We start from the raw sequence: 144,179 nt of genomic DNA, 5'->3' as shown, positions 1-144,179 counted from the left end.
ATATTTTAATTGTAACGGAGCTGCCCAATTTCCCCAAGTAAAGAAAAAAACCTCCTAGCTGTGCATTTTGTTCACTAGTGAAAATGTGAGGCATGGTAGGTGTTAGGGGGACTCCAAGAGCATAGGCCGGTATTCACCACTGTGAACTGGGAATCAGGACTTCCAGATGCTAATATTCATCTCCCAAGCTCACTGCCTACTGTCAGTAAAAAAGATCTTAAAAAGAAGTAATCTTGGGCAAGTAATTGTTCAAAATGCAAATGAAGAGATCTTTTTCCTTTAAATTCTTTAGTGATGTATCCACAAATGAGAGTGTCCCCAGGCTGGTATAAAAGTAAGAGTCCCAGAAAACATGTTCCTTAGCAAGTTTACAGGGTGCAATGCATCCAAAACATAGTTTTAAAGAAAGCAAACAAAAAACCCAAAGCTTTTATTCAAATACTGACCTGACCCAAGCTGGCATAGCATGCTAAGTATGGCATGACTTGACAGTCCCCTGACTTCCTTTCCAGCTCTGTCATTTCAGTGCAACAAACACTATGATTATACATGTAGAATTTAGTTTTGCCTTACTTTTTTCTTGAAATAAAAATCAGGGCTGAGTTTTATTTTTTAAGGAAAGGTCGTAAGTACCTTTCTCTAAAGTCTGGATTTTTGTGGGACTTGTTGGAATAACTCAGGAAAAAATGCCCATGTTGCATTTTGTTTTCTTGAAAATTCACGTTTGGGTCAGTCAAAACTTCTGATAACCTCTTAAAAACATTTTAGGGTGAAGACATTTAAAAATTCACCAAAAAAAATAGAAATAAGTAGGATTTTGAGCAAATATTTATAGACTTCTGAAATTCTTTGTTCTACTTATTTGCTGTAATATTTACCTGAGAAATTTCAGCATGTGAACTTCTTATAAAAACACTTATATGTGGAAAACTGCCAAGGTCTAGTATCCTCTCCTGGCGATACTTGGCCATCCCTAGCCATGCAGGCAGCGAGGGGTTACCTGTGTGCTGTGCTCTGCACAGGGTGACTGTGCCATCTGTTCATACCTGTGCTAGTCATAAACCCCTGTTAGCTGGCAGCAGTACAGAGCCCACAGCACTGGTTACACATATTTCTGTATTTCGAAACCTTTGACTATGTTTGTTTATTTATCCAAGGAGTAAAGGGATCGTATTGGGACTAAAACTTGCCGACATGGAAAGATGCTTGGCGGTTCTAACCTGCATGAGTAACCAACGCGCTGACTGTTTTAATCTAACATCAAATAGTTTTAATAGTATATTTTTTAAACTAATATAAAATAGCTTAAATAACCCCCTTGACAATTAACGTTCATTACAGTGTTTTTCCTTTTAGTTTAATCCAGTAAAAAGTGAGTTGTCTCAGGGAAATTCACCTGCCTGTGAGGCAGCAGAAAATGAAAATGTGGACCTAGTCTTTATGTGTGGACTAGTCTGTATTATAAAGGACTAGTCTGTATGTGTGGGATAAAGACATTCAGACAGGACGACAGGCTACTGCATCTGCTGAAGGCAGGGAAGGAAGTTTGCTTTAAGGAGGAAACAATCCTTTTCTCTTCCCCTTGCCAGCAGTTTAACATTTTGGGGTATCAGTAGTGAGCTCTTACTAGACCCGTTGAGTTGATGCCCTGAGGACAGTGTGGAGCCTCACAGCCTCCTCTCCTGGTCTCTAGGGAACTCAGCCCTACTGAGTTCCTCACCCCAAACCCAGAGGCTTTCAAAGAGATTGTCCCAGTATCCAGCCAGCCACCACCACCGCCTCTCCATGGCCTTCTCAGTGGGTCATGAAGCTCATGAACCAGCTTCCAGTTCAGCTGCCTTCTCTTGCTCTCCCACCCCATGTTGTTGTTTATAATTAACAAAATCAATTACAAAACTACAAAAAGCTATGAAAAAAATATGAAATTAATTACAAAAAAGATGAAGTGCATTAGGATGGCTCAGTAAATCTGTAACACACCTTGACTTGTATACTTCCAATTTCATATTCAAGAGAGAAAAAAAACATTAAAAGTTCATCTTAAATATTTGTTCCAAAGAAACCTTTTTGTGACCCAGGTACTAGAGAAGCCTGAACAACAAAAGAACCCACACAGACTAGGATATTTGTATTATAGAAACTGAGGATATCAGTTTCCTAAATTCCCATCTCCTAGTAGGAACAGTGCAGTCGGTGTTTTCATGTGAGTAATTCCGCAAGTACTTTAATCAAAACTAATGACAAATTTGAAAATGCATTATCACTATTAACTGCATACACTTATCGCACCGAGTCTTTCACAATTTGAGTAATAGTCACAGTAAATATCAACACTTTTCCCTCTCAACCCAGCCTCTCCTGAAAATGTTTCTGCAGCCAGGCCATAAATCTGAAATTATAACAGCACGGTTATGCAGAGTATTATCCTGGCCTATTACCCATAGCATAGTTTAAAATATAACACAGAAGCTTACCTGGTTACTTGGCTTTATGGCACCTTCCTGAGTACAAGTTTGACCTGCTCCTCCTGGCTTTGTTAACTGTCTGGGTTGTTTCCGTGGTGTGTTGCTGAGCTGTTGTTAACCTCTCCCGTGAGAAGAGGGAGTTTTTATTGCAGTTTTTTCTGTTGTTCTGTGGAAGGCTGCTGAGAAATTGTTTGTTATTTGATTATTTTTTTTGGTGGATCCCTTTTTACTGTGTTTCTGTCCTGAGTGTGTTGTCAATGGTCAGAAAGCTATATAGACTGAGCTACAAAACCACGGTTACACATAACTCATATCTTCCATATAAATCTGAGTTCTCTCTCAGATTTCCCAGTGGTAAACCCTGAATAGCCATGAACAGATAGCTGCTCCAACTGATGGAGAGATGCTGGTACACAATGACGACTTTCTGGGAAATTTAGCACACCTGGAGTAAGCTGTAGCTTTCCCACCCAAGTTTACATTCTCATCTCCCCAAAACTAAAGCACCTTTTTTTTTCTTGCCGTTGACCAAAACACGTTCTGTGCATTTCTGCAGGAGTTACCAGTCCTCGACATCCATTTGCAATGGGGCTCTGGACATGCACTATGTGGAGCTACACCACATTGTGTTGTGTCTGTGCTTTGCAAATGCATAGATTTTTATTTTCTGCTGGGGAGTACTTGAGGTTTTTGGTACTGTGTGGGCCCAGGTCCCCACTCCCTCATTACCTCTCCCTCCCTTTTTATATCTAGCTGTTCAATTCGGTCAAGAAATGTTTGTGGCAGTCCCTGTCACAAAGTACTGTGGCAGCAGGGAAACTTTTCAAAGGGTGACTTTGAACATTACAATTGATGATTACCAAAGCCAAGGTTTTTCAGCGTAAGGGGAATGCCATAACGCCCTCTGTAAGCTGAGGCCTTTTCCTGAATTCGGCTTCTTGTGAGGGCTGACGTTTTTAGGGTAATTGATTTGGAAAATTCCTTTTATATCCAAGCTCCAGCTGTGCCACAACAGCAGCTGTACTTTCAAGAATTCTTTTTTGAAGGAGCCACTGATAGGAATGCGATACTGAACTGGTGCATTTTCATAGAAGTGCACTCAGAAGCAGTGGAAATGTTTGGGACTTTTAAGGAATCTCCCTCATACATATACAGACACATATATAAAATTAGCTTCAGGATATCAAACCCTAACTCAGGATTTCACTGCTACCTTGGAAGGAGAAACCGGGCTCAGAGGGACAAAGTTCTAACTCTAGAGATCAGTAGTAAGGCAAATAAAATTATTTTGTTATGTTTGTCATCCCTTTGCTCCTATGTGAATGCACCCTCCTGTCTCTCTTTTTCCAGTTGGTATTTCAGATTGCATCCCTGCACACTAGTTATATGAGTTAATTGCATAGGCTATAGCTTCTACTAGTAGAAATCAGATTTCCCCACTAACTGATATCTTAACATGGTATCTTTGAAGTCTGTTTCAGCATAGCGTAGTTTGGGCACCTGTTGTTCCACATGTCCTTGCTGCATTGGTTGACCTTAGACACTTCCCTAATTTTAGTCATCTGGAAATCATTTAGTCAACTAGTCATCTTGGCTTTTTCTACCAACACATGAGAGCGCTCTTTTAGCTGTTACTGATTTTTGGATGATTAAAGTTAGATGGCATAACTACAAATCTTTTCTTTTTTTTTTTTTTTTAACAAATCCAATTTTTTTGCCTGAGTCAGTTAGTCCCTAAACAAGATATTTTGTTCTGATTTACTTGAAAGGAAAGATTTTGAGGTAACAAAAATTTGAACCTTCTTGTGGAAGATTTAGACCTGATGTAGAAAACTATAGAAAATTTTATTTTCTCTCAATAAACTACATTTCCTTTGAAAGTTCCCACCTTCTCCAATTGTAGGAAAATATATGTATATGAAAAGAGATTTGAGGACAGCCCTCAAATTTACTGATACTAAATATGTGCATTGTGAAAAGAAGTAATAATTTGTTTAGATTTGATCCATGGAATTATCACAAAGATAGCTGGTACAGCTATTGCAATTCATAAACAATTTTCAGCAGTTAAATTTTATCTTGACATTCCTAGTTGAAGGTCTAAGCCTACAGACACCTGTGCATGACTTTATTCACAGATGCTAATGCTTTCAGGATCACAAAAGGTCTTGATTCTCATTTCACTGTATATAAATGCAGTTTGAAGCAGTTTAGATGAAGGTATTGCCTCTTCTGTTAATTTCTTGATCAAATTTGGATTTTATATTTAAATCAATAATGATTTACTGTAATGAAATTTACCTTCAGAATTGCTAGTAATTTTCCCCTAGTAGACTTAAATGCTATGTATTATATTTATTATTATTACTATTATTATATTTAATAATTAATTGTATTTAATAATTAATTATATTTAACATGAAAAAATGCAGATGTCTAAAATTAATATTTTGGTGTTTGCTGTGTCCTGGTTTGTTGAAGGACAGAAACATTGTAACACTTTCCTCTTTTCTCCTTTTTTCAAACCTAGCTTACCTTTTCTGAAGCCATAAGAAACAAAGCCAGATTATCCATCACAGGGAGTGTGGGAGAAAACGGACGCGTATTGACTCCCGACTGCCCGAAGGCCGTGCATACTGGAACTGCAATTAGACAAAGTTCAGGATTGGCTGTAATTGCATCGGACCTACCATAAAAACCAAAAAAATAATCGAGTGCCTTAATCAAACTGTGTTTGTGACTGATGGGAACACAGCACAGACTGTAACGACATAGGAGTTTCATTGATGAACTAATAATTTGGCTGAGAAAGGGAAGTACGTCCAAATGCGCCAGACATCATCAGCAACAATGTGTGCATGAGCTCAGCTCGGAAACCCAAACTCAGATTTTATATCAGGAAAATTCATAATTTAGTTTTGTTGGGGGGAGGGGGCTGGGAAGGGTGTATTAACAGCAGCAAATTTCACTTGAGTGGACTTAAAACTAATAAGACTTGCCAATTTAGCGCATTAAACTGTGAAGAACATGCTCAGAAAGGACAACATTTTGGTCTTTGTCTTGACAAAGAGAGAAAAATAGCTATAGAAGTCAATGAACATGCTAACCTGTGTCTCCAGAACATCAATATATACAATGGAAGAATACTCAGCTGTTCAGCTGTAGAAATGAATCACTAAACTGTGATAAGAAAATAATAAATATGTAAATCCTGTGAAAAAATAAAGAAATTATTTACATTTTCTTTGAAAAAAAGAGGAATATTGAAACATGCTTGCTTTTTAACTGATGTAAATTCGGTAGAGGACAACACAATTCTTTTTTCTAACCATCTTAGGGAACAATTCATTGCAATAATTGATATAAAATGCCATCACTGTAATAAAATTCAGAGACTTTTTTTTTATAAAAATTGTTGGTCATCCTCTTGTTTGCTGTTACCTTCATTCTGTTCCATCATTCCGTGTTCCACAGATTTGCATCTGTCTAATACAAGAAACAAAATGATAAAATGTTTAGAGTATGTCATCAGTCTGCAGTGTAGAATCAAAAGAGACTACGGGTCACTCATGTTACAGATATTATTTATAATCTTGTTCTGTGTAAGAAACTGTGGTTTTTGTACCCACCAAAAAGAATAAAACAACAGACGTTCTTATAATATCGACAGAGCTTGAGTTGTTTTCTGATCATTAGGGATGTCACCTGCAAAATAAAGTAAGGTGTTTTTTTTCTTACCGCAGGATGCAGGACCTTATCGGAGACAGTCTGAGTCACCGTTCATTCGTGAAGTGCTTTTAAGCCTTTAGAGAGGAGGGACTTAAAGCTGTCAAAGTGTTGTCATGATTATTCACCGGGTATTTTAGTACTAGTCAGTGAAACCCTTTCTGAGAGGTTAGGGAACCATGTAGTGATAGGGTTTGTTCATTTAGTGTAGGGTTTAGTTCAAGGGATGAGATACGAGGGAGCAGGAAAGTAAGAAAGACGATCTTTCAGACTCATGTGATAGATACAGTGTGTTGGTAGCCAGCAGCCCAGGTTTTCATCAGCCCAGCTTTCAGTGGCACACCAGGGAAAGGCTAGCAGGCACCATTTGAATAAAAGCCAGATGTTGACAGGGGGAGGCATGTCTGTGGATGCAAGTTGTAGAAAGTCTTTTCTTCTGCAGTGGTCATTCTCCTTGGCTACACTGGATACTGCAGTGTTCTCCAAATCCAAAGTATTGCCACCAGTGTAAGACCTCCATGCCAGAGCCTAGACAGCAAATCAGATCAAACTTGGATTAATCATAGCTCCTGATGCCCTCATGATTTTGCCAGGCTCATGAAAGGTTATGTTCAGATGGCTTAAATTTCACCATAGCCTCCATGGCTGGTGCTTCTCTCAGCCCCCAGAGCTCCAGGGCCTCATGAAGAGGACTGTGGGCACAGGGTGGAGCCTAATAGTGCCAAACAGTGACCAACCCTCAGCAACTGCAGCAAAGGACAAAAAAAAGGCACTATTGAGGTGATACTCATCCTGTGTGATACAGACACCTACAAAGTAGTAAGGTCAGTGTTAGCTTTGGTTGACATATTGACAATATAGATACTAATTTCATAGAATCATAGAATCATAGAATGGCTAGAGTTGGAAGGGACCTTAAAGATCATCGAGTTCCAACCCCCCTGCCATGGGCAGGGACACCTCCCACTAGAGCAGGTTGCTCAAAGCCCCATCCAGCCTGGCCTTGAACACTTCCAGGGATGGGGCATCCACAACCTCCCTGGGCAACCTGTTCCAGTGCCTCACCACCCTCCCAGTAAAGAATTTCTTCCTAATAATTCCTAATTCCTAATTTCTTCCTAATAATTTCTTACCTCAAATACACTAGACACCCTTTACTGGAGGGAAATAATGAGACTGAGTGATTTCATCTTAAAGTAGACATTAAAACATCAAATCACTGAATCATAGCAGCAAGAGCCTAACTCTTTCCATTGACTATAATGTAGGTTGAGGGCGACTGGTTCTTACACAGAGCTTGACAGTGCAGGCAAAGGTGAAAATCAGATGATGCTCACCCCTAAGGCACAACAACTACAAAGTGTGCCCTAGAGAAAAAGACACATAACACTACAATGAATCACTGTGACTAAACTTGCTTTATATCCTTGTTTTACTGGTATGTTCAGCTCATTCATGAGTTACTGTGAACTGTTTGTGTTTCTGTGGCTGGAATGGTGAGTTTTCTGTTTTTTCTCCTGTTTGAGTAAAGCTGTGAGCTCCCTCTCAGACTTCTTTTTGCAGCTAAATTTAAAAAGCAATTTCCGTTTTGTTGCTGTTGCTTTTTTTAAAGAGGAAAACAAACAAACAAAAAAGGTCTGTTGATTTTTCAGATTGGGAGATTGAGTGTGAAGGATGCTGTCTGTTTTGTTCTACTGTGTATGTCTGTTTTTCCAGGAGCTTGTCTTCATCCTTTTCTCTTTCAGGACTGTGAGCAGTGCCAGTGCTGTCCTGGGATATTTTATCATCTTCCAGTGCTGCTCCTCCTATATGCTCCCCTGTTTCTTTAATGCATTACATTTATCTTTCACCTTCAGTAAACAGCCCATCGCTGCAGTTAGGAATGTCACTCCATGGAGCCCTTTCTTAGGTGCTTAAGTTGGGTTTCCACTTGGCAACAAGACCCCCATTCCTTTGAGATGTCTTGGCCAGTGTCAGGAACTACTGAGGATCCCCACCGAGAGGACTCACAATCGAGCAGCATGAGCAATGCGGTGGCCAAGCAGCACAGCCATGGAGTGGTCTGACCCATCAAGGGCATGTGGCCAGCAGTCACGGGGGGAAATTGTCGCATCCTCTCACCACTTCCAAGCGTTGTCCTTTGCAAGGGAACATTTTGCTTAAAGAAATGTTGGTCAGATGAGGTGAAGAGGAAACTGTGACTTTGTCCAATGCCTGTCACAAAGTACTCTAGTTATAAAATTTTTTTTTTTAAAAAAAAAAAGAAAACTAAATATGAAAATGCTGCAGCAGAGAGAGTTGACTAGAATCCAGGTGGGTGGGAAAGCAATCTCAGTGTATCAGTCTGCTCCCTCCACAGTAGCTTACTCTGTTGTCTTATTCCAAGGGAGTAACTGCTGCATGACTCCTGTGACCATCTTCGCATATCTGTCTTATCTGCCCCTCAGACACTTTTTCTTTTGCTTTTCCTCCTGAAACATCCATTTCTTACTCCTCTCTGTAGCTTCCCCCATCTTTTGAATCAAGATCAGTGCCAGAAGCCACCCTCCTCCCTTGTACAAGAAATATGACCCAAAGGAGGAGGACCCTTCCTCATGTCAGGTTCAGGAATGCCATGGTCTCCAGTCCTCCAGAGGGTCTGAGGCTCATCATTAGATCAGGGCTGCTCCAAGGAGCTGAGAAGCAGCCATGCAACTCCTGGCAGCTGCTAGGTTGCATCTGACCCTCCCAGCTCTCTGAGACAGTGGTCTCAGCTCTTCTCCTTCACCTTGCTCTTTCTTTGGCCACTTCCATCTGACAGCTTCATGGCAATCACTGGCTCAAAGGGAGAAAAAATAAACAAAGGAGGCTGCTGATTAAAGGGAACTTTAATATTGAGGCATTAACTCACATATTACCCACATTTTTCCAAGATTTTACTCTCAAAAAGAATACAGACAACGGAACCTGAGCCTTTTTCCTTCATATAGGATTTGGTGCTACTTTGGATGCCTCAGGCCATGCTGCCTGGGCTCCAGATACAGGTGCAGAAAGTGAACCAGGTATGAACCTTGAGTCCTGTCTGCCAGTTTCAAAGGTATCTCAATCACCATTGAGTAGCAGAAAAAGGACAGGATAGTCATATGTGGGCAAATGAATTGAGTCTAGTCAGAAGAATTATTCTGATCAACTGAAGGCTCATTTCTGCCGCATAAATCTAGGCATTTAGGATCACTTGAGATGCCTTTAAGTATCCAACCTGGCTTCCTAGTGCAAGTCCAGAAAAGCATGACTCTCCTGTAGATCCTGGGTCAGATCTAAGAGCCCCGTGCAGATGTCTTAGATGGTCTAAGGCATCTCAAATGATACCAGATACCTGTGGGAAAGTAACTGAATTTTGTCCTATAGTCTGTTCAGCTGAGTTGTTTTCAAGCCTCCATTGTCTAGATCACCATGAAGTATGGAAAGACCTTAGACACATACTTTTCCTGTAGATATCTACATTTAGCTATCTTAAGCTTGAAATGAATGCACTTTGTATTTACCTGCCTCTAAAGTAATTTCAGTTTTGATGTAATCAAGTGCAACTATTAACAGTAATACTTGAACAGTATTAAACTTGTCTGCAAAATAAGTGTCCTCTGAGCTAGTGTGAAACATACTGTAGGACAAAACTGCTTTGATGTTCACTGTTACATTATTTGGTTTTCATTCTGCACATTCAAACCTCCCGTATTGGTGGTGTATTCTATTAAACACCTATTAAATTCAAAATCAGTACAGACTTGCTGGGTTGTCTGAGGACCTCACATGCAAAATTAGTCTTACACATTCACTTGTTTCTGTTGAATTTCACCTACAGACTACCCTGGGATCTGAATGCACATGTTCTGAATTGAATTTGCCTCAGTGCAATTGAGAGCAGAGCCTGGGGAAAGGAGTACGGCTTTATACAGCTGGTGGTAATCATTGTCTGTGGTGAAGGAGGAGAGTGGTTCCTATTCACCTATGTCCCTTAGTAATTCTGTACTGGCTTCTGCACTGATAGGATGTCAGAATGAAGAGCAAATATTCTTTAATCTGGTGTAGAAACTCCAGTGTTTTTCTGCCATATCGAAGTGTAAGCAGACCTTCATCTATGACTAGGCAATTACAGCAGAAGGGAGCTCCTAAAGCTCTCAGCTGGTAGAATGTATCTACTTCGCTAATGTCAAAAGCAAGAAAAGAAGGGCAGCTGGCAAGGAGCTGCAGAGATTTGTTGTAGACATAGACTAATTAGCACTGTTACAACAAAACGTGTAAGCGGTATGAGACAGCCAGTTAAACTTCAACTGGAATGTTTAAGGGCAAGAAGTCATCAGTGGAATCATAAATAGAAATTTAGAGTCACTTCTTTTTCTAAATGAGATGAATGTCACAGATTTCAAATAACTTACTTATTTCATAACAATTGCATTGAATGTAAGGTCAGGCAAACTGAAACTAGTAAATAAGAATCACAGAATAACTTACATTGGAAGGGACCTCTGGAAGTCATCTGCTTCAGACCTCCATTAAAAAAGGTTCAGCTTTGAAGTTAGATCCAACTTCAAAGTTTAAGAGGCTTTTCAGGGCTAGTCCTATCAAAATGTTGGTATCTCCAGTGTTGAGATTGTATAACATCTCTGGGCAACCTCTTTCCAAGTTCTGACCACACTCAGTATTTTCCCAAGTTCAAAATTTTCCAAAATTTTTTTTTCTCTGCATTGGAGTGGATTTAAATGTAGCAACACATATTCCAAGCCGCTTACTTAAATATAAATATGTATTATTATTTGTGTAACCACAAATCTGGACATATATGTTAGTCTAAGGCACGCTGTCATCGCACTTCAGAGGAGCGTGCACTGCTGTCAGCCTTTCCTTATGGCTAAAAAGAGGATTCACTCTCCCAGATCACCAACCCATCATCTTCCATTAGCACAAAACATTTAAAAGTTGTAATAGTCATACCCTGAATGTCTTTTTAAAGTGATATATCTCTAATAGGTCTAAAGACCTTCAATAAGGCTAAATTGTTGAAGTGGACTTTAAAGTGCTATTTTCCTAAGATTTGGAAAAAAAATTATATGACTTTTCAAGTTACTGTATATTTTTGCTGTTCCTGTAAGGATTCAAGTACTAAGGCTTTAATTCTACCCAGCCTTCTCCCTGATACTTATTGTTTAAATGGATGCAAAATTTATGTAAAAAGGCAATCACTAGTGTAGATGGGAAGATCTGATCTGGTGAGATTTTTAAACCTATTTTGGTCTAATTGTGTAGCAGTTTCAGAGAATTTGGAAGGCACAAGATTGTAGCAGTTTAAATCCAGTAACTCCATTAAAAGTCTTTTTACACATTACAGTAGTCATCAAGTCCATAACAATGTAACAGAGGTAATGTCTTCCCTTCTTCCACCATGCCAAGGTATGTGAGAGACTTTCCATGCTTTGGTGACCAGACTGCAAGACTGCAAAAATTAACCTTTTGCCTGTATTGTAAAAGGAACACTGTTATATTCTGGTTAACTGCAACATTTTCAGTTGCTAGAATTTCCCTGATGCTTGATTCTAAAACAACTCTAAAGAAAAAAACGCTTTTTTGGCTAAAGGACAGAATCAATATTCTTTAAAAAATTTATCTGTTAAAACCTCCATTACAAAGATTAAGAAATAACTGCTTGAAAGCCTATAGAAAATTCAGTGGTATTCTGAGAACATCTGCTGGTATTTGGGTGACACTCACTGACTTTAAACATCTCCAACGTAACCATCTAGGAATTTATAGGATGCAGTATATCTGACTGATTTTAGATGACTATTTGTGGGTGAGATAGTCATGCCCTACCAATCTTTTCTGAATTTTGTTGATGAACATAACCAAGGGCAAGCAATTAAAATTTTGACATTTACAGTAGAGATGCCTACGCTTGGCCAGATGACTCCTACTCATGGTGACCTAAGTCCAGCAACCACACTGTGAAATGCAGTGAGACTAGCTCTGATCACAACGTCAATGAGACAGAGAGACAAGGACAGAGTTGCTACCATCACCTCCAAACTGTATGTTTATGACCTTCATCTTCACAGGATGTAATGCCTGGAGGTCACTTGTTTACCACTGTACGTGTAAACACGCTACTTTGGACTCCCTGCTGTTCTTAAAGTTGCTATTTAGATACCCCAGTGTCTAGAGACGACTGCTTTCCCTCAACTTGAAAAGATTATGTTGGTTGGTACACATTTAATTAAAATAAGACACTGGTGAGCTGGTGGGAGCTCTTGTTACAGCAGCAGCTGAATGCCCTGAAATCTGACATTTCAAAATAGAGGTGAGAGAAGGTGGGAACACATCTGCCTGCTGGGGCCTGATGATAAATGTGTGTATCCCCAGCACACCTCAGACGTTATGCTTTGGATCAAGAGGGGTGAAAGCAGGTCAGTACAGCCATCTTGAGGACCTCTGGAGGTACAAGGCAATTGTGTCTGTACATTTAACCAGGTACATTTTCATTACAGCAGGAACTTGAACCTGTATCTCCTATGGCTCAAGTGAGTTAACTAACTACTTGCAATACAGAAATTTCCATGTTCATGTTATTCTATTAATACTTAATTCTTCACACCAACTGGAATGTCTACAGAAGAAACCACAGCCGGGTCAGGCCAGTTTCGATCCTCATCACTGGAACTATTCCATGGATCAGAGTCAAGATGGTAACAAATAAATTGAAAATACATGAAAATTAGATCATTTATATGGAGACTTGGTATACAAGTTCATTTCTTAAAATAGGGAATATTTAAAACTAACTCTAATATAAAGCAACAAAAAAGTCACTGTATGAAACATTGAATTGCATCATTCCCAAAGAAAATGTCCAAAAAAAACCCTTCATTTTTAAACAAGCGATTATCACTATGACTAATGTTAAGAAGGAATACTTGCTGTTTCTCTAGAGACATTTCTGAGTCCAAGGGAGCTGTAGCAGCCCTCAGGAAGGAGGCTGTCAGGCAGGTTGAGTTACACTGATAACCGTGTCAGATTAAGTTAAGTTTGATATTTTCCAAGTGTGCGATCAGTCGCTGAAGGCTTTGAAGTGGCAAGCGTGATGCAATTGAGTCTGAAATTCTCGTGGAGTTCCTGAGCAGAAGGGGAGATTTCTTTCTTAAAGATGTGGGCACAACTTCTATCCTGTCTCCTCTTACTCTGCATCAAACAACATCAGGCTCAGGAGGGAGGGTGCAGTTAAGGTCACTGCTTTCAGACACATTTCTCAGTGCTCAGAAGACAGGAGCTGGTGTGGAAATGCTGCTACTTCCTTTCCTCCAATTTTATTTGGTCACAGGGACGTGCAAAACCTGAAAGAATGCTGTAAGACATCTGAGCCATTAGCACATAGAGCCGATAGGATTTGGTCGATCACGTTTACCTCCTGCACCCTCTGTTCAGACCTGACCACCTGATTATCACATCCCCTGCTAGGACTTGAAAACCAGGAGTCATTGTGACATTAAATTAACTTAGGGATAAAAACTGATGAGCATTAACCTTTTACTTCTACTTTTGGCAAATTCTATGGCATGTTTCTACAGATAAATCATAGGAGTCCTGGCCTTAAGAGGAAATGGGCTGACACTTTCGCTCAACATTGTTGTCTCTATTCTTTTCTGAAGACCACTGAAGCTCATTGGGATTCTGTGGAAGTACAGAAGTAGCAATTTGTGGTAAACCTGAAAAAAGGTCTCTGGAGATTTCACATTCCCACAAGGCAACAGAGGCCAGTCAGCATAGTGAAGGTGAAGTCCACCTGAAGCGGAGTCATATTATCTCATCTCCTTACGAGTCTCAGTAATGATCGCACAATCGACACTCAAGTCACCTGCTGTGGTGTTCACCTGACCATTTGTGGATCAGCAAACCAGAGCAGCAGAAAACCCTTTTCTCTGGTGCTTTTCTCAGGCTCCTGCTTCCGTCCCCATCCTTTCTCCTCCCCACTCCCTGCTGGGCTAGCCTGGCCCTTTTCCTTGTCTGCGAGACTTCAGAGTAGTGTCAATGGTCTATAGCTACTGAGGAGGAAAGGGACTGATGAAAATGGAAATTTGAATGGGCATGTTGTGGATCTACTCTCTGGCTGCCTTTCCTACTCACAACTCTTCTGCTGTCCCACACGCTCTCTCACCTCTCTTTCCTTATTTCAATCCCAGCTTCCCCCTCTGTCACGAATTTCCTCTCCTGCCCTGAGTTTTTCCACGTTTGCTTTCCTACACCAAACCCCAAGGTTTTCTCCCATCCATTGTTGTTTCTTCCACTGCTGCAGCAGCTTGAATAGCTTCTCTGTGCCAAGGTGCCTTGATTCATCTCCACTGAAGGCTGTGATCCTGTGGCCACCCAGCCCATTCTTTTGAGGCAGTATAGTATCTCCAGTCCTCCATGACAGCTGACCTCAGACTATCTTGTAAACCTCAAACTGGTTACAGTGTTGTCCCCAGGACTCTTCCCAACTGAACCACACCCATCGTGAAGTCCTTTACTGAAAGTTGCGTCCAGCTCAGGCCCAATGAGTGGGCACAATTAAAGCACAAGGATTCCTTCATGTGTACTGCAGACAGTATTCCTAAATTTGGTATTTATTTTATCTAGGCGAGTATGAGGATGTTGGTGCATTTCCTTCCTGGTTTTTTTTGTAGAAAAGCTGCTGAGCCATTCATCCTTCATTCATCGGATCTGTAGCAGGTGACTCTATACTTAATTAAGTATAGAGTTTTACATTTGTCCACCTTAATTTTCATTCAATTTTTTTCTATACTATTCATCCAATGCATTAACTCCATATAAAAATTTTCAACAATTCATACTATATGGAAAAGAATAAGAGGAAAAGGAAGGACAGAACATCTTTTAATACTGAGAAATATTATTTCCTTATGAAAAATTATGAGCTGCAGTGTGATTAATATTTAATACAGCTGATTCATTTTCAAAGGTTTTCTTGTTAAAATGGTGATTTCCTGCAAAATGTATTGCAGAAAGACTGCATTTAAAGTCATCACTTCAGAGTTATTTTCAAAATGATGGTAATTCAATGTTTTTGTGACATTAGCAACAGACAATGTTAGGTTGTTATAGTGACAGAAGTGATGAGATGACTTCATGGAAGCGAGTGACTTTACAGTGACAGTTTGGGAACAGTTGCTTCATTTATGAGCTTGGCTTTGAAGAAAAAAGACAAATGAAGATTTGTAAATCTAAAACTTCTCCGTGTATAAATTGCCAAATATCCTAACTTCCCTCTGACTAAATCTACAGCTGAAAGAAGATAAATATTTCAACAGTACTTCCTCAGGCCCATTTACTGTAATATCCATTAGGAAAATAAGATTTATACCCATACATTAAGTTTATAATATGGGATAAACACCACAGTTCAGTAAAGGTGATATATCTGAAGGGTTTCCCAGTAGGTGGAAAGCAGAAGAAATAATTTCTAGGCAGGAGAACATATTTTTGTTTTCTGGTTAGGTATGAAATCATCAATCAGAAAGCTTTCTCTTCTGTTTTTGAATCAGCCCTCTTGGATAAATCCTAAAATTAACTTTTAAAAGATTATTATTCAGTAAAATGATGCTAAGACAAAAGATGTGCCTTTCTAGAATATCCTTTCTTATGCTTTTTGTCAGAAGAAAGAAGAGGAAAGAAAAAGATTAGTACATTTCCAGCTGTGGCATTGAAAATTTATACAGGGCATCAGCACATGAATAAATCCCGCCAAGCAACATTTCAGTCAATGTGAAGACTCGTGTCAGCCCACAATAAAAATAATGAAAAAATGCCAAACTCCGCCGTTCCAGCTACCATTAATATCAAACAGAAAGATGCGCAAATGAAACAGGAACAAAGAAAGAACTACAGCAGTATTCACAGTAGTGGACAGCACTTGGAGAAAGTCCTTGGAATGAGATATAGAAAGGTCAAATCTTTTGTACTGAGCTGTCACTTGTGGTCAAGCAGAAATCCAAACATCTTGTTAGAACTAACCCAGTGGAAGACCGTTCCAAGGAAATAGAGAGCACCTCTGGAAACACCAAGTCAAGAGTTGTGTACAAAGGCTAGAAGGGGACATAGAGGCAGTGAAAGGGCAAGGCACAGTGGAAAGAAGTTGCAACAGCAGAAATTGAAGTTAGACATTTGTAAACAAAATTTTCACAGTGAGGTTGGTCAAGTGTGGAGGCAGATGCTCAGAGGGGCTGTGGAGACTCCATTCTTGGAGATATTTAAAGTTGCTGGACATGGTCCTGAGCAACCTGATCTAACACTGAAGCGGGATGTCCCAGATTAGAGTGGGCGTTGGTACAGAAACTTGCAATGGCCTTGACCTTATTGCATGTTCAATAATACTCTGAAAATGTTATTCAGTAGAGGACTGGTTCCTTCCTGACAGACAGAATCCCAGAATCCCAGAATCTTCTTGGTTGGAACGGACCTTTGAGATCATCGAGTCCAACCACAAAAAAAAAAAAAAAAAAAAAACAAACAAAAAAAAAAACCACCAAAAAAAACCCCACACACCACACCAACCCCCCCCCCAAAAAAAAAAACCCAAAACAAAAAAAAACCCAGAAAAACAACCAAACACCAAAAACAAAACAAAAACAAAAACCATAAAACCATACAAAACAAACACCCACAACCACACACCACAACACCACACCCACCCACAAACAGACACAGAGATGCAAAGCAACAATCTCAGGCACTAGAGCATGCCCTGAAGTGCCGTGCCTACACGTTTCTTAAATACCTCCATGAATGTAACACACTGGCTCTGCAACATGAAACAGTACTGTTGCTAGATTGGGCAACCTAAAGAGACATAGAAACAGTTGTCTGGTGGCCAAGTAGCTGCTGCTTAGAGAACTAAAGAGAAAAGGAAGCATGACTGTCCGATATGAGACTTTGGGGCCACTCTAAAAGTACATGCGATAAGTGCAATTTTCTGACTTTCAAACCCTTTGTGGCCAATGTGGCAGCAATGAATCAGAAAGATGAGGGAATAAACAAGTTTACTGGAACAGAAGGAACAGGTTGCTGAGCCTGGGGTTCATGCTAAGCAAGTGGTACAGCAGCGTGTGCTGGCAGATGATGTGAAAAGTGTGATCTGAAGTGCTAATCATGCACAAAATTTAACAGTTACCTGCACACTCATAGATCCCGGGCTCACCCAACCCAATGGGTGACTGGCATCCTCACCAAGGATTATTCATGTCTGGTAAATTAATAGTATTGAAAAGATGATTCGGCCAGGTTCTCACATATATATTAAACCCTCACTATTCATAATGCCCTGTTTCCCAATGGCCTCCTTGCTCCCATCTGCTCCTTTCATGACCAGGTACCACATATTTCCCAAATCCCCTCTATTAGGAGACTCACCATTTTGCAAGATCCACATGTAGTTGCCTGAACTTCCACTGTCTGTAGGCACAGAGTTCCCTATATACAGGAAAGAGGGATATTTTAAACTCTTAAAGATTTTAGGAAAAAGATAGAGCCAAAAGAATGGGGAGAGCCCCTACAGCAAAGTCCCAGCAGAGAACAAGAGATGCGGATAGAAGCAGTGCTGGGCTGGTTATCCTTGCCGGTGGGAGTGAACATTTGTAGCAGAATAAATGCAAACTGTTGCAAATGAATCATGGAAACATAGAATCATTTAAGTTGGAAAAGACCTTTGAGACCATCAACTCGCACCTTAAACCTAACACTGCCAAGTCGAACACTAAACTATGAAGCCCAAGGAGTTGCTGTTTTCTTGTGATTATTTTGGACAAAGAAAAAAAAAAATGGTAGGATTACAAGGAGACAAAGAGCATCTATCAGCATATGGTATCATTTATATCATATAAAGTTGACAGAGAAAACACTGATGGTAATAGGTACACCCACACTGGGGTGTGGGCTGATCATTTGGTTTCACAAGCTAATCTTTGTGTGGTGCGTGCTGATTCCTGTCCCACAATACCCACCTGCCACCTGGGGTGTTTGTATTCCTGGGGAACTCAGACTGTGATCATTTATTAACACGGACAGTTTGGGCAATCCCTTGCTCTTTTCAGAGACTCACAGGTTTACAGTCCAGAAGGGAAAATTACAAGCATCTCATCGGAGGGCACATATGCCACGGCCTGCAGCACTTCCCATGCTGGTGCTGGGCTTTCAAACACCACTTGGAACTAACTTAAAGATGTTGAGTGAAAAAAAATCTAGATCCCTACATGTTTTTTTGCCTCCCTCAGGGGTCAAAAGCATCTTTTTTCGAGGTCAAGTGCAGCTATTTTCTGCACCCAGGAATTTGATTGTGTTATTTTGCCTTTGTCTGCTATAACGCTCTACCCTTGGAAATCTCCCATGTAGATATTTCTAGACCTTAATCAACCTATGTTGTCATGACCAGTCCTCTCAGATAAATTAAATTGATTTATTATTTAAATATCTCATTCTACAGCATTTTTTTCCAACCTGGAGTCACTTTTGATCCATGTATCCTTGGGCTATGTCAGCACAATGTTTTAGTCAGTCATATTTCATACTCCTGAAAGCTTCATCAGGCTAAGACCACTTTGGCATAAAGGAGGGAAACCTCAGCACAGGCTGGCGAGATCCATTTGCCTGTGTGCAGGCAAAGACAGAAAACTCCTCTGCCTTGTCTTTATTCAGCTGTAGATCTCCCTGTTTGTCTCTTACAGGACATGGTAGATTTTGTGTCCCAGCCGTAGCCCAAGTGAAGAGATACTCCCATCTGCCGTTACCTTTCACTCAGCAAGCAGGCAGTGAAGGCACCTCCCAGATCCTATCATGGCCACCAGCCCTGATGGACAGTGCCCAGTGATGGACACTCAGGGAAGAGAAGGATGAAGCCAAGTTCCCACCCAGGACTCATGGGACAGGTTTTCTCCCCAGAGCCGATCCTGGAGAAACACGGCCACCCAAATCCAGGGCAGCCACAGACAGTTGGAGGGAGGACAAGGTAGGACGAGAGCCCGACCACGCACAGCAGTGAGTTATTATCACATGCTGCAGCGAACATGTGGTGGCTTTTTCCCTGCCTACTCCTCACGGGCCTACGACCTTATTCTGTTAATTTCAGTGGGAAATGTGATGAGTAGGTGAATATGTCCTCTGAATTGGTATTTCAGGCAGAAAACATAAATGTATTTATATTTGATAATTGGTGATGCATTTCTTAATTTGATTTATTTTGGATAATTTCCTATATACCCACACGTAGACACACACACACACAAAAAAAAATAAAGGTACAAAAAGTTTTTTGGCTGCTGTACTTTGTATATAACATAGCATGGTAAATAGGGGTTGGTGGGGATTTTTTCTGCACAACATATGAAAGCTGCTAAAAGTTATTAGAAAGACTCCTTTTGAAACTGAAATTTCTTGTGTAGCTCTGGGAAAAACATTGCACAGGCAATCACAGTGCTGGCTACTCCAGTAAGTCTTGGCATCAGCCTTTATTTACAGAGAAAACCACATCTCAGTTATCATTCTCTTTCAGTCTTTACATCCTTTCTTGTGCTTCCAGAGATGAACTGCCTGGTATTTTTGTGATGAGGTTGTCTGTCCATTCCTAACCCTGTTGATTCAGCTTGGCAATGTTGTCAGACTTGGATGCAGATGTCTAGGAAGCCATGGAAGGGGAGTGTGCTGAGAATTGATTTGAGCCTTTCCTTCTGTTGCTGACATAAATATGCTCAGCTCTCACAAACTTGTTTGTCCCTGAAGATTCCCACCACCTACAAAACAGTATCTCACAGGCTTGCAGAGGTTCGCAGTAGTGCCATCAGATTTCAATAAGGAGCAAGCCAAAAATGCTAAATTTAAATATCCAGGCTTTGGAAGCATTTGGGTTTAGTTGTCACAAATCCTTTGTTATTCTTTCCTTTAATACTTGTTTAAAAGAAGTTTCTACCATTTCTCCTTCTTTTTCTCAGTCCCTATTATTTCCCTTCCCTCTCCAGTATAAAAAATTCTGTATATTGGGCAGAAATTATCCAGGCAGCCATTGTACCTGAGGTTTGGGAAATCTGAACAGGACACTTCAGTTTTACTCCCTGTCTCACTACACTGATTTTAAAAAAAAAATTTAACACTTCGGTTTGAATTCTAGATTGATTGAATTTTTTTATAGCAATGACAAAGGAGCAGAGATAAGGCTAGAACAAATATTTCCAATGAAAATGCAGGATTAGAAAGACCAGCAGAGAATTTAGATTATGAGAAAACAAAGACACCGTCAGAAAACAAACTAAATGGGAAGACATTGGTTCACGTGAAAATATGGTCTTAAAGCTCCTCGTTGGTATCTGTTGTACTGACATATGCTTTCTGGTAGCCATTTTTAGCTATCAAATTAAAATTAACTCTAAACAATAATGTTAAAAGTTGTGCCACATGAACTGTATCATTTGCTACAATTCTGGACCTGCTCACCTATCTCAGATGCTCATCCCAGAACATTCTGATATCCCAGGCCTTTGAAAAGAAATATTCCAGCAGAGAAATGTGCTATACAACTAATCTGAGCAGCTCCATCACATCCTTCCAGTTGTATGATTTCCTTTTCCTTGGGTGCACCCCTAACTTTCTGCAAGTCTCACCAGGTAAGTTCATCGTTACTTTTGGAGGAACAATCTCAGCCTAAAATCTATTTAGTTTAGTCTCATTCAATCAGTTGGAATAACCAGTACAAACATTCTTAGCAAAGGACCTAATTTCTTCGTTTCTTTTTTTCAGTCTCAAAGAGGCTTCTTTTTTTTTTTTTTTTGCTTAGGATACTTTGAATCACTGCCCATTATGTCCTCTTGGTTACTAGGTAGAGGTAAGTGCTTTAAATTTCCTTAGGAGTCACTCGTATAGTTGATTTCATCACTTCTTGAGAGTATCTCTGAATTCTCCAGCTGTCCTTGCTCTCCACTCCTTTCTTCTTCTCTAGCTCCAGTCCACGATGTTGCTGAAGCACAGCAATGGTGTGGAGGCTGTGCAGCAGATGGGAGAACCCAAATCATTTGTGCCACACAGGGCAAGGCTAATTAAGCAAAACAACCACATCCTTCCTTCCCACTGATAAACCAAAACTGTCATGTGTGTCAGAATTGTATTATGCACCTGGATAAGAGCACGTGAGCACACTGGAGAAGTGTTCATCTGCATCACCAGCAGGCTTGAGGTAGTTCTTATCCTAAGGACCACAGGGTCCATCTCCTTTAGAACCCATATTCTGCTAAATCTCCTTTGGGTTATAAGCACATGTAGACACACATACACACACATACACTTTCCTGTTCAGATCTCCACCAACTGAAGAGCAGTAGAGATACGAGTACTCTGAGCTTCCCTTGGTGCAGGCAGCAGCGAGGACATTAACACAGTGCTGGTCAGGAGAAGGACCGGTGCCCCTGCCATATATGAATCATAGAATCATATAATTGTCTAGGTTGGAAGGGAGCTTTAAGATCATCTAGTCCAACCATCAACCTAACTCTGACAAAAAAACATCACTAAACCATGTCACTAAGCATTATGTCAACCCATCTTTTGAATACTTCCAGTGGCCTCAACCACTTCCCAGCCCATTCCAATGCTTAATAACCCTTTCAGTGTAAAAACTTTTCCTAATATCCAATCTGAACCTCCCCTGGTGCAACTTGAGGGTATTTCCTCTTGTCCTATCACCTGTGACCTGGGAGAAGTAGACCAGCCCCCGCCTCTCTACAACCTCCTTTCAGGTAGTTGTAGAGAGCGATAAGGTCTCTCCTCAGCCTCCTTTTCTCTAGGCTGGAGGGTCCTGCTGACCCCAAGGGATGATGGCAAATCAAATCTGTCTGGAGGTTTCTCCCTTCCCTTTGGCAGTGGCAGAGGGGGTTTTTCGAAGACTGGTCCACTTTCATTGTTTTTGCATTTCCCCAACCTCTTACTGAACTCTGCGATGAAAGTCATGAACTGAAGCTCACAGAGCTCCATTTCTGTCTTTCCCACAAAGACTTTGTTCTACAGGAAATAACTCTTTTCTACAAAAAGAATAACCATATGAGCTACTCAGGCTTAACAATGCTCATATATCAAAAGGGACAGTGTGAAGAGGGCACGAGCGACTTATTTTCTGAATGGGTTTGCTCATCCTGAATAAAAGCTGGCATCCCCTAATAGACTGAATTTTCTTTTCTACAGAACAGTCCAGCTAAACTGACAGGCTTCTGAGTACAGCTTCCTAAATAAATAGCCTTGTCTCCTTCTTGCGGCAACATTGCAATTATTATAAATACTGCAGATGGGAAAACAATTTGAAGGAAAGGAAACTGGCAGGCACCAGGAAGGAGGAGGAGCCAGCATGTGCACTTTGATTCACAGAAAGGGTCCTTTTGTAATAAAAATTAAGCAGGGCAAGTATTTGTGTTCACTTCTGTCTCTGAAAGAACTGCTACCAGAAAATATTTTGTTATGAAGATGATCTATGGCCAAAAATTTAGTTTATCTAGATCTTATATATAATGTCAAATACAAATCAGTTCTTAGCGGAATATTCAACAATACATATTTGACTCAAGAGAAATCCTGTTTTTTCAGTCTGAGACAGCTCAGAGGTGGATGATAACCTTTAGTTAGTCCATTAAGATTAAGAGCTTTCCTGGATACCATTCTGGATTAGCCCACAATTTCTCCTCTGTATTTCCAGGCCAAAAGATCTCTCCAGCCCAACTTGTAAAATAAACAGTGCTAGTTCTTTTATATGTAGTCTGGTCTGAGTGATTCAGAAAGCCACTAGTGCACCAGCCACCAGCCCTAGAGCAGACAGTGTGCCGGTGCTCCAGGAGACATCTGGAGGGAGGTCTGCATGTGTCTACAAGCAGCTGTATTCCTGCCCACTCACTGAGCAGGTCTTTAAAAGCAGCAGAAACACACATACAATCAAACAATAAAACCAGATTTTTGTGTAATTCTCTCATTATATTGGTCTATTTTTGTCTCCTGCCCTTATCTCTGAGATTTTTTTGCTCTGCTAAAACCAGTAAGAAAAAATAATACCTTTTACCTCTGGGTTGTTTTTTTTCCCCTTCTGTCTTTTGTGCAATTCTTTAAAGATTTGGGCACTTGGAAACTGAGAGCCGCAGCTTAGGGGGAGGCTGATTCGGCTGCTTGGACTGGGACATGGACTGGCCCCTGGGATCCCAGGGCAAAAGGATGCTTATCCGCCCCAAGTCTCTGTGCCACCACTGGCCACCAGCATGTTCTGAGCTCTCAAATCATCTCCAGAAATCCTATGGCATATTCCCCAGGGAAGCATGACCAAACGCTCCTCAGCTCTGTGAGTGCTCAAGGTGCCAGTGGGCTAAAATGTTGATCTTGTTAAGCATATCTGAACCCAGGCCCAGCAAAATTAACAGTTCTTCTCTTCACCTTTGTATATTCAGTTTTCCCACTTTTTCTGCTATGTTTTCACTTTCTTGATTGCTATTTTGCTACAATAGTGCAAAAAGACATACCAGAAATGGAGTGACTGATCAAAGGGGGCCTACAGGAAAGATGGGGATGATTTTTTTAGCAGGGCCTGTTGCAATAAGACAAGGGGTAATGGCTTCAAACTAAAAGATGGTAGATTCAGACTAGATAGAAAGAAGAAATTTTTTACAATGAGGGTGATAAAACACTGGAACATGTAGCCCAGAGAGGCAGTAGATGCCCCATCCCTGGAAACGTTCAAGGACAGGTTGGATGGGACTCAGCAATCTGATTTAGTTGAAGATGCCCCTGCTCACTGCAGGGGGTTGGGCTAGATGATAACCTTTAAAGGTTTCTTCCAATGCAAACTGTTCTATGATTCTATGATCAATTGGTCTGTCTTTACAGCATTTCTCCTGAATCCTCTTTGGTGAAGCAGTTTGCTGTGCTTGTAAACAACTTGGAGTCTTTCAAATAGAAGACCTCTGTGTTAATAAAATGTGGACAAAATAGTAGTGACTCATGCATTTAAAAGTCAACTGAATAGCTGAATAGACAGAAAAACATATTAGTCCTGGAGATCCAAGAAGACAGGTAAGACGTTATAAATGCTGTAAATTCTGTAGTCACTGTCCTTCTCACCCTTTGCCTGCATCCCTGGTATTCACTTACTGACTCCACTTCTATTCTCCGATTCCTGATCTGTTGCTTCTCTCTTGTTGGTCTCTTATCATTACAACTGCCCTTGCAGTTGTACTCATCCACCATGTGGGGGATGCTGGGAGGAGTTGCTTTAGTGGAAAACCCAAAGTGATGCTGTATTGTTTCTTCTTGAGGGGGAGGAGGTGGTGGAACCAGGCAGCAACCCTCTGTCCACCTGGGATCCTCTCACCTGCTGACCAGTTTCCCCATTTCCCTCTCTCTCTTCTTGTTTAAGTATCGTAGTTAAGTGCTTTCAATTTTTTTTTTATACCAATTGTCACAGCAGAGTGTGTAGCAGCTGCCTTACTAGTCTAGTCCTCCTGTTGCCCTCTCTCCCATGAACTTCTACCCAGCTGAATGATGGAATGCTGAACCTCAGACCATTTTCAATGTTTTTGATACAAAATGACTTTGACGCTACTAATTCATTCTACGGACATGGCCATCTCATCTTTCTTTGCCATTACATATGGTGAGATGAACAAACCCTCTTCCAGGTACTCAAAGTTTCTGAAGCATTTTTAGCTTTGTTATTTACGACTGGTGGGAACTCACTGCTAGTCCTTTGAGGAAGGGTGAGATACTAAAAGTATGGCAGGTAGGAAGTAAAATGGAAAAGTCTGAAGCTTAGCCCTTGACCAAAGAGCAATGAAAGCAACAGAATTTTGTTAAAAATATTTCACCTATAGGTTTTGCCCTCATATCATGCAATTCTATAAAGTTATGCAAGAACATAAATCTCTCCTTATTGAACCAAAGCAATAATCTGTCTGGCCAGAAATTCTGTCCCTGAAATTAGCTCCCAGTAGGTGCTTCTGAGAAAAGTGTAAACATGCCCCACTAGGATAAAACTTTCCTCTGCTGTAACCTCAGGTTAGTAGGATGTCTTTTGTCCTTAAAGGCTATAGGCCTCTTCACTCTTGCTCACTTGGCATGGCTGTTCTGGCTGTCCTTGCGACCTGTGTTGCACCCCTGGACCCCATACTTGCAATTCTTCCCCTGTTAGGGGGCACTTTCCATATCCTACGACTATTTGCAAGTTGTCTGCCACTTCAGAAAATGGCTTGACTCATGAACACTCCTATGAAAGGAAAACGCCTTTGGAAAGAATTTTTTTCACAGGTCTAGTACTGAGCAGTATTAAGTACTGAGCAGTAGTAAGTACGGAGCAGTAGTAAGATCATCAGCTCATTTCACATAATCCTTGGAATACTTATGAGAGGCAGGTAATGGTTTTCTCCAGTACGTTAAACAGGTGACTAAATGATTTGCACACCATTAACAGAGTAATACACAATAACTTTCAGTGGAAGAACGTCTAATTTATATCTTTCCTGTTTTGCAAACCAAAACTTTAGAAAATGCTTTTCAAACTTCAATTCTCTCTTTTCAGTTCTCATTTCTGTAATCTCTTCCTATCTCAGTGAGATAAATATTGGTCTGAAAAGCAGTGTTCAAGTAGCTAAATTGACAGAGAAGCAAAATTAAAAATTTGCTTCTTTCTTTAACTCCTATACACTCTGTGATGGGGCTATCCATCAAGAGTGAGCTATCTCAGGATTGATCACAAGTCTGGCACAATGTAATTACTGAACCAGAAGCATTGTATTATATAGCATGAAATGAAATAGCAACTTTGCCTTCCACATTATGAACCAGTTGACTAATGATGGAGTGTTGCAATTAGAAAATATGGAAGTAACAAGGCAAGGTATTCCACGGTCTGCTAATGTGTAGAATAAAACTACTGATAGTGTGAAGTAGGGAAATTAAAAACAGTAAAACTGTAACAGAAAATAACAATGGTGTTCTTAATAAACTGTAAAAGGAGAGGATGGAAGTGTCCTCTAAAGCAGGTCGAGTTTAAAAGGATTATGTGCAGTGCATGCAAAGGGCTTCTTCTGGTCTTGTGTCACTGCTTTTTTCTAATACTGAATTTCACTGAATTTTTAGAGTTGGAAGGGACCATAAAGATCATCTAGTCCAACTCCCCTGCCGAAGCAGGATTGCCCAGAGCATGTTACAGCATGTTACTCAGGACTGCATCCAGGTGGGTCTTGAAAATCTCCAAAGAAGGGGACTCCACAACCTCCCTGGGCAGCCTGTTCCAGGGCTCTGTCACCCTCACTGTGAAGAAGTTTTTTCTCATATTTGAGTGGAACCTCCTATGTTCCAACTTGTGCCCGTTGCCCCTCGTCCTCTCACTGGCAACCACTGAAAAGAGTCTGGCTCCCTCCTCCTTCAACCCACCCTTTAGATACTTATAAGCATTGATAAGGTCTCCCCTCAGCCTTCTCTTCTCCAGGCTAAAGAGTCCCAGCTCTCTCAGCCTTTCTTCATAAGGGAGATGCTCCAATCCTTGAATCATCCTCGTTGCCCTTCGCTGGACTCTTTCCAGTAGTTCCCTATCCCTCTTGAATTGGGGAGCCCAGAACTGGATGCAGTATTCCAGTTGTGGCCTCACCAGTGCAGAGTAGAGGGGGAGAATGACTTCCCTCGACCTACTAGCCACACTCTTCCCTATGCAGCCCAGGATTCCATTGGCCTTCCTGGCCACAAGAGCACATTGCTTGCTCATTGTCATTTTGCTGTCTACCAGGACCCCTCTTCAGAACTTGACTCCAGCAGGTCCACACCTAACCTGTATTGGTGCCTAACATTCTTCTTCCCCAGGTGCAGGACCCTACACTTTTCCCTGTTGAACCTCATGAGGTTCTTCCTTGCCCAGCTCTCCAGCCTGTCCAGGTCTCTCTGGATGGCAGCACGGCCCTCCGGGGTGTCAGCCACCCCTCCCAGTTTGGTATCATCAGCAAACTTGCTGAGCATACACTCTGTCCCCTTGTCCAGGTCGCTGATGAATATGTTGAACAGGACTGGACCAAGTATTGACCCCTGGGGGACACCACTGGTTACAGGCCTCCAGCTTGAACCTGCTCCATTAAGCATTACCCTTTGGGTCCTGTCACACAGCCAGTTCTCAATCCACCTCACTGTCCCCTCATCCAGCCCACCCTTCCTTAGTTTCCCAATGAGGATGTTATGGGAGACTGTGTCAAAAGCCTTGCTGAAGTCAAAGTAGATGACATCTGCTGCCCTCCCCTCATCCAGCCAACCAGTTATAGCATCGTAGAAAGCTATCAGATTGGTCAAACATGATTTACCCTTGGTAAACCCATGTTGCCCACTTCCAATAACCCCCCGCTCTTCAACTTGTTTGGAGATGACATCTAGAATGAGTCTCTCCATTACCTTCCCAGGGATGGAGGTGAGACTAACTGGTCTGTAGTTCCCAGGGTCCTCCTTCTTGCCCTTTTTGAAGACTGGAGTGATGTTGGCCTTCTTCCAGTCTTTAGGCACCTCTCCTGTTCTCCATGACCTTTCAAAGATGATAGAGAGTGGCCCAGCGATAACATCTGCCAGCTCTCTCAGCATTTGTGGGTGTATCCCATCAGGGCCCATGGACTTATGAATGTCCAGTTTGGCCAAGTGGTCCTGAATCTGGTCCTCCTCTGCTGGAGGAAAAACTTCCTCTCTCCATACCCTCCCCCTTGCCTCCAAGGCCAGAGATTCATGAGGGACAGCCTTAGCAGTGAAGACTGAAGAAAAGAAGGCATTCAGCAACTCTGCTTTCTCCGTGTCTTCCACCACTAGGGTGTCCATCTCATTCATCAGTGGGCCCACATTATCCCTAATCTTCCTTTTACTGTTTACATACCGAAAAAAACCCTTTTTGTTATTCTTAACTGTAGTGGCCAAGATGAGCTCAGCTTGAACCTTGGCCCTTCTAACTTTTCCCCTGCATATCTTCACCGCTTCCTGGTATTTCTCCTTGCCTGCCAGGCCCCTTCTCCAAAGATCATAAACCTTCTTTTTGTTCCTGAGCTCCAGCCAAAGCTCTCTATTTAGCCAGCTCTTTTAGCTCTTTATTTATTTTATTATTTATTTATTTTATTTATATTTATTTTAGCTCTGTATTTTAGCTCTTTTACATTTTCTGATGGCTGAGAACTGTTGCATTCATTGGCATGGTAACTGTGACCTAGCATCAGGAGATTTTGCTTTAAGAGACCAGGAAGGAAAAATGATGAGCTGGGGGCGAGAGCTGCCACAGTCACATTGCCCAGCGCTCCCTCCCCAGCTCCCATTTCAAGCTGCGTGAGTGACAAATGGCTAAATCACAGCATGGCTGCAAGATTGCCTGGTGACACTGAGCCAAAAGCACTGGTGGAATAACTAGTGGCTCAAAAAAATAATTGTTTTGGTATAAATTAGTCAAAAAAAAATGAGAGGAAAGGACGAAATACTATAAGTTGCCCCAGGTCAGTACTGAAGGTGTTCTTCCTTGCCCTCCTCCTCTTATTTGCCTGGAGCACAGGTCTTCAAATAAATTGATTACCTGGAAACAAAAAAAAAGTTGTGCATTGATTTTAAAATGTAATCTTTTTTCCTCTTTTTTTTTTTTTTAAGCCTGTATTAAAATCTTTCTGTAGTCCTGATACCAGCTACAAACATTCTGAGTCACTGATGCAAAACAAACCCGCTAGTATATGGAGGAATATGGCCCACTGATATTTTATCTTACTAGCTGCAAACTTCAACAGTGCCTGAGTGATGCTGGGATTTAGACTTCCAGTGAAACCCAGCTTTATCAGAGACTGTAGCTGCTGCTGCTCTTACTCTGATAGCTTTTAAAATTTTGTTTATTTGCCTCATACATTGCTACTTGCCTCCTTAGCACTTTGGAATACTCAAAGACCACGGGTTCCTGCTCTGGTTTCTGGATAACATGGTTACTAGAAAATGTAGCTCTTCACAAACCAAGACCCAAATGCCAAATAAGAGATTCATGAAGACAAATACACATCTAAAGCAAGCAGCTCCAGCCTTTCCAGTGTCAGAGTACGATGCCCACCAAGCCCCTTCTACCAGCTGCCGCCAGCAAGAGCTCTGCAAGTGACTGGTCACAGCTGAGGCAGCAGCTTGTGCAGCTCCCCATTCGACGGATGAGGAGGACATGGCACTAGAAAACCCCCCTCATATAGCATGCCACTGGAGGGTCTGCTTGTCCATCATTTTTAGCCTCCAGGAAGGATTATTGCCATAAGAAGCCCAATATTCAGACTGTGTAGTAACATAAGTGATGGAAAAGATAAGTGAAAAGTAGAGTGCCAGACCACAGCTTGTAGCATGCGATGCTAGAACCGATGACTTTTTTGCCTCAGCCTTCACTGGCAAATGCTCTAGCCATGTCACCTGAGTCACAGAAGGCAAAGGCAGGGAATGGGAGAATGAGGAACTGCCCACTGTAGGAGAAACATAGAATCATAGAATGGTTAGAGTTGGAAGGGACCTTAAAGATCACCAAGTTCCAACGCCCCTGCCATGGGCAGGGACACCTCCCATGTTGCTCAGGTTGCTCAAAGCCCCATCCAGCCTCGCCTTAAACACTTCCAGGGATGGGGCATCCACAACTTCTCTGGGAAACCTGTTCCAATGTCTCACCACCCTAATCACAGAATCACAGAATATTTTTGGTTGGATGGGACCTTTGAGATCATCGAGTCCAACCGACAAAAAAAAAAAAACAACCAAAAAAAAGAAACAAAAAAAACCAAACCAAAAATCCCAGAACACCAAACACCAAAACCAAACCAAAACAAACGCCCACAACCACACACCACCCACCACAAACAGACACAAGATCAGGTCTGAGAACATCTGAGGAACCTGAAGGTGCACAGGTACATGGGACCTGATAAGATTCATCTATGAGTCTTGAGGGAAGTGGTGAATGAAGTTGCCAAGCCACTAACCATCATATTTGAGAAGTCATGGCAGTCTGGTGAAGTTCAGACTGACTGGAAAAGGGGAAGCATAACCCCCATTTTTAAAAAGAGAAAACGGGAAGACCCAGGAAACTGCAGGACGGACTGTCTCACCTCTGTCCCTGGCAAGATCATGGAGCAGATCCTCCTGGAAACTATGCTAAGGCATGTGGAAAATAAAGAGGTGATTGGTGACAGCCAAAATGGCTTCACCAAGGACAAGTCATGCCTGACAAATTTGGTGGCCTTCTACAACAGGCTTACAGCATTGGTGCATAAGGGAAAAGCAACTGACATCATCTACCGGGACTTGTGCAAAACATTTGACACTGTCTCACACAATATCCTTGTCTCTAAATTGGAGAGACATGGTTCTGATGGATGGACCACTCAGTAGTTAAGGAATTGGCTGGATGGCCGCACTTAAAGAGTTGCCGTCGAGGGCTCAATGTCCAAGTGGAGACCAGTGACAAGTGGTGTTCCTCAGGGGTCAGTACCGGGACCGGCGCTGTTTAATATCTTTGTTGGTAACAGGGACAGTGGGATTGAGTGTACTTTCAGCAAGTTTGCTGACGACACCAAGCTGTGTGGACCAGTCCACATGTTGGAGGGAGGGGATACCATCCAGAGTGACCTAGACAGGCTCAAGAGGTGGGCCCATGCAAACCTCGTCAAGTTCAACAAAGCCAAGTGAAGGTCCTGCACCTGGGTCAGGGTAATCTCAAGCACAAATACAGGCTGGGCAGAGAATGGCTTGAGAGCAGCCCTGAGGAGGACTTGGGGGTGTTGGTCGATGAGAAGCTCGACTGTGTCCTGGGCTGCATCAAAAGAAGCGTGGCCAGCAGGTTGAGGGAAGTGATTCTGCCCCTCTACTCCGCTCTCCTGAGACCCCACCCGGAGTACTGCGTCCAGCTCTGGAGCCCCAGCATAAGAATGACATGGACCTGTTGGAGCCACTCCAGCAGAGGGCCACAAAGTTGATCAGAGGGCTGAAGTACCTCTTCTATGAGGACAGGCTGAGAGAGTTGGGGTTGTTCAGCCTCGAGAAGACAAGGCTCCAAGGAGACCTTACAGCAGCCTTCCAGTACCTGAAGGGGGCCTACAGGAAAGATGGGGAGGGACTCTATCAGGGAGTGATAGAATGAGGGGTAACAGTTTTAAACTGAAAGAGGGGAGATTTAGATTAGATATCAGGAAGAAATTCTTTACTGTGAGGGTGGTGAGACACTGGAATAGGTTGTCCAGATAAGTTGTGTATATCCCATTCCTGGAAGTGCTCAAGGCCAGGTTGGATGAGGCTTTGAGCAATGTGGTGTAGTGGAAGGTGTCCCTGCCCATGGCGGGCGGGGGGGTGGAACTAGATGATCTTTAAGGTCCCTTCCAACTCTAACCCTTCTATGATTCTATGACTCTGGGACTGATTGTCTTTTTGCCTGTTCTGGGCTGTGTGACTGCTTATGACCTCAGAGATGCAGGTTTTCCAATCTGGACATTCACGGAGTGAACAAACACAGGAGATGGTACAAATCTGGTAGAGAAACACTGAGCTGTGAAAGAGCTACTGGGTGTTTTCAGAGGTGAGAAGCTGCCTGGGACGCAGCTGAACTGCCACTCTGGTAGGACTCACCATGCCACACACACCATGCAGAGCAGGAGCAGGACTCCCGATGTAACATGCTCGAACCCTGAGCTGAATGGCCGTGCTGCCTCCTCCATGGCCTCCCAGGAGAAGTCCTCCCCATCCCCAGGGATGCTCCGACTAACACACTGGAGCTCGCTGAGCCTAGAAGTAAATGTAGGTCAGAAAAGCAACGGCAGCATCTCATGTCCGCACTGCATAGCTGACGTGTTTTCACAAGGCAAAACTTGAAGGAAAGCCAGCCTGAAACCTGACGGCACAGAGAAATAGGAAAGATAAGTAGGAAAAGAAGTGAATACGCTTATTGCTCCTGTTGATGGCATTGTGGAAAATACTGGTGGAGGACAGTATCTGTACCACACTTCATGTTTGCCAAACGTGAAATATTTTTAAAATTGCTGAATGATGGAGGCCATACAGCTTCCCCGGACACCTAGACCAGTCCTCATGTCCTGACCAGCCTTTTTCCTCATGGCTGGTCCAGGCAGTCATGGCTGCAATTGAGGATTATTCTTTCATGTGTCATTGGCAGCAGGCACAAAGAGCACATTATTTCCTGCAGGTTTTCCGATATTTGAAGGCTGTTATGTCTCCCCTCAGTCCCTCTGTTCTTGACTAGGTAACCCCATCTTTTTCACCCATTCCTTGTGGGTGATACTTTAATACCTGTCAGTCTTCTTGCTCAAATTGGGTGGGAAAAGAGGGAGCTTTATCTTTAATTCTCCACAGATGGAAAAAGAGAGAATATATCACCACCAGCTCTCTCTGAAAAGTCAGTGGGAGTCAGATAGTGACCAAGGACAGTTACCTTCTCATGCTCCATTTTAATAGAGAGCCAAGCCAGTGTCATGTGAACAGAGAGATATCAAAATTGAATAGAGAACAAATCAGCATCATACGGGTATGTGGACATCAAAGTGACAACCACCCCAGAAATTTCCGAGCTAGATGAAGGCAAGGAAGTGCAAGACACAAGGTGAAACACAGATTAGGAACATACAAAGAGGCAGGCTGACAGCCTGGAGGCCGGGCAAGGAGACAGGGTGACAGCCTGGAGGAGATTGGAACAGGGAAAACCAGTCTTTCCCTGACCTCTGAGCAATGAGATAAGGGGCCAAATTGTCCGGCCCAGCACTTCCACTCCTGAATGGGACACTTGGAGCTTGAGCTGAGCTGGGTTACCTCTTGAAGTGCTTTGAGCATGGGAGGAACAGGGTGCATGCTTGGGGTTACTAATTCTTGTAAGACATGGGGCCAGTACCCTAAGTCAGCAAGGGAGGAATGACAGGCTCTGAGAGATGAGAAGCTGCACAGGGCCTTAAGCAATCTTCTGTATTAAGTCTCGATTTTGCCATTCATCAGATTGCAAGGTTATTACATTCAACTCTAAAAAAAAAGAAAAGGAAAAGGAAAAGGAAAAGGAAAAGGAAAAGGAAAAGGAAAAGGAAAAGGAAAAGGAAAAGGAAAAGGAAAAGGAAAAGGAAAAGGAAAAGGAAAAGGAAAAGGAAAAAAAAGGAAAGAAGGGGAAGAAAAAGGAGAAGGAAAAGGGAAAGGGAGAGGAAAAAGAAAAAGAAAAAAGAAAGAAAAAAGAAAAAGAAAAAGAAAAAGAAAAAGAAAAAGAAAAAGAAAAAGAAAAAGAAAAAGAAAAAGAAAAAGAAAAAGAAAAAGAAAAAGAAAAAGAAAAAGAAAAAGAAAAAGAAAAAGAAAAAGAGAAAAAGGAGTGAACACCAAGGCATTTGGTGGCATTTTCTGACACTCTCTGCATTAAATTCACTAATTGATTTCAGCAACAATAGTGAAAAATCAGCCTTTCCTCCTCCCTCTTCTCCCACCTATCACTTATGTCAAGGGTTCTGATTGACATGAAGTAGGATTTTTGAGGGTATTTTTGTGTTTGTAAAATATCAGCCCTGGATCTGACTCGGTCTCCTTGGAGGACTCCGTGCCTTTCTGAGGGGGGCTTCTGGGGGCGTGTGAGCTGGAGAGGCAGGTGGTGTCACTGATGCTTTTTTGTGGCAACTGCCTCATAAATTCTATGAAAAGGCAAAGAAATGTGAGTTATCAGCCTCTCATTCCCACTTGCAAGGGGGAGTTTATCTGATAGACTTAGAAACCTCTTTTTTGTGGGGGAGAAAAACAGAATATGAATGTTATTCAGCTACATTTTGAAAGGGCACCTGACAGATTATTGTTGATTTCGAGATGATGCAGACACACAACATCCAGTCCTGGATTATCCAAATACCTGGCATCGCAGCAGTGTTTCAGGCAACTTTTACCACCAGGCAGCTGGCAAATAGCCTGATGTAACCAAGAGCCCTGTGTTCTACTCGGGAAAGTTCACAGGAACACAAGACTTACTTTGGTCTCCCATTTTGGGCTTGTCATGCTATGTCACAGAGCTACCAGTGACAGAGAAGGATTTTCGAACAGCTGAAACAGCTCAAGGAGAGTGATACTAGCTTTCCTCTTTTTTTTTTGCCCAGTCTTGCTGTTATCCTGGAGATACAGGATAGCAACAGAAGCAACATCCAGGACACCATCACCCAGTCATGCAGCTCTGAACCCCACAGATGGGTGCTGGAGAACTGCTTCACTCCCTCGCGGGTTTGTCTGACTAGTACCACTGCTGTATGAGACCTCCTGGACTGTTATCAGTGAGGTCAGGTGGGTTCAACCAACTCTGCAGGGAAATACACAACCTCCCCGCCATGTCTCTAATCCAGGGCCCAGCACAGCTGGCAAACCTTGGCTCGTGCTGGTGGGAGAATCATAAAATTGTGAGGAAAAAGCTCTGAAAGCTTGTAGAGAAGAGTCAGGCAAGATAAGGTAAAACTACAGATGGAGGTTGGATTGTTCAGATAGGTATCAGCAGCACTTCAAGAATTTAAGGGGAAAAAAACCCCAAACATATTAACGTGGAAAGATTAAGAAATGCCAAAGCAAAAAAAAGAAAAAAACTCTCAGAGATGGCAACTCAGCACCAGCAAAGAGCTATGCTGGGGAGCCCTAGAGAATGATAAACCCTTCCTCTCCTGGCTGATGCCTGTGTGGCTAGTAAAGACACCTTGAGGTGATGAGGATAGTAATGAGAGCTCATTAAATCCTAACCATCTCTTGTTTGTCTTAATAAACAAAGATTTTATACTTTATGTATACATTGCTTGCAGCGTCTCTTTACACACAGTGAAAGTTGCTCAAGATGGCCCAGAAATAACACAGGATCCCTTACTCAAGGAAAAGGGGTTGCTTTTGAAGCCCGCCATGCTTTCTCAGATGTGTCCTGTTGGGAGCATGCCTGCTGTTCATCCTGGCCTGTTGCTAGGGATCACATTTACAACCTTGCCCTGTGAGCTTCGCTGGCTGTTGTTAGGACACTGTTAAGCATTAGCCAGTCTGTCTCCAAACTGCATTGTGAAAATCCCTGCATGCACTCTGCTTCTCTTCCATTAATGTCTTAGCCAGGCACAAATTGGTGGAACCCATCAATACTAACAGACAGCGAGAAACTCTCTGAAGTAGCCTTTATTTTACCTTCATTATGTGGCCTTCTGACCCTAAAATTACTGGCTAGAAACCCCTTAATGGAGTAGTGGACTTGATGGCGTTTATGAAGGCCCCAGTGCATGTTCCTGCTGCAGCACAGAAAGCTACATGGCACACAAGGAGAGCGTGACCTTGCTGCCTTTCACAGCCGCTGAGAAGTTGCAGGCTGCACCTCAGGCTGCGCTTTAACCCCCGCCTTCCTCATTCCTATGTCCCCACGGGGGCCCACAGAGAGGTGAGGTCTGAAATGAGTGCATCAGACATAACCTCCATAAAGCAGTTTGCAGTGACCACTGGGGATATTTCCAGTAGTCTGTTTTATCTATCACCAGCTTCACCCACCTTCCCTCTTACTAAATGTTCTATCTTCATCCCTCTCCCTTTTTTATTCCAAATACTTGCTTCTTCCTCTGTATGTGTATGGTTTCCCCCTTGTCTTAAAACTCTTCCCAGTCTGGAAAGGTCACTCATTACTTACAATCACAGGCCCTTCTTTTGAGCAGGAGTCCAAAAGCTCTCCCTCTCCAGTTAAGGAGGAACTGAGTTCATGCATATGTCCTGACTTCGGTGACATTTACATGGTCAAAATCTTGCCCTTAGGCTTTGCTGTCAGGATCCCAGGTTGGTAAATCAAGCAATTAAAATTTAAGAGATTGCAGATTAGTATTTAAAGATATGACATTTAAATACAAATTACCATGAAATGACTGCAATTTTGGTATGGAAAAAGCAAGCAAGCTATAAAATTCATGTATTAAACTCTGTAATTTTCTCTAAATTTTATGTTGAAACTGTATTTTCAATGATTTATGATGATACTTAATTTCACCATTCAGTATTTTCCAAAAGGTTTTGTATAACCAAAGGATGCATCATTTCCCTAGGAGGCTGAATAGTCGTTAGAAGAAATAATTGCTTACATACTGCTCTATTCACATTTGGAGAAGTGTTCAAATTTCTGAAACAATTCAGAATTCAGAAATGGTTCAGCTTTATCTATTTATTTTTCCCCAGAACCTTTAATGCTCTTGGGGGCATCATTCCCAAGATACCCAATGTAAAACACATCTCATTACCCTGGTGGTTAAGTCATTCATCTGGAGTAAAAGATGAAGACAGAGGTGCTGGTACCAAGCAGCAGCGTTAACTACCTGTCAAAACAGGAGCCAGAGTCCACACCTGCTCCTTCCTGGCCAAGCATTTCTTACAGACAAGACAATAGGAAGGTTCTCTGTCCTGGCTTGGTCCTTCTGGTCACTACCTCTTGCACGACTGGCTGTGTTGCCCCTTGCTCCTACTCACCCTTTCTGGCAGTCAGAATAGTTATCTAGAAAGCTGGTCACCTCAGGATACAGGCATCAAGAAACCAAAGTTATCCCACCATCTGGGTAAATGCTGCATGCACGAGGCAAACCTGACAAGCTTCCTAAATTCTGCCTCTCTCATAGTTTAAAAGGAAAAAAATAATTTCTCCAAATCACAGAAAGGTATTTTTAATATAAATTTGTTTGATACGTATCAGGGAGCTTAAAGTTTGCCACTTTATTTCAGAGTATTGGGTTTGCATGGCAAGATTTTGGTAGCGGGGGGGCTGCAGAGGTGGCTTCTGTGAGAAGCTGCTAGAAGCTTTCCCTATGCCCGATAGAGCCCATAGAGACACACAGGAGGGGGAGGTGGTGTTCCAGGTGCTGGTGCAGAGATTTCCCTGCAGCCCATGGTGAAGACCATAGTGAGGCAGGCCGTCCCCCTGTAGCCCATGGACGTCCATGGTAGACCAGATACCCACCTGCAGTCTGTGGAAGACCCCACGCCAGAGTAGGTGGATGTGCAGGAGGCTGTGACCCCATGGGAAGGCTATGCTGGAGCAGGCTACTGGCAAGACCTGTGGACCCATGAAGCAAGGAGCCCACACTGGAGCAGGTTTGCTGGCAGGACTTGTGACCCTGTGGGGGACCCATACTGGAGCAGTCGGTTCCTGAAGGACTGCACCCTGTGGAAAGGACCCATGCTGGAGCAGTTCGCGAAGAACTGCAGCCTGTGAGAAGGACTCAGGTTGGAGAAGTTTGTGGAGAACGGTATCCCGTGGGAGGGACCTCCATGCTGGAGCAGAGGAAGAGTGTGAGGAGTCCTCCCCCTGAGGAGGGAGGAGCAGCAGAGACGTGATGAACTGACCACAACCCCCATTCCCTGTCGCCCTCCAGGAGGAGGTAGAGAAAATCGGGAGTGAAGTTGAGCCTGGGAAGAAGGAAGGTGCATGGGGAAGATGTTGTAAGATTTAGTTTTATTTCTCGTTATCCTACTCTGAATCCTATTGGCAATAAATTTAATTAGTTTCCCCAACTTGAGTCTGTTTTGCCCATGACATTGATTGGTGAGTGATCTCTTCCTGTCCATTTCTCGACCCACCAGACTTTCATTATATTTCCCCCACCCATCCAGCTGAGGCACAAAGCAACAGAGCAGCGGTGGGCACCTGGCATCCAGCCAGGGTCAACCCACTTCATTCAGGAAGACCAGATACACTTCTCAGATACACTTCCCCCTGGGGCATTTCTGTCCAGCTGGTTTGTCTCCTTCCTTTTTCCATTCTCAAGTAAGTGCTGCTTGGTTTAAGTCCTACTCTGAGATGCCTCACCTCTGATTTACCACACAGGCAATGGAGGCACCAACAACTTTAACTATCCAGGTTTGTCTTCACATATAGGTCTGTTTCTCTGTGAAGAAACAGTCTCGAGAGCAATTTTGGATTGTAGTAGTCAAATCTATTTCCACTGTAGAAGCACACTTATTTCAGTAATAAAAAAAATAACATTTTCCTTGCAGAATAAAAGTAATCCTGTAGTGGTATAAATATATCCACTTGCACAAGAATACACTTAAGTCACTCAACATATATTCAGGTCTAGTATTTTCATAGTCCTAAGTTTTAAATGCAGTCAACAAAAGATAGTTACTTGCAGAAAGATGAGAAATGTAAAGTCTGGCTCAGCTGGGGTGTAAACATATATGAAATAATAGAAAGCTTCCTTGACTTTTTTTTTATTAATTTAAATGAATACATTGCTTATGAAAAATACTGACAGCCTTCAGCACTGACCATTTCTGTTTGTCTAATTAAAACATACTGTAAGGTGTCAGCCACAGAAGCCTCTTCTGGCTGCCTCACGGTCGCAACCTCAGTGCTGGCCAGGCAGAACTAACATCAAGAGCGATGGTGTTCAGGTTCAGCGCTTCTCAGCCTGTGCTGAGCCTCTGCGGCTCCACTCCCCAGACACCCACCACCAACACCACGGAACATGGGTTCTTTCTAGGAACAAACCAGGTCAAGGAATTTACTTCAGGGGGTCATCACAGACTCATCAGACAGCATGCCCGATCAACCAGCGCATGCATCCCTATGCTATACTAAGACAGGTGCTATATTCCACATAGCATTATTAATGATGTGGTGCAACCAACAGTCCAGCTTACAGCAGGTATGGTTGATGTGTAACTTTATCTAGTATGAATATTTCATACAAAAGGAACAATACTATTTTCTGCTCTCCCATTCAATCCATGGAACAACAGTAAACACAACTGCAGTACTTTCACTTTTAAATAATTCTTGAACTCTTTCCAATTGTAGGGGTGGAAAAAACACAAAAAGGGGAAATTAAGTTTAACGAATCAATCACATCATGATTCCGTGTTACTGTGTTCTGTCTAACTTATACTTACTTACTGTGTGGGCTATCATCAGCACCAGGCCCTCACAACATATGGTGATTTATTCTGATCCTTCATTACTGTTAGTACAGTGAAAAAAAGTACAAGGTTCAGCCTTGATTCTTCTCAATGTATCTATGAGATGAGGACAACAAACTAATACAACATGATACTGAAGACAAGAGAACATAACACTTAGTTCTAATACATTGAAAAGCAATTTCACACATAAGCTCATTTATGTAGGCACACTGACATACTGAGCACCATTCTATTTTTTTTTTTCTTTTTCAGTTTAACATCAGCATTCAACTCTGAACAGAAGAATGTTAAACCTCCAGGACAGTTTCAGTGTTAAGAAAAGAACTACATCTAGTTTACAAACATCAAAACACTGACATTGATACTTCAGTCGAGAAGTTCACTGCAAGTGACCCTCTCTCTGAATTCGAAGGCGCTCCTTCTCCACTTGCAAGCGTTCTTTCTCAATCTGCAGCTTCTCTGACTCAAACTTTAGGAACTGCAGCCTCTCTAACTGCAAGCGTTCTTTTTCAAGTTTTAACTTTTCAGTTTCTAGATCCAGAGGCTGCACGATGGGTTTTTCTGTCTGGGTGAGGTCATTTTCCAGGGCAGGCTTTTCAGTGTGCAGGGTCTCTAGCCTGAGCTTCTCCCATTCAATCTGAAGTCGCTCCTTCTCAATCTGAAGTCTCTCACGCTCCAAGTCAACATGCCGCAACCGTTCTTTTTCGATTTGCAGGCGTTCCTTCTCCACTTGCAACCTTTCAGCTTCAATGTCTAGTCGCTGCTTCTCCAGCTCCACCTTCTGCTTCTCCAGATTTATAAGCAGGTGGGAATCTTCATAGGCTAGCCTAGCTTGAACAGAGCTCAGATTTCCAAACTCTTCAATGTGGGGGAAGTCCGGTAGGTCATTTTCCTTTCTCGAATCTGGCAGAACTGATGATAAAATTTCTTCTTCTTCCTCAATAGGAAACTGCAGAGAGGAATGTGACAGACAAGAATTACATTCTAGTCTTTATGCCGGGATAAATTTGTTACACACAACTTCACTGAAAAGAACATACTGGGCTTTTTCATCTTAAAATCTTCTCAGAACTGTTTAACTCACTGTGAAATAACCATGTTAGATCAAAAGACTGTTTTCTACCATTACACAGGTAGAGAAACACACTTTATCTGCAAGTTAGTATCTGGTAATGAAAAATGGAAAAATCATCTTGTCAGTGGACATGCAAGAACACACAAAATATTGCACAATAGGTATTACAGAGCATTCAGAACAACTGATAGAAAACAGGATCTAAAAAAAGCATATGCTGTTCTTAGTTTTCATATAGCTGGGTGACATTTATGTAAGCCACTAGGAATTTGTTGTGACTATTTATCAGAGCAGCTGGACCCATGGGCTACATACTATGTGAGGTAACCCAGCCTTCAATAACTTGAGGATTCCTTGTCTTAAAAACACTTAACACTGACATTTTTCACATGGTCCTAACCCTTCACACTATATTAAATGGGTTAATAAAAAGGACTTGATTAACCAATTTTGTATTATCACATTTGCTGTGATGCAGATGACTAGGTTGTTAGGACCATTGTCTCTCACTAAATATGCTGTAAAAGAAAGGCAAACAGAGGAAGACATGGATTCAGAAAATCTTAAGGCAATGAGAGCCACTGCCAGCCCTCTAGCACTAGAGCAGACAGACGCTGTTCTTCAGCAGTTGTCAGACAGTAGTCTCGTATCATTTAACAGCTTATGCTGAATTTTTCCCAGCACACATCTCAACTGAGCTAAGACAGGAGTTGTTTCCTCCCCCCCAAGAAAAACCCCAAACCAAAACTGTTTGAGTACCCCTTTTTGAAATGACAACTATACATCTGTACAGGCACAACAAAACTATCCGAACAGTTGACTTCACTCCAGCTCCCTGCCAACCCCAGGGCAGCCACAGTACTACCAGGAGTAACAACCTGTGGGATCCACAGCTATTTGTCAAATTTACAAAAGAATTGTGACAGAGAGGAATGGCTGACTTATTCAGGTAATGTTTTCATCTCCTGTGGCTTCATTTTAAGAAATGCAAGAAATAATCTATTTCTTTCTGTACCTGCAGGTAAGAGATACTTTCATTTGGTAGAGGTGCCTTTCTCTTCTCCATTCATCCAGCCAGCCCACCCAAGTATTAAAATAACCAGTTTCCTTTATCCTACTGACTGGACTAATCCTTAACTACAGCACATACAAATGGAAAATACATGTGCAAATACATATTCAAACTTGAAGGATAGCAATTCAGTAATCAGCATCCAAGGCCTTTCACACAATTGCAACTTGCTAGATTTGAATACCACCTCTCTGAAACATGTTTGTTTCTACAGTTTCTTTAATTCACACATTCAGAAAAAACAGAAACAGATGCTATAAAGAAACACAGCAAAAAGCCTCATGCTGAAATGAAATGAAGGCCATATTGCATATAACTAATGTATGTCAGTCACTCACTTCAAAATTCTGTGGATCCTCCTCTTCTACTTTGATTTCTGTTAAAGATCCACCAGCTTCTCTGAAGTCAGTGATATTCTGCCATTCAAAACTAGATTCAATTGCAAATCCCATTTTCTCATCCATGTCTTCATTGAGAGAGTCATCTAAATTGGATGAAGGAAGGTGAAAGCCAGCACCTACTACTTTGATGTTTGCATTCAGACGTTTTCTCTTCATGAGTGCTCGCCAGTCAAGGTATCGCCTTTTCACTTCTGTCCCTGTTCTTTGCTCTCCTTCACCTACAGCATTTACACACTCTGCTATTTCCTCCCAAGCTTTCCTTTTCATCTCATTAATTGTTGTATTAAGTTGCTTTGAAAAGAGTACTTCTCTCCTTTTTCTGATTTCCTTAAGGAGAGTTTGAGTTTCCTGAACGCTAAAATTGCTTTTTCTTTTTCTTTTTAATTGTTTCATTTTTTCCAGCTTTAACCTAGTAATTTCACCACAGGAGACTACAGACATGATCTGAAACTAATCAGTTATTTAATAACATTTAAAAGCCAATGAAAGCAGAGTTCTTGTGAAGTGAATTTTCTCTTCACTTTGTAGTATTTTCCTATTTGTCAGGCTTCCTAAGAGAAAAAGAGCAAACAACGTAAATCTCCAAGGTATACACTGTATATTTTCATTTAACGAACTTGACTCCTAAGTCATCATTTAAGGAATGCGTATTTTGAACTGATCATTCATTCAATAGAAGAAAACCCATTTTGTTAAACTCTGAATATAAAGTAGCTATAGATACCTTCTCTGATCTCATTGCATTAGAAATCCATTAACATATCCATGTCAAACTGTTAAGGTTGAGTTGATATTTCCATTACAAAAATACAGCTATTTTCCTTCAAGTCTTACGAGTTTTGCCAGTCGGGATTTGCTTAAGGCTGAAATTTGACACACGCATTTCAGTTTGAATGGTAAATGATGTCCAAAAGAAACTAAAATTTTTGTATCATTACCTCAAAAACATCAAATGCTTAGGGGATGGAAATTTCTGAGACATATTTGAGATGAGACATCACCTCCAGCCCTGCCCCTGCCCCTCCCCCCCAAAATAGATTGATTTGCGAAGTTGACATTTTAGAGGCTCTTCTTACTTATCTTAATCACAAAAAATAGAACTGGAGAAGTTCTGCTGAATGTCAGAAAATAACTACTAGTTCAAAAAAACATCATGCATTAGAGATGTTTCAACAAGAAACAGATTTAGGAATAAGCCACTATGTGCCCATGGTAAAGCCCTCCTCTATCCTTCTCACACTGCAAAACACCTCATGTCAGATGTGGTGGCAGGCTGAAAGCGTGTCCAGTCCTCTGCCCTCAGCAGCAGCTGGTCCTGTGCCTGATGCTGAGAAGAAAGCTACACCCCAGAACACACCTGACAGATTGTGCACAACTCTGTACAGAGAGTGGAAAGTCTGAGTGGGAGAAACAGGGGACTACTAATGCAGTGATGAATGTATTATACACCACATTAGCAAAAAAACCCCAACAAACCCAAACCTAAAAACAGACATTTGAGAAAAAAAAATTCTTGGTCACAGACTGCTTAGTAATGGTTGAATTTAGGATTAATTTTGAACTTTCTTTTGTACTATGTTACCTACCACCTTACCACTTCGGGTAAATTCAAAAGGCTTTAATCCAAGTAGGCCAACGATTGACCACACAGTACTTACAGTTTCAAGCTGTTATGTTTGTTCACCATTAATCTAGGATGAAAATTCTATACATCTGAAGCAAATGGCTTTCAGATTATATATTAGACTGCTATTGGCTAATGGACTTAATTCTTAAGTAACTTTCCCCCAGCTAGACAGGATTTTTAAATTACAATCGAATTAAATCCTGTTACTCTCCTAAACTTGGTTTAAGCATATACATGTTACACAAAAACTTTACTCACTGTATCTGCTAGAATTATGTCATTTTTTTCCTAAGAGCTTTTATTTGATATTTAAGCATCTCCCTTAACCCTCATTATTATGACATTACCATGAAAAGATACTTGGGCTTTCAAAGAAGCAGCATCACATTTACTTGTCCGTCATTAAAACAATTTATTTGGTACTTGCTGTACTTTTCAATCACAAATCACAGCGTTAGTGCTTTTCTATTATTATGGCAACTGAATTTGCTGGCCTATGTATCAAATTTTAAGTTCATCTTGTGCAAGGTGTTTTTTGGTTTTTCTTTAAACTTACAAAAAGTCACCGAGTGGGTAAATTATTCAGAAAATTTACCTGCACACAGAACAAATTAAGAGCACTTTTAGAAGCTTCACTGTTAATAATGCAATTATTCTGGACTGATAAACATATAGCTTGTCATTCCTGGTTACTGGGGAATGACCAAGTACTCATATATTCATGCTGGCTTTAGAAACACGCACATTTGCGCTTACCTGTTTTCAGGATCAGGAGCGTGTGTGAAAGACTCACAGGTATCCATTTTGAGTTGATCTTCTAGGTAAAAAGAATTACATAGAGTTCTTACTTACAACATAAGTTGCACAAGAATTATAGTACTTCTGACTTGTTACTACCAAGACACTGAACCTCCATTCATAAGGCCACACTTATTTTTACTGAAAACAGTAAAATTTCACATTTGACTTTAAGTATCTACTTAAGTGAACATTCAAGTACTTTGCTGACTATGGAAAAATGGGTCAGACTTTCCAAAGTACTTGGCAGTTGGATATGTCAAACTCTTAAAAGTACTAGCAGATACTTAGTTGTCTCTTTAAGTACCTAAATATCAGACTTTTGCTGAATCACAGCCATTTTCTTCTCAAGACATACACTGGCTAAGTCCTTTACTTCGTCCTAGCTGGGATGAACAAGATTCAGGTCATTCCCCAATAACAGGGAAACACAGGATTTTAGAGACTCATGGTATCTCTATTTACCCTGGCCCTCCCTAAACTCCTCAGTGCTAGCAGAGCAGGGTAAAGTGAGTACAATCACAGAAAAATAAAAAAAAATTTTTTTCAAATCAAATTTTCATCAGTGCTACTTTCTAACTATAATTCTACATGACTGCAGAAAACACCGGCAGCCAAGCCTTCACCTTAGCTCCAGAGAAGGCTGAGAGTTAAAACACAGAAATGCCAGGTTACACTGTGAGTCAGTCTCCCTGCTCCTTGTGCAGGTGCTGGGCATCACCCGTCTGATCTCCACAGCCACTCTTTGTGAAATGCCTAATCCTGGGTTTGGATTCTCAGCCATAAGCCAAGCACATAACCTTTAAGAATTGTAATACTAACTTGGAAACTTCTGGCAACCAATTCCCTTATTATGCAAAGTTCTTTTAATTTTTTTTTTGTTTTTTACTAGAACATGTCTGATACAAGGCCCCGAATTTCCCAGTAAAACAGCAGCAAAGCCTACCTATTTTAAAACGCATGACTACTAACTTTCAACTGGCAAGGACATCTTACATTTTCTAACTCTTTTCTCTTTGAAAGCATATTGCCTCATTAAAGACAATTCCTTTCTTGTTAATCTGAATTGGTTAGAACAATTAATTAACAACAATTAACAGTATACAGACTCCCGCAGTTTAATCAACTCCACCATGGGACCATTTACCTTTCTGATATATTCGCTAAAAAGCATTGTTACCTAACTAAAGCTGAGGTTTGGGATATCGTGTTTCCTGACATTGTTGATGGTCTCCAGGATATTACTCTCTAATGAAGAAAAATGAACTGTTACATGCTCGAAGTACATAAGGGACAGGAATGGTAATAAGCTAGGATTTGTACACATTCCATACAGAAAAAAACCAACACCCTATCACCATTTTGAAAAGCATGATTTGCAAAAGCACGACATACAGCATGCTTAAGTTCTGCTTTGATATGAAGTCTAAAACATGAAATGCATGCATTTGGAAAAAAACCAACACAGTAGACAGACATTACAGTTTTTCCAAAATCAGAGCTGTAACTGCTCTACATTATCTTGGTTTTAGTAGAGGATTCCACAGCAAATAATATTTGCTGAGTGCACCAATTGGGAAGATGGGCAGTTCACTCTAGAAAAAGTATGTGGAGATAAGAGCAGAGATGAAAAAAACACTTTTGGTCAGATCAATCCACTTACACCACTATGAAGGTAAGAGAAGACATTTGCAAGAAAAAAAAAATCCTCCTCAACTATATGACCAAAAGTACTTCTGGTACACGATCAAAGACATCAGTTACCTGACAGGGAACAGCTGCAGCCTGGTCAGTCAAGTGACCAAGAAATTCCTGGGAAATAAGAGAGGATGCGAACAGCCCATTAAACGACGAGCCACGCACCCATCACACAGCAAGGAGCTGCTGCAAATACAAAATGCATATTTTTTACAGTTTGGGCAGAAATGCAAAGTGCTGGCTAGAAAAAATAGAAACAATTCTGATCATATGATAATTGAAAGATTTCAAGATGACAACATACAGCTATGAGTTTCATGTAGCCCTGTCAGTCCAATGGCCAAGAAGGTCCTCATCACTGGACTAAAGAAACATTAACTATTTGTCAGGACTGAAGCAAACCAAGTATTGTAAAACTAAACTGAGCACTCCATAAACACACAGAACACACATACACTGACTAACTCTGACATACATAATGACAGAGGCATACACATTCTGTCTGTGATCTTTGTGTCTCCTTTGCTCGCAGCTTATTGTGCGAGCACGTGCTGGATCAACAAACAACAAAAAAAAAAATCCATGCATACATGAGGATTGAAGGATTGGTGTTAGCATCAAATTTTAATTATTCTCCAGAAAAATCATGACTTTTTTTTAAGTATGATGCCTTTGTGGTTTGCCCTTTTCCCTGTTTTTTTTTTTAAACTTTCAAAGCTTATGATTGAAGAAAAAAAAAAACCCCACACCTTTAAATCAGAAGGACCTGCTATTTACATTGTTTTAAATAAAATTTGAGAGTCTGACTGAGGACCTTTACATGATACTAAAGCCTAGGGCTTTCTGGAAAACTTCATATGCAATTCGTAATGGATGGCTACACTGGCATGGAACAACTCATGCCCTTGTACCAAGAGAAGCTTTAGCACAGGAGGATCTGGGTGCTGCCTCACTCAGGTCACCAAATGGACAGCTCTCCCTGCAAGGCCTGAGCACCTGAAAAAGGCAAGCGCTAAAAGGAACCACCACCACCTAAAAAGATAGTTTATGGAAGCAGAGAGGCGGTACCGGGGATGGAAGGCAGCTGTGGGTTCAGGCTGTCCCCTTCCCCTACCACAGCAACAGCCACGGACAGGAGAAAGCCTCCCCCGTGCAGCTGGGAACCGGGAGCTCTGGAGGGCGGAAGGCGGCCGCAGCCCCCAAGCCGGGGGCGGCCCAGCCAGCGGCTCCGGCCCGCTCCCACAGAAGCCCCACGCAGCCGCGGAACGGCAACAAAGCCTGGCGAGGGCACGGCAGGCTGCCCCGGCCGGCACGCCTCCGAGCCCCGCCGTGGCCGCTCCTCCAGGCCGGCCCCCGGGAGCGGGTGGGCCCACGGCCCCCACCCGCGCCGCAGGCCAGGGCCTCCCCCCGGCAAGCGACCCGCGGGGCCCCACACCTCTCCCGGGAGGAAGAGGGCCTCCCCGCGGCGACACCAGGGAGGCCGATAGCAGCAGAGCCCCACCGCTCTCCCCCCACGAAGCGGCCGCCTGCACCCCGCACCGGCTGCTCCGGCCCCGCCACCGGCTGGGCCCACTCCCCACCCCGCTCAGGTCCCCGGGGATCCGCGCCAACTCCTCACCTGCGCCCGACTCTCCCCTCCGGGTCGCCGGCCCTTTAACAGCCACCGCCCTCCTATTGGGCGAGCTGCGTGCCTGTCAGTCTTTCCTGCATGCCTATTGGCGACCCCTATCCGCCGCTTCCCCCCTCCGCCCCGCCCCTCGCCGCTCCGACGCGCCAGGCGGGACGGAATCCCCCCCCCCACATACGCCGGGAACGCGGCAACTCCGCTCCCAGCGGGGCCTCTGCCACACGCGGCCCCCAGGCAGCACTGGTTGCAGTGGCTGCTTGTCTTTCCAGTGCCAGCCGGTGATTGGCTAATGGCTGTCAAGGCCCGCCTCTCTCCTCAGTGAGCTTCCGGTGGCGGGGATCTCGCCGGCTTACGGAGGAGCCAGACAGGGCGGTCCCGGGGCCGCTGTCCCACCCACTGTCTGAGGGGGCGGTGCGAGAGGGGGGCCCCTTCTCCGCGGCGGTCTCTAAGCGAAGGAGCAGCTTTGTCTGCCGGCGCTCCTCTTCGCGGCACCGCGGGCCCAGCCTGAGAGAGCGGGTTCGGCCCGCGGGCTTTTCCGCGGCCGTGTAGGGGCAACCAGAAAACCGCAGTTGGAGCCATTGTGACCAATAGGCTTATGGTGGCACGGCTAACGCGCAACAGTTTGTGCTTCTTTTGTGCGGCTTGAGTGTATTGTGGGTTTTGAGATAAATAGGTAATATTTGTAGGAGTACCGTAGTAAATATTTTCTGGGAGGCGCTGCTTATGTAAGCCACCGTGTGAAACCCTTCTGTGGATCTTTCTGTTCTTGGGCGCTTCCGTGTTGCCTCCTCAGCCACACATGAAGGGTTGGCACTTGCTCTTTGTATTACAAGCCGTTGCCTTGGTAACATAACCTTTGTGCAGATACTACTTGCAGATAGATAATTCAAAATATTTTTTTCCTACAGTTTCCTACCTCTGCCCAACCTGATGCATGAATGTGCTATTTTGCATATTTATTAACAATTACTTGCTCAGTCCTTTCAAATCCAAGTTGGGGTGTATTCAGTATTTGGACTTAAGCATTGTCACTGGTTGGAGAAGTTATTTGATTAATATAGCTTCTAGTGATTATAATTGTGTGATGAAATGACAAATCTTTAAAATGCTATTTTCCAGTTTCAGTCAAGACTTCTGTCAATGAATTTCCTGAAAATATTTATAGAAACAAAATGTGGAAAGGCTATGAATTTTATCAGCTTATTTACAGATAACGATAGTTTTGCTGCCATACTTACCCATTTTGTACTGAATATCATGAAATTTTAAAATGGAAAATAGTAAGGAGTAGGCTAGCAAGACCATGCCCCATTGCTGGCAATATGTTATACAGGGATATTTCTCATTAAGATCTATGTATAAACTAGGCTTCAATTTAGATTATTACTGGTCTTTTGACAGCGCTCAGAAATAAGGTGCGAGTGTGCCCTAAAGGTCTTGCAAGCTAATTCAAACTAGATTCAGGTGCAGGTAGGTGGAAAAATGATAGAGAGGGAAAGTCCTTAACAGTCTGAACCTCTGCCAGTCTGCAAAAATAATTACTGCTAATTATATCTCATTGAGTATCCTTCTTTTATTGTGAAGCACAAGAATGCTAAATATGATTAGTGTCCATTAAAATAATTTGAACTAGGAAACATATGATTTCCTGGGGTGCACATAATTCTAAATAGCTCTACTTTCTCCCTCTATTGTTATTCCAGTATTACAGAGATGATTGATCACCGGTGAAAACTCTTGGTATGTACCAGCTTCCTCCAGCAAAAATCCTTGGACCTTCTTCATTCATGTGAACTGTTTTGAATTTATGTGTAATTTATGTGTATTTTATTCATTAAATCTAGACTCCGCTTCCTTGTTTTTGATGACAATGAGGAAAGTCCCACCATATGGCCAACTTCAGGTAAAAACTGTGCAAGTCCATGGTGAATTCCCCGGATCTGTAGAACATACACAGGCAACTTTCTTCTGATTGTGCACAGGGTCACACAACTACAGGTGTCAAATTTGGTCTGAGTATCCCTTCATTGTTCAATACAAGCTCTTAATGTTGTGAACACTGTTGGAACATTTTGTATGTCTCCAAATGGCTTTTGCTAGCAGTGGGCAAAGGCCTTGGATTGTTGAAACGTTAATTTTTATTGTTGTAACTCTATAATCTATACAGAGGTTTGAAGGACACAGAATATTAAGTCCCAGAAGGATACAAGGCAACACAGGGCTCCTTCACTTTGCGTTAATGCCATTTCTGCACCCTTTGCACACAAATTTTAGACTAGCTTATATATCCTTTTACTTAAAGCCACTTCTAAGTAGTATGGAAGCCCATTTCAGTCAAAATAAATACCTAATCATTTGCAATACTTAAACTGTTAAAAAACCCCTATAATCTGAGCTAGATGCATCCAATAAAAAAGATACCAGTTTAAATGCGTACTTTAAAATGGCGAACGTACAACTTTTCAGCAGGCTAAATCAAATCCAGCGTGGGAGCAGCAAGTTGATATACAAAGGATGTACAAATACAAGGTCCAAGGATAATTATAAAGAACCCTCTCACTGCAGTTTTCATGCATGCTAACTGCATTCTTGTTTATAATCTAACATACAAAATGTTCTCCAGTTGAAAAAAAAAAATCAGACCCGAGGAGGATTCAGTTGCTCGGTGCTTTTATTTCACAAAAGAATGAACATCTCGGCAAACATGTAGTATCATACTTTCCATGTATCAGCAGAGCCCAGGCAGCAGCAAAATGTTACTGATCTCTATTGGATGTTAGAAGGGAAAATAAGTAAATTGAGCATAATGTTCAGTTACAAATATTGTCAAATATATCCCTGGATTCAGTCTGTTTTAATTAAAATAGATCTTATGCTGCCTCCTGTTGGTCACCTACAAACAGAAACATCTAAAATTAGACTCCACGTTACCAACTGCACATTCTATAGCCTATACCTTATCTACTACCTACTACTAATCAGAGGAGGTATACAGCTTTTCTCATGGAGTTACCAGAAATAAATCTGACCCAGTAAATCTATTTCGTTTTGTGAATATAATGAATTTTTAACAGCAGTAAACTGGCTTACTACAAATGTATTTAGAATATAGAAAATAAATTCATTAGTACATAAATAATAGAGTAATCATCAGGTCTGTGCAAACATAATTAATATAAACACCTGAATAATTGATATTTATTATAACAACTAAACCAGTATGATAGCATTACCAAAGTGCCATAATGTTCTGATAGCATTCTTTAAAAATTAAGATTATCCAATATAATCATTACTGGATATTAAAATCCCACATACAATATATATTATCTTCATGTATATTATACTGGTCATGCTTATAATGTGTTCCGTGACATAGAATACTATTAGAAATGTTTTGGTTACATCATTTAAGTGCAAATAGTAGAGTATAACTTTACATGCAATTTGTGTTTTAAACATCTTACTATATTTCAGTGAGAACATACGTAATCATTAATCTAGTCATCGACTATTTCTATAGGAAGGTACCTTTTCATAAAGTACTGTGAGCTTTGAAAAGACAGAAAAGATGTAGAAAAACTCGCTTTGGACTAATTTTGTGATTTTTTTTAAATTGCATAACAGCTGCGTAAAGTAGCTGAAAAATCTGTTTGATTCAGACCTACAGAAGTTACTCATGCAAGTAATACGTATTCTTCTGAGTAGTGGAGTTGACTTCACTGAGATTTCTTACATCATTAGCGAATAATTACAGGATTCGGAACTTAGGCCCCAAATTCTATCATCAAGCCTTGGTTTTCACCATGAGTTTCTAACACAACTTCTTCTGCACTCAGTTCTGCTATCAGATTTAACTCTCTGTATGCAGAATTGTGGCAAATGACCTTTTTTCCCTCTGTGAGAGTCGCAGTACAGGCTTACCCGCATAACTGAAGAAAATTCATAGTTTCACAGTAACTTTTCTGTAAGCAATGGTATAAAGTAACTGATACTACTACATTATTTCCTGATCACTGAGTAAGAGAGCTCAACTCCATTTGAAATCCATTAATGATTTGTCAAACTGAGAACTGACATTAGTTCCTGTGCAAATGTAGCATAGAGTATTAAAGAAGCATGTCTATTTTCCAAATTAAGCTTTGTTCAGTTTTCACTATACATACTGAGTAATTTACCACATGTCATTGCTCTGGCTGATGTCATATGCCAGAGGCTTATACATATAGCAAATGGCTGGATGGAAGACTGCCAAAAAAAATTTGCTGTAAGGAGAAACTTGGAGGCAAGAACATCACCTGAATTACTGACTCTCACTTGCCGTTTATGTCACCCAGCAATTTCGTCATGACAGTGGCAATTAAAAAACCTCGGAATTCTCTAGTCTCTTCCAATTTGCATAGCTATTCATACCCATGTACTGTGGGCATAATATGTCACTTTTCTCATTGCATAAGTTGCATACTTGTACTACTTGGGTGTAAAAACAACACAAAAACACAAACAGGAGAATTGGGCCTTGTATTTCTGTTGAAGTGACAAGTTGCTATATTTAATGATTAATGAAGTCTCTATACTACCACGAGTAGCCTTATTAGTGCTACTTTTCTCCTGCATATCTATCAATTTTTCTCCTACTGTTTCAGTAAGCGGGAATAGAATTCTCCATCTCTCCTAAACTATTCAATACATTTGCTTTGCACTAACAAAAAGTAGTTGTGTTCCAGTATAAAAATGCTTGCATTTCAGCATGGTGATGGTAAAGGTTACTTGGCTAAGTGTAGTTATAATATGATTTGGAGACTCACTATGAAAAGAGCGAAATAAATGTGGAAGTTGCCTGAAATACTATAATAACAAGCTATTTACTTCTACAGAACTCGCACACATCTCAATACAAATAAATTATTGAGTGGGGGAGTTCCAGTCTATTATTATGTTGTTCAAGTGTGCATAATTTTCATTTACATCCTTATGAAAATATTTATGATGAATGTTATCTAAATTTATAAAGGTATATAATGACAAATTATAGTCAATTACAGAACTGGAGCTTTCCATTGTTTACCATTTAAAACGGAAGTATGTTGTTTGGCAATATTAAGCTTTAAGCATTAATATTGAGCTTGACTTTTGCAAAAAGTACATGCAGTAGTGATGTGATAATAAACTTACCACAGTCATCGCAAGCCATATGAAAGATGTTTTAGGCATCTCAATAATTTTGTTCATTTTTAAACTGCTTGGAAAAGATGTGCTTAGATATTTAGAACCATTCTGTCTGGCATATGACAACCTTACTGCCTAAATGATACTTATGTATCTTATTCAAATAGCTGGAAAGAAAGAAAATTCTCAGGCTGTGGAAGATTACTAATGAATTTATGAAACCTAGCTAATTTCAGTGTCCTTATGTCAGACACTGTATGCATGAGATCAAATTGACTTCATAATGTATGCCTAGACTAATATTAATACTAAGTCCATTACAATTTTAACATTATAATAGATGACTACTGAAAGTTTATCAAGCAATATATTGTGTAGTGTTTACCATGTAATATTTTAACACTTAAAATTACCATGAAGTACAAGATGAAAGTGTTTTAATTCATTTAAATCACTACAGAAGTTAAAAAAGGAATTCTTTCACTTCAGAAATACTATTTACTCTGACTTTAAACATGGGGATTTATATTTGTAGCTTTGGATTTGATGTATGACAAGATACAAATTTTTCCCATAGTTAACCGAAGCAACAACTAAAATTTATTTTACAGCTTGCTGCTGTAGGCAGCCTAGTGGCTGCTTAGTAGATAGTGCTGGAGACTTCAGAGATGGAAGACTTATTTTAGAAAACATCCTGAAGCGCTTTTTCTTTAGTTAACAGCATGACTGAAGCAAAGGTACCACATGAATCATCCACCCTGTAGAAATCTTCCCCACCCTGCACTATGTGATCACAATTTATCTTGCCACAGTTAATGGGATGAAAACAGAAAGTACAGCTACTACTAAGGCACAAGGATGGAGAAAAACTGGTAAAACTGAAGAGCTGAAGTAAGATGATAGGAATTATCAGTCTCTTCAAGTTAGATACCTGGTTTTAATGCTGTGAAGGCCACTTTGGCTCTTGCCCTTGCTAAGGTCATTCTAAGATAAAGCTGACAATGAATTCCTCTTACAGGTTTATGAATATTAAAAAACCCTAAATAAAACAACACTAATGTAGATTTCTTTTAAACTTCAGTTACATGGGGAAAACAGTATCACAGTCAGTTTTCTCACTCAGCAATTTGTCTACTGGGACAACTGCAAAATATTACAGAAATAATGGCACATATTACAATTAATTCCTCATGACAATGCTTTTTTTTGAAATATAATATCATTTTGCAAAGTATTCAGATAATTACAGAGAAGACTTGCATATAAAATTAAGTAATACTTTCTATATAATGATGAGCCTGAATGACAATTTAATGGACTCTTCCAAAAGCAATTCTCTAGCATACAATTTAAACTGAAGATTTAAACAAAACAAAACATATTTTTCAGTCTGTAAATTAATACCTAAATATCTGTTCTAAAACTTGTGCATTTAAATAGATTCTTTTGACTCAGGAGTTTCAAAATTCTCCAGAGCAAATTGTCAGTACAGATGACCAGGGGTCCCTATATTTATTAAACTGAATGACCTGACAGTAAAACTCAGTTAAGGCTCTTGGCATTGGTGAAACTTCTTCCCACTCAGACCTACTACTGTGGTAGACTTGAACTTCATCTGTGATTTCTTCCGGAGCATAATCACCACCTAATATATAAATTTTGTCTTCTGTCCCAACTGCCCCTGCATTAAAGCCGGCACATTCAAAAGATCCTTCCCCTTTCCAAACACAGGTTTCTGGGCAAAAACTGTAGACCTTGTAGGTGGAGAGATCACATATGTACAATGTACAGTTCACTGGAACAGCTTTGATTAGAGTTGCATGGAAAAACTGCCCAAATTCTGCTACAAGCTCAGACCACTGATCAGTCATAGCATTATACTTAAAGAAACAGTCAAGAGATGGATTAAAGGCATCAGTAATCTCTACTTCTGAGCCAAGGACGTAAATTACATTCTGACACGCACTTGCTTCTGGATAGTAGATACCTCTTGGTAATTGGCTTACAGATTTCCAGTCTTTGGAAAGAGGATTATAGGATTCTACATCCAAAAGACTTCGGGTTTCTTGAGCTCCTCTGGTCTTTCCCCCTATTACAAACAGCTGGTTTAATGTTACAACAGACGTGTGCATTGTCCTTGGTTTTTTCATAGCTGACACTATGGAGAATTCATTGCTGACTGGACAGTAGCACCAGGTTTGGTCAGTAGCATCATGAAATGGCTCAGCAATATGAAGCCTGACAGTCCTATAACAATTCCCTTTACATCCTCCAGTTATAAATATTTTTTCTCCATAGCTAGATAAACTTGACCCCGGAAGATCAATCATGTGTGTATGTGGCAGTTCTTTCCATTTATCTGTTTTGATGTTGTAGCAGAATGTATGTCTGTTTTCTCCATCTTCATCAGTCTTATGAACAAATATATATTTTTCTGTTGTTGAAGGACGTGCATCTGGAAACAATCCACTAAAGTTTTGCACACTTTTAACTGCATCATTGATTATTACTGAGCAATTAGCATTTTTAAGTAAGTGTTCTTCAGAGTGTAGAAAGTCCTGCAAAGTCTTTTCAGGTAACTGGTGTAGTCTCACTTTTTTAATCAAATTAGGCAGATATTTCTGTCGCGTTTCTAAGTTATGTTTGGTCCATTGAAGGACAGCTTTCAACACTGATTCTTCCTCAGGGACATTTAGTTCATCAGCGTCAAGACATTTTTGTAATATCTCAAAATTCATCTCCAAAAAATCGCTTGATCTGAGTAGCAAGGAAAAGTGATGCTGTACAAAATCTAGTGCATGATCAAATAAGCGGACAGAACCGTAACTTTCTGATAGAGAAAGCAACTGTAAGCAATTCACAAGATCAATACTTTTTATTAGAAAGTCACTGCAAGCTTTGGAAAGGAGTGAAACTTGAAGAAATGACGACAGTTGGAAGAGCATTTCCACATTATCATTTGTTATCTCTGTTTTTCCTGTGTAAGCGTAATCAAGAAAAGCTTTCACTGCCTTGGGTGATAGATTACTAATAGTAACATTGCCATCATCTCGTTCTTTCATATTAACTTCAAACATGGCTCTGTGAATAAAATATAGAAGATACACACACAAATTAAAGATCTAGCAAACAGCAGAGAACTGATGTGAGAGGAAGGAGACAATCAGGGATGTATAATAAGGTGAGCAGGCTGTATAGATCTAAAACGCGGAGGTTCTCATAAGAACAATGCATTTGCATGCTATGGTCAAAGAAAAAAAGAGTGGTGATAAGTACATATCCAAAGAGATGGCTCATAGAAGTCATAGCAGCACCTGTGCTTTGTATGGCTTTTCACAGAGCGTGATGAAGTCTACAGCTCTCAATGTGACAGAAAATGGGACATTTTTAGGGGCAGCATCAGTTTCAACAGCTTGAGAAAGAAAGGCTGATTTAAAAAATACGTAATTAAAAAGCTCCATGGTTTAGGTCATGCACTGTGGATGAATACAGAAAATAAGTGAAAAAAAGGCTTCCAAATTGCAGACTGAGCAAATGGCAGGATGGATGATGGGAGCATGCCTCAGTAATAAAAGTGGGTGAGAGGTGAAAGAGGAGAAAAAACATGAGGAAACGTAATTCTTCCTTTAGAGTTGACAGACAGATGTATGGGTACAGGCAGATGTCAGAAAAAATGAGTTTTTGACATAGGATTGCATGACACAATGAAACGTGCAGAAAGTAGATTGTGACTGAATACAAAGACGATGGTTGAGATGGTGGAACAAACATTATTGATCAGTAGGTTTGTGCAAATTTTATTACATTTTTGACTACTTTATTAGTAAATATGTAATAACATTTAACTATTCCACACAATCTAATGTGGCAAGATAAAATAATTACGTTTTTTCAAGCCGGTAAGTGCTGGCAACAGAATAGTGCTGCAACATCACTTGCCCTGCCCTCCCAGAGCCTAAGCATCAGGCTGTGATAGCAACAGCTTCTGAATTTGACAAAAGATGATAGCAGAGAAAAATTTAGATAAATCATCAAATACTAAGTATATAATCTTGATTATTAATACATCATAGGTAGTTCCTATTAAAAAAAACCAAAGGTATTATATCACGGTTCAGTTATACAATCAGTATCTGTGTAGTATGTGATTTTTAAAATCCTATACTTTTATGAGGGCAAAGAGAAAAAAAATAATCACTATGTATAGCATACTCTTTGGGAAGTGAACATCTGGTAAAGCAGGAACTTGTCTGACCTCCTGAACAAGAACATAAAACTACAGTAAGACAGTTATGTCACAAAGACCTTTTTGCATACTAGCTGACGATCCTTAGAATCCTTTCGTCATTAACCCAAAAGCTATGATACAAATCTCTAAATTACAGAGTAAAATAGCAACTGAACAATACTAAAAGGAGAACAATCTAGGCAAAGGCTTTTATTCTGAAAGCTAACAGTAGGGAGCAAAATGTTGCTGAATCTTGGGTTTACGCACTTAAACCAAAACAAAGAGAAATCCAAAGGCCAAGGAAGACAAAAGCTGTTTCATTTTAAAATTTATCTAGTAGACCTAGACACTTTTTATTCCCTGATGGTAATAAACGGGCCTTGCATTCCAGGGCAACTTATGAATTTGATGACTGCTGTTATCAACTGTCACATGCGGGGAGAGGTCTCTCCTGGCAAATTTTATCCCGAAGAGCCTATAGTTAGTGAAAGGCTACATATGTTGCCATGAGCTTAACTTCAGTTCTAAAAATTACCACTGTAAGCTAATATTCCTTTCTACCAGAGCATCTCTGTGCTGTCAAGCAGTAAACACTTGAAATGCAAGTAGTTCTGTGTGTCAGAGAAAAAACAATCTGCTGCTAGGGTGGAGAAATAGCTTATTTCATCTGCATTTCTTCTTTTCTCAGTAGTCCTACGAACACATCTAGCCTATGTCCTATGTCATATACGGCAGACTCCCACAGACCATAGGATGCCCCAGGCCCTTTGAAAATAACACCTGTCACCTACATATGGGCAACTGAATCAAGCTCATTAACTCATTTCCAGGAGCCCATTTTTTCAATGTTAGGGCGTCTTAGCTTTGTGTTTTACTAAAGAGTGTATTTGGAAACAGACTTTCAGTGTGGAATTGCAAGTGTGAGCCTCACTAATAAAAAGGTTAGCAAGGTTCTTCATAAATTAATATCCTGTATGTGAATGATCTGTCTCTCCCTTAAGAATGTATAGCTTTAAGCACCAGAAGAAAGATCACTGATAATTTCATGCTGAAAGGTGGAACTCTGCACTTCAGAAAAAATATAAGGTATCTGTTGAAATACTTCTGAAGACAGACTCTACTATACTGAGTACTCATCTTAGGCAAACGAAATCCAGCCCCATTCCAAAACCATACACTATTTATCCACAATTGCTCTGTGCAAGATGTATTTGTAAACCTGTTCTGTTTCACAATATTAATGTGTCAAAGTACACAGACTGTCCCACACAAAGTCAAACAATACCCTTGCAGACCTTCAAGTACAGGCAACAGGTAAGTCTAAAAAGTTACACAACTTGTGTCAATTCTACCTAACAGCAAAACCATGCACTTAAAGAGTTTGGCACTGGTATTTCAGAGTATAGACTCCCATCTGAATCTCAAATTCATAAGAGTTCTCATGTCACTTGGAAATACAAACAGATGTATTTGGGGTGTAGTTGGGCATCTAACACTGTAGTCTTGGTCTGGTTCTTTTTTTTTTTGCTATCCTCAATACAATGTTTGAATGCTTTGCTCAAAATTCTGCAGACATGTAAGATGTGACAATTTATTTTTTAATTTTTGTAATTATATACCTTCCCTCCCTCCCAGGGAACTTTCAATCCATTTCCTGAAAACTCATGCCAAAATTAGGTTTACCTGAAAAAATCACTGCATGCTGCCAGTACACAACGATGACAAGGAATTATTTCATCTTTCACAAGAATTTTAAAGTCAAAAAATATATTTTGTTCTCTGAACTTTTGCAGCACTTTTAGAATTTGTTGTCCATGACCTTCAGCCACTAGGGAATTGATTTTATTTTCAGGAACAGAAATTCCATTGCAAATAGGTCTGCTAATGTAATCCCGTTGATTGGCCATGGTTTCTTCAATGTATTCCTGAAACTGAAATGGAAAAATAAGTACTTGATTCTACAGTCTTACTATTTAAAAAAAAAACCAACAAATCAATATACCATAAAACAAAAACATTCCCAGCATTGAATTTGGTTTATAAGTCTTATATGCACAGTTCTAAATTTGTGTTAGAAACAACTTTTACAATGAATTTAATTTCATACTACTACTTCTACTTTGCAAAATATATGCACATAGCATACTTTAAAAGTAAAATATCTGACATTTCAAAGAACAACTCTATAAATAGTACCCACCTGTAGGAATTTTTTCAATAAAGTCCGAAAGAAGTACACCAAAGAGTGTGTTAAAATTTTTAATGGTCATTTAAGAGAAAGATTAGTCTTAGGTTTACCCTCAAAAAACCCCAAATTCTAATAATTTAATGTAAAATGAAGATGGAAAAGGACAACTTTGCTACATATTTTTAGATTCCAAAAGGCTCATCTGCATACTACAAAACCCCAAACTCAAAGCAGACCAATGGTCTTTGTACAGCTTACGGTGTAGAGATACAGGCTACTACACTGTTTTCTAAGTGGATTCCCCTGAGGCACTCAGGACTAAAGTAACAGAATACAAACAAACACCAGCAGCTTGGCCTAATCACAGGATTGCTAGGGCTTACCAAATGGGGCCATTTAGACACAGTTTGGTGACAGTGCAACATTGAGCATTTAGTCAATTCATACTGATTTTATCTCACACCTCCAGTCTTGCTGTAAAGCTGGATGTTTGTTTACAGCTTATGCTGCACACTGTGTGCTTCCTTTACAGTGGCGTAAATTAAATGGCTTCAGAATGGATTTTGCTCCAGGGGAGGTTCAGACTGGATATTTGGAAAAATTTTAACACTGAAAGGGTTATTAAGCCTTGGAATGGGCTGCCCAGGGAAGTGGTTGAGGCACCATCCCTGGAGGTATTTAAAAGACAGGTAGACATAGTGCTTAGAGACATGGTTTAATGATGTTTTTTTGTCAGAGTTAGGTCGATGGTTGGACTAGATGATCTTCAAGGTCCCTTCCAACCTAACCTATGATTCTAAATTTAAGACAGCACAATTTCCCTTTCAGAAGCCAAGTTTTTCTAGTGAAAATCCCTATACTGAAGTGCATTGTTTGTACAGTAAACTGGGCTTCACTATTTTTCACATTAAAAATATTTTGACAACATAAAGAAACCTTAAACATGAGTATATTTTATTTATACGGATTTAAAGAGCTATTTCTACTGCTACAGATGCATAAACTGCTCTTACTGCAATTTTGAGTAAAGTTTGCCTATTTTAAACCTCAAGGAAACACTTCAAGGTTTTTCTATTGCAGGATTCTGCTTCCATAATTCCAATTAAAATTAGCAACAGATAATGGCCCACCTGAATTGACAAAGAAGGGGATAAAAAATTCCAAGCCAAACCCGGAAACCAGAAAAATATTGGTTTTGTTTTCTAATTTCATGAAAAGGTTTATCTGATAAAGTGATACAATCAGAGCAGACTAAGCCATCAGGCAGTCTTCTTCGTGGGAGGTACTTTCATAGCAGACTGATCTATACTTTAGCTAGTCAGGTAGCTCCAACCACAAATAGACCTCCATGTCTCCTGGAATAGAAGAGATCCATTGATCTTGCTGCCAGCACTGGCACCCTTGGAGCAGGCATCTTCTCCTTCCCATGGCCAGACAATCTCACGTATTCACTCTTTCCATTCTAAGCCTGAGGAACTAGGAAAATACAGAAGAACAAGACCACCATTTATTCTGATAATGTATGGCCTCAACCCCCAACTTCCATAAATCATAAAGCTTTTTTGTATGTCAGAATCCTCTAGAATACCTTTTTCTTATGAACTTAACTGAAAAGCCTGTTCCTCAAAAGGCTGAATCTTCAAAAGCAGAGTTGTTTCAGCAAAATTAGTCTCCCACATTTGAATGAAACTTAAAAAAAAGTAAGTGAATTCCAAGGTTTATTTGGCATCATGTAAAGTAACACTTCTGAAGGAAATGTAAACCTTGTCACAAAATTTTATAATTAATAATAGATAGTAGACGTGTTCCTCCTTTTACATGCAGTTTCTACAGCAAGCTCTGACCTATTACCTGCTCTCTGTAGGTAAAATTACCAATCTGAGCAATATTAATCTTTGTATAATGAATACAGAACCATCTAATGTCATCAAGTCCATCTCTGCTATTTTAGGCCAAAGACATCATATAACCACTTTCATAAAAGCAATCTATGTTTCATAAAGTTTTCTTTTACCGCCACTATTTCTACAGAAAGACTATCCCGGTATGTTGGTGCCAAGACTACAAACCTTCTTTTAATGACATAATTTATTAATGCTTATATATATTTGTTCTTCTGTCAAAATTGTCATTTCACTGAATTTTCCTTCGCATATTTATTCACTCACTATTACCAAGAGTGTTGATATCCCCTCTCAGCTTTTATTAGAATGAACAACTGTCAAACTTTCCAAGATCCATTTCTAAGACTGAATTTTTGTTTTCCTTATTATCTCTTGCAGTTTTCTCTTTATCCACTCCAGTTTGATCTTGTATTTCTTTCACTGATATCAGATTTGTTGTACAGCATAATGGTTAAGATCTCATCAGTGTCTCAGTTCTCCAATTTGCAGGTTATCCAGTGCATCCTATCTGTAATAGCACTGTCTCCTTATTTTTTATTAAAAACATATTTCAGCAGTGTACATCTAATGTTTTTATCCATCATTAAGGAAGATACTAATGAATACTGTGCTATGGCTTAGCCTAATTCATGGTCCCCTCCACTCCATTAAAAAAATAAATATTAAAAAATTCAATTCTCACCTCCCTTGTAGCCAATTCCTGCTTTATTTGATAATTTTCATACTAATTTACCACTTTACTGGATCTGTTGATGATTTTAGAGCCCTCCAAAATACCCTAACAATTCAGCTAAAACTTGGTATGTTAAACAAGGCCAACTAGCATTTATAATTATTTAATGCATTCTTCTACAAAGCCATATGAATTAATTAATAGTTATCTTTATAAATATTTGATCAAATTACTGACAAAATGGTAGAAAACATAGGGGGTGCAGACACACATTACGTAGGCGCTGAGTTCAGGAAAGCTGGGCAATGAACCTTCCTCATATTTGCTCCACCGACTCCCACAGGATTCCAATTACAAAGTCTGTTTTTACATGGATTGCCAAGAACCAAACTCCAATAGATGGTTCCTTAGATTTGGGATCTCCTACTTGTGTTTCTTAACATACGGTTGTGTGCCATACAGCTTCTTATCATGGCATCCAAAGGCTGCATACTCGAGCCCTCTTCCATCACCTGACCCACGGGGCACTTGTCACACCACCAGCCTTCCGGCATCTCCTGTATCGTGACGCATCAGACGCTGAGTACCGACGTATGTGACTGGGTACTACCTGCAGTAAGATCAAACGTGTTCTCTAATGTGACCAAATTCAAGCTACCCTACCATTCTCTGCTGGCATACTGAATGTTTACACAACTTATACTGACAAATGACTGTTTAGCTATTAGCCTGCTTTTCTAAAAAAAAAAAACCCCAAAACCTTCCAAAAGCGAACTCCCTTGAAGTTAATATATTTGCCCTGTTTTTCTGCTTGAAAGTCACAGAATCACAGAATCACAGAATCTTAGTGGTTGGAAGGGACCTTTGAGATCATCGAGTCCAACCACATAAAAAAAAAAAACCAAAAAAAAAACCCACATCAAAGTCACATCAAACAAGTGGCACATTGGCCATTACAGTGAAATTTGAAACAGACTTCGAAGTTATTAAGGTCAACCCCACATAACACATGCTTGGGGAGATAACTCTCTCAATGCGATCTGTACAGATCTCCAGTTGAGGGGCACGGCATTCTGCACACCTGATAATGAAGTGGCAAGAAATGGCCAGCCTATGTATGGCCGCAAAGCAGCTAGCAGGTGAAGAGAAGCAGGCTGGGGATGGTAAAGTAATTTTGGTCATTACAGTGGATGACCTAAGGGACTATGTGGAAGCTCTGACAGAAAGAGCATTCTTATGGTCTGTCACAAAGTCCACTAATAAGTATCCAGACGTCCTTAATTCTGCTCTTCATAAGATCCCTCTGTTTTAACACTGTCCTTTTTCCAAGATGGTAAGGGATGGAGCAGCCTACAACATGAGTTCGTTGACCCACATGCCCTGTAACCACACTGATAAATGTGATAAGCCTGTAATCAAAACATGAGAAATATGCACATTCCTATTAGCAGTATCTAATCAATTAGTAAAAAGCTACAAGAAAATGTTTAACTGACCTTAATACTTATATACCAAGCAAACAGCTGCCAAAAACACTCATTGAATATCTAGAAGAATTCTTTTACTTCACCAGTGCTAATGTTCCCTTTCCAAAGATAATTATAAGACATAACATGGTTATACAGATTTTCTTTTAGTTGGCACCATCAACAATCCTTCATAGATGTACTTACAATTCTGTATGTGGAAGAAGCTGAAATGTATAATTTATTTGTTTATCCTTATCCTTCAGAAAGTCCAGCTGCCCTTTTGATTATCAATTTCATACCCTGGCTCTGTTGAATCCTAGATATTACACTAAGAGACTGTAAACACAGCATACTGTTAAACTTACATAGGAGTCCAAAACCAACCAAGACAGCCATTTTCAGAGTATCTCAACAGGCATACACTAAAATCATAACTACTGCAATATGCCTTCTAGAGATGGTGTTCATATCCATTCCACCAGATCTGAAACAGCAGAGCAAACAGAACTGCGGAGTGAACTTTGAGCAGAGATGGATTTTAGTTTGTGCAGGGTCTTGCTCACCAGAGCATCAGTCAGGACATACTAACGTAAAGTACATATATCCAGAAACACCTTTGCTGAAAGTCAAAATATCCTTAGATGCTGCAACTGACAGATAAAATGGTTCCAAAAGTTTAAATATGCTAATGAATTTGAGAATGGAATAAGATGTGTGATTAATTCTAAGCAAATAACAGAGGAAAATTTATTAATCAAGGGAGGGTAAGGGCCCATATAATAAGAATGGAGCACGAACACCCAGATGAGGATGCAGGGTACAGACTGACACTGGAGAAGACTTAAACCAAACTGTTTTGATCACTTTATAATAGTAAGATAAAAATATACATACAAATATATGTGACTTTGTAATAGCAAAGGCGATGTTGTGTTGTGAAAGTATTGAGCATACTTAAGTATCGTGAACAGGTAAGTTAGCACTTTGTCAGAAAAAGCATGTTAGGACCACGTCTGCCTGACAATAAACATGACCAAACCTTTGTAATGGGACTGAAGCCTGATGTTCCCAGCACAATGGACACCAATCTTACATAGGGCATGCATTCATTCAGACCGTACAAATAACATTCAGTGTGTAGATGTTCTCTCCCCTACCAACGCAGCTGGCAAAAATTGTCTAAACTCAACCTTTATTTGGTGCTTAACTCCTTACAAACAATTGTAAAATAATCTATCTGCTTTATCTCAAAGCACAATAGAGCTGTGCTACAGCACTCTCTCATCAATAAATAAAAAAAAAGAGTATTAATTCTTAATAGTTCTTAGTAGATATGAGAAATAAGTTGTTTTTCAAGAGAATACTACCTTTGTCACTTAGCCTTCTCCCACCTTGGACAGCACGTCTGACTAGATAGCAGGATTTTAAAGAAAAATCTTAAATGCTGGTATTTTACAGCATACTTTATGTACTGAGGAAGAAAGAATTAAGACCAACGAAGATAAAGAAATAGTATACATTTCTCTAGAGAAGTTTTAGATTTTTTTCATACACAATGTTACTGTATATTTAATGTAAGTTCTGAAAAGGTCAAGGTCAGCATTTTAAATCTAATATTAAAAGTAAGTATTATATTATTAACTCTACTATATACCCATCAAGATGATTTGCTACTTTCACTCCTTATCTATTCAAAGGAGAAGAAATTAGTAATTTGTTAATAATTTTTAAAGACACCAGTCCCCACTGCACACCTAATTTAACAGCACCTAATTTAATATTCAGCAAGATGAATATGAGTGGAACAGGTACCTAAAGGATTTGATGACACTTCTCAATGCTGACTAAGAAGACAAGAGTAGATTGAAATGTAATTAAAAGTACAAAGTTCTATACTTTTATATTGTACTATTGTTTTTACTGTCATTGACTGTCTAAGAATGAAAACAAACAGTAAGAGAATTCCAAGTTCCTGTTTGGAAATTTCAATGCAACCGAGTCTCACAGCTTTTTCATAAATAACTGAACTTCAAAGAAAATTAATATTCAGCAAATCATTTTTAGACAGTCAAAAAAGAAGCATGTGGCATCCTGAGACATTTAATCCACAAAAGTGGCATTTATCAATAATACATGCTGAGACAGTATTCTATGAAGGTGACACAGAGACTTTAAAGCTTTGGGTTCTTTAGAAGTGATTGAAAAAAAATGGCATGGAAAAAAACCCAGTGTGGTACCAACAGGAAGTGGTGAAATCGCACTGGTTCCTGGAGGCATTCCAAAAGTGGAAGATTACCTCTCTGCAAGCAGTGATCTTTAATTGCGTATCCTCTCACAAACACATGAATCCATTAAGATAAAGAAAATAATTACTTAGACGAACTTAAGACAACTGGACTTTATCCTACAGTTAAATTTCTTAAATTCATCAAGTTCCTTTGGAAATTATGTTCTTAGCCAAAAAAAGTTTAAGAACTGTAATTTTCATTTTCAGGAAAAAAAAAAAAAAGGAATTAAAATGCCATGCTGTTCTTCTAATCGTGGCACAAATAATAACTGCAAATTCTGCAAGAGGAAATTACTGCTTTTACTCCGTTCTGTAGTCTGTCATTTCTGTATGTGAATATAATACGTGTTTTTTTTAAAACATACGTGCAATATTGAGCATACTTGTAGAATAATTTATCATAGCTTATTATCGTAATATGTTTTACTTAATAATAACAATGTGGGTTTATACTGAATTTATATTACATAGTATAGAGTGCATCTTGATCCTCAGTTTGCACTTACACATGATGCTTATTTTTTAACAAGATCAATAAGCCTAATACTGCAAAAAAACGCTACCTGTTTACATCTCTCTAAGTAGAAAGCATGGACAAGCCAAACCTATTAATCAAACCTGAGGGGTTTTTTAGAACTAGGTAAGATTCATATTCCATTAGTATTATCATATATCAGTAACTAGAGATATGGCCACAATTTCCTTTTCAAAGTGTGCAGAATACAATGCTTGAAATGTAAGCCTCAGCTACAATTTGATATTGGGGAATAGCATTTTCCTGTTTTGGTTTTTTTTTGACTGTGCTAAACCCTCCTCTGCTGTCAGTTAACTTCGTCTCTCTCTTTGGATAATACATAAGGGAGTATGTATGACATCACTTGCTTGACTAATTCATGAAGAAAAATGGGAATCATATTTTAAAATAAGTGAATTCCACTACTGATTCCTTGCTGAAACATTTTTCCCTAAATGTTACTTCTGTGTTTGAAATATTTTGCAAGGACCAACCTATACTCAGTTATAACCGAGACTTGTTTTAGGCAGAAAGACAGCAGTTCTTCTGGCCTATTTAGAAAAGGCACTTTTTCACTTTGACAGGGAGCTGGAGATGCTAAACAAAAAAAAAAACAAAAAAACAATGAAATATTCTACGAAATACCTGAAATAATGTAATTTTCAATATTTTTTTCATCATTTGTACATGGTCAATCTAGAACAGTTAAAGCATAAATATTTCTAAAGGTAAGCAACAGAAAGGAGGGTTGTAATTTTCCAAACAGACCCTGAAGGGTTGGGCCAAGGCCCAACTTCAAAACCAAAGGGTAAACAAAATGATTACCTTTTCATGATTTACAGATGGCCTGTAACTGAGGGCACACATGAATCCCAGTTCTGACAACCATTACAGTTCTTAGCACAACAAAAAACACAGGATATAAAAGGCTTTTTGTTTGGACACGTTCTTTAGAAGCCAGAATCAAACTAGGGTGATGCAGGCCTTTGCATCTCGTGTGTGAACAATCGCCTCCTCTTTTCCAGTCCGCACAGAGCAGCAAGGCCGGGGGAGGCTCAGAGCCCACCCCGCTGCTACAGCTCTCGGCCCGTCAGCTCTGCCGGGGCCGGGACGGCTCCCCAGCAGCACAGTGGTACTGATGGGGCCGAAGACACCGGGGCAGGGGCGGGGATCACCTGCCATTAACGGTGCCAACGCTCCCAAGGGACACCACCCCCAACGGCATAAACGCGGCCTTGTCTCGCGCGAAGCCGGGGCAGACAGAAGTTACAAGGAAATTACGTTCTTTTTACCAGGGCCGGCTTTATCAGCCACCCCAAGCCCCAAAGATACATGATCCGTGCACGACCGCCCCACTCCCGGCCCGGCCCGGCCGCTCCAGAGCCAACAGCTGCCGCCATGGCCTCCGCCCCCCGCCCCGCCCGCCGGCGGGAGGGCAGCAGCCTCAGCGCCGAGACTGCGCATGCCCATATCGCCCGCGCATGCGCCCTGCGGCGGCTCCCTTCATTCTAAGGGAGGACTCATTCCGGCAGGACAGGCGGGATGCTGCAAAGGGGCTTCCTCTCCTGTCACGGCGCGACCGCCGGGCCTGGCCACCGGATGTGGCGGTCTCCAGCGCCGCCGCTTCTCCGTAGCCGGCCAAGAGTTCGTCCCCCCCCCCTTAGGGCTCCCTCCGAACAGCGCGCACCCACCTGCCGCCAACACCAGCAGCTCGCCGACACGTCTGGCCCACCCGCCGCAGCAGCAGCGCCAGCAGATTGGCTGCTTCCGGTGTCATTCTCCCGTTTCTTGGACTCGCAGTGGCTCTCCCGGCCGTCAATCCAGACGAAAGCCCGCCCACTCTCCCGAGCGGGTACCTCTCTGGGCTCGCTGACGACAGCGCGGGTGTCGCTCAAGCCGCAGGCACCGCCTTTTCCCTGATAAGTCGGTACCTGGCGCATTCCCCTGTCACTCACAGGGCGCTCTGATACCGGATTGGTCACGGTGCATCGAGGGTGGGTCCCTCTGATGCGGAGGGCTGAGGGCAGCGCGCGGCCATGGGGAGCGTACGCTGGGCCTTCCCCTGCGCCGCCTGGCGCCCCCGCCGCGAGGAGTGGCTGCTGGCGGCGCGGCTGGTGCAGCCCGAGGAGAAGGACCGCATCGGCCAGTTTGTCTTTGCCCGCGATGCCAAGGCCGCCTTGGTACATGATGGCGGGGAGGGTGAGGGGGGCACAGCGACGGGCGGCTTCCCCTCCCTCAGGACTGGCGGCGTGAGCCCACGGGGCGGGACTCAAAGGGCCGCGTTGGCCGGAGTTCTCCGTCTCGGCCGTCCCCGCTGCTGCGGGCGAGTGCGGGTGTCGCCGGGTGGGCCCTCAGGGGGAGGGGCTGCCCCGCTGAGGAGCGTCCACACGGGAAAGGGCCGGTCCCGGGGCCACCAGTGGTGGCCCCGGGACCGGCCCTTTCCCGTGGGGACGCGGTTGCCTCTCTGCAGATTCAGTACTGCCCAAATTTTTCACTTCTCATGGGGACAGTACGCCCTGCAAAGGCATTTCGTAGAAGTTAAACGCCTTACGAAGTATTAATGGCCAGCTGTGCTTGCACCTTCACGTAGGAGGAGGAAGGGATGTTTGCAGTCTGCTCTGAGGAGGTGCTCTGAAAGACTGCAAGTTTTGTGTCGCAATGTCAAGCCAGGAGACAAAATCAACATACTTGAGGAGGCTGTACATGAAGGCAGTAGTGTAACATGTAACAGAATAAAGCTGTTTTTACATATTTCAGGTTTTAAATCTGCCATAACAATGTGGTAGTAATACAGACTTCTGCTAATGAGTCTATGAGAAGTTACTCATATTTTTTAGCTGTCCAGTATTTCATTTAGTGCCAGCTAACTGAATGAATGTACTGAAAGGAAAGCGGTTGAGACAGTTTTACTGTTCAGTGTGGTATAAAAAGTATTCACCTATGCAATAAAGTATCCTAAGTAAATAAGATAGAGAAGGAACTGTTTTATGTGATTCTTCTAGGTGGGATTGCTTTTTATTGGGTCTTGTCTTTGTGGTAATAGTGATAAATGTATTATGTGTTTGGGTCTGGTGAACACATTTGGTTAAATTTAGTTGACACAGGCTTTTATAAAGGAGAAATCTAAATGATTTGGCTAAAATACACTCTTACTTTCCATTGGCAATAATAGAACTCCATTTTTTTTAGGCGGATGGTTTTCTAGCAACCACAGGTATTTTGCGCATAGCATAGTAGTACTGTATGAATCACTTCCATTTTATTTCATAGGCTGGTCGCCTGCTGATACGGAAATTAATCGCAGAAAAGTTGTGCATACCTTGGAATGAAATAAACTTGCAAAGAACATCAAAAGGAAAACCTTTTCTGGCAAATAACATATTCGGTATCTATTCAAATTACAACTTCAATGTCTCTCATCAAGGAGATTATGCAGTTCTTGCGGCTGAGCCTGAGCTTCAAGTTGGCATTGATATTATGAAGACTAATTTACCAGGTAATGCATTATGGTGACCAAAGCATCTTCGATATTGTGTAAGTGCTGAACATTTTAATGTTTTCTGAAGAAACATCCAGTGTCCTGGACATTTAGTGTAATTGAAAGAGTATATGAATGTATTGTGTATTTGCTTTTTTTTTTGTTACATGCCCTCCTTGTTATTTATTTATGATTTTCTGTTATGCCAGATATGGATACATTTCCAGTTTAGAAAAGCAGAACCCTGGAAAAACGAAGTTGTGAATCCTGCATCCGATTGTGAATGTAGCATCTGCAGATATTTTAATTATGGGTTTGCTGTCTGTTAGGTAGAAGCAGGGACAACTTTCCAAATAGGGACAGTGGGATCCATCCCCATGAGAACCTTACAGCCTGTGACTGTGAGTGTTACTCCCTTGTCCCATAAGTGTGGACATTGTAGGTGTCAGAACCGGGCCCAATACTGTAGCAAACTGGCATGAAAGATTTGCTCTAAGTGTGCGGAAATCCTCAGTGAGAAGGAATCGTGGGAACATTTGAGGTGCCCCTGTTAAAAGACTAAACTTTGTGAACTTTAGTTGTTGGCCTGTTTATTTGTATGAAATGTTGTGCTAATCTGACTATATCAATGAACTTCAGGACCCAAATAATAAATTAGAATTGTAGCAAAGTCTATTTTTAAATACAGTTTTATTAAGATCATTTAGTTCACAAATGTTCATCAATGCATGACTGGGTTAAAGGAGAAACATACTGGGATTTACAATTTACTGGAATTTTAGTTTTTGAGAAGTCTCCTCAAATGTTTAACCAAGTATGATAGTAATAGCTGTGTTCTTAGAAAATCTCTCTTCACAATCTTCAATTTGCCCAACATTTTATGCCACGAAATAATCTGTGTAGTAAACATCCCTGACTGGATAACTTTCCGATCGCTTTACACCTTTTTAATGATTATTACAAGTATACATTTTTGGGTTGGCATGTTTAGCTTAGAGGCACAGAAACTTTAATGCAATCCAAAGTGAAGTTGTTCTTCTGTGTGACTCGCTTCCATCTACTATAGACCCTCACTTTAAAGATGGTGGTCAGCGTGTGGTGCTTTCACCGTAGTAGAAATCTGCTCTGGCGTGGTTACAGAGCCTATCTACACTATAGCCTGTGGAGGATGCCACACCAGCACAGTTCTGTATTTTGTGGCAGGAACTGTGGCCCATGGATAAGGCTGCACTGGAACAGGTGCACCCCTGAAGGGACTGCAGTAATGGAGGGCCCAAATACCAGATTAACCTTGAGGCTGGTGCTTTTATCATAGCTCTCCCAGGCAAAACAAAACAAAGTGATGTCCCAACTGTGTCCCTCCCAATGTCTTGCACACCCCCAGCCTATTTGCTGGGGAGGCAGAGTGACAGAGAAGGCCTTGATGCTGTGCAAACATTGCAGCAGTAGATAAAATATTGTTCTGGCATCAACACTGTTGTAGGTGTACATCTGAAAACCAGTGCTGTACGGACCGCTATGAAAAAAATTAGCACCCAGACCCAGTACACTGCCACAGGCCTTACCACAAGACTCCCTGATTACTCATTTTTAAAAGCTTTCCTGTTTCAGCAGGTAAATAGTGAAAATCAAAACATTCAAACATTCTTCTTCGAATTTTAAGTTTTTAATTGGAAATGAAAAATTGAAAGACATTTATACATGCCATGTATGGAGGTAGGGGTATCCTCTGCTGGCATTTTATGTAGCTGGAAAGGTAGCTGGCATTTTAAAGACACATTGGTGATGTCCAGCTGACAAATCTTATGAAATGTGTTAAAATCTCCTTCTGAAAATAGGAAATAATTGTGAAGAGTAGAGGCTTAACTTTACATTTAGGTTTAGAAACCTATATTTGTATTACTTCTCCGTTTGGGAATATAATGCATTCAGATTTGTAAGGGAATATATTCTTAGTTCTTTTCCAGTTAATAGAAAAATTATTTTTTAACTTCAACATTAGCTGGCTTTATTTAAAAAAAAACAAACAACCAAACAAACAACTCATCTCTATTGTTTCCTTTCTCATGTATTTCTTACTTATTTATTCACTATCACTTTCTCATTTCCCTCATGTTAAATCACCAAAGTAGTGAATAATTCAATGTCCCTTGATCTATTGCTCATTCTGCAGGCCGTGTCAGAACAAATCAAGGTTCTTTTACCTTGTGTCTGAGTGTATTCTTCTTTCAGTGTCCATAGTCACTGCTGTCGTAAGAGGCGTGGAATCAAAGTTAAGCCATCAGTATATATTGTTGCTCACTCTTAGTTATGTAGACTTTAGCAGGCTAAATTTAGGAAAAAAATTTCTTGAGTTCACCCTATCAGCGATGCTTTGGTTGCTAATCTGCTTCTCCCACGTAGCTTTGTGATTACCTGTCCTAGGGTTTCCAAATAACAACATGAAGCTGAAGTTTGAAGTAGGATTTGGTATCAAGGAAAGGGTTTAATCTCAGCAGAAATATAGGAAAAGTGGTGAAACCAAATTCAGTTTTTAGTTAAGTACAAACAGGGTTTAGATAAAGCATTCAGTTCATAACTTCTTCTGTAGCAAGAGGCTCCTGCCAGTGTGTCCTAGGGTTGTTGATGGCAGTCATGACTTCTTACCATAAAGCAAATGTTGCCACATCTGCCCTCCTCCGGAAACTGCACTCAGCAGCTGTGTGGATTTAATTTGTGAATATAAGCTGGTGAGACTAAGTAACGCTGTGAGATCCAATACAAACAGGCTTCACTAGTTTTACCCATAGAGGGAAAAATAGTGTTTATTCTGGTAATGATTCCAAAGACTAAATGACGGAATTAAATCGGTGCTTTTGTAATAAAGTGATACTGAAAAACTGTGTATCCAGGTGACTAATCTGAAACAAGCTAGTGACGGATGCAGCCTGTTAGGATTCCTGAACATGGGTCCTTTATGCTCGGCTACTTTATCCACTTCTTCCTCTTTCATCAGAGGTCTAGGTATATATTGACAGAAAAAGGGGCTAGTAGGGCCTCGTAGTATCCATAGTCTGAATTCATGGTGGCACGCATCACAGTGTATACAGAGGAGTACAAAATGCATCGTTACAAAATCTCTGGCTTTCCTTTCTGTTATCTGAAGTTCCGCAGCTGGCATCGTCTGTCCTGAACTAATTTAGCTGTTAACAGCTTCTATACATCTTTTCTATCTTTTGGTAAAGAGAGAAAGGAACTACAATGCTTGTCATTATGCACAAGAAATAGCTGTCATGTGTCAGCACCTGGTTGTGCAATTGTTCTCCACATTATATAACTTCATGTAAATATTTCTGAATTAAATAAAGAAAAGCCCTAGGTTCTAAATTTTGAAGATATTTTGTTTATGGCCATACATTTTCCTTTTTGGAATTACAATTTGTATTTTTGGAAAAGAAATATGACAGTAATGAAAACTTAGTAATTGTATGTGGGAAAGTGAGCCAGCAAATAAGCAATAAAGGATAGAATTTAAAATTATAGTCTCTGTAATATGAACTAAAGCTAGCATTTTTTCACCTATAATTTTTCTGAGAAAGATTTTGGTTTTAGTTGAATTACCTGGAGCTGTTTTTACTGTTGTGCTATCAATATATAACTTTGACTTTGCCAGTGTTGTTTTATCTGATAGTTCCACTGAGTGGTGCTCTTGCTCTGCAGCTGCTAAGTACATTATATTTCTGAGAGTGAATCCACTATAAATCTCTTTCCCTGGAATAGCTACAAGGACAAAGAGTTCCTGATGTACAAAGTACATTACAGTAGGTTTGGTTTTTTTAAGTACTTCATCTTGTGATGTTATCCAACAGAATCTTGATTGAGGTCTCCAATCTTCTGGTTCTTACATTCCTTCATTGTTCAACCATTGAACAAAATATACAGTGCAAATACACAAAAGAATGTCATGTAGCTGAAAGTTTGGAGAAATATGCTATTAAATTCCTTGCTAGCACGTAACAAGGAGACCTGGTGCGCATAGACTTTTTATGTCTCTTCTTAATCTGTGCTATCTACTTTTGTTTTACTTATGAGCAATAAGAAGGCATCTCTTTCCATATTACTTTTGCTGCATTATTAAAATCTGAAAAATTAAACTACTGCAAGACATAGCCTTCTTTGAACGTGAAGGCAGGCCACATAAGAAGCTATTCTTAGCAGTTCAAATACAATCATAGAATCGTCTAGGTTGGAAGGGACCTTTAAGATCATCTAGTCCAACCATCAACCTAACTGATAAAATAACAAAAGAAAACCATACACACACACACACACGCACACATATTACTAAACAATGTCTCTAAGCACTATGTCAACCCCTCTTTTGAAAAACTCCAGGGATGGTGCTTCAACCACTTCCCTGGGCAGCCCATTCCAATGCTTAATAACCCTTTCAGTGTAAAAATTTTTCCTAATATCCAATCTGAACCTACCCTGGTGCAACTTGAGGCCATTTCCTCTTGTCCTATCACCTATAGGGACAGTTCTACAAAAGTTCCACAGGTATGCAATAGTTTATCACCTTTTTTCCTCTATTCATATATTGAACTAAAATAACGTGGTGATGGTAGAAAAGGAAAATGTCCTCTTTAGCTATTGTTGCCTTTTGGTTATCTGTCAGATTATTGTTGTAGATTTAAATCAGGCTCTCAATTTACTTGTTTTTGAAGAATTACTGAGATCAATGATTTTTTTTTTTCTTCAGTTTAAGACAAACTCTTGAGTCATTTGGGAAAAGGCACATTGTACTGTAAATTTGTTAATGGAATTAATTGTGGACATTATTTGTCAAGAGAGGTAATGCACATGGAATTTTTTTAACCCTTTCACAAAATAAATGCAAAGGATTCTCAGAGTAATACTATCTCCTGTGGAAAAACTCAGCTTGTGGTAATGTATTTGATTTTTAACTTACAGACAGGAAATTTTGCAACAAGTGTCAGCTTGGTTTAAGTGGTATGTGGGATGTTGATTTACCAGTCACTTAAAATCTATATAACATTTTCAGAGACTTAGGAAATAATTATAGCTTAATAAAGATTGCTTTGAGCATTTAAAAAAAATTTACATCTTAGGTTCAAGAGCTTTCCTGCTGTGCAAGTGAATTTCTTTTCAGTAATGCAATTTTTTAGCTTAGATGGAATTACAAAGGTAAATAAATTAACAGTTCATTCCTGTTCTTTCATAATCAGCCTGCAATTTTTCTTACCTATTGCATTACAGTTACTTTGATCCAGACATCTCCAATCTCAATGTAATTCCAGAATTAAATATTTTACATGCAATAAAATTAGCTTTTCTCATTAATCTATCGGTCTTATGCTAGGTTTGCTTATTAGAAGACACAAAAGGGTGAATTTTCTGCATGTGAATTTTACAGAAAATTAATTTGATCTAAAAATACTTTCTGAAATGCTTTTTTAAGAAAGTAGGTTATTATGTGCAAACGCCCATTGTTTGAAACTGTTTTTCTCTGAGGCAAGGAAATAGGAACAGAACTTAACTCATTTGTCTCTTTTTATTTTCATTATTTCATCATTGAGGTGAGATAATACAAGAGATGATGGAGATCTTCAAATCAGAGACACGTCACACGTGAATCAGAGTATCTAAGTCCCACACCAAGAAGCTAAGTACCGTGCTTCAGTCTAGCTGGTGGAGGAAAGCTTTCTCGCTCCAGCCAGTTGAAAACTTTGTGCCATTTCTTTTGGTAGTCATGAACTAAATTGAGAGTTAGGCACACCTCCATCATAGTTAAGATATTTGGCATGTCTTTTATCTAGCAGCCATGTTCAAGTTTTTGAAGTTTTAATGCTTTTTTAATTGCTGCTTTTCAGCTTTTGCAATAAGAATTTCTTGACCTAGGAAGAAATGCCAAAACAGGTTGTTCTTTGGAGTGTTTTTGTCCTTATGGTGCCTTAACTTTGCCTGAAGCAAAGTTTTAATTGGTTTTGGTTTTATTGTTGTATTTCAGTAAATGTCATTGCAGCAATCAGCATCTAATCTTTCACTACAAGAGATAATTGCCAAATTATTAGGTAATAGTAACAGCTACGTATCTACATATCTAACAGCTGTAGATATGTAGACACGCTGTTTGGGATGAAGAAATCAATGAAGGATTTAGGTTAAAAGTTACTTCTAATTAATTAAGGAAGTAAAAATCTATAAATATAAAACCATATCATTTTTAGATGTAAAGTAGTTTTAAAAGGACTAACTAATAATCTTGTTGAACTAATGAATCACAGTGGTCATATACCCTTACATTTACCTGAGTAAACAGGGAGGATTTTCTTTATTCTTGTTCTATTTGAAAATAGGAAGAAACAGCCAACTTAAACATATTCTTAAAGATTACATATTATATAGGAATTTCATTATTGTGCTCTGTTTAGTCACATTTCTAACACTGTTTTAACCTGGAATTACATCACATTTGTAAAAACTTGGACATTCTGGTAATTAATTAAGCATCAATGCTTGATAAACTGTGAAAGGAAAAATTCCTCTTTGAGAGGAAACTGTTTCTTTCTAAAAAGCCTATCTTAATCCTTTATTATTGTTTTTTAATGGGAAAACATAAACCCATTTGAACTAAAATAGAAACTGATAGCAAAATGTAGAACAGTAACAATGAACTTGTGGAGAATAGATATGTTTAAGATGAGGGATAAATTTACAATTAAGACAGCAAAAAACTTAAACCAGGAGCTTCTAGTAAAAATAAGAGGTGGAACAAAGGAAAACTATAAGAATGATTGTTTGGTTTTGGTTTGTTTTGTGGCTTTTTTCCACTGAAATATCCTTTTGCACACTGAATTTACAATAATCACAATTTATTGCTTAATTGGTCTTTTGGGAGATTAAGTTATACATTCAAAATGAGGGGCTAAAGAGAATGGATTTTTTTTTTTTTTTAACAAAACTAAAATTACTTCTCAGCCAGCACTAATGACAGTTAGCTTTAGCTTTCCAAATTAAGGAAGTCTAGCAGAAAGATGTGACAGGAGGGCCAAGGTTAAGTAATTATTTTGTAGGTATTAAGAATTTACTTTTTGAGGAGTTTCCTGTTAGCACTGCCTCTTTCCAATAGCTTCAGCTCTACAGATACGTATATTTCTTGCAGGAGCTGGAAAAGAGAAGTTTATTTGGATGTTGTCTGTGCAAGAAATGCAGTTTGGAGCTCTTATTAATTTCCAGGCTGGGACGCAGTGTTTTAGAGACAGATTTGCAGATTTTTAGGCTGATGAAATGATAGAAACGTATCTTAAATATTTAACGTCTCACCTCAGAAATTGTAAAAAAATAACTTCAGCTGGATTCCCCTGACGTATTTCCTTTCTAAGAGATATTTTGATTTTTAACAAGGAAAATATTTTTATATTTTCTCACTGAAGGTTACAGGTTGCCGCTGTCATGTCGGATTTTCAGGGAAGTTTAGGACCAGGAGACTTTCACTACTTCGTGTAATATTTGTCTACTATTTTCTTGCCTTATATCAGGTTGATGCTCTAAGTTCTATGCATTCATGGTTGTGTTATACACTGAGCTATATTTTGATGAAAATTCCATCTTGTACTGAACTAAAAAATTACTTGCCCGGTATAGTTTTTTTCTGTCTGTTCATGAGAATTGCAAGGGTTTGTATTAAATATGTGTATCTTTTTCCTAGCAAAACCCAATTTAATAAAAACATAGCAAACACTTGGAGATAGTATCTACAAGAGTAGATATAACTGACAGAGATGACTGTACCATTGAAGTTCATCAGTTTTTCAGCTGTGGGCCATGCTCTGCTTTTGCCATGTTGCAATACATTTATCTTCCTGTTGCATCTTTTCTTATATAGTCTCTTGGCTGGATAAAAGACAGCTCCTGCAGCGGCTGGTCCGAAGCTATGCAAAAGTTAATTTGTGTGTTGACAGGGGGGAAGGATGCAGGGGAACAACATGCTGAATGACTCACTGACTGCTGTCTTTTCTCTGTGGGAAGACCAAACAAAACATGCTGGGTTTTAGCTGTCAAGTGGGCCAAACAGTCTTTCAGTTGCTGGCAAGCCAAACAAATGGCTTTACAAGTTGTTGTTTTTAAAGCATGTTCTTACGTGGTTACTTTCACTCTTATATAGGAGAGATTAATTCCCAAATTTACAACACTTACTACTTCTGTCATCTTGCGGGTTTTTGGACTTCATTTTGCTGGGGGAAGAGAGGGAAGGATGGTTTATACACAGAACTGGGGATGGTTTAAGTGTGAAAATGATAAGGGACTTTTTTACTATGTCTGGTTGTGAGATTCATGCTCTGGGACGGGCTTCTGTGCAATGTCCTAACTTCTGCCGTCTGTTGTTCAGTGGCTTCATTGTTCATTCACTTCATACTGAACTCATGTTGTTCAGTAGGATATCAAGATGTGAAAGGACGTAGTCCCAGAATCTGTGTGTCTCAACACTGAGGACCAGTTCCACACCAAACACCGAATTTAGAAGAAAGATCTCTCATCGTACTCTTCCAGAGAAACAGCTCAGTCTGAATCAGCTTGTGCGTTTTAAGGTCGCAGAGCTTCCTAGGAGGGCAAAAAATTGCATTAGTCAAATCAAGGAGGTGTTAAGAAGTGTGAATCATGTAATCAAATACAAATAGAAGATGAAGATGAAGATGACCTGGGTACTGAGAATTGGCTTTTTCCCCCCCTCTTTTGTCAATATGTGCAGATCCCAATATACACATCCCAATGCACCCTCAGGTTCTGCAGTGGTACTAGTTTCTTAGAAATGGGAATACTCTCCCTATAAATCACATTTTCACTGAAGTACCTACCTTTTCCTGCTAGTATTATCTTAATACTTTTATGGTTCAGTCACAACCGTTAGCGATACCATTTGGATAATGTTGTTTTGCAGTCTGTCTGATTCAATGCGAAGATAGAACTGAGTGTCAACCCCCTTGTGCTGAAATTTCTGTCTATGCACCTCACGCCACCGCCATACATACATACATACATACATATATACATACTATATGTGTATATGTGTGTGTATATGTATGTATATACATATATATATATGCTTTTTTATATACAAAGAATCATAGAATTGGGGTTAGAAGGGACTTCTAAAGGTCATCTAGTCCAACCCGCCTGCAATGAGCAGGGACATCTCCAACTAGATCAGGTTGCTCAGAGCCCTGTCCAACCTGACCTTGAATGTTTTCAGGGATGGGGCATCTACCACCTCTCTGCGCAGCCTGTTCCAGTGTCTCACCACCTTCACTGTGAAAAATTTCTTCCCTGTATCTAGTCAAAATCTCCCCTCTTTCAGTTTAAAGCCATTACCCCTTGTCCTATTGCAACAGGCCTTCAAAAAGTTTGTCCCCTTCTTTCCTGTAGACCCGCTTTATGTACTGAAAGGCTGCAATAAGGTCTTCCCAGAGCCTTCTCCACATAGATATATATGTGAATTTGTGTATATAGATACATTTGTACACACACACATGTTTTATATTGTATAGTGTAAGAGTTAATCTGATTTCTCTTCACTGGATGTATGAAGTGATCCAGTTTTGATATTGGGTGGTCATCCTCATAGCAGTGGGGTTTTGCTTGTCTGTTTTCTGGGAATAGAATCACAGAATGATATGGGGTTGGAAGGGACCTCTGGAGATGATCCAGTCCAACCCCCCAAGTAGTAGTAATAGTAGATGGTATTAAGTGGTAGATTTTCTTTAAAATATTTATTTTTAAGCAAGGGATTAATTGTAAAAAGTTTTAGTCAATATAATCTTTCTGTACGTGTAGGAAGGCCTTCAGTACATTATTTCATAAAACATAATGTTTGAGAGATCTGGTGGCTTGGTAGTACTACTGTAGTGTAAGTCTATAGATGGTCAGACACATATCTTATATGTGTGTGCTGTTGCACTAGCAACATCTTGAGGTTTTTGTTGTCTTTTTAAAGATTAACAGAAGAATATCTAGCTCCATTAAAACATGTTATGTTCCTAAATGTCTGTTACCCTTAAAGAGATTTGAGCATGTTTGACTTTTTTGACTTTTTTTGTACATTTGTAGTTGTGTCGTCACAACTCGCAATTATAACGACTTTAAAAAAAAAAAAAGTCTATTTTTACATTTATTTAAATTTTTGGGTTTTCTGTTTATTTTTAATGTTATGTATTGTAACCTCATGAGTGTTTAAATGAAGTAGAGTTCCTGCTGTTCTGACAAAATGGAATGATTGCTTTAACTGTTTGGTGAGTTCTATAATGGAAAACTGATTAAAATGCCATTTTCATGGGGTAATTTGTCTTTTTGCTGCAATACTGTGGCTACCTAGAGCTCTGCTAGCTGTGGTCATACAAACTCTTGGAAAGAGCTTAAGCAAGTAAAAGGTGTAACAGTTGTCATAGACAAGAAAGGGTTTCTTATTTTATTTCTGCTCATTATCTTTTTTGCTATTACTGTTTAGTTATAACGAAGTACCTTTCCTTAAAGGAATTTGAAGTTCCTGAATCATCTAAGGGATTAAGATGTATGTAAATAAAATACTTTTATTTTCTCTACTCAGAAGCAAGCTAAAACCATGTCTTGCACTCAGGTGTGATTATGTCAGTGAGCTCTTCAATGGCAAGTCTATTTTCCAGTTGAATGTTTGGCATAGAAAGATGATGTAAAAGTATGCTGAAGTCTGAACAAAATTTGAGAGGATCTGGCATTTTTTGTATTTTCAGAACAAATGGCAAGAAGCATATATCTGTCGCAGACAATGCACTACCCGTCTGTAAATTGATCAGATATGAGGTATCCAGTTAATAGCTTGTGACTTTTCTTCAGCTTTTTTTTATCCAAGCCATACCTGTTTTAAAATTACTATTTTTCCTGTGCGGATTGGTAGGTATGTATGTAATGTATCTAATCCATTATGATTCTTTACTTTCTTTTGTTTAACATTGATTATCAGGGCAGCTTGGTTAAATAGTCATCACTGCTGTTAGACCCAATCATGGTAACATGATTGAAACCTTAGTAGTTTCTCTAATATTGCAAAGAATTAACGATCCTTACTGCAGAGAAAATATCAAACATTATCAAATCATGTCAGTCGTTGGATGACTTTTCCATTTTTACAATCTGGGAAATGTTGAGTAATTCAAAGGAGGCAACTTCAGATTTTCTGACATTTTAAAGTTAATGCTTCTTCCCTGAGGTACGCCAAGATAAAACGTATCATCAGTAGTTACATGACCAGAATGGATGTTTAACATATATATCACTGGGAGAATTGCGAGATACTGGCAGGAAGTGTAGAGGTCACAGAATGCAAATCCGATTTCCAATTCACACTAAAGCTGTGTGAGCTAATAGATTTAAAAAACACGCTTTGTTAATTTTCTGTCTGGTTCTTCTAAGTTAGTAATTTATCTATTTAATTATTTGTCTTGTGTTGTCAGTTTCTGAACATCTGTACAAGGGTTAGTTGGTATTAATAAACAATTAGGACTTGGGCATCTGTTGTGGAAGACGTTTTCTCTGTATCAGTTTACTTTGGTTTCCTTTAGAGATAGTAAAATGTGATCAAATATGGCTTGTCCCCTACACCAAAAGGATTGTAAGCCCAAGAGCCTACAACTCTAAAACGTATTGATCCCATACAGTTTGTTAGTTTGCAGGATTTATAGCTAGCCTGTGTTTCACATTATTAAGTAGATTGACCTGTTCATACTTCAGTTGCTCATTTTGCCAAGTAGTGCATTTCACTTTGCCTGTTTAAAATCTGAAAGTAAATTGATATGTATTGATTAGTTATTAGTTCTTGATCACTGACCTGTTTCTTTCATGCAGTTCAAGGCAATCAGCAGTCTATTAGTGTTCTGGGGTTTGGTTTTCATTTGTTTGGGTTTTTTTGTTTTGTTTTGTTTTCTAGGGGATTAGTTCGTCAATGAACTGGCAGTAGTAGCTTTTAGCTTTCAATTTCCATAGGTTTGGATGTAGACCACAATATAAGCTAGTTAGTTGGTATCTGACCAAAACAATTTGAAGACTGTAAAACTGATAAAAACTTAAGTGGGGAAGGCTGGTTATCTACTCTTCTCACTATTTTTGAAAAGGCATGTCATAGTTTTAATAACTTCAGGTACAACAGGACAGTTACTGCCTTTGTTAAGAGTATATTGTATTACCAAAGCTGGCTTATGATTGACCTGATGTTTGTAACTGTAAACAAAACACCAGTATGAAGATTTCTGTATTAGCCCTAGCGATGGTAATCTTCACTATTAATGGTATTGTAATTTGCATGGATCTTAATTCTGATTGTCTTTTATCTTCCTACAAAGGCAGCTTGTTTGGCTTTTTTTATCAGGTAGAAAAATGGGAAAAAATTATGCCATATTTATTTACTGTTTCTAGAGCATCTTCTCAAATAGGACTAAGGAATATAGTATGTTTTCTTATTCTTCACTCTTACATCTTTTTATAATCAATCTTTTATATCTGGTCTGAGGTTTTGCTGTTTTACAGGGAAAAAACAAAGCAGATTTTTGGCCTAGTCTTTACAAAATATAAATATAAATATAAATATAAATATAAATATAAATATAAATATAAATAAATACCTAGTTGTCATTGCAGTGGAAAAGATGGCATTATATATTTCAATGTAAATAGTTTGGGCAAAAAAATCCAAAATCCACACACGTAAGCACACTTAGCTGTATATAGCAGGTTTACTATTGGACTCTTTTCCAGTATCGCTCACTATTTCTTCTCCTCACTCTTCCTGAAATTTCCAGGTTATTGTGTATTTTTAATTTAATTTAAAAACTTAACTTTTGGTTTAGATTTTTTTTTTAAATGCATGGAAGACAATTTTTGAAGGATTACTTAGATTACACTTTTAAAGATCAAATGTGCTTTAGAGTTTATTAGCGTGGAATAATAGCTGTATATAGGTAAGAAATGTATTGCCTTCACAGCTGTGTTAATTTTACATTTAATATTTATGTAAACTACTCTGTTTTCAAATCTGCATTATGATGTGATAGGGGTGTGAGACTTAAGTGGCTGTAGATTGAAGAAAAATCAATGAAAATATATCTTGGTCTCAAGGATAAAACCTCTATCTTCTCATGTGAGTATTAAGCTAATTTAGACACCAACTGGAGGAACTGGTCAGGAATTTGCTTGATGCCTTTCCTCTGTTGGCTATTGTTCCCTAAGAAGCAAGTTAATGAGTGTTAGGGGAAGGAGGCAGAGCTCTGCTTATTCTAGGGAAAAAGCATTTTTAAAGGTCAGCCATTGAATAGCTAAACCATCCAGTCAATTTTGTTCTAATGCAAATGAACATACAGGTTTGTATTTTTTAGGCAATCAGGTACTGGGACAAATTGTTGTCAATTAATTGGATATTATGAAAAGAAGCTGTAGTATGTTTTGATTAAATTTATTAAGAGTTTTCTAGTTGACTCTTGCTCTTCAGCAAGATGATCCAATGTAAAAACAAAAATTGCTTCCAATGTTTAGAACATCATGCTTTGTAACAAAAATTTTTCAAGCATGGAGTTTACAGTAGAGAAATACGGTCAGAATATTAGCTATTATGAACAAATGCAAACAGAAAGAATGCACAACAATTTGTGTAAAGGTGAGAAAAGGAATGAACTGTAAAAATGTACACAAATGAAAATGTTTTTTTTCAAATGAGACGGAAAAGGCGATATAATTCTGCTCAGTATTAAAAAGAATTAAAGTTTGTTTCCCAGTTTCTCTTGAAAAGAAGCTGTGTAAATTTTGAACAGTTTATTAACTCTAAGTTAGGAAATTAAGTGGCATAGGCGAGTAAGAATTATCTATACAAAGCATTGGAAGTTGAAAATTTGTAGCTGTTAACTTAGATTTTCATATGGTTTATAGTGAAATTATTTGGTTGATGACTGAACAGATACATGCGTTTCTGAAAAGAAAAAGTGTCTTTAACATTTTTATGATTAGGCTTTTATACTAAATAAAAATCTTATTTTTAAGGTATTAATAAAAGGTAATTGTGAAAAGAGATATTGTTAGAATTTTGACAGAATACTTACAGTAATCAATACAATAAATTTCAAAGCAAGAAAACTTTCAGTCACAGTGGAGCTTATTTTCATTAATCCTCTCGACCCAGGCAAGTTTGGTTTCATGTTTAATTAAAAAATCTCATCCCTACCCTCCCACCCCCTTGTCACGTTAATAACTTTCGTGCCATTGGCTCAGTGTTTCTGTCTGCTGAAATGCATTCCCTCAATTCCCTATAGAATCTAAATCAGCAGTTTTCTCATTTCTTTTTTTTTTTTTTTGAAACATTTTAGCCGGTATTTTCATAGATCTAGGAGCTCCTATCACAATTTTTCTTCTCTTAAAGAAAACCAGCAAAAGGTGAATGACTGTTCTTTCAAACAGTTTTAATAGTTGATGGGGATACATATCTTTTCCCATTAATCATAAGCCATCTGTGGAACAAGCTTCCTTTTTTTCTCTGCTTCCAACTCCACTTATTTTTGAAATCTCATATGAAAACAGGTCTTATATCTCTTATGTATTCCTAGAATCACAAAATGGAATTTATTCCATTTCAGTTATGAACCCTCACCTAGTCAGATGCTTGACCAATCAGATAAATATTGTGCAATTTCCTTATGCTCACCAATTTAAATAAGCAATTTACATACATAAATATTTTTTCTGAAGTGCACACGTGTGTTACAGGAATCCCACTTTGCCACTGAGATGGATAAGACTGCTTTAAGTATATTGCATTTATTGGAATCAGAATCTAAATTCCAGTTCTTCAGAAATCATAAATATGATTTACAAGAAGGGATATTTGAAATGTAGTTTTGAGTGCTTCAATTAAATTTTTCCACATAGTTGTATCCCTAGCTAATTTTTCGGCTCAATGTTTAAGTGTTTTTTTGAATAACCCTGAACACTGGGAAAGGAGTGCTGGATTATAGAAGCGAGGGCTGAGAGTACTGTGTGAACCAGCTCTGTGGTATCTGCTCTGCAGCTTGTTAATGTGTGGATGTTTAAAAGCACAGACTGTTCAGATGTGCAGTTTTCTATAACCTGCATAGGCATATCTTAACAGGATCCTTTTTGTTTAGTGCTGTGAGTTAAATGAGAAACAGTAGTACAATGACATAAGTTTCAGTGAGTGTCTGGCCTTCTTGTTGGTCATTGAAAATGTAAAGACGAAGTATTTCTGGAAGTATTTATATTACATGTGTGCATTACAATAAAAGCATTTGTTCTTTCAGAGAATCTGTTTTTCAAGTTTTTAATGTCAGCTCATTTTTATCTTGCTTCTCCAATTCATAGATCTTTTTAGAGAATTTTCTTAGAATTTGCTCTTAGAAAAATACTAAAGTTTGCATGCATTAAGGATTTTAGAGCATTTATGTACCAGAATTCCACCCGCATCCATCCGTACATGTACACTGCAGCCAAATTTCTATTAGAAAGTTGATAACATCTTGTAGAGAAGTTAGTTAACAAAAGTCTTCAGACTTTTAACTTTACCTTCAGGTAAAGCCAAAACCTGACTATGTTTATGAGAATATTTATCATGTTGTGTCACTTTTGTGGCGAGTACTTTGCAAGTCTTGGAGAAGATCCTCTGAAACTTTTAAAAGTACTTCTAAGAATAATTTCATATGTCTGTTTGGTAATCCTTATAAATCCTTCTTTGTCTTGGCTTTATTTCACAGAATCAGAGAATTGTAGGTGTTGGAAGGGACCTCTGGAGATCATCTAGTCCAACCCGCTGCCAAAGCAGGGTCATCTAGAGCAGGCTGGACTAGAACGCATCCGGGAGGGTTTTGAGCATCTCCAGAGAAGGAGACTCCACAACCTCTCTGGGCAGCCTCTTACAGTGCTCTGTCATCCTCAAAGTAAAGAAGTTTTTCCTCATGTTGAGGTGGAATTTCCTTCGTTCCGGCTACTGTCTGTTGCCCCTTGTTCTGTCACCGGGCACCACTGAGAAGAGTTTGGCTCCATCCTCTTGACACCTGCCTTTTAGGTGTTGATAAGCATTGATGAGCCCTGTCTCGGTCTTCTCCAGGCTAAACAGACCCAGGTCTCTCAGCATTTCCTCATAAGAGAGGTGCTCCATTCCCTTGATCATCTTTGTAGCCCTTCGCTAAACTCTTTCTAGTAGTTCCCTGTCCTTCTTGAACTGCGGAGCCCAGAACTGGACACAATACTCCAGATGTGATCTCACCAGAGAAGAGTAGAGGGGGAGGATGACCTCCCTTGACCTGCTGGCCATGCACCCCAGGATGCCATTAGCCTTCTTGGCCAGAAGGACATGTTGCTAGCTCATGGTCAACTTGTCCACCAGGACTCCAAGGTCTCTCTCTACAGAGCTGCTTTCCAGCAGGTCAGCCCCTAACCTGTACTGGTTCATGGGGTTATTCCTCCCTAGGTGCAGGATCCTACACTTGCCCTTGTTGAACTTAGGTTGAAATTAGGTTTCTCTCTGCCCAGCTCTCCAGCCTGTCCAGGTCTCACTGAATGGCAGCACAGCCTTCTGGTGTTCCGGCCACCCCTCCCAGTTTTGTGTCATCAGCAAACTTGCTGAGGGTACACTCTGTCCCCTCATCCAGGTCATTGATGAATATATTGAACAAGAGTGGACCCAGTACTGACCCCTGGGGAACACCGCTAGCAACAGGCCTCCAACTGGACTCTGCACCACTGATCACAACCCTCTTATGTCTGCCATTCAGCCAGTTCCAACTTTCATTTCAGTTTCTTTTGTATTATGTTACGTATTCTTTGTATTTTCCTTGTAGAAAATATTGTGACTTCATGAAGATCATTAAAATATTGATGAACATTTTTTCTTTCTTGGCTTAAATTTTAGAGAGCAGGATTTGAGATTACCAAAAATGTTTAGCACTTTCCCCAAATTTCTCTGAGAGAAAAATACAGGCAATAAACAAAGGAAGACAAAGTACGTAAGAAGGTCTTAGGAAGTTATTATCAGAATAGGAAACTCAGTTGTTAAGTGAAGGACCCTGGTACCGTGTCTTGCCCTGTGTCTCACATGATCATCTGTAGACTATACCATGTGTAACCCAAAAGTGTATCCAAAATAGCTGTTAGCTCTAAAGTATGCATAGTGCAATAATTGGGCAAGAAAGCTCTTTGGTGTATTTTTAACGAAACTTAATTATTTTGTAAACTAGAACTTGGATTATTAACAAATTGGAATGGTCACAGAAATAAGTCCAAGTGTTTGTATAATTGTTGATAGGTGAGTTTATTTCTGAAATGAATTGGTAAATGAGAGGGTAATTTAGAAATGCAAATTTAAAACCAACTGAATAATTGCTATATGGGGCTTGTTCCCGTTCTTTCAAAGGAAGTTTTTGTAAATTGTGGCAAGTATGTTTGAGGCTTTTTTTTTTTCCTCAAAGTACAGCAAAGCCGATGCTATTTAAAAGAAAACTTTCTGCTGCTTCTGGTTTTGTCCCCTTCTCATCCCTCAGGTCATGAGAGACATGGGAACATTGACAAGGGTTTAGTGAAGGGCCACAAAGGTAATTAAAGGGTTGGGAAACCTTACCCATGTAGAAATGTTGATGGAGCTGGGTTTGTTGAACCTGAAGACGGGAAAGTTCTGAGAAGGAGTATCTAATCACAGTCTACCTGAAGGGTAATTGCAGAGAAGATGTAGGCAGCTGTCTTCATGAGGGTGGACAAGAACAGGGCAAAAGGCAACAGGTTCAGGTTGCTTCAGGGGGAATTCTGTCTTGATAGAACAATTCTTCGTCATGAGAACAGTAAAACACTGGAATAAATTGCCCAGAGAAGATCTGAAAGACTGTGTGACAGGCCATGGGTAACCTAACATACGGCTCTGTTTTCAACAGAAGGTTTGACCAGGTAGTCTCCAGAGGTCCTTTCCAACCTAAATTTTTCCAGAATTCTGTGAATCTGTCTTTCTCTGATATTGAAGCAAATATGGGGAAATGGACTAGGCAGGCTGTGGTACTTCTGGTAATTTGTCGAGAGCAATAGTCCTGGCTCCTCTAATCTGATCCATTCTTCAGAGCAAAGCAACTGTGCGGTATTTAGAAGGAAATGGGAGGGGAGGGTAGTTCAGGAGAAAGCGGTGCCTGAGTTTTTCAGAGGAGGGACATGACAGATGGCTGGAGCAGAGGACTGTGTAAATCTGCACATAAGTGTCGAGAAGTGTAGCTGAACAGTTGAAGAAACCTAGGACAAAAAAAAGGGGTAAGTAAAGAGTAACAAGGTAGTAGCATATGGGTTTGATAAACACTTGGTATACTAAAAAGTTTAAGTATTGAGTGTATTCACCATGCGTGATAAAGCTTGGATGGCGGAAGAACTGACAATGCAGGAGGCACAGTATGCCTCTAGGTGCTGAAGGTAGCGTAGTGTGGATGGTCTTTAGGATAGTCTTCTCTGGTAGTGTGAATAGCCATGGGTCATTGAAAGCAAGAAAACTCTCAGAAAATAATGGAGAAGGAAGGGTAAATCAGGACACTCTTGAATGTTTTATAGATTGAATCACCAGTAGAAGCTGGTGCCTCACCACTGTTGTCTTAAGTATGTGAGAGAAGAAGAGAAAGAAAAAAAGTAAGTGGATTGTTTTGAGCAGGTGTTAAGACAGTTATCTGATCATAAAATGAGCCATAAAAACTCAGAGAGATGAAACACAATAACCTTTGTCCAAGTTGAACATTTTTTTTTGTTATTTTTCATTGTTTTGGGGAAGTTGGATTGTCTAATTAGATGGATATTTCATTTGCGTTGGTAATCCATCAAAATGTCATTGTGGTTGCCTTTCTTTTTCAGTATCATAATATTCTGCAGAGACAAAAAAAAGTTAGTTCTGTCCTTAGATGCTTCTGGTTCATTCCATTAGCTCACTACTGCAACTGTCAACAAAATTTCTGTCTTAAGATGTTTTCTTCACTTTAGTCTATAAATGAAATTGAGGGCATCTGTGAAATGTCACTGCCGTGTCTAGTGTGATGGGTATGTCAGATTACACTTCGCATTATGATGTGAAAATTGTCAAGAAACCTGAATGTGTGCTTTAGTGTGATATTAGTTCATTCAGATCAATTGTTACTGCTGCCAATACTTGATTTTATATAGTGCTTAGATATCTGTAGAAGACGACAACTTTATAGAGAAGGGTTAATACCCTTATCCCTGCTTTAAGATGGTGAACAACAGTGTAGAGGAGAAAAGCTCTTTGTCCATAGTCACTCAAAGAATCAGTGCAGAGCTAGGGTTAGAATCTGCATCTTCGTTAAGCAGTTATTTATTGATGGGTTCTTAAAAGTAGTGTGGTATTGGGAGGGGAGACTACGTTTTGGATTAAATATGACTAATATTTTCTTTTTAATAAGAACATTGCATAACCTATGAAAAATTTTGTCTCAATATGTGGAATTGTCTCTATCCAGATTTTCATTATCCCTACTAAAGAAAATAGATTGCTTTCTGCCATTGTCTGTTTAGCCAGCTGTAAGCCCTATTGGACAGATTGCATGGTATGCTGATTAATGACATAGGCCATGGGTGATTAGCCAAGCGTGTAATGAGGTCCATAGCTTCCAGTGTATTATAGAAATGCCATTGATCAATATAACCACGCAGTCTGTAGTGTCTTCTACAGAGTAAATTTAAACTAGTGGGAGAAAGTGGTGTAGCCCCTGAAGAGCTGCTGCACACACAGCAGCAGTGCTTATTTTTAGAGGAGGCTTAAATTTAATCTAAGGATTTGAAGGTTTGCTGGTTGTTTTTCTTCCTTGATATTTTTCTTACTGTAATTATGGACATCTCCCTACCCTCATTTTTCTTGTAGAGTAAGTCCAAAAGGCTTAATATGCATGTGATATTTGGGACATTGTATTTCTACATGTGCTTAAAAGTGTTTCTTTTGTATCCCAGCATCCAAGGGCAGGAGGCAGAATAGCTTGATGAATTCTGACAAACAGCATGCCGTTTTATCAAATGTTACTAGATCAAGCTGTCAGATGTCAAAGACTGTACATGCTACTTTTGTAGCTGAATATAAATTTTTTTAATATAAAATCCGCACTGGTTAAATGCTTTCCTTTTTAGAGAATGATGAAAATACATAATATGTTTATGACTTTCATTTCACATTTTTAATGCAGTTATTCTGCTATAGGAATGTTTGGCTTTTTTCATACTGTGTCCTGAACAATCATCAGCTTCACTGTTTTGAGGCTATATAAATTCAGGTTGTAGAGCAGAGTTGGTTCATAATTATTTTTTTTATGAGTTTTTTCTAGAGCAATAACATGAGGTAGTTCATTAGCTTATTATTACTACTCTATTAAAATTTCTGTAAATATCTCTTTCTAATTTATAGGTAGTAGCTCAATACCAAATTTCTTTCGCATCATGAAGCGACAGTTTACTGAAACAGAGTGGGGTATAATCAACTCTATGGGTAATGAATGGATGCAGCTGGATATGTTTTATCGGCACTGGGTAATACTTTTTTTTCCTATTTATATACTGCAGGGCTATAACCTGCACGTTCTCTTTTGATATATTTTATTATTTTCGTTATAGTAAAATTGTGTACTTTTTATAGTTACGTGTTCATGTGGAGATAATATTGTAATGGGTTTTATATTTTAGTGATTTTTTTCATGTCAGAATAACTTTAGAACCATAGTACAGCTGACATTTCTAGAAGGATTTATGACTAGTTTTAAACACGTACCCAGAACAAGGTAAAGGGTCCATATCTGTATGTGCCCCTTAGTAACTCTGGTTGTATGTTCATTGTAATGCAGCAAGTTAGGCGAGGTATTAACAATGCTGATAACTTTTTATAATTACATCACTCTACTCTGACATTTACAGTAGTACAAGTCTTAAATTTATTTGGTCTACAGTGTCTGCTCAGAAGTAAAGTTTATAGAACAGTTTGAAAACAACCAGTATGAATAAAGTATATTTACTCTGTGTTTTAGGCCTTAAAGGAAAGCTTTTTAAAGGCTATTGGAGTTGGAATTGGCTTTAACTTGCAAAGAATTGAATTTAATGTGTCCCCACTGCAACTGGAAATAGGGAAGGTGTATAAGGAGACAAAAATGCTTCTGGATGGAGATAAAGAAGAAGAGTGGACATTTGAGGTAAGAAATATTCAAATTGTTTTTTTCGATAATGACGAACAGTCTCAACACCCTATGGTTGTATTACAGATCTGATTTTTTTTTTTTTTTAATTGCAGCTTCACACCTTTATTCTGTATAACCACATTGAACATATATCAGTCAAAACTTAGGATATAAATCTGCAGCAGTTTAAAGTATTTTTGATGATCACAAAAACACCCCTGAGATATATTCATTGTAATGGCTTTTTAGTTTTTCTGTTCCTGGACTTAATATTTCTTGCACTGAATGATGCTCATTCCAGGGTGTGCAGGAAGCTCACTGAAGTGTATTCAGACCTGAATTCTGAACAGTGTCTAACACTTAAAAGTTCTTCATCAGTTGGTCTAGAATGGGACTAGTGATTAGCCCCCTTAGTGTTTATGTTAAATGTTCAAAATGGCAAAGGTGTCTTCAGCTCCTTTGGGTTTCTTTCTTGTTGTCCATACAAGCTGGTAGAAACGTGCTTTTGTGGGTTTGGAGTTCCACTGCGCTGATTGGCTGCTGTCTGTGGAAATGGAGAAATGCAAAAAACTTGCCATTGCTTAATTGAAACATTAGTTTGGGCTCAATCTCCTACATGGGTGTTGAGTTTTATATATAGTTTTATATATATATATATTTGTATTTGGCTGGTTTGTCTACATGCAAATACCTTTCTTCCAGAGTATGAATTTCAAACTGAGATTACCTGGGTCAATTTGAAACATATTTGTTGTTGGTATGCAACTGTGATGGAGTCTTTCACCCTCAGTAAGAGAAGTTAAGCCTGGAATAAATAGGAATGAAAACTTTTAAGACTGGCTAATGCAACTGGATTCACACAGCAATCAGTTCTGCTGGCTGGGAAGGTACAGTTTCCTCATAAGCTGTCCGTTGTTGAGTGAATCCAGAATGATTTGAAACCCAGACACATCATTCTGCCGAGCCTTTGAAATGAGGTCATTATAAGTCTCAGTGTGCCTGTAGCTTCAACAGCTCCAGTAACACTTTGATTCTGTGCAGAGAAAACCAAATTTCGATCCCTTATATTTTTTTCTGGTTTATAGAGAGGAATCTTAAAAAAACATACTCTTTACCTCAGAGGAGCTCTGTATGATTGTCGTCTTTCTCTTTTTGTTTAATCCTCTATTTCCATTTAAGAACTTGGATTTATTTTATAAGCTAGTATAGCAATATCTCCAGATGAAAAGGGAAGCAAGCTGATGCCCTGTTTTTTATGATTTCAGTATGTTTCATTAACTCCATACCTAAGGTTTTTGCTGGCCGATAGTAGGGGCCAAGAAAGATCTTCTTCCCTTCTTTATTTGGTTTGGATTTACATTTCTCTGAAGCAGCAAAGATAAGATAAAGGGCATATTTTGTTATGTCGTATTGTAAGATGCTGAAAACTCTTTTGTGACCACAGAAGATAGGTTAAATAAATGGGTGGAACCTTCTGAATTTGTTGTCCATTGGGCAGGGCCTCTGCAGGAGAACAGTCCTGTTTTCTAAAGAGTCGCTGCCTGTTAAATGCAGCTTTGAGCTGATAAAAAATTATTTTATTAACAATACGTAGAAGACCTTATCTATAATGTTTTAGTTGCACAAATAAGAAGTAATACATAAATTCACTTCACAAAAAGAAATTTCTGTGCGTTTAGCTTAAAGTTGCAACATGCTTGTTTGCAGACTTCTGACTGCAGATGTAGGCCACTGCTGAATGTGCTGTGCTGTGCCCTCTGTTCTGATCAGTCTTTAACCTCTTGGACATGCAAAAAATGAAAGAAGGCAGGGAAATAAAGTGATTAAAAGCTGGATGTAGTCATTTTTCCATCTAGACAAACACAAAACACTGCCACCTGAGAACTATATAAATTGTTTAGCAACACTTGATGAAACATCTAATTTTCATAGTATTTCTTTATTTTTGAGGTAGTTATAGAAATGTGCATGATGTGTACAAATGGTTAGATTTCATCAAACCTGAGGTAGCATTCTTTATGCTTGACTTATTTTCAGTCTTGTACTCTAGTAAAGGAATGAAAAACCTAGTAAAATACTTCATAGTAAGTACACCTATAACTCTTGCAGTTGTGTGAAATATCAATTACACTGCAGGTTTGTTGGGTGTTTCTCATGTGCATTAAATATTTTTCCTAGTCTAGACAGAATTGAAATAGTTGTTTTCTTACTAGCGTTTTGCAGAAAGGTAAAACAACATGAGCTTGATGTTTTATTTTTAAGTAGGTGAGGGATACAAAGTTCACTGCTAAATCTGTCAAATAGGCACAGTTTTGGTGCTGAAGAGGTCAGAGTAAAACCACAGCTCTACTCCCACACCAGCACCTATCTGCCAAGACACCCACGTCTTTGCCAGGTCTCCCAGCCTTACAGTTGTACTGCTGCTACACGTGACAAGAGCAGCTGCTGTCTTGGCTGAGTTGGGTTGAGCAGATCTGAGTTGAGTGTCTTGGCACATTTTTTTTTTATATATACAGGGCTGTTTGGGAATCACAGAAATAGTATTCTTGCAGCTGAAATCCTGGAAATCCTATATAGTTGATATACTGTAGAGAAGCCTAATGCAGTCTGACAGTATTGTTTTAAAAGTCATTTTGCTTAGATTAAAAGAGGAAAAAAAGGACAACTAACAACCTGTCTGAGGAAATAGGACATCACGATGCTTTCTTTATATTATAATATAGTGCAATTAGACTATTTCTCAAGGAAGTGGAAATTGGAGGTCTAGTAGTACCTCCCAGGAAAATATTTAGACTACTAGCTGATTTTCAGATTAATGGTAATACCTAAATTGTTCATTTTTCTAGGTAAAATTCTTGTTATTCTTGACTTCCATTTTAGAAAGTTTGTGCAGAAACTATGTGCAAATTTTTGGATAAAGAAGCAAGGAAAACATTATTCCCCATGCATGTATATATATATGTATATATTAAAAAAAGCCAACAGGATTATGACTTGACTATAGAATAAGCATTCAGAAACAGTATATAAAAGTGGGTTTTTTTCTGAAATTAATTGCTCAGGATGAATTCCTAGCCTTTCTAGAGGAAAACACTTAGAAACAAAACTATTAAATAGATAAACTATATAACTAAATATATAGCTATATATCTAAAATCTTTTTTGAGGAAAATTGATTTGTATTTACAGAGAGCAGTGCTCAGACTGCCGTGTCAGAAATCTAAAGTTGCGATTTTACACGCTGTCTGAAGCCAAGAGTGAGAGAATAATTGCTTTAAGTTTACACTTATATCGTTGTTTTTCAGAATACCTCCCAGAAATTCACAGTTCATTTCATTGGAAAACAGATAGCTAAGATGGGTTATATGGGTTGTGACTTAGAAGGGACTGGTAAAGGGGTGCTACAGTCACAAACGTGAATATAAACATCTGCAAGTGGGTGAGATGGTGGTAACCTATAGTAACCAGTTCAGCCCTGCTAACTTTTTAATGTATTTGCATCCTTGACCTCTCCAACAAAACTGCTAAAAAGGACTATTGCTTTTTGACTATCATTATTTTAAATTATTCTAAATGATGTTCCACTATTGTTCTGAACCATATTCTAAACATTTATATAGTCTTTGCTGGAAACAGAGTAAAGAAAATGTATCTACATTGCCATTTTTCATCTTTACTAGGAAACCCGGTTAGATGACCATCATCACGTTGCCGTGGCTCTCGGGAAACAGGAGGGATTTGGGCAGAAGCATTCCAATGTAAGAAGTTATGAAATGTTTTCAGATGTTGGTAACTAATGATGTGTACATAAACTTAGTCTGATGCTATTCTAAAAGTTTGTTATCTCAGATGCAGAGCCAAGGAGAAAGCTTATCCTAAGCACAGTATTAACCAAATTGTTACTGAACTCCTATCTCTAGTTCTGTTGTGTCTGTTTCAGGAAAGGTCTGGGAGGGCGAAATGGTTTCAGAGGACAGCAACGGGCAATGTCAAATCTGGAATGTATGTGTTATGGCATTCAGTGTGTTCACTGAAAAGAAGATCGGGTGATTTTTGTCAGTCTGCTAATACTTGTGTGGGAAAGATGGTTTTCACAGAGGGAAATGGAGACAGTGAACAGTCTGGACTGCTAAACTAGCACAGCACCTCACCAAGTTATTTTAATGGGGGACTGTCAGTGCATGTATCCCAGAGCAGATCCATCTCCCAAACACCATTATGACAGGATAACCCTCAAGACAAGCAACAACAACCAACAGATGGGAAGAACAGCAGTGTTAGTCTTCGTTCCATGTGGTCTCTTTATTGAGAGAAGCAACAAAGCTGTTTAAAAGCTTTTCAGGATTTTCTGTGCAATTTAACAAAGGCTTTGGTCATGAAAATAGCAATAAAAGTCAAATTTGAGGCAGACTGGCAAGTTGTAGCCAAAATAGCCAGACAGCAAGGGAAAGTGTGACAAATTGCCAGGTTTGTCTGTGGTGTTTTAGTTGTTCACAAGAAAATGGGTTAGTTGTTTTCTGTTATGCAGATACAAAGAGTCTGCCACTAGAAAAACAATAATTAGTATATGAATGGATAAAAGGATGAAAGTGCTCATGCACACATTTTATCATGGTCATAAAGTCTGAGTCTTTGTTCGTAGATAACACAGAGAGGCAGACCTTTTGACTAGTGTTGGTTAGATTAAAAAAAGAGGTATAAACTGTCTTTGAGGATTTACTGTGGTAAATCAGTGCTCAAATATATCACTGTCACACACCTTAGAATTATCGTAGAAAGAATAGGCATGGTATCAAGTTATGATAAAAAGTCTTTGAATCAAGGAAAGTCTCAAAGGCATACTTCTCCACTGTCTAAATTTGTGATGACCTAAATTTCATTAGCTCAATTCCATGAGAAAAGGTCATTTTAAATAGGACAAGTGAGCATTCTGTGACTCCCCAATATGGAAATGCAGTGAAAATTTCTGTACTATTGCATTATGCCTTTTCAGGACTCCTAACAGGAATGTAGAGGAAATGAAAGTGGCCGTCTCTCTAACAGAACTGTAAAAAAGTCTTTATTAGCAAGACTGACCTTCAAGAATCCCAGATCCCAGAGATGAGAGGGAAAGGAGCAAGGAAGATGTACCTTTGGTGGAAAAGGGTCAGGTCAGGGAAAACTTGAGCAAACTGGACATACATAAGTCCATGAGCCCTTATGGGATGCAGCTGGCAGGTGTCATTGCAAGGCCACTCTCCATAATCTTTGGTTGATCATGGCGACTGGGAGAGGTGCCCAAAGACTGGAGGAAGGCGAATGTCACTCTACCTTCAAGAAGAAGGACCAAGGGTATTACAGATGTGTCAGCCTCACCTCGATCTCTGCAAAGGTGGCAGAGCAGTTAATTCTGAAAACCATTTTCAGGTACATCAAGGACAAAGAAACCATCATGACTAGTCCGTGTACCAAGAGAAAGTCGTGCTTGACCAACTTGGTAAACTTCAACAATGAAATGACTGGCCTGGTAGATGAGGGGTGAGCAGTGGATATTGTCTACGTAGACATCAGTACCTTCTACCTCTGACACTGTCTCTCATAAGATCCTCCTAGAGGAAATGTTGGTGTATTACTGGATAAGCAGACAGGGAGGTGCACTGAAAACTGGCTGAACGGTTCAGCCCAGAGGGTGGTAATCAATGGCACAAAGGCCAATAACTAGCCATGTATCAAGGGGTCAAAACTGGATCCGGTCCTGTTTAACATCTTCATTAATGATCTGGATGATGGGCAGCGTACCTTTGGCAGATTTGCTGGTGAAACAAAACCGGGAGGAGTGGCTGATATGCCAGAGAGTCATGCTGCCATCCACAGAAGCCTCGACAGGCTGAAGAAATGGTCCAGCAGGAACCTCATGAAGTTCAACAATGAGAAGTGAATAGTCCTGCACTTGGGGAGGAGCAACCCCAGGCACCAGTACATGCTGGGGGCCAGCCAGCTGTAAAGCAGCTTTGCAGAAAAGGCACTGGAGGTCCTGGTGAACACCAGACTGAATGCGAACCAGCAATGGGCCCTTGCAGCAAAGAAGGTTAATGGTATCCTGGGCTGCATTAGATGAAGTATTGGCAGCAGGTTGAGGGAGGTGATCATCCCCCTTCACTCAGCACTGGTGAGGCTGCATCTGGAGTGCTGTGTCCAGTTCTGAGATTCTCAGTACAAGAGAGACATGGACATGCTGGAGAGAGTCCAGCAAAGGGCCACAAGTATGATTAAGGGACTGGAACGTCTCTCCTATAAGGAAAAGCTGAGAGACCTGGGACTGTTCAGCCTGGAGAAGAGAAGGCTTGGGGGTGTCTTAGTAACGTATCTAAATACCTGAAAGGGGGATGTAAATTAGACAGAGCCAGGCTCTTTTCATTAGTGCCCAGTGACAGCACCAGAGGCAATGGGCACAAGCTAACACACAGGAGGTTCCCTCTGAACTTCAGGATACATTCTGTTTCTTTTTTTTCACTGTGAGGATGACCGGGACTGTGGTGATATTCAAAAGCCGTCTGGACATGGTACTGGGCACCTGGCTCTAGGGGCCTCTGCTTGAGCAGGGGTGTTGGACCAGATGACCTCCAGAACTCCCTTCCAATCTCAGCCATTGTGTGGTTACCAGACATCAGTATTTGCTCTCCAAGAAGTTAACAGTAGCCTGCATCAAAAATGTGTCAGTTTGTGTGATGTACAGAATAGCCCTTCTGCAGATTAGCCCTGCTGAATTCGATCAGATATTAAACATGAAGAGTATGCTGCTTGAGCAAATGTCAAATTTAGAAGGATCAGCTATATTTATGTTCGATTCATGCACCTGTACTATTTGCCCTGCTGTCTGGAAAGAATTGCACTTGCAGCCTACACAGTAACGTGCTCAAAAAAAACCCCCTTTTTTTCTTGAAATGTGGTGGGTTTTTTTGAAGTGATGGAACTAACGCAGATGATGACACTCTCATCTCTAATACCTTATTCTGCATTTAATCTGGATTTAACACAGGGAATTGTGGGTTGATTGTGACCACTTTTGTCCTTAAATAACATGAGTTTGAGAGAAGCATGCAAAACCTCAGTGATAGCTGGTATTACAGAGTATGCATAGGCAGCCCTCTAGTAGAATAAATCGTCACGCTATCATCTCAAATAATCATGTCTGATGGAGAATGAAATATAGTTTGCGTTTGTTGGTGGGTTTTTTCTTCCTTTTTTCTGGACTTAAACACTCATTCTGTGGTATTTACAGCATTCTGTATCCCTTGTTCTTTCAGTTTTCTAAGCTGAGTTTCAAAGGAAAACTTGCTTTTTTTTGTGTGGCCTGTTACATGCTTCTATTAGTTACTGTATAGCCTAAATTGGGGACAGTGACATTGGTCTCAACTGGAATAGTTTTTTTCTTCTTCAGTAAGTAATGTGTAGTTTAAACTGCACAGGGAATATTGCAGGAGGAAAATTGAGATTTATTGATTCATGTAATACTAATATATATTTTCCCTAGGTATCTTCCATGGAGCCTGACCGACCACAGTTTACATTATTGACTTTTGAAGATTTAGTTGCATTTGGTGTTCCAGTCGCACCTGAGGATTCTGCATATTGGGATAATTTTTGTTCTAAGCAGTAGAGTCCAGTGAAACAGAATTCACGTTCAAGATAAGAACGCATGTAAGAAAAAGAAAATCGTCAAAGTTGTTATGCTGGAGTGTGGGAATAAGTGTACATGTGTAAATGAAACATGTTTTTCCTTATTTAAACTAAGAGTCTGTTTTTCGCCTTTTTAAAATTGACATTCTTTATCAATATCTTAAGGAAGATGCATGTTTCCCCGCTGAAGGAATTCTGAGTGAGAAGTCTAAGCTAACCACATGCTTTTTTGCTTTTCCATGCCTGTGGTTCTCACACCTTGATAATTACCCAGGCTAGGAACGGGGAGCAGGTACAATAATGCTGTTGATTGGTCAACAAGAGTTTAATATATAAAAATGTGTTTCTGTACTTCATTTATGCTGAAGCTTAAATTATGATACTGCCTTTTCCTTTACAAAAATAGTAGCTTTATTCTCAGATAAATGAATAAAGCCAGAATTGGTACAAATGGTTTTGCTGTTACTACATGGTGAAAGTGTTTGTATAACACTTTGTATTTGTGTAATAGCAGCCTGCAGAAGTCTGAATGTTAGTAGTCTTGGAAATATATTTGTTCAAAACTTGTTTGAAACAGGGAGTTAACTTACAAATATTTTATATCCTTTTCATTTATAGTCTTTGTTAATTAAAGCTTCCCGCGTGTAACTTAGGATTTGATTTTTAAGTTCTTTTTGTATTTTTTCTCTCAGCAATAGATGTGAGCCAAACAGCAGTTCAGTTCTCCTAGATTTGCATTTACATCTATACTGTCCTAGACACTTAAGTCATGGGAGAGAAGGGAGGAAACAACAAAATAAAACTATTTACTTTTTCCCAAATAGTCTCATAACATCTGAAGGCAGAATATTTTCTTGTCTTACAGTGAATTAAAATTTCTGGAGAAAATCCATAGATCTTTAGCACACCTTTAGAATATTTCCTCTTCTTTTTCAAAGCAAGTCCTATTTTATGCCATTATCTCTCACTTTTCGTTCTAGAAGTCATAGATACATTATGGTCCATCTAAACGTAAAGAAACATACTGAACAAAATGAGTCATACTGAACGAAATGATTTTCACAACTAAAAAGACTTAATTTCTGTTCTACAGTTAAACATAGCTCTTCAGTGAATTCAAATGTGTGGACAATTTGGCTGCACTCTGTATTCTGACTAAAGGAGAATCTACTTGTAGCGTAACCATTGAAGCCATGCCTTATTACAAAGATAAAGAAAAGGTTTAGAGAGAGAAGGATATGAGTTTTATAGTATTGTACAAGCTTTTGGAGTTTTGCTGTAGATAATTTCGAATTCAAATATGCTGTTAATCTTTCTTACTTCTACCAGCTCTGATTAATATTTTTGTTTCCATTCAAATGACTCTCATCTTGCATGCTAATCATAGTTTTTGGTGTTCTGCTTTTTTCCTCTAAAACTGCAAATCAGGGAAGCAGTGACTTTTCTCTTCAGACTCCACAGGGGTTAAATTAGATGTTCAGTAACTTCAAATCTGAAGTTAACAGAAATATGGAATAATTTATATACAAATTGTAAGTGAAGTATCACAGACTGATTTTTTTACATTAAATCTGTCATGGTTTAGTGATAAGTATAGTGATAGTGATAAGTATAAGCAAGGGCCTCCCTGCATACCACTCCTTGGCATGGAGCACAAACATTGGTCTTATCATTCTGAGAATGAGCAGTTTTCTCCATAATATGCCGTTAATTTCAGAGAGTTAGAGGAGGCCTAGCTAGGATGTAAAGTTACAGAACAGAAAATTGGTTCGGTTTTACTTCAAACCGGGACATAAATACAACTCACAATAAATAACTGGCTCTCCATGGGTGCCAGAAAAGTCTATTCAGTGAATATGTAATGGTATCGTTTACTGGGATAGGATATTTTTAACTGACTCAGTTGACTCTGTCTTATTCTGTTCTACCTGAAGTGTACTGTAATCCCAGATGGGCAAGCACATGAAGGTGCTTAAGAACTGAGATAACTAGAAGAGTTGCCAAGCTGAAAGAAAGGACTTGTTCTTCTACAGGGTTTTGAAGTCTGCAGAATAAGGAGGCCTATTCAGAGTATGAGGGGCTGGGGAGTACTAAGCTTCCTGGCTGGCTGGCTGACAACTGGTCCGGTGTATGCCAATCCTCACCAGTCACTGAGGACCCCATCAATTGCAGCTGTACCAGACAGTTTAAATTGCCAGCCTTTTTGCTGGGACAATGAAATGAACTGCAAATATGGCGTGAGATGAATAGAGAATTTTCAGATCTAGATTTCTGGGGGTAAAGGAGTTCATATCATATTAGAGATTATTTATTTTTGCCTGGTGGCAGTGTCTCAAAACAGAATTTTTCTCTCATTGGAAAGAGTTTAAAAAGTATTAATGAAATTATTTATAATATTGTGCTTGCATGTAAGTAGAGGACAAACCAATTTTGTTAAACTAGAAAATCACACTTGGTTTGCTTGCCTTGTATACGATAATTTTCAGGACTGTATCTAATTAGAAAGGTTAGAAAAACAAAGGAATTTGTTTTGGTTAGCTTTCCATGAAATAACACTATGGTTTCTAACAGTCCAGGCAGAATTGTCTAGAAAATTGCAGGTTCTCACATTATGAATTTTTCCATATCTTTGATTTACACTGAGCTATTTGAAAAATAAGATTAATCTCTTTTTTTTTTTTTTTTTTTTTTTTTTTAACCTTGGGAACAATAAGGTTAGGTGATGATAATGCCTCATGAAGAGCCACTTGAGTCAGGTTGTTTAGTGTCAGTGCAAATGGACAGAATTTTTACATTTGCTTTTACCACTGTGGGAAAGAGCAGCTGTATACTTCTGCAATTATCAGCTAAAAGCATGCTCCTAAAAGGCCAGCAGGACACTCTGACTCTTTATGAATATGAATGATCTTTCTTAATGTCATCGGAATGTTTTTTGGGCATCGGTATATGTAGAGGCATATATTGAAATAAATATTGCTGGCATGTACAGATAAGTTCATGTAATCTCACAGCTCTAAGATTTCTTTGTAATTTCACCATCACACTGTCCCTTATATAAAAAACTGATCCCTGTTTCCACACGTGGCCATAACACTGGCTTCCTTGCATTTCCTCAGAATACAGTCGTGTTGTCCATAGAGTGTCTCCGCCATCTTTAGAAGTACTGGTCCGACAGAGCTCCAGCTTCCCTCCCTAGTTCAGGTTGTTGGCCCGGTCCAGTGCAGACGAGCTGGCCTTTGCTGGTCTCCCATCACTCTTCTATCTGCAGGAATTTTCCCAGTTATATCTAGAAGCTCTCTGGCCTTCAGGTTCCTTCTCCAGAGCAGAGTTCCATTCCTTTATCTGTTTTGTTTCCTGTATACTGCCCTACTCATGACCATACCACATACCTGGATCGTAAAGGGTAAGGAGCTGCAACAACACAAGCTCTGCACCACATGAGCCTTTCCCAGCAGGGGCTGTGGCCACGTAGTCATTTTCCCTATGGAACAGGATGGACCAGCCTTCCTGTTTCTCAAAGGACAGATTTAGATCTTAGATCAGATCCGCTGCCCTAGACTGCGGATCAACCAGGTGTTTCTGAGGAGTGGCTATTAACAGTCTCTGACCTAAAAATAAAATGTTTTTGAAAGTTTTGGTCTTCAGTGAACAGATTGGGAAAAGTGAATAAATGTGGTTTAGTTTGGACATTTTATCATGTTTAAACCTTTGTGTATCTTGCATAAAAATTATTAGACTGGATTAGGAACTTCAGGAGATGAAACTGTTCAAGACAATTTGCAGCTGTGTCAGTAGAGACTGGTGCCATTTGATGTGAAAATCTGTAACTTTGGAAAGTGGCTCATACAAATTCACTCAGCCTTTCACAATGGCCGTAAACCTATGCAAGATGTATATTGTTACTATATTATTATATCAAATGCACTGATGTTAATCAGTGTACGTACTTCACATTCCTCTAGAATGCGGGTATTTTGAATTGCTCTACACTGTATAGAAAATGTAGGCATGAAAGTAAGTTCTGAATTCTCCTCAAGAGAGACAACATTTTTAAAGTTTTTTTCAGAAAGTATCTTTTTATAATATCTTATTTTCTGGTGCTGCACATACAGTTTTTTGTGGCCGGGTACTATGTGTGACTCCTGTTTATGCTAAGATTGAGATTGATTCCTTTATTGAAATAAAAAGTGGGTTATTTTGTGTCTGTTTTCTGATTTTGTGTTGCCTATTTATGGTTCTGCCTTTCTGAGTTACTGTTTTTAATCTCAGTATTATTTAGATCCAGACATAAGTGGGATTGCTGAAATACTCACCTAACACTCCTTTGTTATTTCTAAAACGGTTTATGGGAACACAAAACTGTCTGGTCCTAGTGACATCCTTTAGATGAACCATGTAACAAAGGTCTGGACCAGCTGTGCACTCTCTGACATCCCCCTAAGATTAGGTGTGTCCAAGCCTTTCTTCAGGACCACTCGCTGGTTTCTTCCTGCAGGTTTAATTTAATCATTTCGAACCTAGTTTTGTGATGTAACTATGACATAATATTGGTGTATTCTACCTTAGGGTGAACGTCTCATTGTTTGGTCTAAATTGCAATAGAGTGAGGTTTAATGCTTGTAGGAAGACACACATTTTCAAATACAGAGCTACTGTGTTACCTAGTGGTACTTGCACATGTAAGGAAATTTCTGAAGAACTTTTTTTTGGAACTATGTTGTAGAACACAAAGGTTCTTCATGTTGTAGTAGGAGCTTATTCACACAGAAAAAGCACTTTTGTTTGCACAAGGGTTTTCTTTAAAACCATTGAAAAACTGTTTTGGATTTATAAGTGATGTAAACAGTAAGAAAATGCGTATTTCATTTAAAATGCATCTTTGATCCTCCCAACACCTAGAGGTACTTGGACAGCTTTATTTCTACTTCACAAAGCAGTAAAGAAGCACTGTCATATAGCAAGGTGTTAGAGAATCTGCCCAGTGGCCATTTTATGAGAAAGTGTTCTTCATAACACAAATAGAAAAGTATCTGTAATGCTTGTGTATAATCTGTTAGGTAATAATTTGCATCACTACTAACAATGGAATAATTCAATACATTTTAATACATTATAAGGCTGCCTTTTTATGTTTGTAGTGGCTATCAGCCCAATAAGAGAAAGAATGGTTTGGGGCATGGTGGATCTAGATGTTGTCACATCCAATTCCCTCTACGAGTAAGTAGTGAAGTCTAGTTCTTCAAACTGAACTAGGTGGGAGCTTCTGATTGTTAAAGGGTTTATCCAGTGGCTGTTGCAAAACACGTGAGCAGTCATGGCAACAGGGTATAAAACCCCAAACATTTTACTCTGTTGCAAAGGTCTTATTCAAGTGCTAGTTTCAGACTTTGATTTCTTGTTTCTTGGCTGCTGGGAATCTTACTGAGTGGTAAACCTGCCTGTGTCAGCCTGTAACCTGCTCATCAAATTTGTTTCTGAAAAGGGGATGTTTTTTCCTTATGCTGAGGAAGATTCTAAAAAAGTTTCTACCTTTTAATGAAAGTTGTAATCCTATAAATAAAGAATTTCAAGTCACTGGTTTGCAGATCTGTTCAAGTGCACTATCTACCAAACTGCCACAAAAAAATGTATAGGTCCTACTGAAGGCAAGGATTTTTTTTTTTTTTTTTTTTTTGACGCCTCAAGCTTGGAAGTGCTATATTTTGAGTCTTGAACTTAAAAGGTTTGCCAGACTGCTTGTCAGATGCATCCTAGGGACTTAGGGGTGCCTGATGAACATCGCGAGCAGGCTTAGGGCAGGAAGCTAACACCCAGGTTCCCAGCATAAGCGAGATGCAATGCCAGACATACACGCAATACCAGAACTTGGAAGGACTGACAGAGCTTTGGTAAATGGTAGCGTTCTTGCGAATGGCAAAGCCCTAAAGGGATTGGGTTGGGGTTTTTTTCAGGTTCATATTTTTTGGTTTTGATAGCTTTGTTGTCTTGCTCTAACTTACTGGGCTAATAATGAAATACATTCAGGCATTTATGTCTAGTCAGATATTCCACAAGAGCACTGAGGTTTTGATGGCATTAGGATTTGAAGACTTGGGTCAGTATGGTTGCTGTTAGTAAATTTGCCTTTTTTTGTAAAGCCCCTGATTAAGCTGGTGCATCAATTCGATCTGGTTTCAGCGTGCATTGGGATGCCTTCTGCTGTGCCCTCGGTACCACAGGACGTCTGACACATCTGCCTGAGGTACCTTTTGCTGCAACAGCTTTTAACGGGCTAGTCCCAGTGTGCTGAAGATTCCTGCTGGCAGGTTGTTGTCTTTGAGCTGACAAGAAAATGGTTTTGGTATCGTTACCAAAAAGTGGTGCAATGTTTCCCTCATGAGTTAATGGAAAAGATGAGTAAAGGAATTATATGTTAAGACCTTACTGTCGTACTGCAAATAACAAAGGAGCATAAATGTAAAAGACAAGTTGAAAATATATTAATGCTAGCTTTTAACTCAAAAAGAGAAGTTGTTAGTTCTGCTTTGCTCTAAGGTCTCAAAGCAGCTGAAATTATTTCAATCCTTTTATTTGGGTTTCTTTTTTTTCCCCTCGAGGTTAAACAGTCGTATCCATATTACACACTTTCAAAGTTCCTGTTAAGATTTTCCAGCTATCTAGTGCGTTTCTCTTGTCACAGTAGTTTAGTGTTTCCAGCCTTGTTCAGTGTTCTAAAAAAAAATGCTTTCCTTTGATCTTGAAGTTCACTCAGATAGCCAGTCACATCCATTTTATCCACGGGAATCTCTGAACGGAGGCAGAAAGCCGGAGCTCGGACTGCCCGTGAATTCACATACAGGTCAGCCACTGGCCCATTCTCCTGCTTGACCGTGTCCTGGGCGTCTGGGATCCTCTGTGCCTCAGAAACCATTGGCTGCCCAGGGAGGAAGTGTTTGTAGCCCCTTCCATTGATACAACAGTGCTACCGGGTGGCAAAGGCTGGAGTCGGGCAGTGCATCTCAGGTGTTCTCATGAAAATACATCAGCAGAAGCAAAGAGCTTGTCAGAGTGCAGTGCTTTGTCCAACAGCCAGCGGTTATTTGGTTGTCCAACGTGAGCCTGTTTTGGTCAGAGGAGGAGAATACAGGCTCCTGTTGCAATGGCTCCTAAGCTGCTTCGTTATTTCTTGAATTAATTCACTCAATTGCATTGACATCACTACTTGATGTCACTGAATATTAAACTCTTAATTGCATGACTGATAATTATTTTTAATTTATTTTTTCCAGTGTTGAAGCTAATGCTTCTGTCCCATGAATTTACTAAGGGCTGTTCTTATCACTGTTTGCAATTTTTGCCATAATACCAACGTACTGCTGGTTTTGGCTTTAAGGCATCGTAGATGGCAATCCTAGTAACTAGTGCAGAAGAGATTGCAGTGTTGCAGAAGCACAAAAAGACTAACAAAGATGTAAATTATAAATATGATTACAGATTTTATCATTGCATAATACATATTGTGTGCTGTATACTGTGCTGTATATGTATCGTATTAACAATGTCATATATTATTATATAAGAATTCTATACATGTATTACATATATATTTATGCATGCAGACTTACATATATATATATACACACACACAATGTATAGAGTATATTATCTTAGAGTTAGGGATAGACCTGTTTTCCTCTGCAGTTTGTATAGGGGTAAGTACCTATATGTAAAAAATGCATTCATTATTTTTTACCGTAAAGTGGTGTTTGGTATATTTAAATGACTACCTATTGAAATACTTTGAGTTTGCATTTGAAACAGTACACAGGCAAAAATCTGAAAATAATACCTTGGAAATATTTTCTCCTTTAAAGTGAATATCCTGTTTTTTCTCAGCTTCGGAAGCGTAGTTTTCTGTAATATATCACTGCTGCCATCAGGTGAGTGGATTCTCAGCCCATGTATCAGATGATTGTACAATGTGCTCCTCATCCTCATTGAGAGCTTTTGTGAAAGGTACAGTGAGCTGCTTATTCGCTGAGGTCGCTGGTCTCTTTGTAAGAGAAACGGAATTTTCCTGCATGTATTAAGTTCAAACACTGTCTACTGAATAGAGTAATATTCTCAGCAAGCAGTGTTTACTACCTGCATAAAAGCATTTTGTTAATCTTGTGACAGTTATGTACTCTACAATTAATTAGCTACCTGTACAACATTAGGAAAATGTATTGGATTAATTTTGTATAGTAAAATTGTGTGTGGGTAAAGGTTGTACTTCAGTTGTGTACTTGCTTATTACCATAATTAAAATTCTCATGTGAGTGAAAACAGTGCATTACAAAGAGATTGATCTTTCTGATATCATTGTTTCTGCCTAATTGTTTGTTAGGATCTTTAGATGATTGATAATTTAGAATGTTTTCCCTGAAGTGCAGTAGGATATTTATTTGCATTTAAACTGGGGCAGTCAGACAGCTCCTACTTGCAGAAATCATTGTTATCTCTCAGTCACCTTTCAGGAAAAAAGGAGAGAAGAGAAAACTGCTCATTGCAGGGGAAGCACGTTGGTTTCAATTGAATTGGGTAAAGTCAGATGTGCTGGCCATAATGCTGTGTAACATGGGTCATGTAAATGTCTTTAAGTAATCAGAAAATAAGTTTATCTTCTGAGATGAGTCTTCAGTTAAAAGAGGGAAAAAAGTAATGTCAGATGAAGGCAATAATTTGTCCCGGAGTAAAGGGCTGCTGAAATAGTGGAGAAACCTTGTATGTGCCACGAATTTTAAAATATATCTGATTTATTTATAAAAGTCAATTTGGGGACTTCTGAAACAATGTGATAGAATGCTTATGGTTTTGTTTGTTGGCATGGCAGCAGTTTCAGTGCAGCATTGATTGGGTTGTTGAGTTTGTACAAATGGACTTTTAAAAGGGAAATAAAAATGCAGTTGCATTAAAATTTAAATGTGTTAATGCAAATACATCTGTTCCAGCCACACAATGGATTTTAACTCATTTGTTATCAGATTGATGTATCAGAGAGTTGCTATGGTTATATAGCTTATACACACACACATATACATATTTATACATTTTAAATATATATATATATAAGATATACACATAATCAGCTTTAAAATAATTAAAAACTAACCCCATCTTTATTAACTCAATAACCAGGAAGTGTAAGAAAAGAGCTTCAAGAGTGAGTAATACAAATGGTGCAAATACATTTGGCTGATGCAAGAGACAATTTAAGGTGCAGCAGTGGGGAAATCGAAAACAGTGCCTTGAACAAATAGGAGAAGGAGCAGATTAAGACGTAATTTTTTTTTATCCATTAGATGCTTTTATTAAAAATATATGAATTAAAAATGTGAAAAGGAGGGAATATAGTTAAATATCTTTTTTTATTCTGTTTCATTTAATAATTGGTACTTTGTATGAGGGAAGTTAACAACAGACACCCCAGAAACAAGACTGCATTGGATTATTTTGCTTTAGCCCATAGGTCTGAAGGGCTTTTCTAGTTCAGCCAGAGAATTGGGTGGAGAAGAACCTAAAGAAGTTCAACAAGGGCAAGTGTAGGTTAATGCACCCATGGAGGAATAACCCCATGCACCAGTACAGGTTGGGGGCTGACCTGCCCTGGAGAGCAGCTCTCAGGGACCTAGGAGTCCTAGCAGACAACAAGTTGACCATGAGCCAGCACTGTGCCTTTGTGGCCAAGGTGGCCAATGGCATCCTGGGGTGCATCAAGAAGAGTGTGACCAGCGGGTCAAGGGAGGTTATCCTCTCTCTCTACTCTCCCCTGGTGAAGACCCATCTGGAGTACTGTGTCCAGTTTTGGGCTCCCCAGTTCAAGAAGGACAGGGGAACTCCTGGAAGGAGTTCAGCAGAGGGCTACAAAGATGATTAGGGGAATGGAGCACCTCTCTTATGAGGAAAGGGTCTCTCTTATGAGACCTGGGTCTGTTTAGCCTGGAAAAGAGAAGACTGAGAGGGGATCTGATCAATGCTTATAAATATCTAAAGGGCAGGTGTCAAGAGGATGGAGCCAAAATCTTCTCAGTGGTGCCCGGTGACAGGATAAGGGGCAACAGACAGTAGCTGGAACGCAGGAAATCCCACCTCAACATGAGGAAAAACTTCTTTACAGAGCACTGTAAGAGGCTGCCCAGAGAGGTTGTGGAGTCTTCTTCTCTGGAGATGCTCAAAACCCTGCCTGGATGCATTCCTGTCCAGCCTGCTCTAGATGACCCTGCTTTGGCAGGGGGTTGGACTAGATGATCTCCAGAGGTCCCTTCCAACCCTTACCATTCTCTGATTCTGTGAAATAAAGGCACAATATCAGAAATACTGCCTACGTCTTCTCTACCACTTAGCAGTACAGGTCCCGTAGGACTTTTACACAAACTTACTCTTGGTGTCTGTAAAAGGACGTTATTCGTAAAAGAATGATCAAGAGTGTAAGTTTTAACAAAAGTCTGAATCTAAACTCCTGTGAACTCCTCCATTCTGAGGTGCTGAAGATGGATGGCTGTTAGCTTTTATATGCCTGCTTGAGATGATTCCTTAGCTCTAAGGAACCTGATTTCAACAGCAGGACACTGAGTCAGATGTTTGTCCATTGCAGTACACAGGGCTTCCCTGCTGGGCTTCAGGAGGGTCTGTGGGAGGTCTGATTACCAGGGAAAATTGGTAAGAAAGAGAAGTGAGGCAGGCCAAGGACTGCAAAACAGTCTAGCATCTGAGCTGGCACCAAACAAGACTTTGGAAGAAGCAGGTTTACTTCTTAAGGTAAGTACAGAGGCAGCTAAAACCTGATTCGATGTAGAATGGTTTATATTGTAATTTTGGGGGTCAAACCATTGTTCCAAGGTTTATAGCAACCTGATCTAGTGAGAGGTGTCCCTGATCGTGGCAGGGGGGTTGGAACAAGATGATACCTAAAGTCCCTTCCAACCCAAAACATTCTATGATTATAGATTCTAAAATAAGACTCCAGTCTGTCTCTTTTTTTTTTCTTAATGGAAATCAAAACATTAACTTTCTGTTAGAAATGGTACAGGACAACAGAGCAGCGGAGGGGAGGGGGTGGTAAGAATGAAGGAGTCTTCTGATTCTGGTGGTAAAATAATTTTCTCCCTTCCTCCAGCTTCCAAAGTGTAACATTTCTCTAACATGCATTTTCTTGTAACTTTATATATGACTTCTTGTTTATGTTTTAGTTTTAAAATGGCCTTGCTTCTATTTTAATCAAGAAAGAGCATATCATTATGTTTTAACTGGATGCCTACTAATATAAAAGTGTCATTTAGAGTTTGTCTCTGCCTGTTGGCTGTATTTCTATGCAACCATAATAAAATCACTTCTTGATGCCTCTGTTCCCCTCTGTCTGCCTATCGTCAACTGAAACTGCAAGCCCCTTTTGAGAAAGAAACTGTCTCCTAGTACTTTGTAAAATGGAGGCCTGGTCTCAGATGGAGCCTCTTTGCATTACTCTTACACAAATAACACAGGAATAATTGAATCCCACCAATGACAAACCTAATAATCCAACAGCAGCTCCTTCGAACTCAGACGATGCTGTTCTTTTGCGTGGGGGATGATCACAAGTCATTGTGCTGATACAAGACAGACTTGGATCTTTGGCTGCTATTACGCTAAAAAGATGGGCATAGACCTTGGGTGGCTCCTGTGAGTGGAGACATCGCCGTTAGGTTCTTCCACCTTGGCATGTTGCATTTCTCTGTCTAACCTATAGGTGGTTTTCAGTTGAAATTTCTAGCTGGTTTCATGCCTGCCTGCTCCTCCATTTGAATTAATAAATCTGTAATAGAATTACAGAATATCTATGCCAGTAATGTTTGTACAGCAGGCAGCATGCCAAAGGCTTGACAATATCATAACTTAATTAAATGTGAGTGTATGTATGAACTGAAAGATAATTCAGTTGTGCCTAGGGTATATGGCCTCTGCTTTCCTGCTTAACCTACAACTTCTTGGCCAGAATATTTTATCTTCTTCAGGCCAAGGTCTCTTTTGTGATGCTGATTCATCCCAAGCCAGTTCGCAAATATTGTATAATCACAGCACACTCTTCCAGCACTCTCCTTCTCCTGTTCAGGTTCTTTTACCCCTTCCAGTTTAATTTCCGTCTATGAGGGACTGAATCTGAGTCCCTCTTGCAGTGGGGATTGTCCTTCCCTTATCTGCAAAGCCACTCAGTGCAACAGACTCCCATTTTGCAGTACTGTAATTGAATACCTGCTATGAATACCTCTGAGTACTTTTTCCCCCACTTTTATAATTTCCTTTTTCTCCTTCTCAGTTCCTTTTTTTCTCCTGATACACTTTCCTCTTCTCCAATCTACCACCCCTTCTATTTTTCCTGATACAATATATCCACATTTTACTTCCCAGATTGCTCCCTCCTCCTCCTCTTTTCTGCTATATAGCCCTTAAGTCTCACGTTGCCGTGTGCTAGCTACAGAGGTGGGGAAGGTACATCTAGTTAAACTGGTGCAAGCTACCCTGTGACATTGTTTTCAGGCAGGAGTACGCTCATGTGGGTTCTTGCAGAGATGACGCCCACTCTTTTTGAACAGCGAGTCACAGTAGGATTATGTCGCTAGTTTGGTTCTTTAAAGATCTTTACCATATCCTTGTGAGGCAGGACCTGACATTATAATGAGACAAGAAAAGTGTCTTGTTTTGTGCCACATGGGTCTCACTGGCATTGTTCTCCCCTTTACATGGGACTTTCAGCAAGTCATCAATGCATTTGCTTTCTCAATTGTGAAATGGGCTGACACATTTCTATTATCCAGTGCTTTGCCTTGTTTAGTGCCTCAAAGCCCTTGGATTCAAGCTTTTACAGAAATGAAAAATACTGAAAAATTGTTATTCCAGTTGGGTCTATGGGCTTTGGAAAGACATCAGTGAATTTTGGAGTCTTTAGTAGCTTAATGTTCAAGCAGAAATCAGCATAATCCACTGTGAAGGTTCCTGAGTGCATCCACACATGCTGCCAGCAGAATAGCTTTTAGTTATAGGCTATGCCTGAATGGATTTAGATGCCACCCTACTGCTTTCTTTACCTCTAGCAGCCCAGGTAGAGCCAAGGAGTCAACTACACAGCCCCTGTGAGCCCTCTGTATTGCATTACAGCTCTGCCCCTTCTTCCAAACCTTCCGCACCTCCCTGTGTCCAGTTCTTACAATTAGCTGTGAGCAAATAAAGCAGTTCCTGGGTTTGATAAACTGTTACAACTGTAACGTCTGTCACGGGATGACATTTATGCCACTCGTGCATTGAATCAATTAAAACAAAAGTGTTAAATCATCAGTTTGATGGAAATGATGGAATTACACTCAAGACAGTTATGCCTCCTCATGGACATGGCTGATAGTAGCCAAAAGACTGTAAAAAACAGGTACTCTGCCAAAAGACTTCAAAAAATAGGTACCTCAACAGTGTGGTAAGTCAAAAAAGAAAGCTGCTTTCCAAGGTATGCGTGAACAGTCTGATTGCAACTGGAGCTTTTGATGAGATCATTTCATGTAAGAGGCGCATAAAGTGTAATTTTTATTCTTAAGGTATTTTGAAATTTGTCAGGATAGAATAATTTCTCAGAGTATCAACATGTAGCAGATAGCTAGAGGCCACACCACAAAGCTGCAGTACTTGGATAAATGTTCGTTTAATGTGACAAATGAACAGTTTTATGTTAGCTTAATGCTTTCAAGAGATTGTTTTATATTGTAACAGCTTGTAAATGATTTATGTTGTGCACCACAGGAACAAAAACAGTGACTAGCTTAATTATGTATAAAAAGGAAAATCCTTATGATTTTATTATTTTCTGCAGTAAAGAACAAGTTTTCTATTATTTTCCCATAAGACAATTTTTATCCAAAAACATAAACTGAGCTATTGCCTCTCTTCCATCTTTATCTAACAGAATTATTAGGTCCAAATCACTCATTATGTTATCTGTGATAGGGAATTGTATTTCTGAATATTGACCTTCTGGCAATTGACGACTTGCACTGGATGATGAACAAAGCTGTAATCAAAGAAGAATTCAAAAGATTATTTATAGCTTCAAAGGCCACAGTCTCTTCACATATTACCAGTTTGCTATTTCTCTTCCATTGAATGTGTAAGATCTGCGTGGCAGCCACATGGAATGAAAAGGGTTATGATTATGGGAATGGACATCAAGCAATCTAGAAGAATACCTCTGAGGTGTTCCATTACTACTGAGTTCTGTGGGTCTTAAGCATCTTCAGACAGCCTCAGAAAGAGCCCAAGAGCTGCACCTCTCAGAGTTGCCATGTCCAAAATCTGGATGCATGAGCCTGTGAATCGAATACACAACCCAGGAATGGGTGCCTGAATTACCTTTACATTGAGTGGTGAGAGTTAGGTGCTTTAATTGATGTTCTCAATAGCAGGCATTTTGGGCCCAGATGGACACAAATGATGAAAGAAGCAGCAATATCTTTTCCCCATCCCTGCAGGATGGAGGTCAGGACGATGTATCAGCTGGTGACAATGTTGAGGTGACAAAGTCCAACAGGCAGAGACACTAGACCTCATATGCCTGCACCCGTTTGACAAATTGGAGCAGCAGAGGCAAGACAGAACATCCCAGGGCATGCTGAGCACCCACTATTTAATTCTTTTAGCTATCAGGATGCTGATATGTTTTTTTTTAAATTCTGTATTATGTTAGTTTTGTATTATGGTTAATTTTTATAATTCTTAATGTTTTCTTTGACTGGAGAAGGAAGATTTAATAAGCTCTGCCTTTACTCGGCTCTGGTGAAAGCTGGCTGGTGTGAGACCAATCTCATACAGTGGTAACTAGTGAGAAGTCAGACCTCGGACTCCTTGCAATGGCTCAAGGCCTCTCCAGTGATGGAGCCAAAATTAAATTTTGCTGCAGAGGATGAAAAAAAATTAATTGGAATGCACTAGCTCTGCTAGAAAATGCATCGTTGCCATATGAGGAGGGTCAGATGAAGGGAATATGATTACCCTCTGCTTCCCTCTCTTTATTCTGCTATACGTCTAATATAAAAACACTTCTCTACCTTCAGACCATCTCCATCCATTTTGGGGTGGGACATGGGCAGTGACTGGGTGAGGGCTGAGCTGGATACACAGCAGTGTGGCTATCCTAGCTCTCACTGGGACTGGGGATTCACTGCATTCAAACAGAATCACGCAAAAGCACTGTCTACCCCTGCTTCTCCGTTAGCAATGAGAGCTGGCTCACCTGCCTGTACCTAAAGGCAGCTGGGTTTTGGGTGATCATTGAGCAGTGCTATAGCCAGGCATGCAGGAGCATCTGGAAAACTTGGTATGCACATGGGATCAAGAGCTTGTGTTGGAAATTGATGGAGGACCATTTCTGCAAATGCCTTAGTGTCCTACATTTAAAGGATCAGCATCCAGGTTAGCCTGTGGCTAGTTTCTTGCTCCTACCTGAATGCAGAAAAGGAGAGAATTAGACAGAGCAGGCAGAGTGGTGTGGAAGAAGCAGGAGAGACTTTGTAAGTGGTGCCTAAATGTGCCCCATAGTCTTTTGCACAACAGCGTCTGAGTGACAGATGAGCCAGTAAGGAGTCAGACCTAAATGTATGAGCTGCAGTGATATATGGGAGCAAATGAGACTTTGTCCTGTTTGATTTCAGGCAAGGGAAAGCTCCAGCAAAGAATCAGGAACCAGAGTTGACTCATAAGCTTCTTTTTTCACCCTCTCCGTGACTTGTCTCAGCTGCAAACAGGAGAAACAATTTTAAAACTGAATCTAAGCTTCTGCTCTAATTTTTGTTTTGGACTCACATAGGCTTATCCTCTCCCTTGTGTCAGATACAATCATAAAAATGTTAGAGAAGTTCAAATAGCATTTGAGAATGCTTTCTGAAGAAAAGCCTTTCCCAATTTCTCTTCTTTATTCCATATACTGGGCTTCTGATTACTTTTTAATTTATTTTTTTATCCATGAATTTTTTATTATAAAAATTGTGTCCTTTGAACAGACCAATTATCTTCTCTAACTTTCAATACTTTGATATCATATATTTTACTCTTGAATTTGAAACAGCCTACAGGATATGACAAAGGAATAGAAAGAATTGTTTGTATACCTCAGGCTGGGCTGGACAGCCTTTAAAATGATCCTAAATGCCAATAGAAATTTACCCTTAAATTATTTCTATAATGTAGTTATTATTTAAATTCTTGCAGGAGAACACATTTGTGGTGCTATTGCCAGACAGCTTGCAAATTTTGATGGGTGTAAATGCAAACTGATTTACCCTGGATCAGCAAAGACAGCTGTATGGGCAGACGTCTCTCTGCTGCTCAGGTCCGTCAGGCTCAGAGGCTGCCAGTGGGAGTACTGGGATCCGTCCTGGGTTCCTGTTTCCAGAGGATCTGGAGCTAAGCCTAAGGGGAGCAGAGGCCGTATCCCCTTGCTGTTGGGAGCTCTGCATAGGTCTGTTTTGTGCTGTATTTAACTCTGTGTTGAATTTACATTCAGGTCAGAGCTTTTGTACAAGCAGAATTGTACCAAAATTTTCTAGCGTACGTCCGTCCCTCAGCCCAGAGAGGAACACTCACGAGCTGAGCTGTTACCTTGAGCTTACTCAACTGTTGAGTTGGTGGCTGTAGATTTCTGTGCTGTGGCTATAAACTGACTAATTTCTGATGCTAATCTTTTCACTCCTTGAAAAAATCTTTATATTTTTAGTTAGATAATAACAGCTAAAAAGCTGTCAAAGCATCAATTTAAATGTTTTATATTTTCTCTCCTTGCCATCAGGTACCCCTAAATATTCACAGTTTTGTGGTGCAATCAGACATTCTGCTTTAGGGATGTTCCCCTGATCTGGGGACTTGGTGTAAACATGACTGGTTTTATTTTTCTTTTCCAAATAAAGAAATGTTATGGGCCAGAATGCTGGCAGGCCCAAATCAGTTTAATTCTTCTAAAGTGAAAAGAATTTTGCAGACTAAAACCAGATTATAGTTTGGCCCAATATTCTTGAAATAATGATTCCTGTTAAAAATCCACACCGTGCCTGACGTTTTCAAGGCAGGCCTTGATTTGAGTGTAGAAGTACAGGATGTCTATTGCAAATCTAATGATGCATACAAAATAACGATTTAAGCTAAGTGGAGCATTGCTTTTACTACTAGAAGTCATTTAAAATTCTGAGAACTGCTACTACTTAAGCTGTGATTATAATGTTTATCTAAATGCAAATGAGAACATTGCTGTTTATATGAACGGTTGTCATTTCGTTTCACATAGTTGGTCAGGGGAGAAGCTTTGATAAGCTTTCTGATAAAATACTTACAGCATTCTGAAATAAAACTTCATTCGGTGCAAGAAATAGATAAGGTGGTTTTTTTTAATGAAAAGTGTTTAAAAGACCTGGTGAAGTTTTCTGTAAATGTCTGTATTAGGTGTTTAGAACTGGCCCAATACTTTGGTATATTGTGAAACAATAAATAAAGCTGAATCAATAAATGTTCATCCAGTTTGCTTCTCTTTGCTTTAAAAGAGCAAGGGAGAGATGGGGAGGGACCCCTTATCAGAGGGTGTAGTAATAGGATGAGGGGTAACGGTTTTAAATTGAAAGAGGGGAGATTTAAATTAGATACTAGGAAGAAATTCTTTACTGTAAGGGTGGTGAGACACTGGAACAGGTTGCCCAAAGAAGTTGTGGATGCCCCATCCCTGGAAGTGTTCAAGACCAGGCTGATTTTAAGCAATCTGCTCTAGTGGTAGGTGTCCCTGCCCATGGCAGGGGGGTTAGAACTCGATGATATTTAGGGGCCTTTCCAACCCGAACCATTCTATGATTCTATGAAAAGAAAGGCTTCTTCGGCATATTCACAATTCATACACTTACGCTACTGTCCTCTTTTCAGTAATGCAATTCAGCAAGCAAAAGGTTATATTTGAAATAATTCAAAAGAACAGAAGTACAATGAATAGAGCATACCCCTATAAGATATTGCTTGACAGCACAAGATGAAGTTAAACAGAAAGCATACTTGAGCAGGCATCCTCTAGAGAAGTTTGTGAACTTCTGAGGACCCAGTTTTCATCTAGTTCAGTTCTCTGAGTTGGCCTATAGCACTGGTCAGAGGAGGGAGGAGTTTGTGTGGCAGAGGATGGGAGTTGGTCTCTTTTCTCAAGTAATAGGCAATAGGACAAGAGGAAATGGCCTCAAGTTGCACAAGGGGAGGTTTAGATTGAATATTAGGAAAAATTTCTTCACTGAAAGGGTTGTCAAGCATTGGAACAGGCTGCCCAGGGAAGTGGTTGAATATCCATCCCTGGAGGTATTTAAATGATGTGTAGATGTGGTGCTTCACGACATGGTTTAATGGTAACTTGGCAGTACTAAGTTAATGGCTGGACTTGATGATCTTAAAGATCTCTTCCAACAAAAACAATTCTACAATTCTATGTGGGGTAAGGGCAGGATGAGATGATCTGTCACTCCACAGAGGAACTTGATCTCAGATGTGGCTCCCACTTCTCTACGACACAATAGTGTCTTCTTCAGCTCCCTAGGAGTGTGCATCTATCTTCAGCTGATGATCTTCCTCCTGAGGACCTTCAACTCATCTGTAGGGAACAGACTGAATCGCAGCCCCTAACAGCTTCTTCATTTATCTTGTGTGGGCTCCCATGTGGCAAAAAGGCCTGATTGAAAGCCCAACGTTTATTTCAGCAGAGAGAAATGGTGAGATATCACTGCCTTTCACCACATCACTTACATCTTTGCGTGTTATGAAAGAAATACCTGTGGAGACCAGGGTTCGTGTTGAAGCCGCACAGTTGATGTGGGCTGGCATTGGCTCCCTGCTCTCCATGCAGGTGGCACAGACTGGTCCTGAACTCCAGAGCAGGTGATGCATCTCACAGGGAGGTGAGGCTGTGTGCCCAACTGAGCACAGGAATGGGTGGTGACCGCCATGCCTCTGGTTTGAACTGCAGCCTGTGGGACGTGGCCAATTACCAGTAAAGCTGAGGGATTAAACCCATGGTTTTGCTGTTCTTAGTTGCACACCAGAACTACAAAGTACTTTTCTTGTTTGGCTTTTCTTGGCCCTGGGGTACAAAGCCCAAAGAGGAGGAAGGTTTTAACCACACATGCTTGTAATGTAAGTAAGTGACGCACCCTTATGTTCAGTGGGGTTGAATACATGGAAGTCTTTGGGGAAGGACAAATGGAATCTATTGGTGTTCAGCACTAGGGAGCCTTAATTCTGGGTTGGGCTTTAAATCACAGAATCGTAGAATCATCTAGGTTGGAAGGAACCTTTAAGATCATTGAGTCCAACTATTAACCTAACACTGCCAAAACTACCACTAAACCATGTCCCTAAGCACCACGTCTACAGTCTTTTAAATACCTCCAGGGATGATGATTCAACCACTTCCCCGGGAAGCCTGTTCCAATGTTTGATAACCCTTCCAGTGAAGAAAATTTTCCTAATACCTGTCCTAACCCCTCCCGAGTGGTGTCCCCAACATGAGGCCATTTCCTCTTATCCTGTCGCTTGTTACTTAGGAGAAGAGACTGTCCCCCACCTCACTACAACCTCCTTTCAAGTAGTTGCAGAGAGCAATAAGGTTTCCTCTGAGCCTCCTTTTCTACAGACTCAACAATCCCAGCTCCCTCAGCTGCTCCTCATAAGACTTGTGCTATAAATGCTATAATCTTTGGTGTCCAGCATGATAACAGTGGCTGTAACTTTCTGTCTTCTTTCCTCACAAACACAGTTAAAGAAGGATTTGGCCTGAGTTATTGATATTTGGAGCTGAATGAGTACGCAAGGACTTCTTTCATACAACTGTACCAGTTTTCCAAAGAGATCATAGAATCATAGAATCATAGAATGGTTAGAGTTGGAAGGGACAGGGACACCTCCCACTAGAGATGCATCAAGTCCTGTTTCCACAGGTGTCAAGCAACATCTGGGAGATTCCTCTGAGTATTTCCCATTCCCCAACACCCAACACCAGCCACCCCACCCAAACATCATACACACTCCCTTCGCTCTCAGCCATTAGTCAGCCTCAGAGCAACTCCACCTCCCAGGTTACCTTGCCATTTTCATGCAGGTCAGCTTCTGTCCACATTAACATGCAATATATGTTTTGGGCAAAGGCTCCTCTCATTTCTTGGAGACATATAGCTGCTTTTTGATTTTACTCTGAACAAAAGGTGAACACTGATGTTTTTGGTTTCAGCAGTCTTCGTCCAGCCTCCCAGGTAAAAAAATCTAATAGTGACTTACCTAAAAATGGCAGTGTCTTGTCTTCTGACCTATTAATGAATAAGAGCTTGCACAGCATTTTTAAGATGTAAAAGCCTGAACATCAGCAACATACTGGGAAAATGGTTATTTCAAAATTCATTTTAAATGCAAGTGTTGCAGTACATTAAAAACTATCATATATTATACATTATCAAAAAGTCTCAGGAACAGTTTGAGCAATGGATGTAAGGTTACTATGTTGTCATTGGTATTTTAAGAGGCAATCTATCGCTTTTACTTTGCACAGTGCTGCATTGGTGACAGCTCAGAGAATGACTTCAAGAATGTGAGTAATTCGGTCAATGTCAATGAAAATCGCTTTGCAAAGTGTGCACTGACTTCAGTGGGAATGCCAACTGTCACCCAGATAAGCATGGATGCAGCACTGGTGCTGGAATAGGGAATGGGTGCCTATTTTGCAGCCTACCCCCAGGGCAGACACTGCGGAGGAGGCAGGAACAGGTCCTGCAATGCTGTTCTGAGGTGTCTGCAACTGAAGACTCTTCCATCTTCTGCAGAGAAATTATAGTATTTTTTTTCTTTATTTCTGTAATCTAAGAGTATTTCAGAAGTCTATCTAAAAATGGGAGGAAAGCAGAACAGTAACTTGATTTTTCTTAGACTAACACTTGCTAGGAGAAAGGAAATAGGAAGACTAATAATTGCTAACATTGCCTGGAAAACTGCTTGTCTAAATAGCTGAAACTGTTGTAAGTCACTACTAAACCCAATGACCAAGTGTTGCTATGGAGATACTATTTCATAAAAGTCTTATTTAGCTGCTTTCCATTCACTTTTAAACCATCATATGTAATTACTTCAATTTCCCACACCCAAGCCACAGAGAGAGCTCGGAAACGCGTTGCTTTTGTCAGTTCAGTCCTTACAGAACTTAACCTATAGGAATAAAAAAGGCCAAGAATGTACAAAGTAGATAAGGGATGACTATTTCTTTCTGAAAAAACTGGAGGAATTTTTTAGTAAACTACTTCAATTTGGCATTTTTAGATTAAATTGCAGAGGTTAATAAGGGCTGTTAAGGCAGGGCTTGTAAAAAAATGTTTTTTCAATCATTATTTGGAAGCTGTTAGCTATAACGTGCACCATCAAAAATGTAACAGTTAACTGTATGCACTCTGAATTTTCCATTCTTCAGCATTATCGACAACTTTTAACAAGAGCTAAAAAAATAATTAACATTTGAGAGTGCCAGCAATAGAAGCCAAAAAAGAAGGATCAAGACAGTCTGGAGATTTACATGTTGGTCAGAAATAATTGCTCTCCCTCTACTGAGCAAGCAAAAGTCACTTCAAAAAGTATGAGATATTACAATCAGGGAATAAAAAAAAATTAAGATCAGGTGTGAAATCTTATGGAAAATAGTATCTAAGATGGAAACAAATTGAATTTGCTGAGTTATAAACAACTTCTCCAACTTGAAGTATGACAAATGACTGGCTTTGCCACTTGAATCAGCATGGCAATTCTGCAGAACTTGCTGCCAGTTCTGAAATTGGGCAGGCTGCTAGTTAGCTCTGTGTACCATTTCAAAATTGTAGAAAAGAAATGCAATGACATATCCAAAATAAATCCCCAGTATGAAAAGCTGTGCACTTGGGTGTGAATTTTGCCATCTGGAGAAGAACAGTTGTCAGTAGGGAGACAGTGCCTAAAAGACAAGCCGGAGGATGCAGACTTCTTGTTGCTTGAGTTCAGTGACAATCTGAAAATGAACAAATGACCCATGTGCAGCAGTCAGGTTACAAAGTTTCTGCAACTTTTCATGAAAACACTGGTTATACTACTTAATATCAAGTAATTAAATGCCATACCCATAAAGAAGAAAAAGACCACCTTTCTGCAGAAACACACACAATCCAAGCATCAAGCCAAAGACAGAAACTGGAAAAGGGCAGAGGGATGGAAATGCTGTGTTTTTTTCTGATACATCAGCAGTGACTGATCGGAACACCAACACAGCAAATGCATGGGCTCCCGATGAAGTTTCCAAGGGGAAAAATAAAGGAAGATGAACCCTTTGTGTGTTGACAGCTCTACGTGCAGCGCTAGTACCCAGGCTCCTGCTCTGCAGTCCTGAGCAGCTCATCCCTTGGCTGCTGAAAGGAGCCCCAGTCACTGCCTGGGAAAGGAGTTGAAGAATAAAATGGTGAGTATAAGAAGTTGAACAAGCTCTGAATTGTTGTACGGGAAAGCAGGGATGAGGGCTTGGATTTTCCTAGTGGAGCTGCCTACTTAGGCAGGATAGTGTTGCAATCAAGCATCACTGACATGCTTCTCTTTGTTGTTTAAGCCAGCACCACAAGCAGATTATTTTGATGACATTACCATGCTCACACAGACTACGATTATTTTCACTCCATTAAGCTCCCTTTCACTCTCTCTGTCAACCAGACAAATCTCATTTCACCCCTTCGCCTCTCCAGAGTACCCCAGTGCAGTTACAGAGAGGTGTGAATCATAGAATCATAGAATGGTTTAGATTGGAAGGGACCTTAAAGATCATCTAGTTCCAATCCCCCTGCCATGGGCAGGGACATCTCCCCCTAGACCAGGTTGCTGAAAGTCCCATACAACCTGGTCTTGAACACTTCCAGGGGCGGGGCATCCACAACTTCTCTGGGCAGCCTGTTCCAGAACTGTAAACACCTCTGACACAAACACAGATATTTGCCATATGCAACATTTGCTCAGAGAATTAGAGCAAAATCAGCTGTTCAAACCTTGATGTGAAATTCTCTAAGTAAACTGGGCACTGACTGAAAACCATCCTTCGTAACTTGATCTGATCCTGTGACTAGATTATACACTGCTTGAATGGAGGGAGAATAAAAAGTATAATTGCAACTGAGTTTAGCTCTGCAGAAATGTGAATATTTATTCAAAGATGCTAGGCCAGTGAGGGATTTTCTAACTTACAGTTTCATCTGTAGTACAGCATGCAAAGTGTTTGTATCAGTCTAGGGTGTCAAACCTCTCAAACAGCTGATAAACATCTGATGGTGGCATTTCAGTTCTATGTCATGATGCAAAGCATTTTAGGTTTCTCTCACAGAGGCAGGATACTCATGTAGTCCCTTCTCTAGCCAACATTTTCTCTGAAATTCAAATTTTTGTTTTGAACTGGGGAGGAAGCCATTCCAGTCTGCAGGAGGGGAAAAAAATCATGTGTGTTTGGTCTTAATTTTTGTCTTCTTTGTGGGTACCCTGGACGAGGTGTTCACCCTCAAGCCCATCTCCAGTGGCACAGCCTTGTAAGGGAGCTCTATGGCAAAATTACAAAAATTCTACACTTCCTTATTTAAATAACAACAGAATTCTGGTGTCAATCTTGAGGTGTTTAGAAGAATCCTCCTTCTACTTCTCTTCTGCTCCCAACTACCTCCCTTTTAGGGCACAGCAGGCAGCCAGAAGATGCAGACAAACCTCCCTCCTCTGCCCTTAGCGACCTGGTGCTGTTCTTACATGAAAGGAGGATGGAAGAGAAAGAAAATCACTTTCCCCTCAATCCCGAGTCTTTTCTCCCTTCCTGTGAAGAAAGACAGTTTTAAATCCTCAGAAGATGCCTTTCCTAATGCAAACACATTCACAGGTCCTTTTGAGTGTAACAGATTAAAAATTAAAAGTGAAGTATGGAATGGAGCTGCCACCCTGAATTTGCTTTTGTCAGAGTATTGCGTAGCAGCCTGGATGACAGATTTCTTTTAAGACCATATTTCAGTCTAAGATTTGTTTTTCAAATTCCTCATAAAAAGCATGTTGTTTTACTTTCTTAGTAACTTTTTTTTCCCTGCTTACCAGTTTCTGTAGCAGTGTATCATGACACCCTTTCTTGCTGAAGGAACACTGCAGCATGGAGTATTTGACTGCAGTAGATTATCAAAAATGTGGTTCAGTCAGTTTAAAACAGGAAAAAGGAGAATAAATTACAAGTCTTGTGAGATACAATAACTTCACTTATTTCAGCACTTCAGTTTTATATAAGCATGGCAGGAGGATAAGTTAAAACTGCACAGATAGTCCTGCTCTTCCTAATTCTTAGAATCATGGAATCATAGAATGGTTATAGTTGGAAGGGACCTTAGAGATCATCTAGTTCCACCCCCCCGCCCGCCATGGGCAGGGACACCTCCCACTAGACCAGGTTGCTCAAAGCCCCATCCAGCCTGGCCTTAAACACTTCCAGGGATGGGGCATCAACAACTTCCCTGGGAAACCTGTTCCAGTGCTTCACCACCCTCACAGGAAAGAATTTCCTCTTAATATCTAATCTAAATCTCCCCTCTTCCAATTTAAAACCATTACCCCTTGTCCTGTCACTACACTTCCTGACAAAGAGTCCCTCTCCGGCTCTCCTGTAGGCTCCCTTCAGACCTCTATGAGGTCTCCCCAGAGCCTTCTCTTCTCCAGGCTGAATAACCCCAGCTCTCTCAGCCTGTCTTCATAGGGGGGATGCTCCATCCCTCTGATCATCTTCGTGGCCCTCCGCTGGACCCATTCCAACAGGTCCATGTCCTTCCTGTGTTGAGGACTCCAAAGTACTGGAGTACTGGACACAGTACTCCAAGTGGGGTCCCATGAGCACAGAGTAGAGGGGTAGAATCACCTCCTGTGACCTGCTGGCCACACTTCTCTTGATGCAGCCCAGGATCCAGTTGGCTTTCTGGGCTGCCAGCGTGCACTGCTGGCTCATGTTGAGCTTCTCATCTACCAACACCCCCAAGTCCTTCTCCTCAGGGCTGCTCTCTAGCAATTCTCTGCCCAACCTGTTTTTGTGCCTGGGATTGCCACATCCCAGGTGCAGGACCCTGCACTTGGCCTGGTTGAACTTCATGCGGTTTGCACGAGCCCATCTCTCAAGCCTGTCTAGGTCCCTCTGGATGACATCCCTTCCCTCCAGCATGTCGACCGCGCCACACAGCTTGGTGTCGTCGGCAAACTTGCTGAGGGTGCACTCTATCCATCCCACTGTCCATGTCTCCGACAAAGATTTTGAACAGCACTGGTCCCAATACCGACCCCTGAGGAACACCACTCGTCACTGGCCGCCAATTGGATATTGAACCATTGACCATAACCCTTTGAGTGCGGCCATTCAGCCAGTTCCTGATCCACCGAGTGGTCCATCCATCGAAACCATGACTTTCCAATTTTGAGACAGGATGTTGTGCGAGACAGTGTCAAACGCTCTGCATAAGTCCAGGTAGATGACGTCTGTTGCTCTGCCCTTGTCCACCAAGCCTGTGGCAGTATTGTAGAAGGCCACCAGATTTGTCAGGCACGATTTGCCCTTGGTGAAGCCATGCTGGCTGTCTCCAATCACCTCCTTATTTTCCATGTGCCTTGGCAGAGATTCCAGGAGGATCTGCTCCATGATCTTGCCAGGCACAGAGGTGAGGCTGACTGGCCTATAGTTCCCTGGGTCTTCTTTTTTTCCTTTTTTGAATAATGGGGTTATGTTCCCCTTTTTCCAGTCAGTGGGAACTTCGCCAGATTGCCACGAGTGCTGAACTCAAGTGCTTCAGCCTCATGAGGTAGTTCCTTCAACCCAGGGGGTTTTTTTGTGCATAGCATATATAAGAATTTATATATAGCTTCTTCACCTACAAATAGTAGCTACTGGTTTGAAAATTTCTGGTAATAGTGGGAGAAAGGACTTTTAAAAAGCCTGATATAAAAGCGATGCAGCACAGGAGAATGGTAAATAGAAGGGAAAACCAGCAATATAAGAATATTGACAGTCAAAGCCTGTAATGCGTAACCTTTGGGCCAGCAGCTTGGTGTGCACAGCCAGTCTGGCATTAGCATTGCTTCGAGGGAGGCCTCGGTTTATTTGACCTTGAGGTTCTCACTCTTTGAATAAGCAGAAAATGGGATAATACTGAGGTAATACTTTCCCTCCTGAGGGAGGTGCTGTTTATTAGCAGTTTTTACATGTTGTTATTTTGTTTATCATGGAAAATAGCCTCAGAAAGATCTGGTTGCCTCAGTTCCCTGAACACAATTATACGTTAAGGGACTGTGGGAGCAGCAAGTGAGGAGAAGCAGACCACAAAAATAAGGGAGAGAGTGTTTCATTAAAGGCACAGCTGATACTAAGCTCAGCAGAGCCCCTGCAAACATGCTGCGGCGGTGAGGAGTGAAGGCAGATTGCCTCCCTAGGGTACCCCAGCCAGGAGCATCCTGATGTCCTGCCCAGGCGGGGCCAGCATCACTGTGCAATTCACTCCAGCTCAGACTGAAGGCCAGAGGCTGCCAAGGGTTTTCTGGTTAAACAGTTCTCATTGGAAAGTGCCACTTCAGTGAGACTGGCACGTTTAGTCAATTTTGACATAATTCAGCTTTGAAACAGATTTTGGTTTTGCTTTGAACAAACACTTTTTGTTTTGGAAGTTGCAAATAAAACATTTCAGCAATGATGCTTTGTTTTACCACTTTTGAAAAGAGGGTTTTTTTATAGCTCTTTCTGTCTTGCAATTTTTTGTCTCAGGGTTGTGTGTATTAATAAATGAGATATGAAACACAATTGATGATCATTAAAGAATAATACTTAACAGAGATTTTCACAAATATGTCCTTTATTTTAAAGGGGGGACCATTGTAATCATCTAGAGTCCAATTCCAGCATGATGAGCTTCAGATTTTCTTCTGTATATTTCTGCTTTAACTCCAGTGCTTGAAATAGGAATCCTCTCTTAGTAAAACTCCTTTACACATCAGTACTGTCAGCGCTGAGTACTGTGGGAAACAGCTGCTTGGATGTGCAGAAGTGTAATTTTCATTGAAAATGTCAGCTGCTCATGGGAGCAAGGCAAGACCGCTCTGCTCAGCTAATACAAACTTCACTCTTAGCATATTAACTGCAAATTTTTCAGAACGCTACCAACTCCAGAAAAACACCTAGGAAAATTAAAGGGGCAGCCTCTGTAATATAGTAAATAGACATAATAAAGAAATAAATTTGAGCAACCTGGTATAGTGGGAGGTGTCCCTGCCCATGGCAGGGGGGTTGGAACTCGATGATCTTTAAGGTCCCTTCCAACTCTAACCATTCTATGATTCTATGATTCTACAAGGTGGGCAGATACTTTAAAATTACAGCAGTCCAGTCACTTAATGAATTCATGCAGAAATGAAAATGTAGATAATACAGTGCAGCTGACTAGGTTATAGCAGCATTAAGTGTTGTTCTGAGTTCATCAATACAGTAATTTCCCATAAAGAAGCAAGCAATCTGTTTTCTTTACAGGAAAAAATCTAATATGACAACACCAGTAAGGCATGTTTAAAAAGGGCTTTTTCAAAGGAGTCTGACAGTTAAGCATCCATTTTCCAATTAAAATGTGATTTGAGTGTCTGGTTTTCTTGGGTTTATATCAAAATCCCAGCAAAAACACACTTATTTTCATCATATAACCAAATACAAGAATATTTGGAGCATTTACATTAAGTCAATGGATTATGAAGATTATCCAAAATGAAGAATGAATAATATGAAGCAATTTTCCTTGGAGAACATAAGATTAAAGGTGCAATCCTCCTCTGATGCGAAAGAGTGTCCCAGTCCCTACCCTGCCCCAGGGTACACTGAGGCTGTCACCAGGGTCAACATTGTCTCAAATGGAAACCCTCCTGGCAGGGTGTTTTGTACCGCAGTGAATTTTACAGTATGGAAGAATATAGAAGAGATAAGCCAGGAAAAGTGATGTTTTAAAGTGAACCTGAAATAAACTTGACATGAGTACAGGAAAATTCTTGTGTGCTTCCAAACTGGAAAGCCACTGGTGAAAGAATCGCTGAGCAGAAGTCATTGCTTTTGGGCAGAACTATTGGGACAATGTCCACAATACCTCTTCCTAATATTCTTTTGAATATTAGTGACCATGAAAGGGGGTGTTGGTTGACTGTCGGCTGAACATGAGCCAGCAGTGTGCCCAGGTGGCCAAGAAGGCCAACAGTATCTTGGCCTGTATCAGGAACAGTGTGGTGAAAAGGACTCGAGAGGTGATCGTCCCCCTGTACTCGGCACTGGCGAGGCCCCACGTCAAGTACTGTGTCCAGTTTTGGGCCTCTTATCACAAAAAAGACATTGAGGCGCTGGAGCAGGTCCAGAGAAGGGCAACGAAGCTGGTGAGGGGTCTGGAGTACAAGTCTTACGAGGAGAGGCTGAGGGAGTTGGGATTGTTCAGCCTAGAGAAAAGGAGGCTGAGGGGGGACCTTATTGCTCTCTACAACTACCTGAAAGGAGGCTGTAGAGAGGCAGGGGTCAGTCTCTTCTCCCATGTCACAGGCAACAGGACTAGAGGAAACAGCCTCAAGTTGCGCCAGGGGAGGTTCAGGTTGGATATTAGGAAGAATTTTTACACTGAAAGGGTTATCAAGCATTGGAATGGGCTGCCCAGGGAAGTGGTTGAGGCCCCATCCCTGGAGGTGTTCAAAAGATGGGTTGACATGGTGCTGGGGGACATGTTTTAGTGATGGGGTTTTTTTGTCAGAGTTAGGTTGGTGGCTGGACTAGATGATCTTGAAGGTCCCTTCCAACCTAGATGATTCTATGATTCTATGAATATTAGTATATGTAAATCACCACATTTAAAACTATAATTTATTCGTGGTTTGGTTAAATCAGAATACATGAATTGGAGAGTTCATCTCTCCAAGGGTCCAAACCGTGCTAAGTTATCTTCAGCTTTTCAATCAAGGGAACAGAAGGCAGGAGAAAGATCTCAAAAATGTATTTTTAAAAGGATGAATCACTTATTCATTTAAATAGTGTGTTTAGGGCAAAGATGAAAGCAATGTTGTTCACTCATTCCAGAATCAATCCATTGATCTCTATTACCGTGCAATTCAAATTGTGATCTTGCAAGTTAATCGATGAAAGTCCTTTGATGTGGCAAAGCACATGGCAATTTCCAACACAGACTTGAGGTGGTGGAACTGTGCTCTCCAGACCTATGTTACAGCACAGAATAAAATAAAAAACTGTGTTTTTAGATAAAATGAACTGTCAGAGAAAGTAGTGATATCAGTGGAAGAGTTTGTTGTCTCATTATTACTCAATAAAAGAATAAGCACAAGACTCAGTAATGCACACAATGAAGTGAAGATTTTAAGTACTTTGTCAATCGCAGTCATTCTTTAGATTTACATACCAGTGAGGGCTGTGGTACACACAACACACTGGTCCCCTGGCTGCAGAGACTGGGGTCCTGTGAAGCACGCTGCCTCTCCCATTGCTCAGCACCCAAAGGTTTCTTTTCTGCAGAAACAAGGACTTGGGGGGAAAAGTATGAAAGATGAATCAGACATGGTGCAACCATGGTGTACACCCAGATTCAGGAACTCAGAAGACCATCTTCTCCCCTCTATCTAGATTTTCCTGTTAATGAATGAAGGGCTGAAGTAGCCAAATGTCGCTTGAAAATCTGGGTTAGAAGGTGACAGGCTTGATGTTTTGAGGTACTTGTATCAGAAAAAAATGAAAAAATTTGGAAGTATCACTAGCACATTAAATTCAGAGTTCTGAACTCATTCTGACAGTTTTCAACAAAGCTAAAGTGCAGAAGAGATTTAACGTCCTATAAATCTCAGGGTGTTTCTTTGAATTTTATCCACTTACCTTCATCTTGAGGAAGATAACTTATATTTGAGTAAAGCAGGACTTGTTTGGCTATAGCATATTTCCCCCAAAGACATCAAAGTCTTCGTTTGAAGATAAATGAAATTTCCAGCTGAGGACATCAAATGATAAAAAAGCTGTCCCTTCCCAGGTGCTTTCTTAATTACCATTGTTGTTCATACCTTATCTGTTCATTGGTCTGTATGATTTCATTGCCCACATCAAGCTTCATCGTTCCTTATCTGCCTGTTGTCTCCAGTAGATATTTGACACCTACTTTGAGATTATGGATTAAAAACATTCCATAGTGTTGGGCTTTGTTGTGATCCCTATGATCCTCTAATAGAAATGCTTATATGCCACAAGCAGTTTAGTTGACCTTGTTTTTTATCATATTCTGTCAGTCAAATATCATAGAATCATAGAATGGTTAGAGTTGGAAGGGACCTTAAAGATCATCGAGTTCCAACTCCCCTGCCATGGGCAGGGACACCTCCACTAGAGTAGGTTGAAAAAAATATTATATTTTTTCTGCTTTCAAATTTCATTTTGCTCTTGGCTTGGAAAAGCAATGTACATTCTTCTTGCTCTAGCAGTTCAGGTTTTTTTCCAAACCTTTATATGAAGACATACATTCTGTGCTTTGACATAAATATTTATTATTCATTTTTACTCACTAAATATTTAAACTGTACTTCTGAAATCACATTACTCAGAAATAATACATTTGGGGCAATAGCTATTTCCTACCTCTGATCTAAAAAAAATTGTGACTGATATTTACGTTAGTTACCTTCTTACTACATGCATGTAAAGCCAGTAATAACAGAAAATGATAGGGCTTGTTTATCTTTTTTAAATCAAGAAGTCTATTAATCTGTTCTCTCCAAGATTTCCCAAATATGGATTAAACACATCTACAGAGTGTCAGTAGACATTTACACCAGCTCCAATTCAGTAGAGTACCACAAAAAACTCTTGAAATGTCTAACATTGCAAACAGTAAGTTTTGAAAATGCTAAATAAGTTTGACCTCCTGATGATGGACTGTGCTCTGTAACAGCTGGATTTCAATGGTTAGTTTGTGTCTGCCAAAACTACTCAGAATTGCCATTCCTCTGAGGAGCACACTCCCACACACGAGCAGCCTTGGATGCCACAATGTCATTTGGATGCCAGAAAACCTTCGGACAGTGTGATTTGGGTATGTCTTAAACTGGCAGGTCCCAAAATAGCAAGCTTAAATTCTAACAGAGAGGTGTTAGCTTAAAAAGGACTTCATGTGCAGCCAACAGGTAAAAAAGCTAGGAAACAAGCTACTAGCCATATTGTCACAACTGCACAATAATGCAATATTGATTATACCAAAACTTAGGCAGTTTTGGCATATAGACAGTTATGAGGAAAATGTGCATCTGCCTGTTAAACCCAATTCAGACAAAACTTGATTTGATGTAAATCTTTGCATCAAGCTGATAAATGGTTTTGGAGGTCAAATATGCTACCTGCACCACATGCAATAATGCTAATTTTTCAATTTTAGAACAGAAAATGCAAGAACAATAGAAATGCTAATTTCTGAATGTTTTATGTACTAGAAATCAAAATCCTCTGCAGACTTTGAAATTGTTTGGATCATCCGCTTGTCAGAGAGCAGTAGAAGTGGGCTGCTCCATGGAAGAAGGTGAGTTGGGAGCTGAGGGTGACAGCCAGGGCAGCAGGGCAACCACCTCACTGGCAAGGTGCAGTGGCCCATGGTACCCAAATAAGAAGAGCAGGTCCCATGTCCATAACCAGGGTCAACCACAGCCCAGTGGCAGACAGGTCTGCAGTGACAAGGCATGACCATGCCAAACCAGGAAGTAACATCATCAAGCTGGGGTGAGGAGAAGGGTGGTACAACACTGGGTGCAGGCATCCCTGTAACAAAACTCTTTCAAGGAGCAAGTTCATTAATAGAGGTCCCGAGTGAAGAGGTGAGGACCCAAAGTTCTTCTGCAAGTCTGATCCGAGGTTACACTGTACCAGGGCAGGCTTTGAACACAAACAGCCATACCCGCAGGAATGGGGAAAGAGTTGCAGAGCCATTCAGTGCAGTCAGGGCTCTGACACTACTCGCGTTTAGATAACCCAGTTGAAGACCTGGATTAAGAGCGATAACAAACTTCCAGAGACCTGGAAACTTTCAAAGATCGTTGCCAGTCTGTGCTCACTCCACTATCAAGCATATGCAATGAGTCAGATTATTTTCTGATATCCCCTCTGTTGGTAGGCTTTGAATATTGGAACAAGTCATGCTCCAGCAGATATGACAGAGGTGGAGATCATTTTGATAACTAATACAGCTAGGTTTCAGTGAAGAAATAGCAAATATAAACAAATTCTGTTGATTACTTGTACTGTTTAGCAAAGGCTGTACATCTCAACTTTACAGCATCCACAGATCTGCCTTGTCTCACTGATGGTTTGTTTACAGTGTTCAGGATTTTTAAAAAAACAGCGCTGCAGAGCTGTGTATTCATAACAAGGTCTTTTGGCAATACACAACAAATAGCTGTAAAAAGAAGATAAGTCAACAGCATCCTAGTGCTCTCTGTGCTGCTGTTCACATTAACCTCCTGCACTTTGATTAGACACTGCCTTTTTACTCATAGAAGATCATCAATACAGACAGCAGATGCCTTAGTTTGCCAGCACGGTCAATCTCTGACTTGTCTCTGCTTCGAATTCTGACATGGCAAGGATGCTTGAAAACTGCAGAAAATGGTATCTTCCAATGAGTCAAACAAAATGACAGTCAATAACTTTCTACTTGCAGTCAGTGTAAACATTTAAATATTCCAAAGTGTAAGCTGCATCCAGACTCCTTTGGTGTGAAGCTAGCTCAAATGTTGACCTTTTAGGAACACATGCCAAAATTATAGCTTGTAATGCACTTTTGTATTGACCAGCTAGCTTAGGCTGTGTTGCACATAATCACATACTTCTCTAATCTGCAACTCAACTGCAGAACTCTGTTCATCTCATGTCATTTGTCACAGAGAGCTGATTGCTGTGTGGTTATGTTTCACTCTGCTTACCACATGAAAGTATTTCTGTCTTAACAGTTGTTGGTATTTAGCATATGTATTCATCACAGGGATGCAACTCATTAACTGTTAGGGAAGATCTAGGCTATCATTCATCTGCCATTTCTCACAAATCTTTCCAATATGCTTGTAGTTTCGCAGTCTTTGAAATAATCCCTGTGGTGCAAGAGACTGAGCACAGTCCATATAACCTGGAGTCAGGTTGATGGGAAATATATTCCTCATTGGGAACAAGAAAAATACTCAGCAGTCCCACAATCCAGTATGAAGACTCTTGAGCAGGACCAGCTGAACAGACTATAAACTGGCCAGTTAGCAATCAACTACAGTCTTCACAGGTGTGGCCACTGTGTCTTGCACAAATGGATGAAGAGCTGTGAATAAAGAAGACAGAAAGCAAACTACTGTTAGGAGTGATGGCGTTCCTCAGCATGAATAAGCACACAGGGAGCTGGTGATGGGCTTGACAAGGGGAATGTGTTTGCTGAATGGCTGGGCTCCCCAGAAGACAGAATTTTGCAATTCTTTATCTGTAATTGTTCATTTTTGCAAAACTGAAGAAAAAGCCACAACAATGGGCAATTTTGCCCCCATGATTACCTATGTGACCATCACCTTTGGGTTCCTAACATGCCTTCTGCCTTGGATGGATCCTAATGAGATCAGGATTTCATTGTATGTCTAACCCTAAGGACTCTTTGTTGGTAAACACTTCTAGTCATTACAGAAACTAAAAAGCTCCAAACTTCTGAAGTCTGAACATTTTTGAAGCTCACACAGTTGAGCTGACTTTGGGTTTGTCTACTTTGGAGAAAAGAGGCTGAGGGTAGACCTCATTGCTCTCTACAACTTCTTGAGGAAGGAAAGTGGAGAGGGAGGTGCTGATCTCTTCTCCCTGGGACCCAGTGACACGATGCGTGGGAATGATTCAAAGCTGCACCAAGGGAGGTTTAGACTGGACATTAGGAAGTATTTCTTTACCAAGAGGGTGGTCAAACACTGGAACAGGCTTCCTATAGAGGTGGTTGAATCCCCAAGCTGGTCAGTGTTTAAGAGGCATTTGGACAATGCCCTTAACAACTTTTGATATTTGGTCAGCCCCAAATTGGTCAGGCAGTTGGACTAGATCATCATTGTAGGTCCCTCCCAACTAAAATCTCTATTCTATTCTATTCTATTCTATTCTATTCTATTCTATTCTATTCTATTCTATTCTATTCTATTCTATTCTATTCACATTTGACTCTGTACTATTGCCTATTGATGTTTCCTGGTCTGCCTTGTGCCACTGTGGCTGTGGACCTGGATGGAGGGACCATCCAGCTTACCAAAGCTGGGACACAGCATGGACTGACCCTCTGACTCCACATGTGACTCCCTTTCTGCCTTTGAGGCACACTTAGGAAATAAAACAGAAAAGGGTAGATGTGGAGAACTCTTCTGGCAACAGCAGCTTCATTTTAGGGGCAACTCAGTAGCAGGGACACGTCTGCACAGACGTGCTGAGTAGTTCATGAACAATAAGCTCATTGCTTCCCAGTGGTGACAGACCTACTGTTTTCTCATGTGGCCACTGATTCAATACATATAAGACATTTTTCAGGAATGTGATCTATTCTGGACAGGAAAGGCTAGCAGGGAATTTACATTTTAAAAAATAAATTGCATAATTTTCTCTCTGTAATTTAATAATTTTATATAGTGTATGAGTGATAATCTGATCAAAAGGTACAACATTCACTATTAAAAATGTTCACTCTATCCCAGTTTGAATTTTATTTACTCCAACTTCAAACCATTTTACATTGTTATGCTTTTAACTGCCAGATTAAAGAGTCCACTAATGTATTTGTGTACTGTACTAGAAAAGCAACAAGAGAACCAATTTGAAGATCAAAGAGAATTAGATAGATATAGCTGCTTAATTCAACCATTTGAGTTTTTTTATCATTAAACACATATTGCTTTGGCCTAGACACTGCAATTTTAACTACTGTTGATTTTCAGCTCTTAGAATTAAGTTTGATCAGGCTTTTCCTAGATAGAGAATCAGGCTTTTCCTAGCCAGAGAATTATTTCTTATTTAGAATAAATTCAAGATCAGAAGTGCTATGACTAAGTTTGCAGGAAGAAGAAGTATGTTTCCTTTTGGAAAACAAAACACCTTCTAGGCTGTAAGAACTTTTCTTACACAGAAAAGATAGCTGCTTACAAATCATGCTTTGGGGAGAGTCTGTGAAGACTTGTAGCACCAAGAGGGAATCTTTATATAAAAAGACCACTTCTCACTCCTGCAGTAGCTTAATAGCAGCGTGTCACATAACATTATCAGATTTCATGAAGGGCTGTTACCTTTTGAATCCTCTAAGCATGCCAAAAAGGTAATCCATGTTCATAAAAATCAAACGATGGGGAAAAAACCCAGTGCTATCAAGTCAGTCTCTGGGTAGTTTCAGAAGTTTGGTCAGATAATTGAATTAATTGTTATTTATGCCAAATTTCCTCCTCCCGAGTTTGTTAAAGTGCACTACCTTTTATTGCACAGGAATGAATACTTCCCACATTTCTGGTGACACTAAGAGGGATAGCTGACACAATCAGAGAAAACCTCAAAGGTCTCTGACTCACTCTACTCCAAGCCAGACAGTACGATTCTGAGGTACAAACACACACAGTCCCTTGGCACTGACAGGCAAAGGGAACCCTGTGGTGCTTGTACCACCTAAGAGTGGTTACAGATCAAGCCAAAGGCACGTGGGATAATCATGGTCCCACATCCATGCAATCTTAAAAACACCAAAAATTGCAAGGTTAATGTAGAGGAACATAAGGAACCACTGCCCTGAGCTACTTTTTTGGAAGTCTGAATGCTAAAATCACAGTTTTAACAAGTAGTTAAGTCCAAGCAGTCATCAAAGCCAGATTCTCTGCCAGCAAAGAGCTCAGTAGAGAGTGCTGAGTTGTAAATGTGGCTTCCTGAGGTGAATTTGGATGATGTCTGCTCTAATCTGCTGGCACAGCTTGAGAGGCTGCTCTGACCCACTATGGTCCATTGCAATGCATATGCTTGTCCAATATGGCCATGGGGTTGTCACTTTATTGTGCTTAAATAGTCCCCTCGGTTTCCCCTTGGGACCTATAAGCAGCATGGTGCAAGCTATTCTGCCAACTGCACACTGTCAGATGTATCGCTTAGAACGTTGTTGGAGAGTCTTGCAGGCACCTGCAAGGCTGCTGAGGGCTGGCTTGAGAGGATCTGACCATACTATCATTTGGACTTCTAATTCTATGTTTGTCATTTTCCTAGGAACATCCTCTCTGGGAGTCACATAATAAGTTATTCTGCACTGGAGAGGCTGAATATGAGATTTGAGGGCATCTTCCCCAAGCAATAACACATAGACATAGGAGACATAGAAGTCTCCTTCCTCCATGTATTGAACACTGTCAGCATTTTGGCGATTACTGAGGGAAATTTGAGAATAACTTCCTATAGATCCTAATTTCTAAAGCAAACATGGCTTTTTCTAGCTCTGCATTGCATTGCTCTCTGCACCATGACATATGTGTGTGGCAGAAAATGAAACTGCTCTCTGCCGTATCTTCTGGTAGCATCATGTGGCACACCCCCAAGGACTTTGGCATAGCTCTGCTGACTTTGAGCCCGCCAAGGATTTAACACCCTCGTCAATGGAGTCCCTGGTGGGTCCCACAGGCTGTGTGGCTGCTGCTAACTTCCTCCTGAAGTACCTGATCTACAGGCCAGCTCCCTGGCCATCTTTGCATAGAGGAGCTTCCTTTTCTTCCTCCTCTCTGTCTCTCTGGAAAGGTCTGGAGTCTTTGTGCAATCAGGCAGGTAACAATCCTTGATTTTAAAAACATGCAAAGGCTGTCACAGTGGTATTCTTTGAAAAGGTTGTAAATTAGAAAGAGGAATGATCAGGAAACTAAGGCACAGCCAGAGGTAAATTTAGCAAGGGAAGTGAAGAATAATAAGGTTTCATCAGGTACATAGAAAAGGAAAACAAAAGAAATTGTACCCCTCCTGATAAATAAGACAGGAAATCTGGTAACAACTGACATGGAGAAGGCTGAGGTTCTCAACTTTTTTGCCTCATTTTTCACTGGCAATTGCTTTTCACACATCTTCAAGTCCCTGAATCCCCAAAAAGAAAAAAAATAGTGTGTGTATTCAACTGAATTGTAGCCCAAGCAGTAGACAAGCCTTCCTGATCAGGATAATGCCTCCAAGTGGATCATAGGTCATTAAAGTTGGAAAGCAGAAGAACATAATATTAAAATTATTTTAGTAGTAATTTCAGCAGCTCCCTACAAAAGGTTTTTCCTCCAGGCATCTGAATAGCAACAGGCATTCCCAGAAGCATCTTGCATCTCAGCGTGCATAAATCATCAAAACACACAATGAGAAGGAAAGAAAGCAAGCAAAAAAGAGAGGAGGGAGCAAGCAAGGAAAAAACCTCAAAACCAACCCCCCCCAACCCCAAAGAATAAAATAAGACCTCAGGGCAAAAGAAGCCCAAGTGAGTGCTAGGGAATTGAAGGGCTATATGGGAAACCTTCTAGCAAAACAGGTCTGCTGGTTTCAGGAGGAGGCATTTCTTCCTCCAGGGCATCAAGAACAAAACCAAAAGCTTTATGGAAATGACAGTTCGTCATCTTTCTCTTCAGTTTCCAGATGTGGAAAGAGTTGTAATTTTCATCTTCCCCATGAGTGACACTCAAAGCTACTAGAAGGAGGAGAAGGAGAAGGAGGAAATAAAGGTTTAACAAATAAAGGTTTTAAAATTTAAATCAACTTGATGTCTCTTTGTTCCTGAAAATTCAAAACAAAGGAAGAAAGAGAAGTCTTCTAAAAACATCCTATGTCTATAACTACACAGATACAAACATGCAACACAGCAGAATGGGCAAGGGAATAGTTCATCAGCAGAGTTTGAGTTAGGAGAGCCTCCACTGTAGCATGGTACTGGATCCCAGCTGCACACCAAGTTTGGTGCTACCTGCAAACCTGCTCAGGGGGGAATTCTGTCTCCTCCTTTAGCTCATTGATAGATATGTTAAATAGGGCTGTTACCAGGACAGATGTCTGTGTTATTCCTCTTGTTCTTGGCCTCCAGATCGAGTAGAACACATTAGCCACTGGTCTCCAACTGTAAAAACTGGTTTTTACCCATCTGCTTGTCAACCTTTCCAGACCATATTGTCCTCACATGGATAGTAGGATATTGCTTGAGGCACTGCTCTCCTTTCATCCAGAAACCCAGTCATTTTGTAATAGAAGGGCATCAAGTCAAGTGGGTCCCATGACTCCCCACTTGTCCTATATCCTTAAAGATGGTCCTGTGGTTTTAAAAGCCCTGTCAACAAAACAATCCCTATTGACTATGCCAGCTGTAGAACTGGCTGCGGACCTGCAGGATCTATCACCGTTTCCCCAAGCCCTTCCCCATCACTAGCAGAATCAAGGAGAACACCACCACCATCACCCCCAGAGCCATGGAGGAGCAGTAGGGGTTCATCCAAGAGCTGAATGAACTTCAGCAGCCCTTCTCCTGGTCTATACACTTTAGCTAGGCCTTTTTCCTCACCTCTGGCTGGCACAGTTGTGGCCTTGCCTCTTTCCCACAAGAAAAATTACTGTAAAGAAGGTCATCTGAAGAATGACCTTTCTCCTTTAGGACTCACATCTAGTCTGCGCCTTTTTTTTTGTATTGGCATTACCTACCAGTTCTCCAAAGATACTAAAAATAAAGAGTTTCTTATGGGTTGGTTTTGTATTTTGTTTGTTTGTTTGTTTTTTTCCTGTAACAGTATTTTTCATTGCCCAAATTACTGGTTTTAGGGCAAAATAACAAGTCCACGTAATCTGGATGACATGGCACATATTTCAGACTTGTAGCAGTACTTCACAGCTCCTGTGAATCCAGTACATTCAATACATACAATAAATAGCAATAAAAAAAAAAAAAAGTTGAAGACACCATCTACTCAGAATGATTCAGCAAAGAGAAAAAATATCTAAATTAAACAAAAGGAATCACAACAAATAATTCATATAGTTCTGTGAGGGAGAGCACTGCATCATTTGCTCTGCTCTTAGATCTAACCCACATGTTGGTCTATCGGTCTGTCTTCTAGAGTGAGCTGTGCTGTCTTGCCCCCCTGTCTCCAGGAATTTGCCACAGCAGAATTTCAATAAGATTATTAAAAGAAGATCCTTTTATATCCATAAGAAAATATCTTCCATTGTTCACCAGCTGCAAAATTTTCCTCAGTAAGTTAGGTCAACACTAGAAGATTATTTCTTACCTATGTGAGAAATGTACTCCTGTACCATGGATATGCTTCTTAACTCGTGGCAGGGATAGTAATTCTTTTCTCTTAAATTACGTTAATACAGAAGGCTGCTTAGCTTCTCTTTTTGGGGAAGCAATGTAGCCGCTCTTAAGGTATTGAGACCATACACCAGCTGTTCATTCACTTCTCTTAAGTCAGTTGAAAAACACTCAGAACCTTCCACAGGATGAACTTGTAGGCTGAGGATCCAGTTTGTCCAGGTAATGGGACTGCAACTGGTGTTTGTTGGAGCAAATGGGCTCTCCTTGCCTATATCTGGGACTGTGGGGTCAGTTTTGCTTCTGGAACAACTTGAGTCCCTTGTAAGATTTAACGCCTCAGTTGTGCTGAGACTTCTTCTGAGCCACTGCAGGAGCATAGAACCACCGGAGCAGAATAATCCTCAGCAATTGCTGCCCCTGTACCTTCTCTTCTCAACACTGAGTAGCCCCAAAAGCAGGACATCATCTTTGAAGACTGCAAAATGTTCCTGAACCTGGAGCAGAGGCTTCTATACTGGATGGGAAAGGTAAATGAACTTAAAAGCTTCAATAGAGGACTGACTCTTTGACCTTATCACCTGTTTCTGCTTTCATTAAAGCTAATGATTTTAAGGCAGCACAAGGTCATTGGAAATTTAGTCTGTAAGTTGAAATAATTGGAATGGGTTTTAAGTATGCTGAACAAAAAATGAATGTGTAAATGGAAGCCTTTCAGGCAGGACTGAGCGCTGCAGAGATCTGCAAACTCTTATGCAGCCAGCTGGCCATGCTTGCGAGAGAGGGAAGAAGACAGTAGCTGGGAAGTATTCCTCAGACATGGTCCTCTATACAAAATTCTCTGTGAAGAGCCGTAAACCTCAATGACTTCAGCCACCCTTTTTTTTAAGGATTTCTTGTCTTTACTATGAAAGATTTATGGCAAGTAAAAAGTAGTTCACCAATGTTAGTTGCTTGGTGAAGTCATTAGTTTCACAATCTCATTCAGCTGAGAGCTCATGAAGGTGAAGTCATTAGTTTCACAATCTCATTCAGCTGAGAGCTCAATTAATCCTTGCCAGAGGGGAAGGATGTTGCCTCAGGACACATCTAATCCTGCTAAATAATTTTGTGCAAACACATATTGTTTCTGGGAAAGCATTGGGCAGAGGTGGAGAGGAGACCCAAGTACACTTTGGGAGTTTTCATTGAGTTTCAGGAGCTTTCCTTGAAGGAGTGGGATCGAGTGCTCAACTTCTGTTTCTGCAGACGTGCATAGCAGAGCTTCTTGGCTGGCTTTTACCTGAGTATGTTCAGTTTGTCTATGTAAGAAGGAAGAAAAGTTCAAGGTCCAAGGAGTCACACTGGCAACCATTGTACAGAGTCAAAATCTGATTCAGGGTCTCACTCTGGTTTTACACTGTTTATATTTATCACTCTGTTTATAATTCCACTGGGAATATTACAGGATGAAATCAGGAGCTGAGTGGGATTACTCCCAATTTGCACCAGAGGATGTCAGAGCAAACTCACGAAGTGCTTACTGTAATGCTCTGCTTTTCATTGTATTTTTTTTACATACTACTTAATGGTCTGAAATCTCTGTCTGTGGGGACTGACACAGGCCCAAGGCACAGGGTGTTAAGTACCTTCCATAAACAAAGTCCTTAATGAACTTATGAAACCCCTCCTGCTTCCCCAGGGCACTCAGCTTGTTGGGAGAAGAGTCCCTGTTTTACATATACATTGGTTTTGTTTTCGGTTGGTTATTTTGGTAGTTTCAAGTCTTCTGTTAACATTAATTTTTTTTTTTTGGTCGTCATGTCTGGGTTTCATCTGTCAAGGAGAAGGTGTCAGTGGTACAGAGTGAGGTTCTGCCCAGCACCAGTACTTCCAGGTGAAAACAAAAGCTGGTGGCATCTGTTCATCACCACCTGGGATGTCCTAAATTCCTTTCTGACCCTAAATACCCAGCAACTGGCAAATGCTCATTAGTATTGTGCTCCTTCTGGGGTCACTGACAGACCAGTCTCATGAGAGCAAAACAGTGTCCTGCTGAGTCCCGGTACTGGCTTCATCTTGGCTCTCGGAGTTCCTCCAGACTGTACCCCCTTTGAAGAATAAAGATCAAGACAACTTCTAGTAGTTCACTCTGAGGATATTAGCATTTCAATTACACTTGATCTGAAAATGGAGAAGTGGTTATTTTTGTTTGGTTTGTATTTTCTTGCTACAGAAGTATTTCACAAACACTGAGTCAATATAAAGAGCACTCATTTTTAGAGTTGGATGATATTCAACACAATGAGATAAAATGGAAGGGCTGGGTCATAGAAAGTCCTAAGGGCTTGATAATGGCACTTCAAAGGGGGAACACTTTTTTCTGCAGAAGAGGAAAGTTTTAAAATTTGCATCTGACCTTTAAGTATCTTTGAAAAATATTATTATGCATATGTTTTTCATTCTTTACTCTTTACACTTCAGACAGAGCTTTTTCTTGACAGAATACATCCCTTTTCCAGTACAGTCCTTAAATTTTCAAAGTTCAGTGGCACATTAACGTTTACAGAAAGTTTTTATCATTATTGTAGGAAAAGTTTGAATGCCAGAATCACTGTGGGATTAACTAATTAATATTTTGAAAGCACTTTGAGGAAGAAAAGTGCAAAAGCAAAATACATTTTTCTATTTTTGATGAAAATTAGAGCTCCATTGTGCAGATTTTCAATCTAACTTAATGCCAAAAAGGTCCCAATGCAGGACTCAGCTTAGTCATGCTTTTGCATTCAAACCTGTTCAGTAGAGTTCTCACACACAGCTGGATGCTGCCCTGAATTAAGACTATCCTGGACAAAGAGTAGAAATGTAGAAATTCTCCTCCTGGACCAGTAAAGCCAATGGCAACAGAACAAGAGATATTGAACTTTCATAATGAAACTTTCATAAATGCATTGTCTTGTCCCTTAGCACTCTGCTCGTGATTGCAGAAGTGAGTCATCTCTGAGACCCTATCCACATGGTCCTCCAGGACAGAGCAGGACAACTAAGAAAACACAGGTTGAATTTATCAGAAAGCAGCATAATCTCACTGGTGGGATCCCACAATGAAGCATGTCTTCAGAAGACATCAGACTGAGTTTAGCCCTGATACTTAGATCAATAAAGAAATAAAACTCTTTGGGGTTTGTTTTGTTTTTTGTTTTCTGAATTCATTGTCAGTCATTGGTTTCTGAATTGACTTTGCATTTGATAATAAAAGTTTTTCAGCTGTGTTGCAGAAGGAGTCAGATCCAGACTAAGTCAGAAGCATGGAATTAGGAATTACAATATCTAAATGTGAAAGCCTGGAGAAAAGCTAAGTCCCATATAATTACTGCAGACATCTCTGAAAGCTTTCAGAAGGCAATTTAGACCAATTAACTAAACAGCTCCCTGTCTCTGCTGACTGTGTGGGAAAGTCAGACTTTTCACTGCTGCTACAGAGCCAAGGAAGCCCTCCAACGAAAATTGCATCTCCAATTGAAGGCATTCACCCAGGATAAAGATGGTCCAAGATCTGAGATTTTGTTTTCTAGGAAATGTTTGTGAATTACTAGCAAACAGAAAATCACAGTCGTGGGAACAAAATCCTTCAGGTTTGCTCCTTCCTAGCTGGGTGAGGTCGCTAAGGGTGCAGCCAGTCTGCCTCCCATCTGCTGTGCTGTCACCCAGCTGCAGTAAAAGAGGAGCCCAGGGCATTAAGCATTAAGTTATTTTTAAAAAAAGGAAGTAGTATGTCAATGTTTTGGGTTGAAATCAGTAAAGTACCATGAAGTTAATGTGTCTTAATTCTCTGTCCTCCCTGGAAAGTCATGTCAAATTTATTTAAGGGAGGATTTTGTTCACCTTAATTCTGGATGCTTTTAGGCAAACACATGCATTAACTTCATAGATAACTTAGGCATCAGGGGTCAATCAGTGAGTTCCTCATGTTTCTGGAGAGCTAGCTGATGCTATAAAGCATAATTGTCTTTGAGGGCTGGGTGTGATTTGATCCCTTTATGTGGCAATACTTTTAGACTTTTCTAGAGAGGTACAAACTCCCATTTTGAATCTGGTGTTTTCCCAGTGCATCCTGTACAATATGTCTGCATTACCATCCAGGCCAGTTATTGTTTCCTCCACCTCATCCCCACTATAAGTTTTGATTCATCCATGCCTTCCTTTTGTGACAATGGTAGTTCTTACTGTCCTGTTGAGATGCATGAAATACTCTTCTCTGAGGTGGAGCACATCCTTTACTGATTCATTGCATACCTAGGAGAATCACAGAATCACAGAATGATATGGGGTTTGAAGGGACCTCTGGACATCATCTAGTCCAACCTCCCTGCCACAGCAGGTCCACAGGAACATGTTCAGGTGGGTTTTGAACGTCTCCAGAAATGGAGGCTCCACCACCTCTGTGGGCAGCCTATTCCAGTGTTCTCCACCCTCAAAGTAAAGAAGTTCCTCCTCATGTTTAGGTGGAACTTCTTATATTCAAGTTTGTACCCGTTACCTCTTGTCCTGTCACTGGCACCACTGAAAAAAGACTGGCCCCGTCCTCTTGACACCCACCCTTTAAGTATTTATAGGCATTGATCGGATCCCCCCCCAGCCTTCTCTTCTCCAGACTAAAAAGACCCAAGTGCCTCAGCCTTTCCTCACAAGAGAGATGCTCCAGGACCCTAATCATCTTTGTAGCCCTCTGCTGTACCCTCTCCAGCAGTTGCCTGTCCTTGAACTGGGGATCCCAGAACTGGACACAGTACTCCAGATGGGGCCTCGCCAGGGCAGAGTAGAGGGGGAGGATGACCTCTCTCGACCTGCTGGTCTCAATCTTCCTGATGCACCCCAGGATGCCATTGGCCTTCTTGGGCACATTGCTAGCTTGTGGTCATCCTATTGTCCACCAGGACTCCCAGGTCTTTTTTCACAAAGCTGCTCTCCAGCAGGTCAGCCCCCAACCTGTATTGGTGCATGGGGTTATTCCTCCATGGGTGCAGCACCCTACACTTGACCTTGTTGAAGTACATCAGGTTCCTCTCTGCCCAACTATCCAGCCTGTCCAGGTCTCGCTGTATGGCGGCACAGCCTTCTGGTGTGTCAGCCACCCTTCCCAGATTTGCGTCTTCAGCAAACTTACTGAGGGTACACTCTGTCCCCTCATCCAGGTCATTGATGAATATATTGAAGAGGACTGGGCCCAGTACTGACCCCTGGGGAACACCACTTGTTATGGACCTCCAACTAGATTCTGTGCCCCTAATCATGACCCTCTGAGCTCTGTCTTTCAGCCACTTTTCAATCCACCTCACTGTCCATTCATCTAACCCACACTTCCTAAGCTTACCTATGAGGATGCTGTGGGAGACTGTGTCAAAAGCCTTGCTGAAGTCAAGGTAGACAACATCCACGTCCCTCCCCTCATCTATCCATCCAGTCATGCTATCATAGTAGGCTATCATGCTAGTCAGACATGATTTCCCCTTGGTGAATCCGTGTTGACTACTTCTGATAGCTTTCTTTTCCTCCATATTCTTTGAGATGACACCCAAAATGAGTCGTTCCATCACCTTTCCAGGGATGGAGGTGAGGCCGACCGGCCTGTAGTTTCCTGTGTCCTTCTTGCCCGTTTTGAAGACTGGGATGACACTGGCTTCCCTCCAGTCCTTGGGCTCCTCACCTGTTCTCCAGGACCTTTCAAAGATGATGGGGAGTGGCCCAGCAATGGCTTCTGCCAGCTCTCTCAGCACTCATGGGTGCATCCCATCAGGACCCATGGACTTGTGGATATCCAGTTTACTTAACTGTTCTCTAACTTGATCTTCCTCCACTAAGGGGAAGTCTTCCTTCGTCCATACTTTCTCTGTTACCTCCAAAGTCTGGGACTCCTGCTGGCCTGAGCAGTAAAGACTGAAGCAAAGAAGGCATTCAACAACTCCACCTTCTCTGCATCCTCTGTCACCATGGCATCTGTCTCATTCAGCGAGGCTGATATGAGTACCTGAAAGGGGCCTACAGGAGAGATGGGGAGGGACTCTTTATCAGGGAATGTAGTGGTGGGACGAGGGGTAATGGTTTTAAATTGAAAGAGGGGAGATTTAGATTAGACACTAGGAAGAAATTCTTTACTGTGAGGGTGGTGAAGCACTGGAACAGGTTGCCCAGGGAGGTTGTGGATGCCCCATCCCTGGAAGTGTTCAAGACCAGGCTAGATGGGGCTTTGAGCAACCTGGTCTAGTGGGAAGTGTCCCTGCCCATGGCAGGGGGGTTGTAACTCAATGATCTTTAAGGTCCCTTCCAACACAAAACATTCTATGATTCTATGATTTTCTCTAGTTTTCTTTTTGCCCCCAATATACTTGAAAAATCCCTTCTTGTTGACTTTGATATCCCTGGCAGGTTTAATTCCAAGGAGGCCTTGGCTTTCCTCGTTTCATCCCTGCATTCTCTAACAGCATTCTTGTAATCTTCCCAAGTGGTCAATCCCTTCTTCCACGCACTGTAAACT

At 40.3% G+C, this 144,179-nt stretch overlaps 4 protein-coding genes across 15 annotated transcripts in view; 2 read left to right on the top strand and 2 right to left on the bottom strand.

Moving 5' to 3' along the window:
• GRIA4 (glutamate ionotropic receptor AMPA type subunit 4) overlaps nucleotides 1-5,160 on the top strand; it is a 237,436-nt gene extending 232,276 nt beyond the window's left edge. For all 8 annotated transcript variants that reach the window (XM_074169091.1, XM_074169068.1, XM_074169083.1 and 5 more), the window contains one exon: nucleotides 4,996-5,160. In XM_074169091.1, the coding sequence (XP_074025192.1) occupies nucleotides 4,996-5,160 (165 nt within the window). The remainder of the gene's footprint in view (nucleotides 1-4,995) is intronic.
• A 32,519-nt stretch (nucleotides 5,161-37,679) lies between these two features.
• On the bottom strand, nucleotides 37,680-47,509 carry MSANTD4 (Myb/SANT DNA binding domain containing 4 with coiled-coils). 4 transcript variants are annotated; one of them, XM_074147247.1, is made up of 4 exons: nucleotides 47,451-47,509; nucleotides 44,093-44,153; nucleotides 41,647-42,260; nucleotides 37,680-40,110 (listed from the first exon to the last, which is right to left on the bottom strand). In XM_074147247.1, the coding sequence occupies exons 3-4, from the start codon at nucleotides 42,148-42,150 to the stop codon at nucleotides 39,541-39,543; spliced, it is 1,074 nt and encodes a 357-aa protein (XP_074003348.1). In that variant the 5' UTR covers nucleotides 42,151-42,260; nucleotides 44,093-44,153; nucleotides 47,451-47,509; the 3' UTR covers nucleotides 37,680-39,540. The 4 variants fall into 4 exon arrangements, with proteins under 4 accessions (XP_074003348.1, XP_074003357.1, XP_074003365.1 ...); XM_074147256.1 differs by lacking the exon at nucleotides 47,451-47,509 and adding an exon at nucleotides 45,899-46,022; XM_074147264.1 differs by lacking the exon at nucleotides 47,451-47,509 and adding an exon at nucleotides 45,315-45,384.
• A 6,311-nt stretch (nucleotides 47,510-53,820) lies between these two features.
• On the bottom strand, nucleotides 53,821-67,615 carry KBTBD3 (kelch repeat and BTB domain containing 3). 2 transcript variants are annotated; one of them, XM_074154363.1, is made up of 3 exons: nucleotides 67,583-67,615; nucleotides 58,540-58,787; nucleotides 53,821-55,709 (listed from the first exon to the last, which is right to left on the bottom strand). In XM_074154363.1, the coding sequence occupies exons 2-3, from the start codon at nucleotides 58,761-58,763 to the stop codon at nucleotides 54,089-54,091; spliced, it is 1,845 nt and encodes a 614-aa protein (XP_074010464.1). In that variant the 5' UTR covers nucleotides 58,764-58,787; nucleotides 67,583-67,615; the 3' UTR covers nucleotides 53,821-54,088. The 2 variants fall into 2 exon arrangements, with proteins under 2 accessions (XP_074010464.1, XP_074010455.1); XM_074154354.1 differs by lacking the exon at nucleotides 67,583-67,615 and adding an exon at nucleotides 60,389-60,472.
• A 282-nt stretch (nucleotides 67,616-67,897) lies between these two features.
• AASDHPPT (aminoadipate-semialdehyde dehydrogenase-phosphopantetheinyl transferase) lies at nucleotides 67,898-99,058 on the top strand. Its single transcript, XM_074156063.1, has 6 exons — nucleotides 67,898-68,071; nucleotides 69,162-69,387; nucleotides 89,822-89,943; nucleotides 90,435-90,596; nucleotides 94,262-94,339; nucleotides 98,095-99,058. The coding sequence occupies exons 1-6, from the start codon at nucleotides 67,928-67,930 to the stop codon at nucleotides 98,218-98,220; spliced, it is 858 nt and encodes a 285-aa protein (XP_074012164.1). The 5' UTR covers nucleotides 67,898-67,927; the 3' UTR covers nucleotides 98,221-99,058.
• Nucleotides 99,059-144,179: the final 45,121 nt, after the last annotated feature.

The sequence above is a fragment of the Numenius arquata genome, chromosome 1 (genome assembly GCF_964106895.1).
Source record: "Numenius arquata chromosome 1, bNumArq3.hap1.1, whole genome shotgun sequence".
Lineage (NCBI taxonomy): Eukaryota > Metazoa > Chordata > Aves > Charadriiformes > Scolopacidae > Numenius > Numenius arquata.
The sequence above is the reverse complement of the archived record's forward strand: the minus strand, read 5'-3'. Positions and strand labels throughout refer to the sequence as shown.

Bases quoted from the DNA above. Each gene is read 5' to 3' on its own strand.
- MSANTD4 (XM_074147247.1), bottom strand. From the start codon at position 42,150: ATGTCTGTAGTCTCCTGTGGTGAAATTACTAGGTTAAAGCTGGAAAAA. The intron at 40,111-41,646 runs GTGAGTGACTGA...TCCTCTCTGCAG, and splicing joins AGGATCCACAGAATTTTGAA to TTTCCTATTGAGGAAGAAGA.
- KBTBD3 (XM_074154354.1), bottom strand. From the start codon at position 60,472: ATGGGAAGGAGAAGATGCCTGCTCCAAGGGTGCCAGTGCTGGCAGCAA. The intron at 58,788-60,388 runs GTCTATTTGTGG...TTTCCATTTCAG, and splicing joins CTATTCCAGGAGACATGGAG to TTTCAGGAATACATTGAAGA. The intron at 55,710-58,539 runs GTAAACCTAATT...TTTTATTCACAG, and splicing joins GCATGCAGTGATTTTTTCAG to AGCCATGTTTGAAGTTAATA.
- AASDHPPT (XM_074156063.1), top strand. From the start codon at position 67,928: ATGGGGAGCGTACGCTGGGCCTTCCCCTGCGCCGCCTGGCGCCCCCGC. The intron at 90,597-94,261 runs GTAAGAAATATT...CATCTTTACTAG, and splicing joins AAGAAGAGTGGACATTTGAG to GAAACCCGGTTAGATGACCA. The intron at 94,340-98,094 runs GTAAGAAGTTAT...TATTTTCCCTAG, and splicing joins TTGGGCAGAAGCATTCCAAT to GTATCTTCCATGGAGCCTGA.